Source organism: Oncorhynchus tshawytscha, linkage group LG02, assembly GCF_018296145.1.
Source record: "Oncorhynchus tshawytscha isolate Ot180627B linkage group LG02, Otsh_v2.0, whole genome shotgun sequence".
Classification (NCBI taxonomy): domain Eukaryota; kingdom Metazoa; phylum Chordata; class Actinopteri; order Salmoniformes; family Salmonidae; genus Oncorhynchus; species Oncorhynchus tshawytscha.
In genome coordinates, this window is record NC_056430.1 from 54,872,138 (window position 1) to 55,016,316 (window position 144,179).

Consider the following 144,179-nt stretch of genomic DNA (forward strand, 5'->3'; position numbering starts at 1 on the left):
ACACAACAGTGGTAGGCTTGATTACCAACAACGACGAGACGGCCTACAGGGAGGAGGTGAGGGCCCTCGGAGTGTGGTGTCAGGAAAATAACCTCACACTCAACGTCAACAAAACTAAGGAGATGATTGTGGACTTCAGGAAACAGCAGAGGGAACACCCCCATCCACATCGATGGAACAGTAGTGGAGAGGGTAGCAAGTTTTAAGTTCCTCGACATACACATCACAGACAAACTGAATTGGTCCACTCACACAGACAGCATCGTGAGGAAGGCGCAGCAGCGCCTCTTCAACCTCAGGAGGCTGAAGAAATTCGGCTTGTCACCAAAAGCACTCACAAACTTCTACAGATGCACAATCGAGAGCATCCTGGCGGGCTGTATCACCGCCTGGTATGGCAACTGCACCGCCCTCAACCGTAAGGCTCTCCAGAGGGTAGTGAGGTCTGCACAACGCATCACCGGGGGCAAACTACCTGCCCTCCAGGACACCTACACCACCCGATGCTACAGGAAGGCCATAAAGATCATCAAGGACATCAACCACCCGAGCCACTGCCTGTTCACCCCGCTGCCATCCAGAAGGCGAGGTCAGTACAGGTGCATCAAAGCTGGGACCGAGAGACTGAAAAACAGCTTCTATCTCAAGGCCATCAGACTGTTAAACAGCCACCACTAACATTGAGTGGCTACTGCCAACACACTGTCAATGACACTGACTCTACTCCAGCCACTTTAATCATGGGAATTGATGGGAAATGATGTAAATATATCACTAGCCACTTTAAACAATGCTACCTTATATAATGTTACTTACCCTACATTGTTCATCTCATATGCATACGTTGATACTGTACTCTATATCATCGACTGCATCCTTATGTAATACATGTATCACTAGCCACTTTAACTATGCCACTTGGTTTACATACTTATCTCATATGTATATACTGTACTCGATATCATCTACTGTATCTTGCCTATGCTGCTCTGTACCATCACTCATTCATATATCCTTATGTACATATTCTTTATCCCCTTACACTGTGTATGACAGTAGTTTTTTTTGGAATTGTTAGTTAGATTACTTGCTCGTTATTACTGCATTGTCGGAACTAGAAGCACAAGCATTTCGCTACACTCGCATTAACATCTGCTAACCATGTGTATGTGACAAATAAAAATTTGATTTGATTTGATTTTGATTTGATTTAGTCTGCCACACTGCGGAGTCTTGTCGAAGCTCGTGTAACTTCCGGGCAGCCTCTCTCCCAAACAATGGAGCATCGAAAACTTTCTTTACCTCTGCTATGAACTTCTCCCAACTGAAATATACCGTGACTGCTGTTCCCACACTGCCATAGCCCAGGTGAGAGCCCTCCCGGACATAAGCGTAATGAGGTACGCTATCTTAGAGCGGCTATCTTAGAGCGGCTATCTTAGAGCGGCTATCTTAGCGCAGTCTGAAGGGAAGGAGGAAGGCTGCAGATTGATGATGAAGGAACACTGAGCGAGAAACCCCCAACAGGTGCCCGACTCTCCATTGAAGCGTTCCGGGGGAGGTAAGTGGGTTTCCAGGGAAACCAGGGTGGCTGGGGAGGTGGCAATACTAACAGCCGGGTTACTGAGGGGCTGGGAGGTTACCGCTGTGGTAGGCTGCCTAACAGACAAACTGTGGAATTGCTCCAGCAATGTGTTCAATGCTCAGTCATGGCGTTTGGCGAAAGTCTGGAACTCTTCCATAAGACCATGAAGCAACTCCTTGTGCCTTCCGATGGTGGCTTCTTGGGAGGAGATGGTATCGCGGAGCTGGTCCGAGTCTGCTGGGTCAGTCATGGCCAGTTCGTACTATCACGTTTTAGGGAAGACCCAGATGCAGACAGTGTCAAAGCAACAAAAATGTATTACTAGAACAGGGGCAGTCAAAACGACAGGTCAAGGGTAGGCAGAGGTCAGTAATCCATATCAGAGTCAAAAGGTAAAGAACGGCAGGCAGTCTCAGGGTCAGGGCAGGCAGAGGTCAATAATCCTGGGTGGTGTGACAAGATACAGATCGGCAGGCAGGCTCAGGGTTAGGGCAGGCAGAAATGGTCAAAACCGGGAAAACTAGAAAATAGGAACTATAGAAAAGACAGGAGCAAGGGGGAAAACACTGGTAGGCTTGACGTACAAAACAAACTGGCAACAGACAAACAGAGAGCACAGGTATAAATACACTGGGGATAATGGGGAAGATGGGTGACACCTGGAGGGGGGTGGAGACAAGGACAAAGACAAGTGAAACAGATCAGGGTGTGACAGTATATACCAAATCTGGAGTCAATTTGACTTCTGGTTCATGAGAAGATGATTGCTGACAATTTTGAGCATTACATGGAACCCAAACCGTCCGCGCGCGTGCGCCATCGTGCATAGATGTATTTTGTCCCCCTACACCAAACGCAATCATGACACGCAGGTTAAAATATCAGAACAAACTCTGAACCAATGAAATTAATTTGGGGACAGGACGAAAAGCATTAAACATTTATGGTAATTTAGCTAGTTATCTTGCATTTGCTAGCTAAGTTGTCCTATTTAGCTAGCTTGTTGTTGCTAGCTAATTTGTCCTGGGATATAAACATTGGGTTGTTATTTTACCTGAAATGCACAAGGTCCTCTACTCCGACAATTAATCCACACATAAAAACCGTCAACCGAATTGTTTCTAGTCATCTCTCCTCCTTCCAGGCTTTTACATCGTTTAACTTATATGGTGATTGGCATCTAAACTTTCATAGTATTACCACGACAACCGGCAACAGTTCGTCTTTTAATCACCAACGTGGGTATAACCAATGAGAAGATGGCACGTGGGTATCTGCTTCTATAAACCAATGAGGAGATGGGAGGGGCAGGAATTGCTGTGCAATCTGCGTCAGAAATAGTAATGACTTCTATTTTAGCCCTTGGCAACGCAGACGCTCGTTGACGCGCGCGAGCAGTGTAGTAAGGGTATTAGCATTACATATGCAAAGATGTTTTCGCATTAGCATATGTGCTAATGTGCATTTATGGTTACAGTGCAACTATATATGAATATAGCAATAAATTATTCTCACAACCATTAAAGACTAGTCTAAATACAACATCTTGAGCAGTGGTGTAAAGTAAAAATACTTTAAAGTACTACTTAAATTTTTTTGGGGGGGGTATCTGTACTTTACTATTCATATTTTTGACAACTTTTACTTTTACTTCACTACATTCCAAAAGAAAGTAATGTACTTTTTACTCCATACATTTTCCCTGACACACAAAAGTACTTGTTACATTTTTATTGGCTAGCAGGACAGGGAAATGGTCCAATTCATGCACTTATCAAGAGAACATCCCTGGTCATCCCTTTTGCCTCTGATCTGGCAGACTCACTAAACACTGCTTCTTTTGTAAATTATGTCTGAGTGTTGGAGTGGGCCCCTCGTTATCCGTAAATAAAAAAACAAGAAAATGGATCCACCTAGGTTGTTTAATATAGGGAATTTGAAATTATTCATACTTTTACTTTCAATACAGTGAAGAGGCCACTCCGGGATGCTGGCCTTCTAGGCAGAGTTCCTTTGTCTGTGTTCTTTTGCCCATCTTATTGGCCAGTCTGAGATATGGCTTTTTCTTCGCAACTCTGCCTAGAAGGCCAGCCTCTTCACTGTTGACATTGAGACTGGTGTTTTGCGGATACTATTTAATGAAGGTGCCAGTTGAAGACTTGTGAGGCGTCTGTTTCTCAAACTAGACACTCTAATGTGCTTGTCCTCTTGCTCAGTTGTGCAGAGGGGCCTCCCACTCCTCTTTCTATTCTGGTTAGAGACAGTTTGCGATGTTCTGTGAATGGAGTAATAAACAGGGTTGTATGAGATCTTCAGTTTCTTGGCAATTTCTCACATGGAATAGCCTTCATTTATCAGAACAAGAATAGATTGACGAGTTTCAGAAGAAAGTCCTTTGTTTCTGGCCATTTTGAGCCTGTAATCGAACCCACAAATGCTGATGCTCCAGATACTCAACTAGTCTAAAGAAGGCCAGTTTTATTGCTTCTTTAATCAGGACAACAGTTTTCATCTGTGCTGACAAAATTGCAAAAGGGTTTTCTAATGATCAATTAGCCTTTTAAAATTAGAAACTTGGATTAGCTAACACAACGTGCCATTGGAACACAGGAGTGATGGTTGCTGATAATGGGCCTCTGTACGCCTATGTAGATATTCCATTAAAAACTCAGCCATTCCCAGCTACAGGTAGTCATTTACAACATTAACAAAGTCTACACTGTATTTCTGATCAATTTGATGTTATTTTAATGGACAAAAAATTTGCTTTTCTTTCAAACTTTTGAACGGTAGTGTACATACAAAGTTTCAAGTCTCTAGGTCAAACGGGGCGACGGATATGAGGGTTTAAGGGAGACTGCTTATAACAGCGGCCCCTATAGGCCAATCAGTGCCATTATTAAGTTACTCGTGGCCTCTAGTTTCTGTGTGTTAAGTAAGAAAAAAAGTTACCAATCTATGCTTGAGTTATTTGACCATGTCAAGGCTGTGAACCCTTAAAAAGGTGATTGCACAGGATCTCCTTTTCAAATCAAACACTCTTCATTCCTTGAACTGCTCTCCGTTTCTTCCCGGTCAACTTCTGTGACAGCACGTGATGAATATGTAAATCTCGGTGAGAACGTCATCTTCCCACTTAATTACCTCGCAAGCAACTCGCTAATTCGCCATAAGAGTCTCACCCTGAAACTATTATTGTTAGCCCCATCTTCGAAATCACTGTTGACTGATGACTAATGTCTAGTGGTGGAGGAAATGAGGCTACGAACCCTCTGATGGACGGGATTATCACACCCTGTCAATCATCACTGCATTTAGTTCAGATGAAGCATCAGAATGTGGAGAAGAGGCATGATCTCCCATGAGTTGCATGAGTCAGTCAATCATACGGGCAGAGGGCATAAGCCTGCTACTCATCGTAGGGCAAAGTCAGGCTTAACTTGATAGGTCACTGTCGAGTGCTGCTGAACGTAATAACCACGCAGTGTCCCAAAACTCTTCAACTGGCATCCTTTCCTCGTCTCCTTTTGAAAAAGATGTTAAATCAAGTCAATTTATTTCAGTATTTATTTAGGGCAGGTTATTACAAAAACCAACCCATAGAGTAGGGATGGGTAACTTCAGTCCTCGGGGACCTTATTACTGTCACACTTTTGCCCCAGCCCCAGCTAACACACCTGACTCCAATCAACTAATCATGATCTTAATTTTAGAATTCAATTAGATGAATCAGCTGTGTTTGCTGGAGTTGCCCATCCCTGCCCTATAGAGTCTACACTAGTGTTTCCCAAACTCCAGGAAACCCTGTGAAGAACTAGTTTTGGTTGCAGTTAAAAACCCTTTTGGGTTCAGGTAGAACCCTTTTCGGTTCCATGCGGAACCCTTTCCACAAAGGGTTGTACATGGAACTCAAAAGGGTTCTACCTGAAACCGAAAAGGGTTATACCTGGAACCAAATGTGGTTCTCAGATGGGGACAACTGAAGAACCCTTTTGGAATCCATTTTTCTAAGAGTGTAGACCAGGGGTACTCAAATCTTATCAAACGAGGTCTGGAGTATTACTGGTTCTCTGTTCTACCTGATAATTAATTGCACCCACCTGGTGTCCCAGCTCTAAGCTTGTCCCTGATTGGGGGGGAACAATGAAAAAAGCAGTGCAACTGGCTTCAAGGTCCAAATTATAATTTGATGGGTCTAGACCCTACTCCCCAGTCACTCTTAGATTTAAGAAATATGGTGATTGCTTTGCCTTGCCTTCTGATAGGCTAGGTGGAACTTATGCCATACTGATAATTGATGTCTACCCAATCTATTCAGGTCTACAAGAGGGTCTAGTGTCTAGGTCAATTTGAGTTTAGTCTCTAGAGAATTTTCCTTCATCCCATCAGTGTGGTGCAGTAGCAGGGTCATACTGTAATAGAAGTGTATAGGATCTATGAAACACATAGGATGCATCCCAGAGCCCTGGTCAAAAACAGTGCACTATATAGGAAATAGGGTGCCATTTGGGACACAACATAGTAGGAGGGTTTTGGTCTTATTCACAGTATAACAGAATGTTCATTTTATTCTGCTGAATGTGCTGTAAGTTCATTATGATTTACCAAGCAAATCTAAATTGCATTTGCCCAAATACACAGGGAAAGATATGTGCAAATATAAATAATTGTTTCATTTGCACCCCAGCATCAAGGTCCATTTTGCCAATTGAGGGACATATATGCTCCAGAAGCCCTGAAAACTAAGTGTTCCAAAATCCATAATTCCAATAGACTGTCTTAGAACCTCAGTTTGATTCAGACCACTTTATAATATACACCATTTAGAAGGGCTTATACAGGGGATAGTTCCTAAGTTCTGAGCTTTGAATAGGCTATGCATCAGCAGAAAAATAAAAGCACGTTAGAGGAGTGAGATATGGAATTATTGGAGACCTGAACAGAAGAAAGATGAATTGGAGGGAAGCGTTGGATACAAACCAAAAGTGTTAAGGAAGAAAGAAAGTGACAAGGACCCCAAATCTAATTTCCACGGCAATATTTTCACCTTTCAACATCCTTTTACTATGCACAGAAAATGTCAAATTTACTGACTTAAGCTGCTTTCTCTTATTATTTTAGTCAGTCTAAGAGGAACAGAAGCTTTGAACTTTGCTTAAGAGATAATTATTTATTCTTACTTAATGCAATGTTGGGTGAGTCATGTTCACCAAAGCCTCCATGACTGATTACAGTGTAGCACAGGGCCCTACTGATACTACTGTATTCCAATGCTGATACCTGTGGATCTCACTCCCTCTCTCTCTAACTTTTTCCTAACGCTCTCTCCTCTGTTTACACATTTTATTTTTCACTCATTCTCTGTCTCACTTGCCCTATTTCTTCTCTTTCTTTCTCCCTCTTTCTTTAATTATTTCAGTCTACCTCTGCCTGTGTTGCTTTCCCTCTATCTCCCTGCTCTCCCTCTCTGCTCCCCTCTCCCTTTTATTTAGCATAATCAGCTGTCTAGACAGTAACCTCTGCAGACAGATCAACAGGAATACCTGAGAGAGCCAGTTATATTGTGTTAACAGACAGATGAGGTCCAGAGACTGTGAATGCATTATTATGAACACTTCATTTTCACAAATGAATCTTCATTTATCCCGCTGACATCTTCATAAGACAATGCAAACTTTGTAATTCATTATTTCCCCTCGACGAAGTTAGATTTTTTTCTGTCAGTGTTTTTACATTGCACTTTGGAAAGTACAATGGGGCAAAAAAGTATTTAGTCAGCCACCAATTGTGCAAATTCTCCCACTTAAAAAGATGAGGGAGGCCTGTCATTTTCATCATAAATACACTTCAACTATGACAGACAAAATGAGAGAAAAAATCCAGAAAATCACATTTTTTATTAATTTATTGGCAAATTATGGTGGAAAATAAGTATTTGGTCAATAACAAAAGTTTATCTCAATACTTTGTTATATACCCTTTGTTGGCAATGACAGAGGCCAAACGTTTTCTGTAAGTCTTCACAAGGTTTTCACACACGGTTGCTGGTATTTTGGCCCATTCCTCCATGCAGATCTCCTCTAAAGCAGTGATGTTTTGGGGCTGTTGCTGGGCAACTCCCTCCAAAGATTTTCTATGGGGTTGAGATCTGGAGACTGGCTAGGCCACTCCAGGACCTTGAAATGCTTCTTACGAAGCCACTCCTTCATTGCCCGGGCGGTGTGTTTGAGATCATTGTCATGCTGAAAAACCCAGCCACGTTTCATCTTCAATGCCCTTACTGATGGAAGGAGGTTTTCACTCAAAATCTCACGATACATGGCCCCATTCATTATTTTCTTTACACGGATCAGTCGTCCTGGTCCCTTTGCTGAAAAACAGCCCCAAAGCATGATGTTTCCACCCCCATGCTTCACAGTAGGTATGGAGTTCTTTGGATGCAACTCAGCATTCTTTGTCCTCCAAACACGACGAGTTGAGTTTTTACCAAAAGTTATATTTTGGTTTCATCTGACCATATGACATTCTCCCAATCTTCTTCTGGATCATCCAAATGCTCTCTAGCAAACTTCAGACGGGCTTGGACATGTACTGGCTTAAGCAGGGGGACACGTCTGGCACTGCAGGATTTCAGTCCCTGGCGGCGTAGTGTGTTACTGATAGTAGGCTTTGTTACTTTGGTCCCAGCTCTCTGCAGGTCATTCACTAGGTCCCCTCGTGTGGTTCTGGGATTTTTGCTCACCGTTCTTGTGATCATTTTGACCCCACGGGGTTAGATCTTGCGTGGAGCCCCAGATCGAGGGAGATTATCAGTGGTCTTGTATGTCTTCCATTTCCTAATAATTGCTCCCACAGTTGATTTCTTCAAACCAAGCTGCTTACCTATTGCAGATTCAGTCTTCCCAGCCTGGTGCAGGTCTACAATTTTGTTTCTGGTGTCCTTTGACAGCTCTTTGGTCTTGGCCATAGTGGAGTTTGGAGTGTGACTGTTTGAGGTTGTGGACAGGTGTCTTTTATACTGATAACAAGTTCAAACAGGTGCCATTAATACAGGTTAATGGAGGACAGAGGAGCCTCTTAAAGAAGTTACAGGTCTGTGAGAGCCAGAAATCTTGCTTGTTTGTAGGTGACCAAATACTTATTTTCCACCATAATTTGCAAATAAATTCATTAGAAATCCTACAATGTGATTTTCTGGATTTTTTTCATCTCATTTTGTCTGTCATAGTTGAAGTGTACCTATGATGAAAATGACAGGCCTCTCTCATCTTTTTAAGTGGGAGAACTTGCACAATTGTTGGCTGACTAAATACTTTTTTGCCCCACTGTATGTCTGGACATGTTTGAGCTAAAACTGAAGAAAGTGTTAGAGATGGCATCTCTAACATAGAAGAGGCTCATACCATGTAACTTATATGCTGTCGTGGACATATGTAACACAGTTGTAACTTCTGTCCCAGGACTGTGAGATTTGATGAGTAACAAGGAACAATTGTTCCGGGGTGTGCTGGTTTTATGTCACTGTATAACGGTTTTCCTGCACTTCTGAAGAGGAGTAAGAAGGATCGGACCAATATGCAGCGTGGTAAGTGTTCGTCATTTTATTAAACTGAACTGAACACTACAATACAAAGTAAACAAAAAGAACAACCGAAACAGTTCCGTCTGGTAACTAAAACAAAGACAGAAAACAACTACCCACAACCCATAGTGGGAAAACAGGATGCCTAAGTATGGTTCTCAATCAGCGACAACGATAAACAGCTGCCTCTGATTGGAAACCATACCAGGCCAAACACAGAAATACATAGAACAACACATAGAATGCCCACGCCTACTCACGCCCTGACCAAACTAAAATAGAGAAATAAAAAAGGAACTAAGGTCAGGACGTGACACACTGGTTAATTTCGTGGGAGTGCGCCTACACCCGGCATCTTTGAATTTGGACCTGGTTCCCGCCACTCACACTTGTTTCATATCTCATACCTTTCCCCGAGAACCTAATCGAGTAAGTGTTTGTCAGTGTTTGTGAGATTTTGATTCCGCCAGTATTGCTTAGATGCTATAGTGATGCTGAGGATGTGTGATCCAAGGTGTGAAGTTTGCCATAGATGGTGTTGGAGCAAGTTTTATGGATGAAGACAAAACAGTAAAAAAGTGGATTGGTCCTTCGAGCCGAATGTACTAACTTTGTATTTCATATTTTAGCAGAGGAACAAAAGTAAAGATGTAGAAGCACTGACTTACAATAATCACTGTTCCAATTAATCTAAACTCTATTACATTCTGACACAACTTTTTGAGTGCACTTAAATAATGTAATGATTGTAGCAGTCTTTGAGTTGCTTGCTTACAGCTGAGGGCAATAAGATCTCATCAACTCACTGCATTATTAGACGTTTGTCCAACATGCCTATAACGTCAGATTTGGACTTTGACAGAGATATGGAATTATAACTTGAGTGATTTATCTTGTCAAAATCCTGACTTTAGCCGTCATATAACCAAACCAACCAAAAACAAAAATAGCCGCTTTTCACATGGGGCTTGAACTAGCGATGTTCAGGTTACACCACCTTCCAAAACAAATCTAGCCAAAAACAATGAATATAGGGACAAAATAACACCAAATTCCTGTACATGCAAATGTGTTTGGTAAATACAAAACAAAAAAAATCTATTACCAGCCCAGGCGTTTATTTGCTTAAATCACTGAACACAACAGGCGTAGAGACAGCCTTCCATTTGAGCCAGGTGTCTACTTCCTTAATGCACAAAGCTTTTTGGTCACGTATACTCCCTCTCCGGCCTCTAGGTCATCAGGCTGCTGATTATCCCGCACACCTGTCACCATCGTCAAGCGCACCAGCGCCTCATGACACTCACCTGGACTCCATCACCTCCTTGATTATCTTCCCTATATCTGTCACTCCCCTTGGTTCTTTCCTCAGGTGTAATTGCGTTGTTTGTGTTTCATGTTTATTGGTTTGTTTATTTATTAAAACACTCACTCCCTGTACTTGCTTCCTGACTCTCAGCGCACTCGTTACACAATTGTTAATTGTTTAATTCCAACATCCACTTCCAGCATTTTAGTCAATTTATTAATTTCCTGCACCATGTGTAATAATTTTCACACTGTCACTTTATAAAAACATTTAAAAACTTTTCCTTGACAGAATAATTATTATCCTCTTTTGACTGTGCCCTTTTAACCCGTTCTTACTATAGGACGATATTACAGTTTTTAGGGGTCGGTACTCCTGAACTTGTTGACTGTTTTTGTACTTGCCGGTTAGCTAGCAGTTGTTAGCTGCTAATGGCTAGCAGTTTCTTACTGGCGATACAAACGCATGATTGACATAATTTATTGAGTCATTACTGAATTATTTAATGTAACAAATCAAACATTAAACCTCAAACAATTCATGGTACCCTTGTAAACAATTCATTTAGACCAGGCGTTTATTTTTACCTGAAATGTGTGACATTGTCCGGCTATTAAAAGGGACAGGCGGCTATTTGAGACTACGCGTTTTTGAAGTTTTAAGGTAAAGCTGATTCTGAGATTACTAAACACTTGTGATGTTCTGTCTTATTAGTAATCACTTTTTGTCCCTTCTGAGGTGTTTGCTAGCGGCAGTACATCCAGGCCCCTCTCATCACAGATACTAGTCATGAAGGAGTCTGACTTAAAGATCCAACCCAGCTCCTATCACAGAGAAAGAGAGGGAGAGAGAGAGAAAGACTGTCACCATACAGTCTTGGAAGCCAACAGTAAATACACGGTTGAGATTATGATTCACAGCTATTTCACAATGGACCAGTGCCAGCATGGTACTGACTGGTTGACATTACTCACCCTGGTCCAGGAGTAGTCCATTGCGGCACCATGGATGGGGGGGGTGGGGCACCTCCTTACAACATACAAGACAAACACACACAGTACTGATTACATTATCAATGGTGGTTGTGTCCTCCATTACTCTGAAAAGAGACTTGTGTTTTGCCCCAGCCTCCTTCTTTGGTGATTTGTTGTCGTTTTTTTTACATAGAAAATACACAATAATGTTGTTGTTTGTTGGCATATTTTTGGGGGTCAGCTGAAGTCCTCAAATGCTAGCTACCCACTGGGCACAGACACCAACGTCTATTTCACGTTGGTTCAACATAATTTAAAGGACATGGAAACAACATTGATTCAACCAGTGTGCCCAGTGGGTAGCTAGTTTGCTTGATTATTTAGCAGGGATCTTACAGTTGCTAGCCTGTTCGAGTTGAAACATTACTGAAAGCAAGCTGGCGACATGCATCAAACATGTTGTCAGGTTTGCTTGATTATGAGCTATCTAGCTACCTCTAGTTGGCAGGGATCAAACCTGTCTTCAGGTACAATGTTAGCTATGCAAATCTTCCTCTCACATTACATGTTAGGTATAGGCTATGTATTTAGCTAGTTAGGTACATCACAGTATCATAGGCTATGCCGCTATGATACTAGGCTATCAAATAATGACATGTAGCTAGCTAACAAAACATAGCAACACACCAGTTTCAGGTTTGACAGTTGACAGTCCATGTAGAAGTTAGTCAGATGTAACGCTAATCCATATCCTGGCCATCTGCCCTAAATCGCCAGTAAACCGTGACGAACTCACGTACAAAACTCAGGTTTGGACCAGACTGACTTTATGACCAAAGTTATCCTATATACACTTTGTAGTCCATTTTGACACTACAATTAATGTTTCTGACTCATATCGATGTGACATAGGCTGTTTAAAACCACAGAAGTTGGTTCTAAGGAGCAGTTAACCTTAAATGTACAAATTTACAACCAATAGAGTCTGGCTCTTAACTTTGCCTAGTCATGTCCTGAACAAACCCACTGCACTGCAGTCTGTCTCCTTAACACCCAGATCCTGTGGTGACCTTCACAACACCCAGGGGTAATTGAGTTGGAGGGTGGGGGCTCTAAGTCTGTCTGTGTCCCAAATGGCACCCTATTCCCTACATAGTTCACTACATTTGACCAGGGCCCATAGGGCTCTGTAATGCACTATATAGGGAATAGGGTCCCATTTGGGACACCACTTCTTGAGTTTCCTCGTGACGAGCCAGGCCCAGGCAGCTGATGGGATTAATGTGATTTTGGTGTTTTTTACTCCCTGTGCAGACAGACAGACAGACCTGCCTCTGTTTGGTGGATGTTTTGGGTGAGCGTCGCTCCCTTGTTTGTCGCAGACAGAGACCCCAAGCAACCCTGTGTTTCAGAGTAGAGGGAGCCGCAGGACGCATGATGCATCGGTGGTGGACGGATAGAGAGAGATAGAGGGAGGGATGGAGAGAAAGGGAGGCAGAGGGAAATGAAGGGGGGAAGGGGAGGGGGTGGAAATAACAGTGGGAAAGCAGAAGGAGAGGGAGATAAATTGTGGTGTTGGTGTTGAGTAAAAACAGCATTTTCGTCTCTCCCCTTGAAGCCAAGGGATAAAGGGAGGGTATTATCAGGTGAAAGCTGAGACTGGAAAATTTAATTGGAGTGAACAGCTGATAGATACATAAAGTATGGAGGCTTTTTAAGGAGAAATAAAGACTCTCTGTTTGTCTTTCTTCATGTGGTCAGAATCAGTTGACCCACATGAGACTGTCGGTGGTCCGGAGCATCAGACAAGAGCGTGTGATGTGGCAGTGTGTGTGACTGAGTGAGCTAATGCATTTATGCAGACAGAGACATTGTCTAGACAGTAGGGCCCCCAAAAAAGGAAAGTACAAATTTAATGAATGTTTGTCAGATTGCCTGACTCTGCGTGGATTATAAAAGGTGCCTTGTGTCTCGGTGCGTGGGTAGATGCTTGAAAAGGTTTTCTGAAGACTTTTGTCTGTCTGCCGCTTTCAGGTGGTTAAATTAACTTTTATTTAACTAGGCAAGTCAGTTAAGAACAAATTCTTATTTATAATGATGGCCTACCAGGGAACAGTAGGTTAACTGCCTTGTTCAGGGACAGATTTTTACCTTGTCAGCTCGGGGATTCAATCTAGGAACCTTTCGGTTACTGGCCCAATGCTCTAACCACTAGACTACCTGCCACCCCAAACATTGTGCGCTGTCCGGGAATCAAACTCGGGTTGAAAGAATGGGAATCTTCCATGATACCATTACACCAGCGGCACAAATCAGGAGACTTTCAATGTCAAAGTAACTTTCTCTCCCTCAAACATTTGTTGAAGGTGAAGATAAGGAATGTGTCCCAGATGGCACCCTATTCCCTTTATAGTGCACTACTTTGACCAGGGCCCATAGGGTTCTGGTCAAAAGTAGTGCACAATGCAGGGGATAGGGTGTCATTTGGGATGGACATGGTGGTTTGCTGTTGCAGGGGGTATTTGTGTATCAGCAAAGTGAATGCTAGATATTGACAGACGGTATAGCCGAGGTTATTATAAACCCTTTGCAAACATGTTATTACAAAGCATTACCCTGAAATTACGCATAGTAGACTCAGTTCCAATATCCACATAAGTATACTACTTAGAATTAAGCAATGTGTGCAAGTGACAGTATGACCATTGGAACATAGCCTGTAGTCAGACGTTTTTTAAACATATATTTCTAGTAATTATCCACTTTCTGTGATGACATACCTGAGGTCACAGTGAACATGTACAATTATAGACAGAACATATATAAATTGGGATCATAATTCGAAGATGTCACAAAATGTTCAAATCAAAATACAATTAAACTATTCCTTTAGCTCCCCTAACAAACCTACTTTCACATGCACGCATGCACACCCACACACCACTCGCACGCACACACGCATGCATGCATGCACGCACGCACACGTACAGAAACACGAACACACTCCCACGTACCAATTAACAGGCAAAAGGCAGAGGGAAAGATTACTGCTTCACCATGGCGACACAATTCCACGTGTTTTGCCATTTGTGCTCTGTTGATTGGGGAGGTTTTTACAGTATCCCCTTCTGGCTGGCATTTGGATTAAGCTAAATTGAAAGGACATTTTGCAGCCTTTTATTACAGAAATTAGATATTTAAAAATTGAAAGAGGACTGGTCCACTGATCTAGGATCCAGATACTCCTAATTTGGTGATACAGTGCCATGCAAAAGTATTCATCCCCCTTGGCTTTTTTCCTATTTTGTTGCATTACAACCTGTAATTTAAATGGGTTTGTATTTTGATTTCATGTAATGGACATACACAAAATAGTCCAAATTGGTGAAGTGAAAAAATTAACTTGTTTCCAAAAATTAAAAAAATTAAATAAACTGAAAAGTTATGCGTGCATATGTATTTACCCCCTTTGCTATGAAGCCCCTAAATAAGATCTGGTGCAACCAATTACCTTCAGAAGTCACATTATTAGTTAAATAAAGTCCACCTGTGTGCAATATAAGTGTCACATGATCTGTCACATGATCTCAGTATGTCATCACAGAAAGTACACCTGTTCTGAAAGGTCCCAGAGTCTGCAACACCACTAAGCAAGGGGCAACCACCAAGCAAGACCAAGGAGCTCTCCAAATAGGCCAGGGACAAAGTTGTGGAGAAGTACAGATCAGGGTTGGGTTATAAACTTTGAACATCCCACGGAGCACCATTAAATCCATTATTAAAAAATGGAAAGAATATGGCACCACAACAAACATGCCAAGAGAAGGTCGCCCACCAAAACTCATGTACCAGGCAAGGACGGCATTAATCAGAGAGGCAACAAAGAGACCAAAGACCACCCTGAAGGAGCTGCAAAGCTCCACAGAGGAGAGTGGAGTATCTGTCCATAGGACCATTTTAAGCCATACACTCTACAGAGCTGGGCTTCACGGAAGAGTGGCCAGAAAAAGCCATTGCTTAAAGAAAAAAATAGCAAACACGTTTGGTGTTCGCCAAAAGGCATGTGAGAGACTCCCCAAACATATGAAAGATGATACTCTGGTCAGATGAGACTAAAATTGAGCTTTTTGGCCATCAAGGAAAATGCTATGTCTGGCACAAATCCAACACCTCATCACCCCAAGAACAACATCCCCACAGTGAAGCATGGTGGTGGCAGCATCATGCTGTGGGGATGTTTTTCATTGGCAGGGACTGGGAAACTGGTCAGAATTGAAGGATGGCGCTAAATACAGGGAAATTCTTGAGGGAAACCTGTTTGTCTTCCAGAGATTTAAGCTGGGACGGAGGTTCACCTTCCAGCAGGACAATGACCCTAAGTATACTGCTAAAGCAACACTCAATTGGTTTAAGGGGAAACATTTAAATGTCTTAGAATGGCCTAGTCAAAGCAGACCTCAATCCAATTGAGAATATGTGGTATGACTTAAAGATTGCTGTATACCAGCGGAACGCATCCAACTTGAAGGAGCTGGAGCAGTTTTACCTTGAAGAATGGGCAAAAATCCTAGTGGCTAGATGTGCCAAGCTTATAGAGACATACCCCAAGAGACTTGCAGCTGTAATTGCTGCATAAGGTGGCTCTACAAAGTATTGAATTTGGGGGCGTGAATAGTTGTCCACGCTCTATTTTTATTTTTTCTTGTTTGTTTCACAATAAATATTTTGCATTTTCAAAGTGGTAGGCATGTTGTGTAAATCAAATGATACATTTCCCCCCCCAAAAAATCTATTTTAATTCCAGGTTGTAAGGCAACAAAATAGGGAAAATGCCAAGGGGGTGAATACTTTCGCAAGCCACTGTAGATGTAATATGTTTAAATTATAGATAATCAGTGGGTTCACATTAGTGTAAATGGGGAATGACTTGACACTCTTGTCTTATTCCATATCCTTTTGACTTACGCATTTGCTGGTCTTTAAAGGCAAGGGACTCCATTTCATGTGGAATTGCAGTGGAACATAGAAGTTGTGCTGTGTTCGGGTACACTCAGGGCCACACAGCCAACAAGCAGCCAGGACTCTCAGTAAATGACATAGCAGTCACCCTCTGTGTCCCAAATGGGACCCTATTACCAAGTGCACTACTTTTAGCCAGGGACAAAAAGTATCTGGTAAAAAGTAGTGCACTATGTAGGGAGTAGGGTACCACATGGGACGCACCCACCCTGCTTCTCAAGTGCTGTCATTATGTCCCAGGGAGAGAGAGAAGCCAATCCAGTACTGACAGAAGCCATTAAAGAACTTGACCTCTATATATAGAGGCACATACACCTCGGTTCAGCAAAATCACATCTGACTGTTCACAACTCAGTCTGAATGTTGATGTGTATTTTTTTCTTTTTTTTTCCATTCCGCTATTGTCTGCTTATGCAAATCCTATGAGATTGTTGTTTTCTAAGAGCTAGAAACAGACAAGTTTCAAGACATTTGTCTGAAGGGGCATGGTGTATTATGTAATATCTAGAGTGGTGACTTTGATTATATGTGTCTAGGGGAAATGGGAGTTGTTAACCAAGCCGATACTTTACATCAATCTTACGTAACCAAAGACGACCACAGAATTTTAAAACACTTTACGAGTCTAGGAGAGTCGGAGACAATCAGTGCATTACTTTTTTTGCTTTTGATTTAATTTGGCCAAGACAGACGGCTTTTCCACAGATAGATATTCCGCTATCCCACACGTCTAGCCACAGTAAGTAGGATTTTACAATAATGAAGAACAGAAGGTGTCTGGCCACTTTCCGTCAGCAGTTACAGGAAATTGGCAGCATTGACTCAAGATAGGGTCGTTTCAGCTGTCATGTTAGCAGCCACACCTGGGAGGCTGTATTAAGCCTGTGTCCCAAATAGCACCCTATTCCCTATGTACATTCTCAAGGGTTCTACTTGCAACCAAAAAGGGTTCTTCTATTGGGACAGCCGTAGAACCCTTTAAGATTCTAGATAGCTCCTTTTTTTCTTAGAGGGTAAGCTCTAATTTCCAGTTTGGAGAATGGCATTGTCAAGGCTCTGTTCAATCTATACTGGTATCTGAAAGCCTCCGGTTGTCCCCTTGATGTGCTGCAATGTTGTACTTTTTTGTATTTAGCTAATGATTCAATAAAGCTATGTGTGTTGTTGGAATCAAAAAGAGACCGACGCGGTTATTACTGTAATTTTGTTTTACCGTTCCACAAGAGGAATGTTGTTTTCCCCAAAATGCTGATTTTTCTTTAGATGGAACGTCGAGCTAAACACATACACGTCAAATAATTTGTCATGCATTACCTTTAAGGGTAGATAAGGGTCCAATTTTTCTCAAAACACATGCATGGGTTATAATAATTTGATACACAATGTGTATCACATGTATTTTTTGGGTATGTTTCCCTGAAAAGCTATATGATTAAATGAATTTCCCTTTTTGTTTTAAAACAATGTCCACATTCATTATATTGTTGGTATTTGACAGTAAATTGCATTTCCTGAGGAAAAGATTGGCTGCTATGAGGAGATTAATCTTTTAATGAAAAATTCAATATCTCATATATTTATTGGTTATTTTGATATGTTTAGAAGAATCCCAGACAGAAAATGTATGGTGATTTGTCCATCTTTAGTCTTTTCGGATTCCCATGTTAATCAAATAAAGTGAGATAGTAAAACTTAATAAAATTTTCAGTAGGGGTCACATCTGAAACATATACCATAAGCTCAGTATTTAGCAAGCTTCACAATAATCACACAATTTCAACCACTCAGTGGCCAGTTAATTAGGTACACACATTTAGTACCTGGTCAGACCCCCCTTTGCCTCCAGAATAGCCTGAATTCTTCGGGGCGTGGCATTCACTCGTTGCTCAATTGGTATCAAGGGATCTAATGTGTGCCAGAAAAACATTCCCCACACCAGTACACCACCGCCACCAGCCTGTACCGTTGACACCACGCAGGATGGTTCCATGGACTCATGCTGCATATGCCAAATCCTGACTCTGCAATCAGCATGACTCTGTTTTTCCATTCCTCAATTGTCCAGTGTTGGTGATCGCTTGGCCACTGGAGCCACTTCTTTTTTGTTGTTGATAGGAGTGGAACCTGGTGTGGTCGTCTGCTGCAATAGCCCATCTGTGACAAGGAGTTGTGTATTCTGAGATGCCATTCTGCACACCACTTTTGTACTGCGCCATTATTTGTCTGTTTGTGGCCAGCCTGTTAGCTTGCACAATTCTTCTCCTTTGACCTCTCTCATCAATTAGCTGTTTTTGCCCACAAGACTGGCACTGACTGGATGTTTTTTGTTTGTTGCTCCATTCTCGGGTAAACCCTAGACACTGTCGTGTGTGAAAAGCCCAGGAGGCCGGCTGTTTCTGAGATACTGGATCCGGCGCACCTGGCACCGACGATCATACCACTCTTAAAGTCGCTTAGGTCACTCGTTTTGCCCATTCTAACGTTTAATCGAACAGTAACTGAAAGCCTTGATGCCTGTCTGCCTGCTTCATATAGCCACAGGCACGTGACTCACTGTTTGTAAAAGCGATCAATTTTCATGAAAGGGGTGGTTTACCTAATAAACTGGTGTCTAATTAGTAATTAACCATATGAAAAATACTATTAAACCATTAACAAACAATTTAATGAAGCATACCATAAAGTGCTATTTAAAATATCTATCTGCAACATTGTGAAAATTGCTGTCTACTGAATATAACAATATAATAATCGGCCTATGCCCAATGTCGACACAGTGGCCATTGCTCACTCCTGTGTATACTAGACTACTGAATCTCCAGCCTAATAATGATGCACAGTCCTGCTCAGAGATCAAGGCCCCAGACACTGGCTTATGATGAAATGGCAGATCTGCCTCGGTGGGTTGAAATATGAACGTAACCAGCTGTGCGTCTCATGCTCTCAGTCAGCATGACTCATCCTGCCTCTCCTCCCCTTTGATGAGGCTGCCATAACAGGCGTCACTGCTGAGTCCCAGGAAACGAGTTACCCTATGTCTGTGTTCCAAATGGCACCCTATTCCCTATATAGTGCAGTATTTTTGAGTGAACTATAGGGAATAGGGTGCCATTTGAGACATAGGCCGTTACTTTATCAGATTCAGCCTCATCAGTGTCATTGTTCTGACTCTGTTCAAATAGTACACCAAACATACAGGTACAGCACAATACACATAGTGTATAATATATGCCATTTAGCAGAAATTTTTATCCAAAGGGACTAACAGTACAGTGAGTGCATTCATGTTAGTATATGTGGCACCAGAAGGAATTGAACCCATGACTCTGGCATCGCTAGTTTCATACTCTTATCAACTCTTCCACACAGGATACTATGATCAACACTAAAGACCTTGGTTTATATACTTTTGCTTGAGCCTGCCAGGAGTGGCAGATGGGCGGTGTTTGCACTTTTGGTTCCATTACTAGGCAAGCTCCCGAGTGGAGCAGTGGTCTAAGGCACTGAATCTCAGTGCTAGAGGCGTCATTACAGACCCTGGTTCGATTCCAGGCTGTATCACAACCGGCCGTGATTGGGAGTCCCATAGGGTGGCGCACAATTGGCCCAGCATCGTCCGGGTTAGGGTTTGGCCGGGGTAGGCCGTCATTGTAAATAAGAATTTGTACTTAACTGACTTGCCTAGTTAAATAAAGATAAAAAATAAAAGCTAATTCTAGCACAGCTAAAGTATTTGATGGTACCAGAAAGGATACACTGTATTTGGCAGACCAAATAGGGTTGTCTGCTGGTACTGGGTGCTAACACCAGGTTTCAGCCAAACATTACTGAACCACCTCTGCTACATACTTTGATTTAACATGCAACTCCTCAGCATTAGTGCACTCTATTTTCAAATGACCAAACACAAGACATGAGGAAAAACTGGCTCAGTATAAAAGTGGACTCTAGTATCCTATGAGGGGTATCAAATCTACCTCCCTCTGTCTCGCTCTCTCTCCCCTCTTCATATGGGAGTCGGTGCAGCTGTACAAACTTGGCCCCCGCCCTCCTGTCTAGAACTCTTAGCAATGGGCGGCCAGCCAGGGACAGGAAACAGATGCAGACCTCCACAGGGTTTCAGCCAACCAGTGCTCTCAGTCGCTTCCGCCACGGCAGCCCACACTACCTTCCTGGTGCTACTGCCTCTCAGAAGTGTACTTTTTGAGCCACATGGCTGCTGTCATAGGTTCCACGGAGGGACTGGCTTCTCTGACTTTGTTGTCGAGGAGGATGAGAGGAGGGATGGATTGATAGAAACTGAGGATGAAAACACAATGGGCTGTTACGATCCATCTGGTTGCAATAGATAATCCCAATAGGCTACAGCTGAGGATAGAACTGTCAATGTGTAGTTCTGGTCGTATCCGCTCTCCAAGGTAATTTCCTGGTGCTGTGGATCTGGTTTTCCTCTGATTGCAACAGCATGAGGCAAAGTTCCTCAATCAATTCCTTTTTTGCTCAAATGTAGAGGTCATTCACAGGGACGTGACTACATATGAGGACACCGATGTCCGGACAACAACAAAAAACATTTGAATAAGAACAAATAATTGGGAACTCAGTATTGTTCTCAACTTACTGTTGAGAGTTAAAGCCAATTTATTCTTGATCCGACAATGAGGTCCGGAGGCTCCGTACAGAGGGTGTGACACAATTGCAAAGCCTCAGGAGGCTTGCGGAGGCCAAATCAAACTCCATACCACATTGCTGTGCGCCTCCCAAATTCTGTAAAGAAAATGGTGACATGATTGGTTGATGCTAGGAGGGGCAATACATTCCTTATAAACACAAACTCACTTCCTTGACAACAAACATAGAGAAATTTCACAAAAGGCAATCAGAACAGGTTCACAAATAAAAACATTTATGATAACTCGTGTAGGGAATTCAAAGACACTAAACATTTTTGAACTCCTGGAAAGAGATCGGGGAGGTAATGGGGTAGATGTGGTAAAGAGGTAAATGGAATGCAGAAAGTGTGGAACAGAAGAATGCTGGATTGGCACACATTCAACAAATCTGATCTAACAAGGTGGATATTTATCAAATCCATCATTCCTGATGTATTATAAAAGTCCTACAATGTGGTTACTAAAATCCGATTAGGATATTGTTGGCTGTTTTCACTGGAAAACATTTAGAAGTTTAGAAAAAGCGACTGCTAAATTCTAACTCCCATTTGTATAAACTGGTAGCATAGCTAGCACACATAATTCGGTGTTGGTAATCAAAGTACTTTTAAACTGCATTGCAGGTGATTGATGACGATGACATGAACATTTATTGGGGTTGACATCCATAAAAGCATTCTACTCTGATTTTTACCTCAACATAGTTGGAAATAAACATATAAACAATAGCCTAAATGTAGGCTAATTTTGCTCAGGGGACAATGAGGAGATTCGGGATGGAGATGCAAGTGGTAAAACGGTGCAGCCTTTTTACTTCATGCAATCTTGGCTGAGCTCTTATGCCAAGCACCGGGAATCAATCCCCAACATCTCAGAAGAGGTAAGGTCTTGTCTTTTAGTTTAGCCAGTTGCTTGTATTTAGCTGGATGGCTACAGAGATTAGCCGTGAATCACTACAAGTGGTGTGGTACAGACCAATTTATTGGCTGAGTATGACAGCTCCCCAAAACGCAAGAAGTATGAATAATCTGACTTCCCCGGAGGATGCATTGCTGTAAATGCTGTACGGCCACTGCAGATGGCGGATATACCATGCAGATCCTTTTAGAATTGTAGAATACTGGTGCAATATCGAAACTTGGTTGTGTATTGTGTGTTTCCTCTTGTTATATTCTAGTTTTTAATCCCGGTGCTGAGTTAATTTGAGTTAATGTAGTGACTAATTGTATAGCTAATAGGCTATGTGTTTGTAGATTGACAAAAAAAAGTGTTTTTCAATAGTATAGAAATGCAGTAAATTAACTTTAATTAAAACTCAGACCTCACTAAAACTCAGACCCTGGCTATGTTTTAAATGGCATCCTTTTTGCTAAATAGTGCACTACTTTTGACCAGGACCCATAGGGCCTCTGGAGGTAGTCTGGGAAACATTGATTTGAATCTAGATCCAACTCTTTACACTCCAAATGCATTTTTTCCTGGTAATAGTACGCGTCTTCAAAGTATTGTAGTGTAAAGAGGCCCTATGTAGGTATTAGGGTGCCATTTGTGTTCTCTCTGCTACCGCACGGCAAGCGGTACTGGAGCGCCAAGTCTAGGTCCAAGAGGCTTCTAAACAGCTTCTACGACTGAACATCTAATCAAATGGCTACCCAGACTACTTGCATTGCGCTCCCCAACCCTCTGTTGTTATCTATGCATAAGTCACTTTAATAACTCTACATACATGTATATATTACCTCAATTACCTCGACTAACTGGGGCCCCTGCACATTGACTCTGTACCGGTACCCCCTGTATATAGCCTCACTATTGTTATTTTACTGCTGCTCTTTAATGATTTGTTACTTTATTTCTTATTTTTGGGGGTATTTTTCTTAAAACTACATTGTTGGGTATGGGCTTGTAAGTAAGCCTTTCACTGTAAGGTCTACACCTGTTCTATTCGGCACATGTGACGAATACAATTTGATTTAGAACATACTCAAGTTGTACACTTGACTCTCTCTAACAGCACTCTCTTTCCAGATCGCTTTGAAAGTGTTTAGCATTTTTTCTGAAACATTTGAGTTTCACACTTTCTTCTATGGGAGCACTGTGGAAGTATTTTGCATATAATGCTAAACTTTATGCCGTTGCTCATCAAAAGCAGCTGTTCCACTTATTTCACTGTATGCACTCTCTGTGCAAGTCTCTCCGGGTAAGAGCATGTGTTAAATGCTGGATCTGTTAAAAACATAAGCCTTGAAAGCACTGAAGAGAGTTATCTGTCTGAAGTGAAACCCTGCGCCCCAAATGGCAAGCTATTACCTATATAGTGCACTACCTTTGACCACAGCCCATAGTAATCTGGTCAAAAGTAGTGAACTATGTAGCGAACAGCGACATAGTCAGGGACATTTGGGACATTGTCTATGACTGTGAAACTGCAGTGCATACTAGATTAGAGGAGATAAAAAGTGCTCTAGGGTTTTATAAGCGCAGCACGTCCTATCACCAGCCCCTCTTCAAACACACTACTGGATTGTTATTACTTTGTCCTATGACATTAAATGACCTGCGTGCCCTTTTCCCTCTCTTGTCCACTCTGCAAAGTCATGTGGCACACACACGTCATGACATTGATCCAGACCCACACACACACCGCAGACGTGGCGCACCCACTTCAGTGTAGTATGCCACCAGATTACAATACATTACATCCATTGCTGATGTCACCCGCATAATAGACATCTTATCAAATCAAATGTTATTAGACACATGCTCTGAATACAACAGGTGTACCTTACAGTGAAATGCTTACCTACAAGCCCCTAACCACCCCCGTGCTTCATGGTTGGGGATCATATTTAGGCAGCCTTTTCCCACCTGTTTGTTGTGGGATTTGTTGTGCCATGGGAGCAGATGAAGGCAGCGAGGGAGGAACAACGACGACACCGGGGTTCGCGACCACGCGACGGGTTGTGCCTGCTCAGCGCTCCTGGTCTCCGGTATGCCTCCAGGGTCCAGGATATCCTGCGCCGGCTCTACGCGCTGTATCTACGGTGCGTCTTCACAGTTTGTTGTGGGATCTTGTTTTTGTATAGTTGCCTTGAGCACTGCAATACTGCACGTTTGTTATATTCTTTGTTGTTTTTTTAGTTGTAGGTTTCACTATTAAATATAATGTGGAACTCTACGCATGCAGCGCCTTGGTCCACTCATTTCAACAAGCGTGACACTTAGGGGTAGAAGCAGTTTAGAAGCCTCTTGGACCTACACTTGGCACTCCGGTACCGCTTGCCGTGTGGTAGCAGAGAGAACAGTCCGGCACTTCTGGCACCGACAGAGATGGCCGCCTCGCTTCGCGTTCCTAGGAAACTATGCAGTATTTTGTTTTGTTATGTATTATTTCTTACATTGTTACCCAAGGAAATCTTAAGTTTTATTACATACAGTCAGGAGGAACTATTGGATATAAGAGCAATGTCAACTCACCAACATTACGACCAAGAATATGACTTGTTTGGTCCTCCTCAGTTTGGTCCACCACCCAGGACAATGGATCGGATACCAGCCGGCGACCCAAAATAAAGGCGCCGCAGAAGGGGCAGACGGAGCGGTCTTCTGGTCAGGCTCTGTAGATGGGCACATCACGCTCTGCTCCCGAGCATACTACTCACCAATGTCCAGTCTCTTGACAACAAGGTAGACAAAATCCGAGCAAGGGTTGCCTTCCAGAGAGACATCAGAGATTGTAACGTTCCTTGTTTCACGGAAACATGGCTCACTCAGGATACGTCATCAGAGTCGGTACAGCCACCTGGTTTCTTCACGCATCGCGCCGACAGAAACAAACATCTCTCTGGTAAGATGAAGGGCCTCATGATTAACGAGAAGTGGTGTGATCATAACAACATACAGGAAGTCCTTTTGTTCACCTGACCTAGAATCCAAATGCCGACCGCATTATCTACCAAGAGAATTCTCTTCGATCATAATCACAGTCGTGTATACCCCCCCCAATCAGACACGTCGAGGGCCCTGAAAGAACTTCATTTGAATCTATGTAAACTGGAAAGCACATATCCCGAGGCTGGGGATTTTAACAAGGCTAATCTGAAAACAAATTTGATCAGCATATCGAATGAGTGACCCGGGCTGGCAAGACCCTGGATCATTGTTATTCTAACTTTCGCGAAGCATACAAAGCCCTCCCTCGCCCTCCTTTTGAAAAATCTGACCACGACTCCGTTTTGTTGCTCCCAGCCTATAGACAGAAACTAAAACAGGAAGCACCCGTGCTCAGGTCTGTTCAACGCTGGTCCGAACAATCGGATTCAACGCTTCAAGATTGCTTCGATCACGTGGACTGGGATATGTTCCTCATAGCATTGGACAATAACATTGATGAATATGCTGATTCGGTGAGCAAGTTCATTAGCAAGTGCATCGGTGATGTTGTACCCACAGCGTCTATTAAAACCTTCCCTAACCAGAAACTGTGGATTAATGGCAGCATTCGTGCAAAACTGAAAGCACGAACCACTGCTTTTAATCAGGGCAAGGTGACCGGAAACATGACCGAATACAAACAGTGTAGCTATCCCTCCGCAAGGCAATCAAACAAGCTAAGCTTCAGTATAGAGACAAAGTAGAGTCGCAATTCAATGGCTCAGACACGAGAGGTATGTGGCAGGGTCTACAGTCAATCATGGACAACAAAAGGAAAACCAGCCCCGTCGCGGACCACAATGTCTTGCACCCAGACAAACTAAACAATTTTTTTGCTCGCTTTGAGGACAATACAGTGCCACTGCCCCTGCACGCTACCAAAACCTGCGGGCTCTCCTTCACTGCAGCTAACGGGAGTAAAACATTTACACGTGTTAACCGTCGCAAGGCTGCCGGCCCAGACAACATCCCTGGCCGCGTCCTCAGAGAATGCGCAGACCAGCTGGCTGGTGTGTTTACGGAGTTATTCAATTCAATCAAACCTTATCCCAGTCTGCTGTTCCCACATGCTTCAAGAGGGCCACCATTGTTCCTGTTCCCAAGAAAGCTAAGGTAACTGAGCTAAATGACTATCGCCCCGTAGCACTCACTTCTGTCATCATGAAGTGCTTTGAGAAACTAGTCAAGGACCATATATCACCTCCACCCTACCCGACACCCTAGACTCATTCCAATTTGCTTACCGCCCCAATAGGTCCACAGACGATGCAATCACAATCACACTGCCCTAACCCACCTGGGCAAGAGGAATACCTATATAAGAATGCTGTTCATTGACTACAGCTCAGCATTTAACACCATAGTACCCTCCAAACCCTGGGTCTCGACCCCACTCTGTACAACTGGGTCCTGGACATCCTGACGGTCTGCAAGTAAACGTGCAATCCTTGGAGAATAAAATCGATGACCTACGCGCAAGATTAAACTACCAACTATAATATCTTATGTTTCACAGAGTCGTGGCTGAACAACGACAATATCAACATACAGCTGGGTGGTTTTACGCTGTACCAGCAGGATAGAACAGCGGCCTCTTGTAAGACAAGGGGCGTCGGACTATGTATTTGTGTAAATAACAGCTGCACGCCCTTTGGCCCCCTTTTCTCCGCTTCCTCTTCACGCAAATTACGGGGTTCTAGGCCTGTTCCCGAGAAAGCAGTATATCGTTTGCGTCGGGCTCGTCCGACTCGTTAAAGGAAAAAAACTATTCTGCCAGTCCGTGGTGAGTAATCACAGTCCTGATGTCCAGAAGTTATTTTTTGTCATAAGAGACGGTAGCGGCAACATTATGTACAAAATAAGTAAAATAATAAGTTACAAAAAACGCAAATAAACGAGCAAAAAAAACAATCGGTTGGGGACATGTAAAACATCTGCCTTCTTCTCTGGCACCATTTTATGGGTGACACAATATCACCAGATTTATCATAACTTGAACGTTATTTATAATAAGGATTACATGGAGAAAATGGGACCTCTCTGAAATGAAAATGGATCGCCCTCCCTCAGCAAAATATATTTGACCTAAATCCTTCCTGAACGCTTGAAAAGAAAAACAAGTGACCTTGCCCTATACTCAATAATTATTAAAACATAAAAAGTCGATAGCAGAGAACATCCTTACCGGTTACCCTCACTTCTTGGACAGACCAGAGCCTTTGATATGCCATTGTAGGAACAGTTCTTCGTCCTGTAAGCATTACATGGTAACACAGGAATTTTGACAGTGTACAGGGCTGCAGGCCAGAAGGTTGTGGGTTCACAGTCCACCATGGACAAGAGTAAGGGTGGAAAGATCTTCATAGCAAAAGCAGAATCTTTTTTAATAGGCTAACACACAATTTACTGAAATTACAGACTAAGAATGGACAGAGAGATAGGCCTATGAGTTTATCTTATCATATTTCTCCAATGCCAAATCAGTGTGTCTTGTTTCGGTCGGTAAGAATCTGAGCATGGTACTTTCAAAAGTTTGGCCTGCCTTTCCACCCCAGACGGTAAGCCTACCGACACAGAAACATTTAAGCTTTAACTGCTGGCTACTCTTCTTCCATGGCTTAACCCAATGACAGAAGGTGTTTCCCTAAAAGCTGTTTGGGTTTAACCATTTTCTATAGTACAGAAAGTGAATAGCTTAATCAATTGATAGTGACAGAATAAGATTACTTCTCAAGCAAAGTACTTTTTTGTTTCCTTGGCTATAGAAGGTTGTAGTTCATCCTCTGAATGTCAAAGAAACTAAACAATGATATGCCCATACGCATCGGAGTCCTTCACTGACACAGAGGTCGGCTATTTAAAAAGCACATGGTGGGCGGAGGAATTGGCCAACAAATCTATGGATATATCAGCCTATAGCCTAATTTTGTCTGTCAAACAGGTAGGCATACCTCTTATTTCTTAAATAGGAAGAAATAGGCTCCAACACAAAGCTCTCGTGTTGTTAGTAAAGTCTAATTAAAATGAAAACAGTTTAAATGAATTATACCTAATCCAAAATTGCCTACTTTCAGCACCATAAGCTGTCCATTTCCGATTGATTGGGCTGCGACTGCTGCTTCAAGTTTCAGCACCACATTTCAGCACCACACAAAGTTACTTGAATCTGGCTTATTGTGAGGTCAATAATTCTGATAAATACACCAAGGGCAAGAAAAATATTGTTTTCATTAAAATCAATTATAGTAGTAGGTAGCTATCAAAGTTGACCTCCGGTCCGCCTTCTCATCTTCACGCTCTCCTTCTCAAACTGAACAGAATATAGGCTATAGGCTAGTCCACGCACAATATATAGATTTTTTGGGACTAGGCCTAATAAATAATACAATTCTGAATAATTATTTGACTCTCCTCCTGAACTGCCACTGCAGGCCTACACAGTACAGCATTGGTTAGGCAACACCAAAAAAGTTTTGGATCAGCAAGAGTAGAGCAGGTTGGGGCTCAGGGTTGGAATATCCATTTCACTGTATAATGCAGCCTAGTTTTATTCACACCATTGCAGCTATCTTAGAAATATAACTTTGCTCTGTGCTTCTCAGATCAGGCACGTCGTAGCCTATGGGCTATGGATCATTTGATTGAGCCCACACCAAATAGCCTATAGGCACACTTGATATTGCGTGCCCAGCAGAGAATAAGCAACTAATCCGGATGACTGTGTGATCACGCTCTCTGCAGCCAATGTGCGGAAGACTTTTAAACAGGTCAACATTCACAAGGCCAAAGGGCCAGACGGATTACCAGGACGTGTACTGCGAGCATGCGCTAACTGGCAAGTGTCTTCACTGACATTTTCAACCTCTCCCTGTCTGTAATACCAACATGTTTCAAGCAGACCACCATGGTCCCTGTGCCCAAGAACAGTAAGGTAACCTGCCTAAATGACTACCAACCCGTAGCACTCATGTCTGTAGCCATGAGGTGCTTTGAAAGGCTGGTCATGGCTCGCATCAACACCATTATCCCAGAAACACTAGAACCACTCCAATTTGCATACCGCCCCAACAGATCCACAGATGATGCAATCTCTATTGCACTCCACACTGCCCTTTCCCACCTGGACAAAAGGAACACCTATGTGAGAATGCTATTCATTGACTACAGCTCAGCGTTCAACACCATAGTGCCCTCAAAGCTCATCACTAAACTAAGGACCCTGGGACTAAACACCTCCCTCTGCAACTGGATCCTGGACTTCCTGACTGTCCACCCCCAGGTGTTAAGGGTAGGTAACAACACATCTGCCACGCTGATCCTCAACACGGAAGCTCCTCAGGTGTGCGTGCTCAGTCCTCTCCTGTACTCCCTGTTCACTCACGACTGCCCGGGAAAGGACGACTCCAACACCATCATTAAGTTTGCCGATGACACAACAGTAGTAGGCCTGATCACCGACATCGACGAGACAGCCTATAGGGAAGAGGTCAGAGACCTGACTGTGTGGTGCAAGGACAACAACCTCTCCCTCAACGTGATCAAGACAAAGGAGATGATTGTGGACTACAGGAAAAGGAGGACCGAGCACGCCCCCATTCTCATCGACGAGGCTGTAGTGGAGCAGGTTGAGAGATTCAAGTTCCTTGGCGTCCACATTACCAACAAACTAACATGGTCCAAGCACACCAAGACAATCGTGAAGAGGGCACGAAAAAACCTATTACCTCTCAGGAGACTGAAAAGATTTGGCATGGGTCCTCAGATCCTCAAAAGGTTCTACAGCTGCACCATCGAGAGAATCCTGACGGGTTGCATCACTGCTTGGTATGGCAACTGCTTGGACTCCGACCGCAAGGCACTACAGAGGGTAGGGCGTACGGCCCAGTACATCACTGGGGCCAAGCTTCCTGTCATCCAGGACCTCTATCCCAGGCGGTGTCAGAGGAAGGCCCTAAAAATGTTCAAAGACCCCAGCCAGCCTAGTCATAGACTGTTCTCTCTGCTACCGCACGGCAAGAGGTACCGGAGCACCAAGTCTAGGTCCAAGAGGCTTCTAAACAGCTTCTATCCCCAAGCCATAAGACTCCTGAACATCTAATCAAATGGCTACCCAGACTATTTGCATTGCCCCCCTCCCCCTCTTTTAAGCTGCTTCTGCTCTCTGTTATTATCTTTGCATAGTCACTTTAATAACTCTACCTACATGTACATATTACGTCAATTACCTCGACTAACCGGTGACTGTGCCGGTACTCCCTGTATATAGCCTCGCTATTGTTATTCTACTGCTGCTCTTTAATTATTTGTTATTCTTATTTTTGGGGGGTATTTTTCTTAAAACTGCATTGTTGGTTAAGGGCTTGTAAGTAAGTATTTCCCTGTAAGGTTGTATTCGGCGCATGTGACAAATAACATTTGATTTGATTTCATTCTAAAGCACTGAGAAATATAGAAATATCATAAATGACAAATTACATGACCCTCCCCTGGATTGCTTTAAAAAAAAATACTAAACCTTCCCCTTGAATGAAATTGAAAAACCATGAGCCTCCCTATTTTCCTCCAGGTACCCATTCTGCAAATTTTGATGAGGTTGGGTATTGATGCAGTTCAAAAGAAGGAAGGGAACATCCTCTACTGGCAGTCTGAAATACTGCATCTGCTAAGAGTAGTACTATTACATTGAGTCTGCTTGGACTACTGCTCTGTGATTACTGTAAGGTAAGAGACGTTATGGAGGTAGTTATCCAGCTTTGGGACCTCTGAGGTCGAACCTCTAGGTCAGAACAAATGCCTTTTTATTTAAATATTCAATAGGTATTGCTAAGAGTGCCAAATCACTATAATCGACAACATTTAACAGTGGCATTGACCTTTTTTGCTATAAAAACTGTCATTTTAAATGCATTGCAGGAAGACATGTATAAATTGATGTGAGCAATTGCTGCTCAAAAGGGGGTGCTGATTATTAACTTTAAAATGTCAGTTAAAAAGATGTACGTATGTAGTCCATTACAACACTCATTATTGTTTACTCAAATTGTTTCTAATTTCACACAATGTGTGACACTCAAATGATTTGGAATTGTTTCCAAGGATACACAAAAGGACCTCTGACTCCACTATGTTGCTATGGTGATGGTAAACATATCTGTTAGTATAACATTCAAGACTATATAAGACTGAAAGGTGAGAAGTCACACACTACAGAGAGACAGACACACTTGCCAGTATAGATGGCAGCCTGCAAACCACTTGGATCTGGTGAAGAATGCAGCTTTGTGGATAAAGATGAAATCTGGTAAACTCTTTAAAGTCTGAGTTTACAACAAAACAAATGCAATTAAATGTTATATTATGTATTCCTTGAATTTTGCTGACAAATTTGACTTTCTTTATTTAATATAGCACAAGGTTTGTCACTTTTGTTCAAGATGAGGATGTGTTATTGTTATTGTAGTAGTGGCAGTAGTGGTACTACAGTAATGGTGGATTGGTTAGCAGTAGTTAATGGTGGTGGTGGTGGTAGTAGTAGGCAGGTAGTAGTAGTAGTACTAGCATTAGTAGCAGTAGTAGTAGTAGTTTAGAATATATTGATTTTACTCAGGTTCAGTAGAGGGTTAGCCTACTCTCTCTAGATTATCGTTGAAACTATCTTTGTTTTTGAAATATTTGGTTCTCTGATCTGTGTTAATTCATTTAGGAGCCATGTTTTGCAAGTCCAATGTTTGTTCAAAAGCCTTATACATGTCTTTGATTCATTTTCAGGAAAGTTCATGTCAAAATAGAGCTTCAGTCAGCCAAAGCCTGGCCCAATAAATGGGGATTCTTGACCAAGTCCTACAAGGAGGTAAGCAAGTGAAACCTGATGCAGTATGAACACATAACAAGTTCTACTTCTTGAGAATACAACCATACAACCCTATAGCCTCTATTGATTAGCCAGGTAGGGACAGACTGAACTGGGCACCATTTAAATCAAAACAATGAAATCAAAGTTATTGGGTTGATCGATCACATATCTATGAGTTTCTTCAGATTTTCAGATATTTCATGCAATGTTTACAGATGCAGGAGGAGAGCAACAAGCTGAAGGACGTTGTCAAATTGGAGCTTCCTCAACATCTTAAAACACGACCCCCTACCCCACCTGAGAAATATATCCAAGTGAGTCCTTACAAACTCCTTTGGGTCAAGGTCAAGTAAGACCCTGGTCAAAGGGAGTGCACTATATAGTAGTGCACAACCAGGGATGGGTAGGTTACTTTATAAATGTAATCCGTTAGTTACTAGTTACCTGTCCAAAATTGTCATCAGTAACGTAACCTTTCGATTACCCAAAACTCAAATATTGTTACTTTTAGATTACTTTCCCCTTAAGAGGCATTAGAAGAAGACAAAAATGTATGTTACCAATTGAACACCATCTATTGCAGGATAAATCAATGTTAAAGTTTACATAGCTGGCCATATATATATGTAACATTTTACTTTATGCGTTGGGTTATGTAGGCTTCTTCTAACACATCGCATTCTACTTCATATAACAATACAATTAAAGTATATCTTTACAATAAAAACCAGTCTATCAGAATTCCAGTCATTCCAATAAATGTTATACCCCTTGATCTTCAAGAATAGGACTTGGAAATATGGAAGTATAGATTAGCTAAATTGTTTTACCTGAGTATGACCCCAGCCAGCCCTACTTTGTTGTTTATGATTTTGTTGTCATGGAGGACTGATTGGACTCATTGATTCGAATTGAAAAATAAATGCTGCGCTCATGGAATGGCATGCTCTGAGCACTACTGGAGAAAAAAAGCCCCACTTGTATTACATAGGCTTGGATCTGCACTGTGCAGCTGTTGCTCAAGCGCATTTTTTACTGGCTGTCCACTGGTTTCAAAAACAATGATTGATGGGCAGCTTAAACTTATTGAATTCAACCATTATTGGGTTCAAATACAATACGTAATTTGCCAATAGCTAAATGAGAGAGCAGCAGTGACTCACATCAATGCGCTATGTAGGTATCAATAATAAGTGATATATCCTTATTGTCGTAGACCAGGTATACCCCCAGGGCTACGTGCAGTCCCGTCAAGGGTTGGCAAATCACGCTGTTAAGACACTGATGCCCTTTGCAACCATGTACCTATGTGAGAGTGAATGGTCGACCCTCATTGGCATGAAAACAAAATACAGGCAGACTGAGACTCTCTCCAATACAACCCAACATTGCAGAGTTATGTGCATTCTTTCAAGCACACCCTTCTCATTAATCTGTGGTTAGTTTTATATGTAAGATGGTTAAATAAAGAGCAAAATTATTGATTATTATTATTTGTGCCCTGGTCCTATAAGAGCTCTTTGTCACTTCTCACGAGCCGGGTTGTGACAAAAACTCACACCCATTCTTGTTTAAAAAATGTATCTTATGTGTGTGGCAGGCTTACAATGATGGCAAAAAAACAACATTTAAGAGTGCGCTGACCCTGGTGCTAGAGGGGGTACGCAGCTGGAGATTGAATGTTTGAAGGAGTCCTGGACTACTGCCGAAGACTAAACCAGTGCTGTTATCCTTACCTCCAAGTGTTTATTCACGGTGGATAATCATTGGATGCCAACAGCAGTCACACCATTGGTAGACATAGCTTGGACTGCAGCCTACAAAAGCCTATTCCTGCTCTTTTCTCGCGATCCATCAAAAACATTTGGTGTGTCATCATAGTGGTCTCTGACTTGTGGTCAGACTCGCTCAGGTGGAACAAACTTAAACTTGTGCCTTTTTTCAATGATGATTTGAATGTCATTGAGAAAACGGAGAAGTGTCCGATTTTTATTCGCAAACATCCTTTCTGAATTTTAAAGTAATCCTCTAAGTAATCATCTAGTTTTTCAAAAGTATCTGTAATCTGTTTACAATATTTTTGCTGGCTTTTGTAATCCTTTACATGTAAAGGATTACATGTAATTCGTTACTCCCCAACCCTGTGCACCATTACATAACAAAAACTTATTTAGTGCACTACTTTTGACCATGACCGAGAGGGATCCAATTGTCTTACGTCAATTAGAGTGACGAGCGTCACGTAGCAGTGACCCCACCTGTTGGAAGACAATGATAGGGCTCTGGTCGAAAGTCGTGCATTATGTTGGGAATAGGGTGCCATTTGCAGACAGTAATGCTGGGCTATGTGTGACACTGAGGTCGGTTGCAGGTGGGACCCTCTCCCCCAGTTCCCCAGACCACCCAGGCTCAGATTGGCTGGCGCTCGGCAGTGCCCGAGTTGCAGTTGGAGCGCTACGGAAAGGTCCAGTGTGGGAAGAAGAGCTTCCTGAAGGAGCTGGGCTGGGCCTTCGATGCCTGCAGCTGAAAGAAAAAAAACTCTTCTGCCATGACACCTACCTCCTAGGCTTTGGCGATGCCGTGCAGACTCAATATTGATGACTACTCAATATATGACTTTCCCTTATCCCCTGCTCTTTGTCTTTGTCCTCCTCTCCTTTGTCCTCCTTCTGTCTCTCACATTTAATTTCAACACAAATCTTGCATACTATATCCAACAAAATTACCACAATGGGTGCTTGGTTATTTTGATCCAATGACAATCATTTGATTATTTATAGGATATTATGTTCTCTCCTTTCATTATCCTGTAGTCAATGGTGCTGTATTCCCACAAATGTAATGTAATTGTTAAGGTCCAACATTTTCATTTTGAGGAGGGAATTTTAAACAATGTTTATTCCCATTTGATATACTTGGTATGATTTTTTTCAATGGCTGTATGATTGACCATGTATCAATATCTTATCTTGCAATTTAGCCTATATTCTGTTCGGGTTCCTTAAGATTTTTACAACAAATTAAAGTAGACTTTAGGGGCTATCGAGTGGCCAGGAGACCCATGAGGCGGAGCACAATTGGCCCAGCATTGTCAGGGATAGGTGAAGGATCGGGATTTCCTTGTCCTGTCGCGCTCTAGCGACTCTGTGTTGCGGGCTGGGTGCCTGCAAGCTGACTTCGATTGCCAGCTGGACGGTGTTTCCTCCCAACACATTGGTGCGACTTTCTTCCAGGTTAAGAGAGCAGTGTGTCAAGAAGCAGTGTGGCTTGGCAGGGTCGTGTTTCGGAGGACACATGGCTCTTGTTCTGACAGATCTTCCCAAGTCTTTAGGGGAGTTATAGTGATGGGACAAGACTGCAACTACCAATTGGATGTATTCACAATCTATTTGTTTATATTAAAAAGTATTTAAATAGAAAAGCTGGGTAACACTATTTTACCGTATAGAAATGACCAAACATTTACTAAGATGTGGATTCATTATATCAAGCATCACTAGAAACCATTTACCAGCTATGTTGAATTATTAACCAAGTACCAGAAATTATTTCCTACTACACTGAACAAAAATATAAACGCAACATGTAAAATATTGGTCCCATGTTTCATGAGCTGAATTAAAAGTTCCCAGACATTTTTCAGGTGCACAATAAGCATATTTATCTCAAATGTTGTGCACAAATGTGTTTACATCCATGTTAGTGAGCATTTGTTCTTTGCTAAGATAATCCATCCACCTGTCAGGTGTGGTATATCAAGAAGCTGATTAAACAGCGTGATCATTACACAGGTGCTGGGGATAATAAAAGGCCACTCTAAAATGTGCAGTTTTGTCACACAACACAATGCCACAGATGTCTCAAGTTTTGAGTGAGCATGCAATTGGCAAGCTGTCTGCCGCAATGTCCACCATAGCTGTTGACAGAAAATTAAATGTTAATTTCTCTATCATAAGCCACCTCAAAAGTTGTTTTAGAGAATTTGGCAGTATGTCCAACTGGCCTCACAACCACAGACCACGTATTTGGCATCGTGTGGACGAGCGGTTTTCTGATGTCAATGTTGTGAACAGAGTGACCCATGATGGCGGTGGGGTTGGGATGCTCTGGATCAACATGCACGACAGTGTGTTCCAGTTCCCGCCAATATCCAGCAACTTCGCACAACTATTGCAGAGGAGTGGGACAACATTCCACAGGCCACAATCAACAGCCTGCTCAACTCTATGCGAAGGATACGTGTCGCATATTTGGGTCACAGATTTCCCAATAATGTGAAATCCATACTTGTTGAGCACATTCATTCTGGCACATGTCTTGCCCATCAGTGCAACACATATGGCACTGTCATACTGAGCGTAATGCAATGCTACAGCTGCACTGACAATTTTTGTTGTTGTTGCAATTTACTAATTCTACCTAAGGGCGCAACGCATTACACACATTCCAGATCAACTATTATGAAGCGGCCTAGAATACAAGCCAAACTGCTGTCTAACAGTAGAGGGGGATATGCTGATTTCATAATAATGAAAATGAAGTTGGATAAAAATGTTTTACACTTCTGAAATGCTACTAGGAAACTGTTACTATTCTGAGGATGTTCGATGAATTGAGGACAACTGAAAACACATTTGTGTTCTGGTTGTCATTTAACCATTGGGTACATTCCAATATCCATACTAGCAGAAAATACCCATACATGCCCAATACATTGCTTTATTCAAGGTGGTATGATAGAATGGATATTGGTACAGAGCCACATGCTATGATGGATTGGCAGTTTGGCCCACAGACAATGGCCTGCTCTTAGCCTTAGCCGGGTGACTCTTCCTCTCACACGTTCCCCACAGTCTGCTAGACTAAAGTGGCAGACAGACACACTAGTGGGCCTGTCCCTGCACTGACCTTTCTACACAGCCATACACCAGCTCTCCCGCGACCTCGACGTAAAAAGCCACAGACCTCAGTCACTCAACAACAAGGGGCAAAGCCACAGGACCATATGATTGTTTTCAAAGGCATATCTTACATTTTTAATTGAAAAAGGAATTGAATGTTTTACATTTTTCAAAAGGTTGTGTAATTCCAAGCAGATTATTTTGCCTATGTACAGTGCCTTGCGAATGTATTCGGCCCCCTTGAACTTTGCGACCTTTTGCCACATTTCAGGCTTCAAACATAAAGATATAAAACTGTATTTTTTTTGAAGAATCAACAAGTGGGACACAATCATGAAGTGGAACGACATTTATTGGATATTTCAAACTTTTTTAACAAATCAAAAACTGAAAAATTGGGTGTGCAAAATTATTCAGCCCCTTTACTTTCAGTGCAGCAAACTCTTTCCAGAAGTTCAGTGAGGATCTCTGAATGATCCAATGTTGACCTAAATGACTAATGATGATAAATACAATCCACCTGTGTGTAATCAAGTCTCCGTATAAATGCACCTGCACTGTGATAGTCTCAGAGGTCCGCTAAAAGCGCAGAGAGCTTCATGAAGAACAAGGAACACACCAGGCAGGTCCGAGATACTGTTGTGAAGACGTTTAAAGACGGATTTGGATACAAAAAGATTTCCCAAGCTTTAAACATCCCAAGGAGCACTGTGCAAGAGATAATATTGAAATGGAAGGAGTATCAGACCACTGCAAAGCTACCAAGACCTGGCTGTCCCTCTAAACTTTCAGCTCATACAAGGAGAAGACTGATCAGAGATGCAGCCAAGAGGCCCATGATCATTCCGGATGAACTGCAGAGATCTACAGCTGAGGTGGGAGACTCTGTCCATAGGGACAACAATCATTCGTATATTGCACAAATCTGGCCTTTATGGAAGAGTGGCAAGAAGAAAGCCATTTCTTAAAGATATCCATAAAAAGTGTTGTTTAAAGTTTGCCACAAGCCACCTGGGAGACACACCAAACATGTGGAAGAAGGTGCTCTGGTCAGATGAAACCAAAATTGAACTTTTTGGCAACAATGCAAAACGTTATGTTTGGCATAAAAGCAACACAGCTCATCATCCTGAACACACCATCCCCACTGTCAAACATGGTGGTGGCAGCATCATGGTTTGGGCCTGCTTTTCTTCAGCAGGGACAGGGAAGATGGTTAAAATTGATGGGAAGATGGATGGAGCCAAATACAGGACCATTCTGGAAGAAAACCTGATGGAGTCTGCAAAAGACCTGAGACTGGGACGGAGATTTGTCTTCCAACAAGACAATGATCCAAAACATAAAGCAAAATCTACAATGGAATGGTTCAAAAATAAACATATCCAGGTGTTAGAATGGCCAAGTCAAAGTCCAGACCTGAATCCAATCGAGAATCTGTGGAAAGAACTGAAAACTGCTGTTCACAAATGCTCTCCATCCAACCTCACTGAGCTTGAGCTGTTTTGCAAGGAGGAATGAGAAAAAATTTCAGTGTCTCGATGTGCAAAACTGATAGACATACCCCAAGCGACTTACAGCTGTAATCGCAGCAAAAGGTGGCGCTACAAAGTATTAACTGAAGGGGGCTGAATAATTTTGCACGCCCAATTTTTCAGTTTTTGATTTGTTAAAAAAGTTTGAAATATCCAATAAATGTCGTTCCACTTCATGATTGTGTCCCACTTGTTGTTGATTCTTCACAAAAAAATACAGTTTTGTCTTTATGTTTGAAGCCTGAAATGTGGCAAAAGGTCGCAAAGTTCAAGGGGGCCGAATACTTTCGCAAGGCACTGTACCTACACCTTCACATAAGTGTTTGTGTTGTTCCACAATATTAAATCCACCCTTCACACTGAAACACATGATAAAATATGATGCACAAAATCCTTCACTTTGTAGCATCAAAGAAATACATAAAAGATATGCTATGCCCTATGCCCTCTCATTGGTTAAATAGCAAATTAACGATGGTAACTTTACATAAAGTAAAATTGTGGGGCTTGCTTAATCTGTTCAAAAATGTTCACTTAAACAAAGCAACTAAAATAGAGTCAAAGTTAAATGTACTAAAACAATTGGTCTGATTAGTTTGATGTACCACTAGATCAACTTTATTACTTTGGATTGTATGTCAGTTAGATCACACATTTCATCAGAAATAAACACTCGGACTAGTACACTTTTATACACTCTCCTTCTAGAATACCACAGTATATGCAGTATATGTAATAATAGAGCACAGAAGACAATGAGGCATAGTTGAAGTGTTAAATGAATACCAAACTATTTTTTACAATGGATTTGGACAATGTGAAGGCCTCTGGGCTGGAGCTGGATCAGTGGGAAAAGAGACCATTGGGCGGAAAGGGGGAGCCCCAGCCCCCTGTTTGGTTCTAAGAATATGAAATATACTTATTCATGTCACTGAGGGAGAAAGGGTAATGTATAACATTTACATTATGTCAGGATATGTTATTGTTAGAGGGATCCTCTGGGAGAAGAGACACAGTCTGGTACCAGTCACCATGACAGCCGTGCGTTGGGGTGGAGTGAGCACTTTGGGGAACAGGTCAGGTCAGATGAAGTGAGGAAGACAGATATCACTAAGGTTGTGTCGGGTAACAGAGATGCATTGGCTGTTCAGTTGTGTAGGAGGAGACTCAGCATAGGAGAAAAGGTTAAATATCCGTGCTTGTGTGAATATGTCTGTCTGTTCAGCTGTTCGATCCTTTGGGATGAATAAACTTGGTTTAAGCTTTCATAGTGTCCGTTGAGTTCTTCCACTGATATTTATAACCTAACACCCCATCTCTGCCCCCAGGGAGGATACACAAGTTAGCTGAGCATAGCATACATAGGGTTCTAAAAAAAATCACGTTACATAATTTTGCCTGATTCCGTTTTGTATTTTCCCAAATTCTGTTTTCTCCGTTTCATTTTTCCAGGTAAACATTTCCCCAATTTTTCAGGTTTTCGATGAAAATCACCCTTTTTTAATAGAAAAAAAAGATGGAAGTCCACAAGAACGCTTAAAACACATCAGGAAAATGCCGCCGGAGGGGATGGCTGCCGTTTCACGGGCTCCTAACCAATTTCACATTGTTTGTAACTTATTTTTAACATAATGTTGATGCTACTGTCTCTTATGACAGAAAATAACTTCTGGATATCAGAACACTATCTCAATTGGGTTGAGGTCGGGTGATTGTGGAGGCCAGGTCATCTAATGCACCACTCCATCACTCTCCTTCATCAAATAACTCTTACACTGCCTGGAGGTGTGTTGGGACATTGTCCTGTTGATAAACAAATTATAGTCCCACTACACGCAAACCAAATGGGATGGCATATCACTAGAAATGCTGTGGTAGCCATGCTGGTTAAGTGTGCCTTGAAATAACTCACTAACAGTGTCACCAGAAAAGCATCCCCTCGCCATCACACCTCCTCCTCCATGCTTCACGGTGGGAACCACACATGCGGAGATCATCCGTTCACCTACTCGGCGTCTCTCAAATTTGGACTAATTTCCACCAGTCTAATGTCCATTGCTCGTGTTTCTTGGCCCAAGCAAGTCTTTTTTACTTATTGGTGTCCTTTAGAGGTGGCTTCTTTGCAGCATTTCGACCATGAAGGCCTGATTCACGCAGTCTCCTATGAAAAGTTGATATTGAGATGTGTCTGCATTAATTTGGGCTGCAATCTGAGGTGCAGTTAACGCTAATGAACTTATCCTCTGCAGCAGAGGTAACTCTGAGTCTTCCTTTCCTGTGGCAGTCCTCATGAGAGCCAGTTTCATCATAGCACTTTTTGCGACTGCACTTGAAGAAACTTTCAAAGTTCTTGAAATGTTCCGGATTGACTGACCTTCATGTCTTAAAGTAATGAACAGACTGTCATTTCTCTTTGCTCATTTTTCCCATCGACCAATCATCATCTACCACCACCTCCATCAACACCATACTGTGGGTCTTCAAATGTTGTTAGATATACACAGGGAAAGACGGCACCAAACATGGGAACAAGGCAGCTCTGAGCAGTGGCACCAGGAGAGAGAAGGGAGAATCACAGCATCACAGCATTTAGCGAAGTCACAAAAATACAAAAAGAGTGGCAGAGGCATTTGTGCAGTCCAAAACAAGTATCTTCCAAGCCGATAAGCTATGATGCTATCAATGTACCTCAAGAAATTCCCAGATAGGCACCTGCTCAGATGCAGTCTACTCTTGCGGCCCAGCCTACCTTTTCTAGGAGCTTCGCCTGATGCAGTTACCTGTGGCAATGTCATGAGTGGAGTGCTGGAGGTGAAGTGTCCCTTTAGTGCGAGGGACATGACCGTGGAGGATCATGTGTCCTCAATCAAGGACTTCCACGTGATCAAAGAGGGTGAGGGGATAAATATCTGGCTCGCCGTCAGTGTTCCAATTAATCCCAACGGTTTTCGAATGGGTTGAGGTCGGGGCTCTGTGCTGGCCAGTCAAGATCTTCTAAACCAATCTCGACAAACCATATCTGTAAGGACCTGGCTTTGTGGATGGGTGCATTGTCATGCTGAAACAGTGAAGGGCCTTACCCAAATTGTTGCCACAGAATTAGAACATAGAATCGTCTGGAATGTCTTTGAATGCGTTAGCGTTAAGATTTCCCTTCTCTGGAACTAAGGGGCCTAGCCTGAACCATAAAAAATAGCCCCAGACCATTTCCTCCTCCACCAAACTTTACAATTGGCACTATGCATTGAGGCAGGAAGCGTTTTCCTGGCATCTGCCAAACCCAGATTCGTCCGTCGGACAGCCAGGTGGTGAAGCATGATTCATCACTCCAGACAACGCGTTTCCACTGCTCCAGAGTCCAATAGTGGCGAGCTTAACACAACTTCATTGACGCTTGGCATTGCACATGGTGATTTTAGGCTTGTGTACGATGGAACAGTTCTTGTCCTGACATTGCTTCCAGAGGCAGTTTGGAACTCTGTAGTGTTGCAACCGAGGACAGAAGATTTTTTAAGCGCTATGTGCTTCAGCACTCATCGGCCCTGTTCTGTAATCTTGTGTGGCCTACCACTTCGCGGCTGCCTTGTTGCTCCTAGATGTTTCCACACAACAACAGCACTTACTGTATAGTTGACGGGGGCAGCTCTAGCAGGGCAGAAATGTTATGAACTGACATGTTGGAAAGGTGGCATTCTATGACGGTGCCACATTGAAAGTCACCAAGCTTTTCAGTAAGGCCAATCTAATGCCAATGTTTGTCTATGGAGATTGCATGGCTGTGTACTCGATTTTATACACTTGTCAGCAATGGTTGTATCTGAAATAGCCAAATCTACTAATTTGAAGGGGTGTCCACATATAGTGTATCCAGACTGTATCACATCCAGCCGTGATTGGGAGTCCCATAGGGTGGAGCACAATTGGCCCAGCGTCATCTGGGTTTGGCCGGGGTTGGCTGTCATCGTAAAAAATACATTTGTTCTTAATTAACTGACTTGCCTAGTTAAATAAAGGTTAAATAAAAAATGTAAATCTTGGGATGGATCGCACCGTTGCATATAAAAACAATACTCATGTTAAAATTGCAATTATTAAATATAAATTAATTGCTTACGTAAGCTTATGTACTGTTAGCATAATATGTTAAAACAGCGCTCTGACAAACAATATATGAAATTATCATAAACAAAATGTGGTCTGTCATTATTTACATCTTCACTTACGTTAGTCACAGTTACGCTAGGTTAAAATAGCTGGCTACCTTTTGTTTGGAGGGCATCTGAAGGATGTTGTTCCAGCCATGTGCTCCCCGCATCTACTGAGTTAGGACATATTTCGCTTGGCTTTCCATCAGTGAAGTGCTAAAAATAAAATGTTAGCTAGATTAGTTATTGCATACAGCATAAACGAGGAATAGACTCAATGAATAGCTAAGGCTCTGTTGTATGCTTAAACACAGAAAGGGTAATGAGTCATTGAGCTAGCTAGCAAGGTTAGCTATGATCACACCAAGCTAGCACTCGTCACTGAGCTAAGATAGCCGAACTAGTTAACTAGCTAAATACATGTATAATATAGCCCATTCATAGACGCTAACTACATTTAGTGCCTATTGGTGAGGGTATCTTATTCCCGGGGGACTTTTGTTAAGAGCCACGACGCTTGCACTAAATGTTAACACACATTGCTTATGATACGGTTTTGGAAACACAATAAATGTACACTGAGTGTACAAAACATTAGGAATACTGCTCTTTCCATGACATACCAGTAGCTCGCAGTCCACCTATGAGTAGCTCGCCAAACAATTCCAAAAATACATGCAATTTTTCACGTGTTCCATCGCACTGTCATAAACAAATCTCACAACTATTCGACACCGCAAGCTCCCAGCTACTATCTAATCAACGCAACATTGACATTTTTCAAACCTCTGGTTAGCCACTAACAAAATATCTACCAAATATTTTTCAGGATATTGCGCGTCTGTCTGTGTGGTGCGCAAGTTTGTCTATCACTCCGTGTGTAGCCAGTCGATGTGACAACAGTCTTGTGGGTTGACAGAATGTAAGGGGTGCATAACTCGTGGCAGGGAATCAGACGCTGGAGAGCAGAACTAGGTAATAGCCGGAGCAGTTTAATTACAAAACCAATGGCATCAAGAAAATAACAACTTGGGTACAAAACCCGATGCGCAAAACATAAAACAGAATTTGATGTACATTTAAGGAGCCTGTTACTCCTAAAGGTCCAAGGACCTTATATGTTATTTTCAGAGGTAGAATGTCTCTGGCAGCCAAAACAGCCAAATAATCCATCTAACCGTGAATGGTTCTAGAAACATAAAGCCCTTTACTTTCCTATCACATAAAAATAATTTCACAAATGCAAAATATACATTTGCAGCCCTCCCCCTTTTGCCCCCAGAACAGCCTCAATTCGTCAGGTCATAGACTCTACAAGGTGTCAAAAGCGTTCCACAGGGATGCTGAACCATGTTGACTCCAATACTTCCCACAGTTGTGTCAAGTGCGCTGGATGTCCTATGGGTGGTGGACCATTCTTGATACACACACCCAGCAGCGTTGCAGTTCTTGACACAAACCTGTGCGCAAAGCACCTACTACCATACACTGTTCAAAGACACGTAATCTTTTTACACAATCCATGTCTCAATTGTCTCAAGGCTTAAAAATCCTTCTTAAACCTGTCTACCCCTTTCATCTACATCATTGGTCACCAACTTTTTGAGTCAAGATCACTTTGGCAGTCAAAAAGCAAGCCAAGATCTACCACTAAGATTTTAAAAAATACTTAAAAAATGTAACATGAAACTAATAAAAACAGTTCTGTAGGAATGATACATTATAACAGCATATTGGTTAAATGACTGGCCTGACAATATTGTTCTTCTCAGAGCATACATTTCAAAACTCAATCATTGATAACAGATCAGTTGGTGTAGCACTTGCGAGTCACAGCAAAGGATAAATTGAAATCTTTTTTTTTTTTTCATTTTACTTGACTGGTGGTACCTGCATTATGATGGTCATGGTGCTGTCAAGACAACTGGGAACTCAGTGACGTTCAGGTCAGAAAGTCGGAGCTCTAGAAAGGTGCCAGTTTCCGAATTGGATGACCATTCAAAACGATTTTCCCACTCGGATCTTGTTTTTTTCAGTTCCCAGTTGTCTTGAATGCACTGAAGTCGGGAGTCCAAGATTTCTGTTCCGAGTTGTTTTTAACATGACATTAAAGTCTCAGTGGAGGGAGGGAGAGAGCAGCAGAGGGTCTGCCTCTTACGGTCCCTGCTCTTTCCTTCCTTTCTTTCTTCCGGTGAGACCAGAAAGAGGGGACACATTCTTCCACCTTCCATTCAGGCACAAATTTATGTTGTTCTGATAACCATAGAAAGTGAAATACTCCTCAATATTGAGCTGCTAATAATAATCACGCTGGTCTATTGATACACTTGGCTACTCATTCATTGCAGCTGCAGCGCGAGTGGAAGTAAAGAGAAGCACATTTTAAGTTTTGTAAAAGTGTTGAATAAAAAACAGTGTTGACGGTGTTAAATTAAACTTAGACATGAACTCACTCATAAAAACATCAGCTCTTTGCTGTATTCTTTGACATTCTCTCATGTTTTTAAAAGTTATGAAATCTCAAGAAGGCTAGTATCAAACTTTTCTGTGGCATGGGTCGTGGAAGCTGTAGGTAGGCACGGTTATATGAGCTATCTGATTGGCCAGCGCAGTAGGCACACTTCATTTAGCCACAGATCTCCCAGTCTACTGGGTAGGCAGAGTTTGTCTTTTCAGACAAATGAAATGGTTCAAACACTGACCCATAAACACGGGGCCTCACGTTGGTGTGTGCTTGGCTTGTGTATTCAAAATAACCATACGACCACCACACTCTAAGACAGGGGTTTTCAAACTGGGTTCCGAGGTACTGCAGGGTGTCCGCAAATGTATTATTATTATTATTATTCTCATCATTATTATTATTATGTTGTTTTATGAATATTGCTAACTGCAAAATAATGCCACCGTGGATACCATTGTTAAGTCTCTGCATCCAGTATGAAGGCAGTTAGATTTAGTTTCATGAGCCAATGCTAACTAGCATTAGCACAAGGATTGGAAGTCTACAGGAACAGTTAGAATGCTTGCTGTCCATGTTCATCTGTCTCTGCGGAAGTACATAAATGGCTTCAATGCCAAAATCTCAAACTATTCCTTTTAATATGGAGGAAATTACAGTCATTGGCGCAAATTACCGTTTTTTTTCTGTATATAAAATTGTTAGGTGGGCCATCTAAGTGGTAATTTTCAGTTCTGTATCTATGGACGCGACCCAGTCGTTCATTCTAAATGTTCCATTGCCATACTGGCTGGCAACATTCCTAACTCTTGCTATAAACGCGACCCAGTCGTTCAGTCTATTTGTTCTGTATCTATGGACACGACCAAGTGGTTCAGTCTTTTTGTTCTGCATCTATAGGCACGACCCAGTCGTTCGTTCTAAATGTTCCATTGCCGTACTGGCTGGCAATATTCTTATCTCTTGCTTGCTAGCTAGCCAGAATAACAGCAAAGTAGCGGCATTTGCATTTGTTTAAGTTGTTTTCTAGTGACATTTATTTTTAATACATCCATAACAATGAGCTAATGAGGCACGATTTCGCATGGCATAGAAAATGTGCTCACTCGTCAGGACACTGTTGTTCAGAGGAGCTAGCCAACAACACAGCTACAGTAACACAATCACCTCAAACTGAAGCTGGAAAGACTGCAAATTAGCTGCATTTTGTTTGACCTTTTTCAAAATAAAAAAATATATATATATCCATAGAAATGATGCCAGATTTGAATATTGAAACAGTGTTGCAAATGTCAGAGAGACAGACAGCAAGGTTTATACAAATCTCTGCTATTGAAAATTAAATGCTAGTCTAAAAGAAATGTGAGATAATGTGTAGGTGCTTTTTATAGTGGAGATCAAGTTTATAAATTGCCTGGCTGGGCTGATGAGACAGTGGATTGCGCAGTCAGATGGAACAGACTAAATAGATTTAGCCGGTGGCAATTTGTGGAATAGACGCCGGCTAGAACGCGGTTTTAACCAATCAGCATTCAGGATTAGACCCACCCCTTGTATACTTTTAAATAATACCATCTTTGACAACTAACAATCAGATATTGTTTGTCGTGATGTACAAAAAGTAGAAAAAAATGTATCCCACATGAGGCCTTTTGAGGCCTTTTGCTTCTTGCTAGGTTGTCTAAGAATTTGTTCTTAATTGATTTACCTGGTTAAGTAAAAGGTTATGTAAATAAAACTAGATAGTCAGGGAGTATCTAAAATTCCAAAAACCGGACATTCAACGCACATGCCCATTGATTTTGTTATGACGTTTGAGCAGAGGAAAATAGAATTAGACATGACAAAATGCATAGAATTGCAGAAAATTAGTATTAAAACTGCCACATTTTCTCTCAGCTCAATTAATATTTTTTTTTAGAATTGCTTAAAATGTGTCTTACAACAGCAACTTTTTTTCTACGCCGCCAAGATACCTTTGTAGCTAATAGACTGTTAGATTTTACACTACCAAATCTATTCATTTTAAAATGTTGATTACTTCTACTTGCCATTATTATTCACTTGATGATAAGACAATATGTGAAATTAATTATTTTGCTAACATATGGTGGTCCCTGGGCAAGAAAAGTTTGAAAACTCCTGCTCTATGAAACAAATGGTTCTCAGAATGTTATGTGCTAGTCCTGTCCTCCAAATGTATTTCCCTATTCTCGCTTCACTTGCTATATATTATGCACATTGATAGCTTACTAGCAAATCTCCTCGCCTATTAATGTATCATAGTAGCAGGTTAACAGGAGGCAGCAGTAATCTGAAAGATCAGACCGAAACGTGATGAAGTGATCGGGTGAAATAAGAAGCCAGTGAACGGAGACATGACAAAGCCTGAACATTTCAGCTATATTTCTCATTGATTTAGCCCACTATTTCCTACAGGTGTGATACAGATGAAGGCCTATATTTAATCTGGATTTGACAAATAATAGCCTGACTAGGAATCTTTGACTTCTCCATGTGCCATATGTGTTCCCAATTAGGGTAAATGTAGTCCTATTAATAATGTTTGAATGTTTTCCTAATTTGCATCGGCTAACCATTGTGATTAATGATATTGAATAGACAGGTATGGGTAACAAATAATAATTGGTTCCGGTGCTCCGCATGGGCCCTTTGATTTTTCATTAGTTTTCCATAAATGGCTACTGTAGTGGAAGAATGAGAGGAGGTGATATTCTAACGACTGGCTGGCATGCGAGGCCCAGCGTAATGACTCAATCACGATTTATGACATTGTTTGGATGGCAGACAATCTGGGAGCTATCACAAGGTTCAAACATACCTTATTTGTGGCAAGCTCTAAGAAGAGAATTCAATTGTCATGTTTGGATTGTTTCAAGAGTTCATAAAGATACTTTTTATATATTTTATTGTACTGTAAGTGCTATGGATTTATTGTCACAGGGAAACTGTTATTCTGTTCGTCGGACAGCAGATAGTTCAAAGATGGAGTGACTCAAGGGTGTGCTCCTAACATTTAAATTGAGTTGCTTAGGTTATAATCTGGATGTGTTTTCCTGTCTTTTGTTTTAACTAGCAATATGCAAATACATGTTCATTCATGTTGGGCGTGAGTTTCTGCTTGAATTTGGTTGAAAGGACAGTGAATTTGTTCATACTCTACTTTGAGAACTTGCTACCAAGCTCCTGCGTTCTGTGTGGTTCAGTTGGTAGAGCACAGCGCAAGTGTTGTGGGTTCAATTCCCATGGGTGACCAGTACGAAAATGTATGCACTCACTACTGAAAGTTGCACTGGATACTCGAGTCTGCTAAATTACTCAAATATATAAGACACACATAGTTGTTTCTCTTAGAGATTATTCTGAAGACACTTGTAACCACCTTAAATTTGAGCCTAATTGGTGATAGTAATTTACTCTGTATTATTCTGTTACGTATCATGTATTTCATGTAAACTGTAATTGTTTGTGTCAATTCTTTCATGACTAATAAATCCTATTAGTTGAATTGAGTTCCTGGTTTTACAGAGTAATTATTTGATTGATTATAGGCTACACAATTTAGTAGGTCTATTGGTAGTTGTTATTTACACTATATACATAGTATATGCTTGTGTAAAACTTTGACATCTCTGATCTGCTTGACTCGATAAATTAAATGCTAGAAAATTGGTCGCCAGGATTAGCTATTTATATATCTAATCTCTTAATAATTGCATAACGGAAGTTAGACATGTTCATTATTGTCATACTGAGTGGGTGATACAATGATTCGCTATCTTTTTAGATCCTCCAGAGACGCACAGTCAGTGCCTGTTGCATTTATTCACATAATAATGGAGTCAGATTAATAAATGTAATTTATAATTATATTCAACATAATTTCTATATAATGGTTGGAAAATTTCCATCAAACTACATAATGGTGACCCCTCATCCTCAGTCAATGGGGCTTTCCACCAATCTACAATACTGCGTTATAGGCCTACCTGACCACGTTTTTCAGGTTACGCCAAAAGATTATGCTGTGTGTATTGAGAACAAGAACAAAAAATGTCTAGACAAGGAGGGGGGTATGTAGGGTGTGTGGCAAAGATGCCCTAAAGGCCAACATAATCTCACACTCAATTTGTGCAAATATTTACAAAAGTATTTCAGCAGATTTTGTGTTTTTGTGTGGCTTAACTAGTGTGAAAATACAAAACATTTTGTGCAACTTAATCCATAGGAAAAGACACATTTTTGTGTGACTTCATTCATAGGAAAATACTTTTTTGGGGTGCAAACTTCGGAACAATATTTCGAAAGTTATTGGAACAATGCATTTTGGGCAATAATGTTCTACACTGCCTTTTTAGTGTCCCACATTTATTAATCAACCAAGTTGTCCCCGAAATACTTATAATATAATAGTAGCCTTGCGTTTTTTATTTTATTTTATTTTATCAATGTCAATTCTGTTTTCTATGCTTGTTTTCACTTAATACTTTGGGATACAAGTGCTATGTCGGATTTTATGAGGGTTGCCAGATTGGAGAAAAAAGCTGTTTTTGTTGCTATATTGTTGAAGGTATTTGGATGGGGAATGGGGATACATTTTCCTGATGGTAAATTAGTTCCTCCATAAATGTGGAGACACAGAAGACCTGCAAAAAATACATGTTTGTTATAAATTCCCCTGGTGCAGCTGCATGGTATTTGCAACTATAATGAGCCTGGGCTATGATCAATTAAGCCATATCAGTGAAATTAACAAGCTAATGTAAAATAATGAATTATGTTGGCTTACACTTATGGCACTTCAAGATGATTATTACGGTCGTGCCAATCATGTTATATACTTAGGCCATCCTTTTTTAATTAAGGATCGGACCCTTTTTTCCCCATTTTCGCCTAAAATGACATACCCAAATCTAACTGCCTGTAGCTCAGGACCTGAAGCAAGGATATGTATATTCTTGATACCATTTGAAAGGAACACTAAAGTTTGTGGAAATGTGAAATTAATGTAGGAGAATATAACACATTAGAGCTGGTAAAAGATAATACAAAGAAAAAAACATTATTTTTTTTGTGTATTTTTTTGTACCATCATCTTTGGAATGCAAGAGAAAGGCCATAATGTATTATTCCAGCCCAGGCACAATTTAGATTTTGGCCACTAGATGGTAGCAGTGTATGTGCAAAGTTTTCGACTGATCCAATGAACCATTGCATATCTGTTCAAAATGTTGTATCAAGACTGCCCAAATGTGCTTAATTGGTTTATTAATACATTTTTCAAGTTCGTAATTGTGCACTCTCCTCAAATAATAGCATGATATTATTTAACTGTAATAGCTACTGTAAATTGGACATTAGATTAACAAGAATTTAAGCTTTCTGCCCGTATCAGATGTCTATGTCCTGGGAAATGTTTTTGGTTACTTACAACCTCATACTAATCACATTAGCCTACGTTAGCTCAACCGTCCTGCAGGGGAGACACTGATCCCATAGAGGTTTTAATCATCCCCCACATTACTCCCACAGGTGTCACCCTTCCAATAGTGTCACAGAGCCGACGCAAACATTACCTCTTTGCATGACAGATAGTTCGCCTCATCAGATCCTGGGCCTGTTTATACTGAATCAGATGTTGGATGTTATGTTATGCATCCTTTTCAGTACTTTAAATGCCCTGTACTTTAAATGTCCATCCACCATGGGGCTGATTTCCTCCTCCTCATCCTCCTCCCTGAACTCTTAGGTATAGCCACGGTAGCTGCCCCCACTAAAGCTGTTCTCTCACAGTTATTCATACTATTCACATCCTCTCTCATTTCCACCTGAGCCATCGCCTGCTCACTCAACTCTTGAAATTGGTCCCACTTTGCCCTTCCAAACACCAACCTGCCTCTTCCCTCTGGCCTACTGTGCATACTATGGGGTAATGACGTTGACTCCTCCCATACCTCCCACTCACAGATTCCTGCCATCGCATTAGATATCAGAGTGAGGTCCAAGGCAGACTCTTTCCCTGTGGCTACATCAATCCTGGTCCTTCGGCCATCATTCAGGCACACCAGAACTTTCATTTCTATCAGATTTTCTATCCTTGCCCTCCACTCTCTCCAGCGCAACCAGGTCCAATGTCTGACAAGGATTATAGTAGTTCACTAGCACCCCTCCTCTCAACCACACCACCACCACCACATATTCCTGTTCAATACCTTTGCCTAGCATCTTGTAAGGAAGTCCTAGCTCTATGAAGGTGGCCCATCCCCCTCCCCCTCCATCTCTGTCACTACAAACCACTACCATCCCTGTGTGATAAACTCCAAAGTAGGTTTGAGCCATGTTTCCTGCATGCACATCACATCAGGCTTAGCTGGCATATCCACAATGAACTGCTTGAACTCATGCCCATTCGCCAACAGGCTTCGAGCATTCCATTGTAGTATTACCACCATAACTAAGATCCAGTAATACATGACTCCAGCCTCGGCTGATTGAGGTCATCTCGAACCTCTTCCCATGTCAACCCTCTCATACTCAGATGTCTCCCAGCCGCTTTCACTATTAGCTGAATCCTCTCTGTTTTAGACTCTACTTTAGCAGTGCTATTGACAGCTCCTGCTATGAATGTCAACAACTTTCTCTTATCTATGTATACCATATCGCCGCCCACCTGCCCCGTAATCTCAGATCTAGATGCTCCTACCCATCTCTCCCTTGAACCTGTATCTCCCTGTACCTGGACCATCCTCACTGCCTCAGCACATGACACCCTTCTCTCCACTCTCACTTATTGCACCTCCACTGCCTGTTTCCTTGCATCGCACACACCATATGCCACACCATGAGCCCCCCCATAAGCCCTCACATAATAACTCATATATTAATAATAACTTTATTTGGCAGTACACTGTCCTTGATGTGTAACAGAATAGCCTGGCAATCTACCCTAATCACATCCCTTGTTACTTGCAATCTTCGAAAATTAACTAGAACGCCTCCTCTTAAGTTGTTGCTTACCTCTTTAGTGCTAACACTCACAGGCACTCCTTTTAATCCACTACTTCCCTGCTTGATCAGTCCAGCTGCTCGACACCACCTTTCACTTCACTATTTGCTTCACTCAGAGATTTTCCCTCTGCACCATTTCCCTACAGAGCACTTACTAGCTCCCATCTCTTAACACTTTATCATTGACAACTTCCCCGATCAACTCTTTTATCACAGCTGTCAACCTTATCGGACTCATCGCCCCTTCTCCCCTTCCTCCCTAAACTTCAGAATCACTTTATGCTCCTCCTCACCTCCATGCTCCCCCTCACCTCCATGCTCCCCTCAAGACTTGTCTTGCCCTTCCTTGGCACTCTCTACCTCAGAACTGACGCTGGCATTGGAAACTATGCTGCTTTCCTCAAACTTCCTTTTCTTCATCACCGCCTCCATAAACCTCTCGCTCCCATTCAAACCCCTACTCCCTTTCTCTCCCACTTTCTTTTTCTCTTACCTACTCCCCCCTTGATTTGTATTGCTATGCCCTATACTTCACTTCCTTCTGCATCACTATCACCTAACATCTGTGACCCAACCACCACCACACCATGTAAAGTTTGATTGTTTGCTTATCAACGACTGATACCAGAGTGAAATGAATAGTTAGTCACAAACAATAACTTGTAGATAGCCTAACCAGCTCTGATAGGGTGAGTAAAATGGTCAGAGTGAGACGTTCTATCATTTGTCTGGAAATAGCTAGCTAGCAAGCTAGCCAACTTCAGCAGGCAAGCTGCAGAAGGACGAGCAGGCTACAATTCCTCATTATTTATCAGTGCAATTTTGACGGCCAACTAACTGAAAAAAGTTTAAGAGGGTTTATCTAATGTTCCTTCGTTAGATTTTAGCTCATCTTTCTCTGGCTAGCATTAGTTGTTGATCTTTTTGTTGTTGATGTGCATAACTGAGGGGGAGAGACTACCTTTTCATGGTTGTTTGATCAATAAGACTGTAAAGTTCCCAAATGTAAGAGGACTCTCAAGTGGTATTGACATATTTGCAGAAATCCATTCTGGTGTATTTTTTGGCTAATGTGTTCTAATGATCTAAAGTCGCTCTGTTGCAACTGCCTGTAAACACACAATCCAGTTCAAAGTGAATGATGGCAGGCCTGTGTGGAAAATAAAGTCCTACTGTAGCTCTGATTGGCTATGGCACACCTGTCTGCGTAGACTGGATGAGACAGATGTTTTTATTCAGTTTTATTTACTGCATTTAATTGTCAAAACGCATGTCCGCTTTCCCACTCTGAATTGCTATAGAACTTTCACAAACGCCTCAGTATAAGTAATTACCAAACGTTTTAAGAATTTGTGAAAATGACCATATCTAAGTGCTCATTCTTCCTGGGGGTGTATATGATCAGATCTGAATAAGATTGCATGTTGCTAAAATGCTGTCAGTTCTACTTTAAGTAATAATGTGCTCTGTTGAACTAATAGGAAGCTAAAAAAAAAAAAAATAGGACCCTAAAATAAGGCCTGTTTTTTTTTGTTGCAATTACTTCAAAAAGCAAGCAGTTGGGACATATGGAAGTATTATGAAACTGGGCTTCATGGCAGATGCAATGAATAATAATAATCAGAAAAGGCGTTGTTAAAATTGTCATGTGTCAAGCCTAGTTATGAGTCAACTCGCACATCACTAGTGCATAATGACAGAACAATGGCCTGTGTTTTCTATAAGGAATTCGAGCAGCGCATTAAGACCATTATACATTATTCTAATAAGAAATCTGTTAAAACAATAAATATGTGAGCGTCTTTTAAGGTCTTTGTAGAATCTGTCATTTGTTATACCCCCTAGCGTATGTTATCGTTGTCTGTTTGTATCCTTCTTATATGTATACTGATTTTTCTCCAATTAAAAAAAAGGAAAAAAAGACCGAACACTCACTGCCCTCCACTTCTCTATGTGGCGGTCTGTCTTTCTATTTTGTTCTGAGCCGGGCGTCAGTTAAACTGCAGTACCAAAGCAAAACTGTAGGAGCAGTCGAAACCGTGCTTCTGGATCGGAATTCTCTCTAACACAGTATCTCTGGCCTGGTCAGAAAGATCAAGAAGAAATATCAACATCAGTTCAGCTGTGCGAGTGAAAAGATACGAGACTAGTTTCTAACATTTCTTGAATTCTGTTAATTGCTACTGTATTGCACTTGTAGTATAAATCATTGTTGTTATTTAGCGCAAAGATGTCTTTGTTCGGGAAGTTATTTGGCACTGGAGGTAAAGGGGATAAAATGACTAGCCCTCAGGAGGCGATTCAGCGACTTCGAGACACAGAGGAAATGTTGACGAAGAAACAGGAATTTTTGGAGAAAAAGATTGACCAGGAACTCCTCACTGCGAAAAAGAATGGCACAAAAAACAAAAGGGGTGAGACTTATCAGAGATGCGCTCTTAGTGTATTAGCTGTCTGGCTCGCTTGTTAGCCAACAACTTGACAGGAAGAAGGAAGTTGCTAGTTAGCGAGTTAGTTTGAGCTAACGCTAGCTGCTAACTTAAAGCCTGTGTGTGAGCCTGTAGCTAGCTATCTAGCCGAGTATGGTATGTTGGCAATTATTGAGCAATATGCCAGGTGGTTAAATATCTTACTGATTTGATAACGTAAAAATATTGCTGTTTTATTTATAGGTTAGTAGCTAGCTAGCCTACGTTATATAGCTATGTAGCCTACTGTACTAGCTAGCTATACCCTTATCAGTGAAACTTGCAGGCTAACGTTACTTATCTAAATAGGCTGTACACAATGCCTTTTTCTGATTAAAACAAAACTACTTAATTGCACCCGCACTGCTTGCCGTAGTTTTGAAGTAATCACGAAAAAACAGCCCTAATTTTAGGGTATTTTTCACCATGCCAGCTCCTATTAGTTCTATTGAGTACAGTGGCACTAACTCGCCTTCCGTAGGTTCTATTCCCAGCCTATTGTGTCACGTCACACTGCTTGTTTTATTATTGTTGGCAATGAGACCTGCCCACGTTACTGGTCGTTCAAATGTAAACAACAACTAAAAATGACTCATGGAACCCTGAATTCGTCACATTGTTTCCTTTAGGGAAAATAGGTATGTCTCTCTATTTTGCCAAATATCTTTTAATGTGTATATTTAGATTATTTTTTTTCAAACTAAACACTATTTTAATCATGAGAATCTCATTTTTATAATTATGTAAGGCTGGGCAGCATATGTATCAAACGCTAGCCCCAAAATACGTTTTGCCATTGGAACGCTGAGCTCCCCCCATTGTTTTCCTATGGAGAGGCATGCTGGTATATTTTGCCAAATATCTCCCAATGTGTATATTTAGATTATTTTTCAAGTCGGACACCATTTTTATCCGGATAATCTCCTCTTCCTAATTACATAAGATTGGGCAGCGCACTCTCCTGTCATCGATCGCTAGACCAGAACTAGTCAAAATTTTCCATTTTCCCCCTACTTTCTCGTTATGCAGACATAAGCACACTTGGCACCATAGAGGTGCGGATGTTTACCTTCAACACAAATGCTTTTTTTTCCAGTTTTGTCCTAGGAACAGATTGTAGTGGTTAAATAAAAAGGCCTATAAAAAAAAAGTTGGTGCCATTTAGACAAAACAGGCTCTGCGAACATTAGATTCCATTCATTTGCTATGGGCTTGTGCCAGTGTTCCAGTTTAGCCAATGTTATTTTGCCATTTTTTTTATCCTTGGGTGAATTTTGACTCGTTCTATTGTCCAGCCTACTCTGAAGCCATTTCATGGCCCCTGATGTTGTACATCATGTCATGGACGACATGGTCCTAAGACTTTGTGCCTCTTCCTAAGTGACTTGTTACCTTAACTATTCTGAATATGTAACACACTGTTGTACAAACAAGCCTACAACCTGTCATGAGAGTGGCTGTTCCTGCAAGCCTTTCAGAGAGGAATGTTTGCTTTAGTTAAAACCTAAATGTATCATGTACTCTAACAACCCGATCAAAATTCAGAATAATTGACAACATAGTGTCGAGGTAGACACAAGGAATATTTGGTAATGGAAAGTATTCCCTGAACCAACTCTGAAGCACTTTTCAAACAGACAGTGGAACGCCGCTGAGTACCCCCACTTGTCTCTCGTCGTCTTTGTGGTTTATTGACAAGATGGCGCAGATAGAGATGGTCGCCTTGCTTCGAGTCCTTAGGAAACTATGCAGCATTTAGTTACAAGCATTTCCCTACACTCGCATTAACATCTGCTAACCTTGTGTATGTGCCCAATAAATTTGATTTGGCAGACTAAACTTACAAGGTGTGTTGTCGCCACCTACTGTTTAAATAATGCAAAAACACAGTGTTGGAGAAGAAAGTAAAAGTGCAATATGTGCCAAGTTTAAAAGCTAACGTTTTAAGTTCCTTGCTTAGAACATAAGAACCTATGAAAGCTGGTGGTTCCTTTTAACATGAGTCTTCAATATTCCCAGTTAAGAAGTTTTAGGTTGTTATTATAGGACTATTTCTCTCTATACCATTTGAATTTCATATACCTTTGACTATTGGACGTTCTTATAGGCGCTATAGTATTGCCAGCCTAATCGCAGGAGTTGATAGGCTTAAACAGCGCTGAAGTCATAAAAAGCGCTGTGCTTCAAGCATTGGAAAGTGTTGTTTGAATGAATGCTTACGAGCCTGCTGCTGCCTACCACCGCTCAGTCAGACTGCTATATCAAATCATAGACTTAATTATAATATAACAAACACAGAAATGCGAGCCTTAGGTCAGTTTCTGGATTTTACCATATTAATATCATTTAGAAAACAAAATGTTTGTTCTTTCAGTGAAATACGTATTTTATCGAACGGGTGGCATCCATAAGTCTAAATATTGCTGTTACTTTGCACAACCTTCAATGTTAGGTCATCATTATGTAAAATTCTGGCAAATTAATTATGGTCTTTGTTAGGAAGAAATGGTCTTCACACAGTTTGCAACGAGCCAGGCGGCCCAAACTGCTGCATATACCCTGACTCTACTTACACAGAATGCCAGAGAAGTGACACAATTTCCCTAGTTAATATTGCCTGCTAATATGAATTTCTTTTAACTAAATATGCAGGTTTAAAAAAAGATATACTTGTGTTTTGATTTTAAGAAAGGCATTGATGTTTATGGTTAGGTGCATTGGTGCAACGATGGTGCTTTTTTTTGCGAATGCGCTTGTTAAATCAACCTGTTTGGCGAAGTAGGCTGTGATTTGATGATAAATTAACAGGCACCGCATTGATTATTTGCAACGCAGGACAAGCTAGTTAAACTAGTAACTTCATCAACCATGTATAGTTAGCTAGTGATTATGTTAAGATAAGTTCAATGCTAGCTAGCAACTTACCTTGGCTCCTTGCTGCACAAAAAAAGTGTTAAACAAATCTTTGAGATTCTTCAAATAGCCACCCTTTGCCTTGATGATGGCTTTGCTCACTCTTGGCATTCTCTCAGCCAGCTTCACCTGGAATGCTTTTCTAACCGTCTTGAAGGAGTTCCCACATATGCTGAGCACTTGTTGGCTGCTTTTCCTTCTCTGTGGTTACTACATGATTTTATATGTTATTTCATTGTTTTGATGTCTTCACTATTATTCTACAATGTAGAAAATTGTAAAAAATAAAGAAAAACCCTTGAATGAGTAGATGTTCTAAAACTTTTGACCGGTAGTGTGTGTATATATAGTGTGGCAGACCAGGGGGTTTGGTCAAAACGTTTACACAGATCAGACATGGACAGAGTAGGATTAGCTCAGTTTCAAGAGTGTTTATTTGAATAATAAACCAAAAGAAAAGAATAGGTCTCCCCCATGAAACCCTCTCTGGGATACCGTCTTCTGGGCTCTGGGTCTTGCTGTATCCTGTGGGGAACACAAAACTGAACTCCCTCCTTTTACCTCTGGAACCGTCCCCAACTATACGGGAGTAACCTTTCTTCCCCCAGTCCCTTCTCCCGTGTGCTGCCCTTCTGGCAGCTTTATGGGACCCATCCAGCTGGTGAGCAATCAGCCCTTGATTACTCACAAACTACAATCAGCCCCAATTTGTCCCCGTCTAGACCTGGCACGTCCAGCAGAGGGAGCCATCGCCTCGTAATGTATACTCCGTCTGTAACCAGGCCTCAACGAGTCTCCCTCTGGTGGCTGACCTGCTGTATGTCACAATAGAGATTGTTTTTTAATATTCAACAAATACCCTACCAATTGAATATTGTATGTATATTACTGTAAATATTGATCATGTTCCTTGTTTATGATCATATGTTTTGATGCATTGAATGTTAATATTGTGAACCTCCTTTTTACCTCCTGGTTCAGGAAGTGATGTCACTGTGTACTGCCCCTACATTTAGGACCTTCCACCCCCACCTGGGATATGGATGCCTGAGGAAGACCTAAGGGTCATTAAGACATTTTTACAAATAAATATCACCTGGGGGCATGAGCAGCAGTGTGCAGTGTTTTCCACCCCTAAAATTAACACTTACCATTACTTTCCCCAATGCTACCTACACATTCCTTTGTCTCATGCCCTTCTGCACACTTCTTGACACCTGTAACAATGCAATATATTTGGAGCAAAAGCTCATACAGGATAACTTATAGAACATCAAAACTCAAAAGAACAGACAACGACTCTTCTGTTTCACCACTCATGCCACCCCGTCTGCATCGCACCAAACGACGAGCATCACAAACACCGGGAAACTTTCCCCTTCAGTTGGTCAACTTTCACATTTACCGCTACCTCCAGTAATCTATTTTCAATGGCGCCCTTTTCTTGAGAGCAAAACAATTCACATCTCTTATCCGCATTCGTTTAACGCGATGTGCCTGCTCCCTCTGACCAGCAGAAACACAAACAATTATCACCAGACCACTATTGGTTACCTTCACTGATTCCACAACAACAACTCTGTTTTGCCCACCCTGAAACCGCAATGGATCAGCCAAAAGGCAAGGGTACATGTAAAATAAATAAAAAATGTCACACTGACCGTCACAGGCTCGTCTTTATCCAGACCCTCGGTGCAAGACTCGTGTTTCGAGAACTTCACCCACCAAACCTTCTGCCCTCACTCACTTCCATTTCTCCTCCTGTCTTCGATCCGGCGTACAGCTCACTCTACTTACACTTTCTACTATTCTTCTTTTAACAAACAAAGATTTTAAAATCTCCCTTTTTTTCACCATTTTAACTGATTTGAAGTACAGCCTCTTCCTCCCTCTCTTCAACCTCCTCTGCCACTCTTTTCCCCCATCCACTCCTCCTCCATATTCCAAGAGTATGTTACAGCCTTATTCCAAAAGTGATTCAATACATTTTTTCCCCTAATCTACATGCAACACCCCATAATAACAAAGCAAGAACAGTTTATTTTAAATCTTTGCAAATGTATGAAATTTTAAAAAATGTTTTAAAAAATTTACATGTTTTCAGACCCTGCATCCTGTTTCCATTGATCATCCTTGAGGTGATTCTACAACTTGATTGGAGTCCACCTGTGGTAAATTCAATTGATTGGACATGATTTGGAAGGAAACATACCTGTCTTCATAAAGGTCCCACAGTGGACAGTGCATGTCAGAGCAAAAACCAAGCCATGAGGTTGAAGGAATTGTCCGTAGAGCTCCGAGAAGGGTCCAACAAAATGTCTGCAGCATTGATGGTCTCAAAGAACACAGTCGCCTCCATTTTTAAATGGAAAAAATTGGAACCACCAAGACTCTTCCTAGAGCCGGCCACCTGGACAACTGAGCAATCAAGGGAGAAGGGCCTTTGATCAGGGAGTTGACCAAGAACCTGACGGTCACTCTGACAGAGCTCCAGAGTTTCTCTGTGGAGATGAGAGAACCTTCCAGAAGGACAACCATCTCTGCAGCACTCCACCAGTCAGGCCTTTATGGTAGGGGGCCAGACGGAAGCCACTCCTTAGTAAAAGGCACATCACTTGGAGTTTGCTACAAAAGCACCTAAAGACTCTCAAACCATGGGAAACAAGATTCTCTGGTCTAATGAAACCGAGATTGAACTCTTTGGCCTGAATGCCAAGCGGCACGTCTGGAGGAAACCTGGTACCATCCCTACTTTGAAGCCTGGTGGTAGCACGATCATGCTGTGGGGATGTTTTTCAGTGGCAGGGACTGGTTGACTAGTCATGACCGAGGGAAAGATGAACGGCGAGAGATCAGAGAGATCCTTGATGAGAACTGGGGCAAAGGTTGTTTTTTTTTTCTTCCAACAGGACAACGACCCTAAGCACACAGCCAAAACAACACGAGTGGCTTGGAGACAAGTCTCTGAATGTCCTTGTGGCATTCAGATGTGCCAAGCTTGTAGAACCCAAGAACACTCTGTAATCACTGCCAATGGTGCTTCAACAAAGTACTGAGCAAAGGGTAAATGTGATATTTGTTTGCTTTGTCATTATGGGGTATTGTGTGTTGATTTAAAAAAATATATTTTTATTTCCATTTTAGAAAAAGTACTGCACTTCTCCTGACATCCTGTTCTTGACTTCTCAAGGGATGCCATTTTCCTTCCTCCACTTGCCCTACTCCCTTCACAGAACAGTGCAAACTGGCTCTAACCAGAATAGAAAGAGGAGTGGGAGGGCCCGGTGCACAACTGAGCAAGAGGACAAGGATATTAGCGTGTCTAGTTTGAGAAACATACGCCCCACAAGTCCTCAACTGGCAGCTTCATTAAACACCAGCCTCAACGTCAACAGTGAAGAGGCGACTCCGGGATGCTAGCCTTCTAGGCAGAGTTGCGGAGAAAAAGCCACATCTCAGACTGGCCAATAAAAAGAAAAGATTAAGATGGGCAAAAGAACACAGGCACTGGACAGAGGAACTCTGCTTAGAAGGCCAGCATCTCAGAGTCGCCTCTTCACTGTTGACATTGAGACTGGTCAACTAGTCTAAAGAAGGCCAGTTTGATTGCTTCTTTTATCAGAACAACAGTTTTCAGCAGTGCTAACATAATTGCAAAAGGGTTTTCTAATGATCATTTAGCCTTTTAAAATTATAAACTTGGATTAGCTAACACAACGTGCCTTTGGAACACAGGAGTGATGGTTGCTGATAATGGGCCTCTGTACGCCTATGTAGATAATCCATTAAAAAATCACCCATTTCCAGCTATTATAGTAATTTACAACATTAACAATGTCTACACTGTATTTCTGATAAATTTTATGTTATTTTAATGGACAAAAAATAGCTTTTCTTTCAAAAACAAGGACATTTCTAAGTGACCCCAAACTTTTGAAATGTAGTGTATATTACACTAGATGACAAACAAGAGGCACTGTTTTGAAGCCACAGTGCCTCCACCTTGACACTCCCCCACTGTCATGGAAGCTATAGAAATGCATTCATTAATGTCTACATTTGTTATTGCCACATTTATTCTATTACATACTATTTGTTATTGCCACATTTATTCTATTACATACATAATACATACTTTAAAATTATATTATGTGAGTTTAACATATAAAAATAAAACATTTTCCTTTAAATTATCATGTTTAGCAAGTACTAATGTTTACTGTCCCCACATATTTTTTTAAATATGTAATTTTGTCCTTAACATTTAATTATTCTAGAACTCTGATAGAGTACTGCTCTTTCCCAGGAGTGCCAATATTGATGACCGGTGGTTTCAAAGCCTATCATTGGCCATAAATAGCAATCGAAATCCAGGGTTTATATGTACATCATTGTTTAACGCACGAGCGACTACCACCAGTGACCACGACGACAAAATTAACATTATCGACATGCAAAAAGTGAATCGCTATAACACCATAAGCATGCATAAAAACCAATTTACATGCAAGATAAATTATGAATCTAAAATTAGATTTTTAAAATTTATTTTACCTTTTTATTTAACTAGGCAAGTCAGTTAAGAACAAATTGTTATTTTCAATGACTGCTTAGGAACAGTGGGTTAACTGCCTGTTCAGGGGCAGAACGACAGATTTGTACCTTGTCAGCTCGGGGTTTGAACTTGAAACCTTCCGGTTACTAGTCCAACGCTCATTACAAAACAATGATTTTTATTGTTAAACGTGACTCTGTAAACTGATAGTTACCCAGCTAGCTAGCGTGGGCAAGTTGGATGTACCTGCTGAGGTATCACCACACAGGCTACATTTTCTACTGTGATTTGGTCAAAGACGGCGCCGCTTCAATTATAGAGAATAAACCAGATAGGTGCTTACAGATGGGCCGCGGTAAACGGCGAAGGTCTCATAAACTTCAATGGGAGGAGGGCGGCTAAACGCAAGCAGTTTTGCAAGCGGAGCGGTTCGTGGTGCTATCTCCGGTAAACTGCGCCTCTGGCACAGGGCCTAAAGATTTAATTAGCAGAGTCTTAAGCGGCTACAGCGCATGGTTGACCAATGAGCGGAGTTCATCTTGACATCCAATCAAACAACGTTTTAATGACCAACATTCGAGCTGACAACAAACGGGATCGCTGGTCTCTACACAATGTAGGAGTATTTTGTCGGGCTCAAAACCCATACTATTTTCTCCGCCCTCAGCTGAGTGGCTTCCACAGACACGATTAATTGAAAATCAATGGGCCAACCCGCCCGCCGCTCTGCGTGCAACTTAAGGGGCACAATTGCAACTTTGGACCCTTTCCCCTCAGGCCAAACATTGTTGAGGTGTAATAGTAGAGCCGCTATGATTGGAGTGGTGATTAGACTTGACACAACACGATTAGGTTGTGTGCAGTAAAAGAGAGGCCTACGCTCTGTCAGATAGTAAAACAACATTAAAGCAATAGAAATAGACACACCTCAGTTTTGTTCTAGAAATGCGATTAAGCTGTAACCGATCTTGGACGGTCGATTTCCATGTTTCTGCTTCTCTCTCTCTAAGGGAACTTTTGATGGAGGTGTTATACAGTCTATCTCACGCAGTCCTTCAAACTATGTGACTGTTCAGATAATCAATAGAGTTGATTCTTTCAGTGCTTAATGATTGGTAGTCTCGCGTTACCATTCTCCTAAGTCTCGTCCGAATTAACATGCATGCAGGAAGCATGGAACTGAGGCTAAATGATAGGTAACCACATGCTCGAGTGGACTATATGGGGTGGTAGTGAAGCTGGTGGTAGTGCCTTCAGGTTGCCTTAGTTTTAGTAGCAGGGGAAATATTTGCACATCAGGTGATGTCCCTGACATGTCAATAGGTCAGTATGCTAGCTAGCCTATGTTTATGGAGTAGCTTAGCTCAACCCAAAAAACAGGAGCAAGCTGAAGCCACAGGACAGTAAGACATAATACACATTTTGTATAATTTCTGGTCACAAAGGTTGCAGGAAAATGGTGTCTTCAAAAAGTACTTTCAGCATTTAAAAAAAAGTAAATTGTCTGGAGTGACAGATGTGCTCAATCAAATAAGATGTGATGCAGAAATCTACAAGCTACAAAGTAACACCATCTTGTCACATCGAAGATACTTCAGCCTGTCTCACCTCAATTAAGTAAATATTGTAAACTTGTGTACGCCTTCTTATTGTAAGCTTATACATGGTCACCCAGTGAATACTGACTTAGCCAAAACAAACCAAAGAAACGAGTCCGTTGAACAACAATGTTAGATTTTCTATTTCCTCTTGCAATGCTTTAGGGCTTTTCTGCTCCATTAGTATTCCCATCCCACAACCTCTCACAGTCGCTTCTCCTTCCTCTCCTCTTGCATCCAGCTGCTCTGCAGGCCTTGAAACGGAAAAAGCGGTACGAGCAACAGTTGGGCCAGATCGACGGCACGCTGTCCACCATTGAATTCCAGAGGGAAGCGCTAGAGAACGCCAACACCAACACCGAAGTGCTGAAGAACATGGGCTTTGCTGCCAAGGCCATGAAGGCAGCCCATGAAAACATGTAAGGGCCACCGTCACTTTTATTATTATTATTATTATTATTATTATTATTATAATAAACTGAAAAAAAAATCGTAAACTGAAAGAAAATAATTTACAAACCCGTTTTGAAAAACTAAATCTATACTGAAACTTAACTTGACTCAAACTAAATTCAATTTAAACCATCATGGATTATGTTCAGCTGCAGATTTTTTTTCTGTAAACTTTTGGTAAAAATCAAATGTGGTTTTCAAGCTTTTTTTTCTAATAGGGTTTGCAAGCTTCTTAATCTGGCGGGTAAATGCTGCCAGGAGATCGGCTTAGCTTCTGCATCACTATCACCAGCTATCACTAGCTAACAGGGAAGAAATCTGCTAATTTCTTTCCCTAACTCTAAAACTAAAAACAAAATAGTACAAGAATACAATAGAAATGTAATAAAAACTCAAACTAAATACAAACTATTAAATCAGGCTTGAAAACTTACTGAAACTTAACAGAATTTTGAATAGAAATAAAAACTAATTTAAACATAACTATAATATCCTTGGCGCTCACACACACACCTCTGACGTGCCTCTGACCTAGGCCAACATTAATGTTCTACTTCACGTTTTCTAGGATTTTTTGTGTGTGTGACAAAACCTTGAATATGCAATGAAACCCATTTAACTTTAACCGTTAAAGTAATTTTTATGTGTGCTACGTCCTCATGCACAGCCTTTTATCTGCAACAAGTCAATTTGATGGAAACACATCACTATTGGGAAAATGTTCATATTTTAATTTTGCAGAAACCTAGCTAATGAGTGAGACAAGGAATCCAAAGAAGTGGTAAAAAGCCATCGACGGACCCCCCCCAAACCAATCCCACCCTAACAACGAGTATATAGTATCAGTTCTCTGTTTGACAAGTAGTATGGATCTGTGGCTTGGAGTATTTTCTTCACTCAAATTACAAAATTACATATGGACTTAATTACCCTGTGAGCAGTCTATGGACCAGGTATAAAAGTAACCAATGCTTTGGTTTTGTTTACCTGGCCATTGTTTCAAATGCAAACTTTTTATAATTTGTGTCACAATTCCAATGCAAGTCAATGGTACATATTGAGTGTACAAAACATTAGGGGCAACTGCTCTTTCCATGACATAGACTGACCAGGTGAATGCAATGATCCCTTATTGATGGCACCTGTTAAATCCACTTCAATCAGTGTAGATGAAGGGGAGGAGACAGGTTAAACCCCTAGAGTCGATTTCCGCCGCGGAAATCTAATTAGCATAATCAAAATCAAATAATTCTGTCAGTTTAAGCTAAAGATATTTGTTTTTTTGCATTGGCTGCGTCTCAATCCACCCCACATCCGCTGATGTCGCACTTCCGCATCTGTGGTGAAACGTGCCAGAGCTAGAGCGGTGTTTGTCAGACCATGAGACATCCCGAAAATTGGTCTTCTCACAAAATCATATGTGGTGTTCAAACGGTTTGAACTATAAACTATTATGAACCCTCAATGGAAATATGAGACTCTCACAAACACTATGGTGTTCCTTTTGCTCTACAACCCTCACAAGCATCTTGGGACTCTTCTGAAGTCGATACAGCTGATCTGCCAACTTCTGTCTGTAGCGTCCGAACAGTTTGGGCTACACACTAATATGAAAGGTGCGACTCTCACAAACATGCCGGTTGTTTTGCTGTAGGACGCCTCACAAGACTCGTCTGAAGTTCCCCCGGTACCAGTAAAAAAAAAAAAAAAGAATGGATTAATATGGAAACAGTTTAGTGCAAAGAATACATGTAAAAAATATATATGTTCCTCAGCTATAGGACAGACACTTGAGAACAAACTTCCTTGTTATTATTTTGGGGGACTGTTCTATGTAGTCAATCTGTTACTCATTGTGTTTGTAGGGGCTAATAGTAAGGCCTAATGTAATTGATCAAATAATTGTTTTATATATTTTTTAAATTCTAAATCAAATAGCTAAATGATCCTTGGTATGACCTTCTAAAACAATTCCATATCGCTTAGTAGAACCCCCCCCGCCCGCCCGGCATAGATGGGGCTTAGTCAGGAGAGACATAAAGAAGCATTTTTAAGCCTTGAGACATGGCTTAAATGTGTGCCATTCGGGGTGTGAATGAGCAAAACAAAGGATTTAAGTGCCTTTTGAGTGTGTCAAGAACCCTAACGTGGCTGGGTTTTTCCGCACTCAACAGTTTCCCGTGTGTATCAAGAATAGTCCACCACCGAATGGACTTCCAGCCAAGCATTGGAGTCAACATTGGCCAGCATCCCTGTGGAACTCTTTCGACACCTTGTAGAGTCCATGCCCCGAAAAATTGAGGCTGTTCTGAGGGCAAAAAGGAGTGCCACTCAATATTAGGAAGGTGTTCATAATGTTTTGTACACTCTGTTACGCATTTTCACACTTTATTATACATGCTTCATTATTCAGAATGCAAAGTAACTTTCATAAATATCTACAGTGAGGTTGATTTTCCATATCTCTATCCTACATCTTCTCAATGTAAATGTTTGGAAATTGCATAATTTCAGCTTTATGGTGTAGTAATATCATAAAATGGCTTCTGCCAGAAAAACTTCAAAATGTCACTATTATTCTTTCCTGAATTTGCTATGAATTATTAAATGGTCTTTTGTGTTTTTACCCATAGGGACATAGACAAAGTGGATGACTTAATGCAGGACATCACAGAGCAGCAGGAGCTGGCTCAAGAAATCTCTGATGCTATTTCTAAACCTGTAGGGTTCGGAGAGGAATTTGATGAGGTAAGCTGAGCTAGGATGTTTCCTTTACCGCAGTGCTTCCCAAACTTGTTCAACCTCCCCATTTGAGAAGGTCTGGTCACACCACACATTTCCTAGGTGGCAATGGTCTGGATGGATATTGTCATTTATTGACTTAGTCCCAAACCTCCACCTCGCGACCCATGCGACCTCAGCAACCTGTGTCACGTTTATTTCTATGGGTACAAGCCCTGTCCATGACAGAAGCTGCACACTGCTCTTGTTGCCAGAAAGAAAATGTTGCAGCTTTAAAGCTCCTGAAATTCTACACATTTTACCATGGCTTATGTGATACCCAAACATAATTGGTTAAAAACCTTAGCTGACATGGGCTAGTTGAACAACTGAACATTTCTGACACCCCAATTTTGGGAACCACTGCCATACCGAATCAGACTAAAGGTGTTTGTCGTTGTTGGTTTGAAATGTATCCTTATCGTATTTGGACATTATAGACCTGTCTAACCCTTAATTATTTTTCTTTCTTTGTGTAGGATGATCTCTTAGCAGAATTGGAAGAACTGGAACAAGAGGAACTAGACAAAAACCTCCTGGAAATCACTGGCACAGATAATGTACCGCTGCCAAATGTGCCCTCCACATCCTTACCTGTAAGACCAGCAGGTAATGGATATATTGGCTTAGCCACTAAAGCTTAGCCAGCTTTAATGCTAGCGCATGTCTCTGAAGTACACTGACGGGAATTGATTTGAAATGATAAAATACTGTCTACACACACACACACATTTTTTATTCTGAAAACATCTACCTGTAAACGGTAGTCTTCCCAGTAGTAGAAGGTTTTTACCGTTTCCAACCAGTATTTCACCAGTCAGTGTAACGCTACCTGACTTCTATTCAAACCTGAACATTTTTTTGGCGATCTTTATAGGCCGATTTTTAATAAATCGTACTAATTTTATCAAATGAATGTGGTTCATTCTTACAGCAAAGGAGGAAGATGATGACGACATGAAGGATCTGGAGGCATGGGCTGCCAACTAGTCACTGCTTTTACTCCATACCTTCTATAGGTGGAAAAGAAGAACTCTATGGTATGTGTTTCAGGAAGGAATAGGAAAAGTCTGAATTAACGGAGACTTAAAAAAACTTGACAACCTTTCGCTTACTGTCAAGCTCAGCCTCCTAAAGAGGGACAATGGCATGTTGTACCTTCGACCACTGAAAACTCCAAATCTCTGGAGCGACCAAACAGTGTTTTTCTTTAAGTCCCTCAACTCGTTCTCTACTGTAAAGCATTGCTTCACTCCTTCCACCCCCCTTCTCTTAGTGCACAGAATATATTTTGAAAAGAAAGTGTAAAAATGACTCCTCAACACTGACAATAAGCTTCAATGTAGAATTTATAATACCTCATACCCGTTTTATGTGTAGTGCGACAATACGTTGGAAGATATTACAATACCCTGTATACATTTTTGTTGTTGATGCACAATATCCCCTTGGCGTCATGTGTTCACATGGCAATCCGCTGTTATTTAATCCATTTATCAAAATATGCACTTAAAATATACCTATTGTACATGATATTTATTAATAGCTATGTCCAGCGGGGAGAATTTGATTCCAATCTTTAGGGCTATTGGTGTTGGTCTTTTATTTGGGCAGGAGTTATTGAACTATATCATGAATATTCTTCCAGATACTCTGGCTTTCAAACGTGCACATATCTATGAGGGCAACTCCACAAGGTATCCTTGAAATGCTTCTCTGGGGGGTGGTTCACACGGTTATCTTTCTTTGATGTGACAACCTAACCAACTAGTTACATTTTGAAAACACAATGACATTTCTCGTCATATGTCTATACTGTATCTGTTCAAACTGAAGTGACTTGAGTGAGATTATGTCTGCCTCTGTGAGTGTTTGTTCATTTTCATCTTTAAGAAACATTAACACTATAGGAGGTAAAAATATATATATTAGGGTGTTTGGGCTTCTCAGAGTAATGGAATTTGATGTGTGTGTGAAGCGAGAATAAATGGATTGTATTCAGACTCCAAATTACAGGCAGTGAGGTTTATTTAATTTATGGCTTTCCTGAGTTTGTCAACTTACCCCACTATTTTGTAATTTGACATGCTGCTTCAGATTTCATATTTTCTATGTTTTAAATGTCAATTTTGTCTAAATTCCACCTTCAGAAGGGGAACTTAACTCATGTATGACAGCATTATGTTATGTTTGACATGCTCTGATATACCATAGGTTGTGTGTGTTTGTACACAGGGCTGTCCCTTGCGATCTGGTTCCTGTTTTTCTTTGGTCCGTCTTCCTACCCTGCCTATCACAACTTTCCCTTGTTTTAATGGAACATCTAAATTAAACATTTTGCCAAGTTGTGCACTGTTTGTTTCCTTTTTTAAGCTAAGAAAATCTGTGAATTCCTTTATCAAGAACTGTTGGTCAGAGTTATGGCAAGCACTTGTGATGAGATCAATGCTATTAAGAGGGCCAAGGTTCGTGTAATAGTAAGTGTTGGGTCAAGGATTATGGTTGGGCAAGGGCTATTCTTAAGCCACAGTCATCTGCTGAAAAAGTCTGATCATGTACCATGTTTTAACCGAAATACTGAAAGTATTATTGTTTGGAATGGAAGGGAACTACAGTGGTACTGTTTTTATTACCTTATTTTTGTCAAATATTAATAATTCTGTTGACAAGGTCCAAGTTAAAAAGTTCTCATTTGAATAAATGATATTATTGTATGCTGATCAAAAATGCAACATGCACCAATTTCAATGATTTTACTGAGTTACAGTACAGGAAATCAGTCAATTGACATGACTTAATTAGGCCCTAATCTATGGATTTCACATCACTGGGCAGGGGCGCAGCCATGGGTGGGCCTGGGAGGACATAAAACCCACCCACTAAGGAGCCAATAACACTTTAGTTTTTCGCCCACAAAAGGGCTTTATTACAGACAAAAACACTCAGTTTCATCAGCTGTCCAGGTGGCTGGTCTCAGATGATCCCACAGGTGAAGAAACTGGATGTGGAGGTCCCGGGCTGGCGTGGTTACACGTGGTCTGTGGTTGTGAGGCTGGTTGGAAATACTGCCATATTCTCTAAAATGACTTTGGAGGAGGCTTATGGTAGAGAATGTAATGTTCATTTACAGTTGAAGTAATTAAAACTCGTTTTTCAACCACTCCACAAATTTCTTGATAAACTATTGTTAAGTCGGTTAGGGCATCTACTTTGTGCATAACACGGGTCATTTTTCCAACAATTGTTTACAGACAGATTATTTCACTTATTCACTGTATCACAATTCCAGTGGGTCAGAAGTTTACATAAACTAAGTTGACTGTGCCTTTAAACAGCTTGGACAATTCCAGAAAATGATGTGCTCTTTAGAAACCTCTGATAGGCTAATTGACATAACTTGAGTCAATTGGAGGTGCACCTGTGGATGTATTTCAAGGCCTACCTTTAAACTCAGTGCCTATTTGCTTGACATCATGGGAAAATCAAAAGAAATCAGCCCAGACCTCAGAATTTTTTTTTAGACCTCCACAAGTCTGGTTCATCCTTGGGAGCAATTTCCAAACACCTGAAGGTACCACGTTCATCTGTACAAACAATAGTACACATGTATAAACACCATCGGACCACGCAGTCATCATACCACTCAGGAAGGAGACGCGGTCTGTCTCCCAGAGATGAACGTACTTTGGTGCGAAAAGTGCAAATCAATCCCAGAACAACAGCAAAGGACCTTGTGAAGATGCAGGAGGAAACATGTACAAAACCATCTATATCCACAGTAAAATGAGTCCTATATCAACATCACCTGAAAGGCGGCTCAGCAAGGAAGAAGCCACTGCTCAAAAACCGCCACAAAAAAAGCCAGACTACGGTTTGCAACTGCACCAGGGGACAAAGATCGTACTTTTTGGAGAAATGTCCTCTGGTCTGATGAAACAACAATATAACTGTTTGGCCATAATGACCATCGTTATATTTGGAGGGAAAAGGGGGGTACTGGTGTACTGGTACTGGTGCACTTCACAAAATCGATGACATCATGAGGGAGGAGAAGTATGTGGATATATTTGAAGCAACATCTCAAGAAATCAGTCCGGAAGTTAAAGCTTGGTCGCAAATGGTTCTTCCAAATGGACAATGACCCCAAGTATACTTCCAAAGTTGTGGCAAAATGGCTTAAGGACAACAAAGTCAAGGTATTGGAGTGGCCATCACAAAGCCCTGTCCTCAATCCCATAGAAAATTTGTGGTCAGAACTGAAAAAGTGTGTGTGAGCAAGGAGGCCTACAAACTTGACGGGCCAAAATTCACCCAACTTATTGTGGGAAGCTTGTGGAAGGCTACCTGAAACATCTGACCCAAGTTAAACAATTTAAAGGCAATGCTACCAAATACTAATTGAGTGTATCTATTTTGCTAAGGTGTATGTAAACTTCCGACTTCAACTGTATCTGGCAACAGCTCTGATGGACGTTCCTGCAGTCAGCATGACAATTGCACACTCCCTGAAAACTTGAGACATCTGTGGCATTGTGTTGTGTGACAAAACTCCACATTTTAGAGCGGCCTTTTATTGTCCCCAGCACAAGGTGCACCTGTGTAATGAATATGCTGTTTAATCAGCTTCTTTACATGTCACACCTGTCAGGTGTTTGGAATATCTTGGCATTGGCTAAATGCTCACTAACACGGATATAAGCACATTTCTGCTCAACTTTTGAGAGAAATAAGCTTTTTGAGTATATGGATAATTTCTGGTATCTTTTATTTCACCTCATGAAACATGGGACCAACACTTTACATATTGCGTTTTATATTTTTGTTAATTGTAATTTGATCCTTTTGAATTGTGTAGAAAACAGAGAGGCTACAGAGCCAGATTATAGGGAAGGGCTAGAGATGGGACACAAGTTTTAGGTCAGTCTTCCAATGCCCTGTCAATGCATTTGTTTGTTTGCATAAAACCTTAATGCTTATATAAAAAGCTGTGTATTTAGGTTGCGTCAGCTCTTACAATCTCCATTTAAATCTAATATACTCCAAGGTATCATTTTGGGTAACACTTCCTTTGAAGGTTGCATAACAAAGCATAACACAACAACTCACTCATGTGTTACCTCATTTGAATCATTCATCGTATGGACAGAACTTTTGTAACTTGGTTGAAAATATGCAGTGGTTATGCAACAGGCTTATTCAAAATCATGTCCATACTTGATTGAAGGAGTTTGGTTGACTCTTCCACCTGTAATATGCTGCTGCATCTGAGATTAATCATGCAATGTGCAGTTGAGAAGTAATTGGGGGGGTCCCATTATAGCTAGGTCAGCATTGCTGTTCAACCTCCACACTGCAAACAGTGTTTTACTTTTTCATCCATCGTCTTTGCCAAACTTCTTTCTTGATGTAAAATGCCTTAAGTGCATATAAAACATGTCTGTACATAAATATGTACACATCCACATAGAGGCAATGTTGATTTTTAATCCCTCCCCGTAGGTTGTTTTTAAAGGGAATTTCATGACTGGAATGGAAATCTATGGTCAATCAAACAATGTTACATCATGACACACAGCCAGTTTGAGGTTATATCATGAATGGGGTGTTGCAGTTCAAATGTGTCATGTGATTTCCTCATGAATTATAAACCCATTTATCAAACACAGAATACCTAAAAGGGGATATAATTAAATAGAACACTTATCATAGACCTACTACATTAAATTATGTATAAGGGGATTGTGGAACTGAAGGTAGGCATGTTGTGATTTGTTTTTGGTTATTACTATGTAATAGTAGTGCTATAAAACACATGTTTATTGTCACATACACCAGATAGGTGTAGTGAAATGTGTTGTTTTACTGGGTCAGCCGTACTAGTTAAGGCACCTCTGGAACGAATTAGGGTTATGTGCCATGCTCAAGGGCACAGACAGATTTTTCACCTTGTCAGCTTAGGTATTCGAACCAGCAACCTTTCAGTTACTGGCACAACACTCTTGCAACTAGGCTAACTGCCACCCAATTATTAACTATTCAATAAAAGAGGTTGTGGTATGAAACTGTTTTTGGCTGCCACTCTCTGTGGCTAAGAGCCAGTTCGTTTTGCATGGCCCTTTACCCCGGGTCGAGATTTTACTTAACGACCAATGAGAATTGTCTTTATTTGCAAACTATCTTCCGTGGCACCGGTCCATGCAAAACGAACTCGCTTTCTTTCGTACGGGGCAGGAACATTCTCAGAAAATTGGAAGCGTAATGTTGAAGTTGGCACGGAGACCTCATGAATATTACAAGCAAGCAAATTGACTGATACTTAAATTCAAGTTCACAAATATTATACCCTCTCTGTCCAAAGCCAGGTAGTAACAACCACACATATCAAGACGGTGACATCAAAAAGAAACCATAATGTCTGAGAAACTTCACTTCAAAGTCGGTCAGTATGAATGTACATTATTTATATTCTTTATCATACAGGCGAGCTTCAAGCCCTTCATTGATTGTGGATTAACGGGTGGCTAACCAGCTAGGCTAATGTCGAGTAACAGATTTTAGACTGCACATTTGGCTAGCTTGGCGCTATTTTAGCTGATTTATATCAAGTGATGGCTAGCTAATTAGTTATCATTGGACAGTAGGCTAACCAGACATCTGCAAATGTGCACTGGCATTTATAAACTTGTATAATCCAGTCCGGACGGAACACGGTCCATTTACCTGTAGGTTTTTGTTATTTTTACAAAGCCTTACCCATGCATAACCAGTGACAGCAGTTTTGGCATGCAATTCACATATATGTGGTAGAAGGTAAAGAGTTTTGTTACATCACAGAATAAATCGAGTCGACATGCACACAACACTTGTCCTCAGTCAATCATGGTTTATTTCAGAAGATTGAACTATGTTCTCGGTGGTTGTAATCCATTTAGTCGAGCATGATGCTTTCGTTTGTTTTCTGAGCTCTGTACTAAGTTACCTACGTTGTTTTATTTTTCATTTCACCTTATTTAACCAGGTAGGCCATTTGAGAATAAGTTCTCATTTACAACTGCGACCTGGCCAAGATAAAGCGATGCAGTGGGACAAAAACAACAGTCACACATGGGATAAACAAACGTACAGTCAATAGCACAATAGAAACATCTATTTACAGTGTGTGCAAATGTAGTAGATTAGGGAGGTAAGGCAATAAATAGGCCATAGTTGCGAAATATTTACAATTTAGCATTAACACTGGAGTGATAGATGTGCAGATGATGATGTGCAAGTCTTTGCAGTGTGTGACGCCGCCAGTTTTCCTTGATTGACAGGCAGTATGTCACCCTGGAGTCTGGCACAGGCAAGGAAGGGAAATATTAGTGTTATCTTCCAAAGACAGTACAGTATGAAGCTGCTTCTCCACTGGATAACGCTTGTAGGCGACGTAGGCTAGCTAAACTCATGCGCATAAACACGTCAGCGAGTATAACGCTCGTCTAGCGCCGAACTGCGCATGTGCAGGCTGTCAAATCTAAGGTAGGCTGGGCACACCGAGGTAAAGACAGTTTCAAGTTGGATTTTCAACGGATATTCACGCTTTCAAACCTCAATAGCTTTCAAGCCACAGTCTCCAAATAAGTGTCATTATGTTGGAAAAATTTCGCACAACATTGCACAGTTCTTATTTTCACGATTTGGACATTAATTCGCTTTCCAAAGCTAATAAACATGTGGAAATGTGAGCAGCATTTTGTATTCCTAGTTGAATTAGTTAGGGAGCATAAACAAAGTACAAACTTTTTTTACATTCGAATTTCAATAGCTCATTGGTCATGTGACCTAATGACTCAAACAAGGTCCAGAATGTCCACTGACTACCCTTCGATGTTGCACACCTTTTAGTTTGTCCATTTTCCTCTCACAAGATTTTACATGAATTTTTCAAAATGTAAAATTTCAATAGCTCCTTGGTCATGTGACTTTCTGACTTCAAACAAGGTTCAGAATGTCCACTCCGTGGGCCTACACATTGCACACCTTTTAGTTTGTCCACTTTCATCTCCTTGGTCATGTGACCTTCTGACTTCAAACATGGTGCAGAATGTACCCTTCTATATTGCACTCTTGTTTGTGTCACACCCTGACCTTAGTTATCTTTGTTTTCTTTATTATTTTGGTTAGGTCAGGGTGTAACGAGGGTGATATATGTGTTTTTATCCAGTCTAGAGTTTTTGTATGTTTATGGGTTTTTTCCAGTCTAGGTGTTTTTATGTCTATGGTTGCCTAGCTTGGTTCTCAATCAGAGGCAGCTGTTTATCGTTGTCTCTGATTTGGGACCAAGTTTAGGTAGCCATATGCCTTGGATTGTTTGTGAGTTATTGTCTATGTGTAGTTGCCTGTGTCTGCACTCGTTGGTCATAGTGTCACATTCATTTTGTTGTTTTGGTCAGTTTGTTTGAGTGTTCCTTCATTAAAAAATAATGTATTCTAATCACGCTGCGCTTTGGTCTCCTCTTTACGACAAACGTCACAGAATAACCCATCAAACCAGGACCAAGCTGCGTGAAAAGGAGGAACAGCGATTAATGGGGAAATGGACCTGGGAGGAGGTATTAGATGGAGCAGGACCCTGGACACAGCTGGGAGAGTATTGCAGTCCTAAGGAGGAGTTAGAGGCAGCGAAAGCGGTAAGGCGATACTACGAGGAGAAATAGAGGAACAGTGACGATATGAAGGTACACGGCTTGCACGGAAGCACGAGAGGCAGCCCCAAGATTGTTGAGGGGGGGATAGGAGACCTGAGCCAACTCCTCGTGCTTACCGTGGGGAGCGTGTAACTGGTCAGACACTGTGTTTTGCAGAGATGCGCATGGTGTCTCTAGTGCGCTATTCTTGCCCGGTGCGCTCTATTCCAGCTCCTCGCATTTGCCGGGCTAGAATGGCCATCCAGCCAGGACGTATTGAGCCAGCTCTATGTTCTGGATCTCCAATGCGTCTCCACGGTCCAGTGTATCCTGTTCCTCCTCCCCGCACTCGCCCAGAGATGCGTGTCACCAGCCCGGTACCACCAGTTCCGGCACCATGCACCAGGTCTATAGTGCGCCTCTGCAGTCCAGTACGCCCTGTTCCTGCTCTTCCCACTCGCCCTGAGATGTGTGTCCCCGTGCCGGCACCAGGCCTACAGTGCGCCTCGGCAGTCCAGAGCGTCCGGTGACAGTACCCAGTCCAGAGCGTCCGGCGACAGTACCCAGACTGGAACCTCCAACGACGGGCCACAGTCCGGAACCTCCAACGACGGGCCACAGTCCAGAACCTCCAACGCTCCCCAGCCCGGGGTCTCCAGCGACGGTCCGGGGTCTCCAGCAACGGTCCCCAGTCCAGAACATCCGGCGATGATCCACGCAGCGAGGGTCCCCAGCCCGGGGCCTATGGCGAGGATCTGCTGTCCAGAGCCTCCGATGATCCACGGGTTGGTGCTACAAGAGCGGACTCAGAGTCCACCCAGACCCTCACATTTAGGTTTGCGGCCGGGAGTCCGCACCTTTGGGGGTTTTTGTCTAGGGTTTTTGTATGTTTGTGTTTTTAGGTGTTTTTATGTCTATGGTTGCCTAGATTGGTTCTCAATCAGAGGCAGGTGTTTATCGTTGTCTCTGATTGGGGACCATATTTCGGTAGCCATATGCCTTGGATAGTTTGTGGGTTATTGTCTATGTGTAGTTGCCTGTGTCTGCGCTCGTTGTTCATAGCTTCACGTTAGTTTAAGTGTTCTTCCTTCATGAAAAGAAGAATGTATTCTAATCATGCTGCGCTTTGGTCTCCTCTTTACGACAAACGTGACAGTTTGTGTACTGTAAAATCACGCGGTGTAACGTACATTTTTCATAGTTTTAAATTTCAATAGCTCCTTGGTCATGTCAATTACACACCTAAGAAGCGTGCAGTGGATATACACCCATATTGCATAACCTCTAGTTATGTCTCTTCTATATTGTTGTACATTAATATTAGTTTGACAATTAGGGGGTCCAGTGTTGTGTTTACCCTTTTCTTTAATATTTAGCTATAATAATTGGTAGTTCTAAGTACTTATTTTCCCTGTTTTTTTATTTTTCCACAGTATTTAATAGCGGTACACAATAGGAGAGAGACATATCTCCTTTCGTCGTTAATATCAACCATAAAGGAAAAGGGCAAAGTACGAGAGTCGTGCTATTAATTGTCCAAAGCAGGGATGGAGAGTGAACTAGTGAGGTAGGCTGCAGTGGGTTTGCTGGTCAATACATCTACTGTATTGACCATGTTTATATACATATACTGTATTGACCATTATACATGTAACTACAGTAATGGTGGCCAGTAAATCAATTAATAAAAATGTAATATTGACAAATTAAACAGAAATTGTAGACCTTTAATCTTTTCCAACATGTCAACAGACACTTAACTTCAAATAAGTATGAAACATTTCAGTGTTAACTTTGTCTTTATCCCTGGTTGATGTACATTTCAGAGCCTCTTCAGTGTGGATGGGGTATAGCATACATTTTCAACAAAGACTGCACTTCCAGTTTGTTCTTTACTCTGTTGAACTATTTTGTCTTCATTCCTAGTTACAGCACATGGAACCACCGTTGGCAAACAAAACAAAGCGTAACACGTTATAAATAATATCAATGATGAATTAGCCATCCATTGTGTTATATCATAAATTGTCTGACATGCCGTCACTGTTGTCAGAAGATTATAAACATGTTAAATTAAGTTACTAACCCAGCCCTCCGATTTGACACATTGAACTCTATCTGAGAAATAGTTGGTGAACCAGGTGAGGCAGTCATTTGAGAAACCAAGGCTATTGAGTCTGCCGATAAGTTCCTAACTTCCCTGAAAAGTTGCATATCGCGGGGGCTATTAGATGCTAATGGTTCTGCATTTTTTGAATGGGGAATGCCTATTTAAGATGGTTAGGAATGCACTTTCAAAGAATAACCAGGCATCCTCTACTGACAGAATCAGGTCAATATCTTTACAGGATACCCGGGTCAGGTTGATTAGAAAGGCCTACTTGCTCAAGTGTTTTAGGGAGCGTTTGACTGTGATGAGGGGTAGTCGTTTGCCCGGTGACCCATTACGGACGCAGGCAATGAGGCAGTGATCGCTGTGATCCTGGTTGAAGACAATAGAGGTGTATTTAGAGGACGGGTTAGTCAGGATGATATCTAAACTCTGAACTACTTATGAACTACTTATGGCTTAGATCCCGCTACCGGGATCGATATGACAACAGCCAGTGAAAGTGCAGGGCGCCAAATTTAAACAACAGAAATCTCATAATTAAAATTCCTCAAACATTTTACAACTTTTTAAATATAAACGTGTTGTTAATCCCACCACAGTGTCCGATTTCAAAAAGGCTTTATGACGAAAGCACACCAAACGATTATGTTAGGTCAGTACCTAGTCACAGACAAACACAGCCATTTTTCCAGCCAAAGAGAGGAGTCACATAAAGCAGAATTAGAGATGAAAAAAGCTTTACCAAAAAAGCACACCATGCAATAATCACAATGTTACCCCTGCTGTAGTGTTTCAATCAGTGAAATACTAGAGGATATTTGCTGAGTAACTATTTGGCCCTGAACTTGCCAAACTTGACATGTGGTGACCTGGGGGAGAAGTTACAAAGCCACAGGAGTAGCAGCGTCTTCATCACAGTGGGGTGCTTATTTGGTTTGGTTTATAGCAGAGTTTCAGCCACTCGCTGTTCTACGGCTTGAATGTCATATGTTGATTTGATTCCTGAGTAGCACTGCTCCAGTTTTCATCTGCACAGTGTAACTGCTAAGAAATTGCCTGAAACGTGGCCATTATGTGTGAAACAAGTGTTGGAAAGCTCTTCACACTTCAGTTGTCAACGACAATAGTTCGATTTTCAAGGAATTTGATCATAGGTCAAGAATGTATAACTTGCTTCACTAAAGTTAACTTTACCTTGTTTCAACTCAAGACATGACTATCCGTCTATCCATTTAAGCTAAGGTAACTGAGCTATAGGTGATATCTCTGCGCTTATCCCTCGTCAGTATTATGGAATAATTATAATATTAAGGTACAATTTTAATGGAGAAGGCTGATCCGAGAGCAGCGCTGCCTTTCATTTGATCCTATTAGTTTTGACACATGCCTCGACGACGCACTTAGTGAACATTTCTCTGAGTGGTGTTTTGGGAAACACATGTTACATCTTCGGAAGGATGCATCCTTTACACTCGCAAGCCTAAGTTCCATCGCTATCGGAAACCAGGCCCTGGTGTGCACTCAAACGTCTGTATTATTGTCCTATTGCCTGGGTTGCATTCATTTGGTACAATTGGTATAGTATTTTAAAAATGGAATATGAAAATGAACTTTCCCAATTGGTAGTGCCTGCTTTGTTAAAACATTTTTTTTATCCTGCTTCATCCTCACTGAATGCATCCATTGGGTCTGATGCCATTGCAAAGCACTCATCAACCCTGATTCTCACGCTCCTCTCTCATTGCAGTCTATGCCTGGAAGGGGATGACCGACGAGGAGTATGTGTGGTGCATTGAGCAGACTATCTACTGGAAGGACGGCCAGCCCCTCAACATGATCCTGGATGACAGCGGCAACCTCACCACAAGAAGTACCCCATACTGCTGTCAGGTATGGGACCTAGCTATCTCTGACTTACAACTCTCAGGGCCTCAGGCCTCTCATACTGCTGCTTAATTAAAGAAGCAGGGCACCATATTGCTGCAAACATTGAAGGGCTAAGGAGGACAGCACATGTCCCAATTCACTCCCTCCCCCTTGGCCCTAACTGGATCCGAAGGGTACTGAAGTGAAATACCGTGTAGTAGTGGAGCTCCCATTTTGCTTTCGCCTTACAAAAATGTAAACATGAGGTTTGATATTTAGCCAATGCCCCTGCATTTGACTTGTCACAGTTATTTGTCATAATCATTTACCTTATCCGGTCAAGCATTTGTTGGTTTGCCTTTTTGTTCAGCTGTGTGGCAAGTTAAGTTTGATTTTAGGGTGTGTTGCATCCTGTAAGAGCTTTTAAAGGAATGACTGTTCCATCCAGAGCAAAGCATTAAAGGGGAAGTTCAGTATTTAGCTTGATGTTTTGTATTAGCTGGGAGACTAATCCATGGTTTCTATTTTCTTTAAACAGCAAAGACACACTTTAGCCAGCAATCTAAATAAATGAGTGATGGGGTAACCGTGCAATGTAAAAGTGGTTTACTTTATGCCCCAATGCGAAACACTAGAGGTATTTTAATAGGCACAGCCTTTCCACACTAGTCCTGTACACTAGTATTCTCAGATCTAATTTAGTGTGGTTCAGCTATGGAAATATGCCTCCCCCAAATTGCAAGGGTGATACTGCTATGATTGTCAGCAGGGCTGTATTTCTCAGTCTTGTACACTAGGTGGCGGCATTACTCCAGAGTCGATACTGAGAACTGCGGATGAACTTAAGGTGCTTGGTAAGCAACATGCAGCAGGAACTCTTAACTTTAAACACAGTCCCTTGGGAATGATGTTCCTAAGGAGGGAAGTCTTAACTCCTGTTTGAAATGTTAACCTGACATTCATATTAGCCTGATCTCTTCTCAGAGAACTAAGGCCCTGATAATTTTGTGACCTTTATGATGGCGCCACCTACCACATGTGGATGCCATTTAAAAAAAGTGCTAATTAAAGATTGTCAAATTGTCTCCTTTGGGAATCAAGGTGTCTGAGGGGACCACCACAGTGGTGCACAACCTGTACAAGATGATGAAGAACGGCGAGCTCAAGGTCCCAGGTCAATGACTCAGTCACCAAGGTAGACCCCATCATCCTCCCTTAGTAGGGCCATGCTTGACTCATCAGTTCTTAAAGTGCCATAAAATAATGAGTAAGCAGCGGTATTGACTCCCTCTCTATAGATCATTTCTCTCTCTCTCCCTCCAGAGCAAGTTCGACAAACTGTATGGCTGCAGAGAGTCTCTGATTGACGGGATCAAGCGGGCCACCGACGTGATGATTGATGGAAAGGTGGCGGTTGTTGCCGGCTACGGTGACGTTGTCAAGGGCTGCATCCAGGCCCTCCGTGGGTTCGGTGCCCGCGTCATCGTCACAGAGGTGGACCCCATCAATGCCCTGCAGGCTGCCGTGGAGGGTCTGGATCCTTTTTAGTTTGATTATGTTATTGTTCAGATTTAATTTACATTCTCAAAATATTATTGGAGATTTGTTATAGGTGTGCGTTCAGTTATCTTGGGTGCCTAGCAAATATGATCTGAAGAATTTGTTTTAAGTTGAAGGCCATTTATAATTGCTGTACATAATATGCAAACATTTTCTGTTTGACCCCATGTCATTTGTTCACTGCAGCAGAGGTAGTATCAAGCTCAAGTGTAAAAGCAATGTTGTACATTGGTTTTGTGTAGTATTTAATTGGCTTTTGTGATTGTTGTAGGATATGAAGTCACCACCATGGAGGAGGCTTGCAAGGAGGGGAACATCTTTGTGACCACCACTGGCTGTGAGGACATCCTTTTGGGCAAGTAGGTATCATTTTGGAGTCCAGTAGAACACCATGCAACCCATGTTAAACACTGTCTGATCAGAAGTACACGCAGTCAAGTTGGGCTAACCCCATTTAATCGCTTGTTTGGGCAATAGGCTGTTGGACGAGCAGTCGCAAATAGATTGTTTTTGTTCATGGCACACAAGACACCTGTCTGATTTGCTCCTGTCTCTTTGGACTAAGCCATTGTGGAGGCCACGGGGATGACACGGTCCAATAAGAAGAGTGTGGCTAAGTTGCACAAGTTATGTCTCTCTCAGAATTTGTTCTCCCGCCATTTTGTCCACATTCATTGTTTCATAACTTAATTGTGTGAATTGTTTGCCCTTTTATTGTTAGTCTATCAATTCCCCATTACATAGATCACCAGTAGTACATTGTTTCATTCCATTTATGAGTTCTCAATTTATTAATGATATTTACTTTTGGAGCGCTCCTGTCAGTGTTGAGTAAGGACACGGACCTGATTACGCATATAGAAGTAGGTCTATGCCACCTGGCCTGCACGCAAGTGTAGACCTATATGTTTGCACATTTGGGACATCTGTCTTAACTCAAGACCACTAATGACCAGTGGCGCTTCTTAAAGTAATTTTTTCTTCACTTCAAACCACAAGTAAACCAAGTCTGTTTATAGAATCCATTGAGAATGACAGTAGTTCAATGTACTTGAGCAATATTTCCATCTCTCTCCCTTTCGATAACCACTGCATGAAAGGGGAAAAATGTCATGCTCTGATCCAGGTGAAACGCCATAAAATACCTGATTTACTTCTTATCCCTTGCACAAATAGCCTACAGCTGTGTCTGCCCTGAGCTCACTGGATACGAGGGCCTAGAATATTTTATACAATGCTGCACGTTTCCTAGCGAAAGGTTCGGGCCGGACCAAGTCAATACGTTTTTTTGCAGACAGGCCATGTGTTGCAAATATGTTTTTTTAAATTTTTTATATAGGATTTATTTTTATTTTTTATAGGCTTTTTTTATTAGGCTGTTTTATATCTGCAGGCTGCAATGTTTTTATTTGTTTACTTTATGTAGGCTATTTCTACATGGATGGCAATAGAAGTAACTTTTAGATTTGTCACTATCATTTAGATATACTTTTTTTATTAACCGCATGACAATGACACTTAGAAATGTCCTTGTTTTTCCATGAAAACATGCATGAAATGAATAGGAAATGTAGTCAAGACGTTGACAAGGTTATAAATAATTATTTTTTTATTGAAATAATAATTGTGTCCTTCAAACTTTGCTTTCGTCAAAGAATCTTCCATTTGCAACAATTACAGCCTTGCACACCTTTGGCATTCAAAGTGTCAATTTGTTGTGGTAATCTGAAGAGATTTCACCCCATGCTTCCTGACGCACCTCCCACAAGTTGGATTGGCTTGATGGGCACTTCTTACGTACCATACGGTCAAGCTGCTCCCACAACAGCTCAATAGGGTTGGGATCTGGTGACTGTGCTGGCCACTCCATTATAGACATTATAACAGCTGACTGCTTCTTCCCTAAATAGTTCTTACATAGTTTAGAGCTGTGCTTTGGGTCATTGTCCTGTTGTAGGAGGAAATTGGCTTCAATTAAGCGCCGTCCACAGGGTATGGCATGGCGTTGCAAAATGGAGTGATAGCTTTCCTTCTTCAAGATCCCTTTTACGCTGTACAAATCTCCCACTTTACCACCACCAAAAGCACACCATCACAATGCCTCCACCATGCTTGACACTCCAGCATCTTCTTTTTTTCTGCGTCTCACGAATGTTTGTCTTTGTGATCCAAACACCTCAAACTTAGATTCGTCTGTCCATAATACTTTTTTCTGCTCAGGTTATGGATGTGTCACTGCAACCTTAAAAGGTCCTCAATGATGTCACCATTGCCCTTAATTCTAAGCAAATTGTGCTGTTATTTTTTTGACTTGGCCAAAGCTTTTGATAAGGTAGTCCATTCCATTCTTGTGGACCGGCTAAGAAGTATTGGTGTCTGAGGGGTCTTTGGGCTGGTTAGCTAACTACCTCGCTCAAAGAGTGCAGTGTATAAAGTCAGAATCTGCTGTCAGCCACTGGCTGCCTCCAAGGGAGTACCCTAAGGCTCGATCCTAGGCCCCACGCTTTTCTCAATTTACATCAACAACATAGCTCAGGCAGTAGGAAGCTCTCTCATCCATTTATTTGCTGATGATAGTCTTTTACTCAGCTGTCCCCTCCCCGGATATTGCGTTAATTGCCCTACAACAAAGCTTTCTTGGTGTCCAACAAGCTTTCTCTACCCTTAACCTTGTTCTGAACACCTCCAAAACAAAGGTCATGTGGTTTGATAAGACGAATACCCCTCCTCCCACAGATGTTATTACTACCTCTGAAGGTTTAAAGCGTGAGGTAGTCACCTCATACAAGTACTTGGGAGTATGGCTAGATGGTACACTGTCCTTCTCTCAGCACATATCAAAGCTGCAGGCCAAAGTTAAATCTAGACTTGGTTTTCTCTATTGTAATCGCTCCTCTTTCACCCTGCTGCCAAACTGTAAACTGGTCATCTCTGTATACTTGCCCCAAGACTCACTGGTTGATGCTTATTTATAAAACCCTCTTAGGCCTCACTCCCCCCTGTCTGAGACATCTACTGCAGCCCTCATCCTTCACATACAACACCCGTTCTGCCAGTCACATTCTGTTAAAGGTCCCCAAAGCACACAAGAGGTCGCTCCTCTTTTCAGTTCGCTGCAGCTAGCGACTGGAACAAGCTGCAACAAACACTCAAACTGGACAGTTTTATCTCAATCTCTTCATTCAAAGACTCAATAATGGACACTCTTACTGATAGTTGTGGCTGCTTTGTGTGATGTATTGTTGTCTCTGCCTTGCTCTTTGTGCTGTTCTCTGTGCCCAATAATGTGTGTACCATGTTGTGTTGCTACCATGCTGTCTTGTCATGTGTTGCTGCCTTGCTATGTTGTCTTAGGTCTCCATTTATGTAGTGTTGTGTTCTCTCTTGTTGTGATGTGTGTTTTTGTCCTATATTTATATTGTATTTATTTTTTATCCCAGGCCCCCTTCCCCGCAGGAGGCCTTTTTGCCTTTTGGTAGGCTGTCATTGTAAATAAGAATTTGTTCTTAACTGACTTGCCTAGTTAAATTTAAGGTAAAAAAAAGATGTATATATATTTAATGAAGCTGCCAGTTGAGGACTTGTGAGGTGTCTTTCTTAAACTAGACACTCTATTGTACTTGTCCTCTTTCGCAGTTGAATTAATGAATGCACTGGTGTTCTCCCCAGACACTTTGAGCAAATGAAAGACGACTCCATCGTTTGCAACATCGGCCACTTCGACTGTGAGATTGACCTGAACTGGCTCAACTCCAACTCCGCCGAGAAGATCAACATCAAGCTGCAGGTTGGACTAACACCCCCCCCCACACTTCCTGCCCAAAAAGGTGAGCCATTTATAAGAGAAGCGACGTAAATGCATTTGTCTTTTCATCATTAGATTGACACACCTGTATTCTGTAGCTATTTAGTTGTGAGTATCCTATATATGCTTTTTTCACAACCTGTAAAGAGTTCTAGGTTTTCTTTGCCTGCAACTCTGTACAGTTTAATTGGAAAAAAATGTAGTGTCACTGTATTCTGAAATAGACCCCACTAACTCCTGGTTGAAATACAGTGGGGCAAAAAAGTATTTAGTCAGCCCCCAATTGTGCAAGTTCTCCCACTTAAAAAGATGAGGCCTGTAGTTTTCATCATAGGTACACTTCGACTATGACAGACAAAATGAGAAAAAAAATCCAGAAAATCACATTGTAGGATTTTTAATGAATTTATTTGCAAATTATGGTGGAAAATAAGTATTTGGTCAATAACAAAAGTTTATCTCAATACTTTGTTATATACCCTTTGTTGGCAATGACAGAGGTCAAACGTTTTCTGTAAGTCTTCACAAGGCTTTCACACACTGTTGCTGGTATTTTGGCCCATTCCTCCATGCAGATCTCCTCTAGAGCAGTGATGTTTTGGGGCTGTTGCTGGGCAACACGGACTTTCAACTCCCTCCAAAGATTTTCTATGGGGTTGAGATCTGGAGACTGGCTAGGCCACTCCAGGACCTTGAAATGCTTCTTACGAAGCCACTCCTTCGTTGCCCGGGCAGTGTATTTGGGATCATTGTCATGCTGAAAGATCCAGCCACGTTTCATCTTCAATGCCCTTGCTGATGGAAGGAGGTTTTCACTCAAAATCTCACGATACATGGCCCCATTCATTCTTTCCTTTACACGGATCAGTCGTCCTGGTCCCTTTGCAGAAAAACAGCCCCAAAGCATGATGTTTCCACCCCCATGCTTCACAGTAGGTATGGTGTTCTTTGGATGCAACTCAGCATTCTTTGTCCTCCAGTTGAGTTTTTACCAAAAAGATTCTCCCAATCTTCTTCTGGATCATCCAAATGCTCTCTAGAAAACTTCAGACGGGCCTGGACATGTACTGGCTTAAGCAGGGGGACACGTCTGGCACTGCAGGATTTGAGTCCCTGGTGGCGTAGTGTGTTACTGATGGTAGGCTTTGTTACTTTGGTCCCAGCTCCCTGCAGGTCATTCACTAGGTCCCCCGTGTGGTTCTGGGATTTTTGCTCACCGTTTTTGTGATCATTTTGACCCCACGGGTTGAGATCTTGCGTGGAGCCCCAGATCGAGGGAGATTATCAGTGGTCTTGTATGTCTTCCATTTCTTAATAATTGCTCCCACAGTTGATTTCTTCAAACCAAGCTGCTTACCCATTGTAGATTCAGTCTTCCCAGCCTGGTGCAGGTCTACAATTTTGTTTCTGGTGTCCTTTGACAGCTCTTTGGTCTTGGCCATAGTGGAGTTTGGAGTGTGACTGTTTGAGGTTGTGGACAGGTGTCTTTTATACTGATAACAAGTTCAAACAGGTGCCATTAATACAGGTAACGAGTGGAGGACAGAGGAGCCTCTTAAAGAAGAAGTTACAGGTCTGTGAGAGCCAGAAATCTTGCTTGTTTGTAGGTGACCAAATACTTATTTTCCACCATAATTTGCAAATAAATTCATTAAAAATCCTACAATGTGATTTTCTGGATTTTTTCTTCTCATTTTGTCTGTCATAGTTGAAGTGTACCTATGATGAAAATTACAGGCCTCTCTCATCTTTTTAAGTGGGAGAACTTGCACAATTGGTGGCTGACTAAATACTTTTTTGCCCCACTGTATATTATATGATGTCTTGTGACTATTCAAAGAAATTGAAACTAGGCTGAATGGGAATAATGGCTTTGATTAACCCTGTAATAGGTAGCCGAAATGAGGCTCTTTGTACTTGAGGCTGAAATTGAGCACTGCGCAGTCATTTTAAATTGAGTGACACATGGGTTGTGGTGAACATCTTAAGGCCTTTAACTGAAGCCATACACTCAGAGCTGAGCGCAAGAGATATGCTTGTGGGATGTTGGGAACAAAGCCAGGGATGGTTCGAGGTCAGTCTATTGCCTTAAGAATGTAGTTTTATTTATTTATTTATTTTGTTTAAGAGTACATGGTCTGTCAAACATAAGAACCACCACTGATATCCCTCATTCTTTTCCTGCTCGACCTGTTCAGCCTTTTTTGACAGCTCCTTTTTGAATTATGTCTGTTCTTGAGACTGGCATTGAGACCAGTTTTGGCATTTTTCCTGCGATTTCGACCTAACTTCTTGGGCGCAACCAAGCATGTTTTTGTTTTCAGGGGAAAATGTGATTTCCGTGACGATTGAACCCATTACAATAAGTTTTCTCCCCGTGTAAGAAAACTTTATTCTGAATTTGACTTGTAATGTCCTTTTTCTCTTCTTTCTGCAGCTGAATGAGGAGGTGTACCGCCCATCTTGACAAGCTCGGCGTCAAGCTGACTAAGCTGTCAGATAAGCAGCCAAATGCCTGGACTTAACTGCGAAGGACCCTTCAAGCCCGACCACTACCGCTATTGAAAAGTTTGTCAGATAGGTGGCCAAGCAGCGGCCCAGAGTCATGGTGCAGTCTGGAGGTGGTGTGGTGGTGCATGGACATGTGGGTCTGGGTAGGGGAAGATTCCCAGGAGTCTTCTTGTGGCTAGGACATTTTTGCTAATGCCCTGCTTCAACTTGCATTCAAATTTTCTTGCCCACTGTATGCACTTGCCTTTAGATTCTAACCAGAGCTCCATTGCCTTTCAAGTAGCAAGTGCTAAATGGCTTCTAAAGGCCCCAATCTTGTTATAGATTGCATTCCCTCTTTAAAAGCCTGATTTATTTTTAGTTGAAAGCCCCAATCCCTGTACTATTCAGGTTTACATATACAATGTAGTGGCTAATATGACAATAAGTGCTGGTTTCATATTGTCTTAAGGAAAATCCACCAAAGTACCACCAAAGCAGTTCTTGCCTGGCTTCAAGTATACTTCCCTCAGTTCTAGAACATCTGTAGTGACTTCCCTATTCTGTTTTTATTTAGCTTTATCTTGCCAGTGTTGCAAGAGTTGAAATAATGCAATTGTGGCAGCAATGCAGAGGGCAACTCCACGCAACCTGCCGGACCCCTCAATTGAAAATGACAGATTCTGCCAGGACACTTCATTACTGCAATTTGTCTGCCTTTTGCTTAAGTCTATTCCAAACAGGTGAAAATTGCCATGTTTGAACCAAACTGGAATTATGCAAAGCTATTCGGTGGGGGATTGCGTGGATGAACGCTATTAATTCAAATTTACACTGCAATCTCCCATCAATTTAGAGATTTTGCTTTTGATTCAATGCTACTTGGCTCCAGAGGATCCATCAGCTAATTGAATAATGGCGTTTTTTTTCTCCGTTATTGGCACCAACTCAGTGGCCTGGTTAGTGTCCGCCCTGAGATTGGAAGGTTGTGAGTTTAATCCCTCGCCGAGTCATACCAAAGACTGTATAAATGGGACCGGATGCTTCTCTGCTTGGAACTCACCATTAAGAATATAGATTGGAAGGCCCTGCAATAGACTAACGTCCTGTCGAGGAGGTGTATTTCTGCATCAAGCTGCCTCGTGCTACAGAAATATGAACTGTTCCGGATCGCGCAGGGCTTGCTTACCTTTGTTATTCCTTGTACTTGTCTCTAAGCCAACTCAACATACTATGAAGAACTCTACAGTATGCGTTACAAGCATTTGGGTTTGAATGTTAGTCAAGAAAAGGTATGAAGAAATTATTTTAAGGCATGAATCGTAACCTACAGTCTGCTTAATGCTGGTTTATTAAATGTTTCATTACTTTGTCAATCAACTTGTTCGCAATATAAATTATCAATATGGACCTTTAAAAAAAAAAAAAAAAAATACTTTGAGGTCATTTTGACCCCAGCTAAAATAACTTATTTTTTGTGCATATAAAAATCAGCCCCTGGTATAAATACTGCAACTCAGAACTCTGATACTCAATCTACACCCACAGCTGTATTGGTGCGTATTCTCTAAAAGGTAGTCGTTCTTGTAAAAATCTAAACCCAGGTTTCTCTAGAGACATTAAGTTATCCATGCCACCAGAGGGTGAAGGGGGACCTTTATACAGTTCACCTGCAGATATGGCACATCGTATGTACACACCTATGGTAATAACTAGGTAAGATCGTGTACAAAATCAATATTACCTTACATACAGTGTACAAAACATTAAGAACACCAGCTCTTTCCACGAGACTGACCAGGTCAGCTACAGGTTAATATTGGTTCATTTATTTGGCAGGCACTGAACAGACAAATGTGACAACTAGCTAGATGGTTACAGTAGTTGCCTTAGTAACCAAACAAATAGACTTGCTAAGCAAACCATCATCCAACTTTACTATTATGAAAATCTAATTCAACAATGAAGTTAAGTTTTCCAATTTGACTTTTGCTTTCAAAAGAAGTTCAAATAGAACATGTAAGAATGAACTTAGCCATTAAATTACATCATGCAATAGGGAAATAATGCACACTCTAGAATGCCCTTCAAGACAGTCAGAAATTAGTATTCAACAATGCCATGGTATAATCAAAGATGATCTATCTGTGGTAAAATGGTTTTAAATATGCATTGATAAATGATTAAATACACATTTACCTCAACCTTTATAATGGGTACCTTCAATATAAAGTGTTACAGGTTGTTTATTTGACCATTTTAAACATCTATCAAAAGACCATGTACATACGAAAAAAGATTGCAGTCAGAGTGCAGTATAACTGCAGTATTCTGCAATTACTGCGTCCAAAATACTGCAGTCGACTGCAGTTACTGCACTTTCAAAACTGCAATCTTGGGAATGCAAGGGGTAACTTTAGGGATAACCAAAGTACCCTTTGGGCCATTAGACATACTGAAACGTTGAAATTGCTGCCAAAGTGTTTTCCTGGGGCACGAAACTGCTCAATCAACCTTTTTCTAAGATTCTTTTCTTTTGCCTGTGAATGGGAAACAGCTGCTGCCTGTGGTACCCAAAGTGTCACTCCCTCCCGTTGATGTGTTTTGGCTCCTCACTTTTATGACTTGTACTGGCTGGGCCTGGTCAATGTTTACAGCCCAGCTCATTACACTGCTCTGAGCAGCTCAGTCCTCTATCATGAGAGCCACTGGTCTGACTTTGATCTACGCAATGCTGTTTACCGCAAGGTTTTGTCATTGAAAGTGTCTGAGTCTGCACAGCAATGTTCTAGAATATTGGACAATTGGCTTTCATACTTTCTTAGTTCTCTGGGAGGCAAACTCAGCAAAAAAAGAAACGTCCTCTCACCGTCAACTGCGTTTATTTTCAGCAAACTTAACATGTGTAAATATTTGTATGAACATAAGATTCAACAACTGAGACATAAACTGAACAGGTTCCACAGACGTGACAAACAGAAATGGAATAATGTGTCCCTGAACAAAAGGGGGGGTTCAATATTAAAAGTAACAGTCAGTATCTGGTGTGGCCACCAGCTGCATTAAGTACTGCAGTGCATCTCCTCCTCATGGACTGCACCAAATTTGCCAGTTCTTGCTGTGAGACTCTTCCACCAAGGCACCTGCAAGTTCCCGGACATTTCTGGGGGGAATGGCCCTCACACTCCGATCCAACAGGTCCCAGACGTGCTCAATAGAATTGAGATCCAGGCTCATCGCTGGCCATGGCAGAACACTGACATTCCTGTCTTGCAGGAAATCACGCACAGAACGAGCAGTATGGCATTGTCATGCTGGAGGGTCATGTCAGGATGAGCCTGCAGTAAGGGTACCACATTAGGGAGGAGGATATCTTCCCTGATATACACAGCGTTGAGATTGCCTTCAATGACAACAAGCTTAGTCCGATGATGCTGTGACACATCGCCCCAGGCCATGACTCCACCTCCATATCGATCCCGCTCCAGAGTACAGGCCTCGGTGTAACGCTCATTCCTTCGACGATAAACGCGAATCCGACCATCACCTCTGGTGAGACAAAACCGCGACTCGTCAGTGAAGAGCACTTTTTGCCAGTCCTGTGTGGTCCAGCGACGGTGGGTTTGTGCCCATAGGCGACGTTGTTGCCGGTGATGTCTGGTGAGGACCTGCCTTACAACAGGCCTATAAGCCCTCAGTCCTGCCTCTCTCAGCCTATTGCGGACAGTCCGAGCACTGATGGAGGAATTGTGCAATCCTGGTGTAACTCAGGCAGTTGTTGTTGCCATCTTGTACCTGTCCCACAGGTGTGATGTTCAGATGTACCGATCCTGTGCAGGTGTTGTTACAGGTGGTCTGCCACTGCAAGGACGATCAGCTGTCTGTTCGGGCTCCCTGTAGCACTGTCTTAGGCGTCTCAAAGTACGGACATTGCAATTTATTGCCCTGGCCACATTTGCAGTCCTCATGCCTCCTTGCAACATGCCTAAGGCACGTTCACGAAGATGAGCAGGGATTTGGGGTGTCTTTCTTTTGGTGTTTTTCAGAGTCAGTGGAAAGGCCTCTTTAGTGTCCTAAGCTTTCATAACTGTGACCTTAATTGCCTACCGTCTGTAAGCTGTTAGTGTCTTAAAGACCGCTCCACAGCTGCATGTTCATTAATTGTTTATGGTTCATTGAACAAGCATGAGAAACAGTGTTTAAACCCTTTACAATGAAGATCTGTGAACTTATTTGGATTTTTACGAATTTTCTTTGAAAGACAAGGTCCTGAAAAAGGAACGTTTCGTTTTTGCTGAGGCTACCTATACACAAAAAGTGTATCATTGTCACCCCCTGATCTGTTTCACCTGTCTATATGCTCGTCTCCACCCCCCTCCAGGTGTCGCCTATCTTCCCCATTATTATTATTTTTACGAATTATCTTTGAAAGACAGGGTCCTGAAAAGGAACATCTTATTTTTTTGCTGAGTTTAGTTACAATATGTCATAATGGGCTGCTGGTCTATCACAGCTCTGCGGCTGTGGATTCTGAATTGTGCCTAAAGAGTTTTGATACCAGTAACTATTTCACTGGGAGGACAATGGCACCGGAGGGGATGGCTGCTGTTTTACGGGCTCCTAACCAACAGTGCTGTTTTGTGTGTTTTTGTACATAATGTTGCTGCTAACGTCTAACGACCAAAAAAGAGCTTCTGGATATCAGAACAGCGATTACTCACCTCGAACTGGATGAAGATTTTTTCCTTTAATGAGTCCGGAACGAATGATATACTGCTTCTCCGAGACCAGGCCCAAATCCCATTATTCGTGTGAAGAAAAGACGGGGGTGGAGATCGGGTGCCTTGTGAGAATTAGTCAGCAAGTGGGTTACACACCTCTACCATCTGTTCTATTGGCCAACGTGCAATCACTGGAGAATAAACTGGATGATCTCCATTCAAGATAATCCTACCAACGGGACATTAAAAACTAACATCGTTCAGCCATTCACCGAGTAATGGCTGAACGATGACACATATAAGCTACGTCTGGTAAGATGAGGGGTGGTGTTGGTGTGTCTATTTGTCAATAACAGCTGGTGAAGGATGTCTAATATTAAGGAAGTCTCAAGGTATTGCTTGTGATAAGCTGTAGACCACACTATCTACCAAGAGTGTTTTCATCTATATTTTTCTTAGCCGTCTATTTATTTAAGGCCATAAGCAAGCAAGAAAATGCTCATCCAGAAGTGGCCCTCCTAGTGGCCGGGGACTTTAATGCAGGCAAACTTAAATCAGTTTTTACCTAACTTCTACCAGCATGTCACATGTGCAAGCAAAGTTAAAAAAACTCTAGACCACCTTTACTCCACACACAGAGATGCGTACAAAGCTCTCCTGTCTCCATTTGACAAATCTGACCATAATTCTATCCTCCTGATTCCTGCTTATAAGCAAAAACTAAAGCAGGAAGTGCCAGTGACTCGCTCAATATGGAAGTCGTCAGATGACGTGGATGCTACGCTACAGGACTGTTTTGCTAGCACAGACTGTAATATGTTCCCGGGATTGATCCAATGGCATTGAGGACTATACCACCACAGTCACCAGCTTCATCAACATCTGCACTGAGCTAAAGGCTAGAGCTCAATGCCCTTTCCCATGTGGACAAAAGGAACACCTATGTGAGAATGCTATTCATTGACTTCAGCTCAGCGTTCAATACCATAGAGCCCTCAATGCTCAGTGGTGCGTGCTTAGTCCTCTCCTGTACTCCCTATTCACCCACGACTGCGTTGCCAAGCACGATTCCAACACCATCATTAACTTTGCTGACGACACAACAGTGGTAGGCCTGATCACCAACAAAAATGAGACAGCCTATAGGGAGGAGGTCAGAGACCTGGCAGTGTGGTGCTAGGACAATAACCTCTCAATATGACCAAGACAAAGGAGCTGATCGTGGACTACAGGAAAAGGAGGGCCGAACACGCCCCCATTCACATCTACGTGTCTGTAGTGGAGCGGGTCGAGAATTTCAAGTTCCTTGGTGTCCACCACGCCAACAAACTATCATGGTCCAAACACACCAAGACATTTATGAAGCGGGCACAACAATACCTTTTCCCCCTCAGGAGACTGAAAACATTTGGCATGACTCCCCAGATCCTCAAAAAGTTCTACAGCTGCTCCATCGAGAGAATTCTGACTGGTTGCATCACTGCCTGGTATGGCAACTGCTCGGCATCTGACCATAAGACGCTACAGAGGGTAATGTGTATGGCCCAGTACATCACTGGGATCAAGCTTCCTGAAAGGACCTATATACTAGGCATGTCAGAGGAAAGCCCCAAAAATGGTCAAAGCCTCCAGTCACCCAAGTCTCTTCTCACAATGCAACTGGTACAGATACCGGAGCGCCAAGTCTAGGTCCAACAGGCTCCTTAACAGCTTTTACCCCTAAGCCATAAGACTGCTGAACAATTAATCAATTGGCCACCCGGGCTATTTACTTTGCTTTGTTTTTACACTGCTGCTACTCGCAGTTTGTTATCTATGCATAGTCACTTTACCCTTACCTACATGTACAAATTACCTCAACTAACCTGTACCCCCGCACATTGACTCGGTACTGGTAGCCTCGTTATTGTTAATTTATTGTGACACTTTTTATTTTATTTTTTACTTTATTTATTTTTACTTTTTATTTAGTAAATATTTTCTAAGCATTTCAGAGTAAAATTTGATTTGATACCTCAAAGTTCAAGCAAACTAAAAGGTGACATATAATCAGCTGAATCCTCATACTATCCTCATACTGAATCCTCATACCGGGGTTCAAGCTTTAGCCCCATAGCACCACCATCAAGACAAATGGGTGTGGATGAGCTGCTTCTGTACTCCTTATCATGCTTGCCAAATATCTGACCTTAACATCGAACAGATCATGCAATTTGCTTTTGATGCATTTTGAACCATTTTCAGTGATGTTGACTACTTTAAATGTATTTTCTCCAGAACCGCGGGACCGTTGGCACCAAATGTTCTATATAGAATCTATGTACCCATGTCTTTTCCAGGACACTAGCTCAAACTATATGGCTGCTATGAGCTTGTGAACCTGCATTAATAGTTTTGCCTGTCTGACAGTGCCACCATGAAGCCGCACTGAAACTGACTTTACAGGTTAGCTAGACTCATATCCCTGAGTGTGTGTGCCAAATTCCATGTGGTCGATCTGAACGTGCTTGCAAATGTTGAGTCTTGACAATGTTTGGAACATGTGTACCAAGTTGTTACAATACTAATATCCTCATATACATTTATGTGCCAGGTCATGCCCACTTGAATGTTTATTGGTCAGTATTGTTGTTTGACATACTAGCCTAGAAAATGTTGTGTTAAGAGACTTTGGTTAATAGATGCTATATATCAAGTTTCATTCAGATTGGCCATTCTCTGCCAAAGGAGTAGCGTTTTAAGTGTTTTTCACAAAATTCTTAATACCGGAAAATTCTAAATGGCGGACCTTGTGGGTCCTTGAGGCAAATGTGTTTCTTGTGAGGAGAGGGAACTATGTACCAAATTTCCGGATTCTAGGTTTCATGGGGTGAGCGGCGGGGACTTTTCAGAGTTTGCATCTTCAATCACTTGTGGCCAATTTACATAGCATTGCTTGAGAGGGTGTGGCCCTTAGTCGTTAACCTTTTTTGCTCAACCTTGTAAGTCTTACCATCTCATGGGAATTTGCATTGTGAATTTCTTCTTACAGAAGAAGAATAAAAAAGAATGCCAAAAAATACAATAACGTTTAACCCAGCTTCGCTGCTTGAAACCCTAATAACCAATGCCAACAAATATAATAAGGTTTCTCGCAGCTTCGCTGCTTGAACCCCTAAGGATAAACTGATGAGATGGGTAATATTTTTGTAGCATGTGGGGCTTTTTTAAGTGTAGTCATAATATTCCAAAACGTGTATGCTTATGCACAGCAAATTCTCAGAGCAGCTCAAGCAATTTCTCCAACTGTCTACACATTCAAATGAAGAGGACACATACCGGAGCCGCGTTGGTTGCGTATTGTGGGGAGGTGTGCATTTGGCCTTTGCTCCTGTGGATGTTGGTCTCAGAGCTGGGTAGTTAAGTCGCAATGAGACGCAGGACTATCCCATTTCAGCGTCTGTGGACTATGATTTACGCTTTCGTGGGTGCAACACAAGTGCAATAGAAACCAGGCGTCCAGTACTGCGGCAGTATGATGATTCACAGCCATGATCTAAACAAGCGCAGCAGTTCAAATGCGTTTAAATGTGAAGATGACTTCAATGCACATAAATAAAGTTACCAAAAATGTAAATAGAAGTTTATTTCAAAATATGTGTTGATTAGATTTTTCGTTACATCAATAAAATAAGTGTTAATACAAGCCATATGCCATAGAAAAATTCAGTACTAATGGCCCTCAGTAAATGCCTCGTAGTAAATATTGTACAGTTAGTTATTGTTTTACTCAAGAACAGACATTTTGGCTCCTTGAGTGCTTTTGCCAGTTTGTCTTTCTGTAAATAACATGTCATATTAATATAGAACTATAAAACATTTGTATTTCTCCAGTGCTAGTTTAATTTCTGCTGTCGGTCAAGTGATCACATGCATGCAATACAACACTGCTGATCATTATGAGGTTATGAACACTAGCAGCATCAATCTTTGAAAACCAGGTAGGGGAACACAATTTGTGCTTCTTTTAAGGTGCTTGCCATGTTTTATCAAAGAGCCAGACAATTTGGCCCCTGGACTACTCAAGACAGTAAATCCTACACACTGTCTCTTTTACAGCACTGGCATGATGTGTAAGCTATTGTTTCATGTACATGTTTCACAACACAAAGTCTTTATTAATAGAATAGAATTGAAAAATATATATCCACTAATATAGGCTATGATTTAATAGGCCTTGGACTAGGACAACTTCTCCATTTATGGAAAGGTAGCCTACTTAAAGGACACCAAAATGTTTAATTGAACAGATTTGAATGAAAGGGTCAACTAGTCTCTAGTACACCATTATGGAACTTGTCTGGTGCCGCTTTTTAAAAAAATTTTTTACCTCATACGAGATAAATATTATTCCAATTATTTGTAATGTCTCAAATTTGGAATGATAGTTGAAGGATTTGTGTGGTTTTAGGCCTACACATGTAGGCTCTGTCCTCAATTAATCTTGGCCATTATCCTCAGAAGTGAGACATCAAACAAGATGGTATGATAAGCCTACTCATAGACATTTTCTCTCCTTGTGAATATGCCAATATTCTGTTATGTTTCTTTCATGTCTTCAACACCGCGGATTTCCCATTCGACAATAGCACACAGTCTTGAAAAGGCGGCAGTGGCAGAAAGCGCAGTACTCACAGCACACATTATTAGGGGTTTTGCAGCTTCCCCACAATGGCACACAGTTGGCGGGAGGAGGTGGACGTTTGTTTTTGACGCTGAATTTGTTCTGTGAAAGGAGGTTAATGATTTAGCCTTGCCTGCACTTACACTAAGGGTACATCAATGAACATGAATGAATGCCATTATTAATGATGAATAGCCTACAACAAAGTATTAATAGTGTTCCCTTTACAATCGGGCCCTCCTTAGTAAATTCAGAAAAGTTTATACTTTACGTAGGGCCCTGCAAAGTGACTAAACTAATATTTAGATAACATGAACTTAATTAGCATACAAGCTATTTGAAGCGATTTTCACTTCTTCGCTAATATGGTCATGAATGTCTTTAGCAATAGTCTAGTCAATTTGTAAATGTATTAATATATTATGTATTCATGTTAACTCCTGCATTTACTCATGTTTAATAATGTACCCTTATTGTAAAGTGTTACCACTTGACTCATACTTTTCGTCAAGTAGAAACACGCCTTCATACACACTGAAATGTTTTTACATTCAATGTCACAATAAGCTTATTTTTTTTCACTATTGGCTATGTGTATTTTAGACTTATTTCCACCAACTTATCAATATAACACAAACATTAATAATGTTGACTTATTTTCAGAACATAGTTACCTTTCTTGGTTTCTTGATTTTTTTCTTTGCCGTTTTGGGCAACTCTGAAAAATAAATGTATTTGACATATTTTCATATTTTCATTTCACAAGATTGGTGTTAGTCATTTTGACGGCTTTGCTTTTGAAGTCAATACTTAAAATACCCAAGCAAAATATATCTGCATTTTACAATAATATTTCCTGCATATAACAGCAGAATGGCACAAGATATCAGCACATATCAAAGAATGGAGTGATTTTTAGCAGCCCATTTATTTTTATTCCACACACTGATTATATGCCAGACCTAATGATTAACTGACCTACAATGACGATGGGTGGAGCATCTGACAGGCTCCCATTCTGTATACTCGAGAAAGAAGACTTATTGGTGGATAGCTTGTCCTCCAGTACCATGTGCGAGTATACCAAGAGAAACCAGGTGGAGCTTAGACAGCTCAGGAGAAACAGAGAATTCATCTCTGTGTTTTTCTGTCGGCAAGGTCGGCCTAAAGACTGTAGTGAGGACAGAGTGTTAGAAAGTAGGCCGATGGAAGACTATTAGAGCCCATTTTGATTGTATTGTGGTTGTAAACATATTCATATCAGATAAAGAATTTGAATGTCACAATTTATCCAGCAACTCAAGCTTGTTATTTTATGGAAAATCAACTATAATTGGCACAAAACTGATCACATGCACAGCAAAAAATATACAAACATCTAATAATCAGCACATATCAATTTCTTAACTAAAGCTTGACATAGATTTTTAAAGATAGATATCTAGATCAATTCTGTAATTGTATCCAACATGTAAGTGCTACAATGGGAACATTTTGAATACAATCTCAGGCCTTGGATTGTTTTGACTGTCCTCGGCATAACTTCTCTATATGGTTTCTTTCAGCTTGGATGAAGCTTTCTGTGGGAGCCTATAAGCTGAGCTGCTTCTTGCTTATAAAATTAGTTAAACTTTATGAAAAGGAAGTAGTCTCAATAATAGTCTTCAAATAGACATCTAGGGGCGGTTTCTAGGACACAAATTAATCCGAGTGCTGGACAAAAAAATCGAACTCAATGGAGAATACACGATGGCGCCGTACTGTATCGCTGCCGTCTTGCATCCTCCGACCCAACTTTGCAACTGCACTGTTGGGTAGGGCTTGCAAGTTAAGCACTTCACTGTACTTGTGCATGTGACAAATACAACTTGAATCTCCATGAAATAAATGCTTTTAAATCCTAGATAAGTCTTAATATGTGTCTGGGATACCGCCCCCTTAAGTGCCTTCAATACTTGTAAAGCTAGAATAAATGTCATGATTGATTAGCAATAGCATTTCCTCTAAATGTCCCTAGTTCCGTTAATTTTAAATTATATTTGATTTGAAATCATAATACCTAGTTGTTATGAAATTTACAAAAGACTGAGGTTAACAGTTGCAGGAAATTAACATAAAGACATTTCAATCTGGATGATCATGGTGGACATGTTCACTGAAAATTATACCCCACATAGGGTTATAATCATATACAAAGTGTTATCTGAAGTAAAATATTCACAAACAAATCAAATCAAAGCTGTCTAACATAAATCAATTGAATCGTGTGGTACTTATTAAATACCCTGTACAGTTTGAATTGTATTGCCATGAATTTATATGAAGAAAATATACCATTAAAAAATAAGATAATTTAATGTATGTCAAAGTTAAATTAATGAGCTCAATTTAAGATGTGAAATGTTCAATTAAATTAATTGGTTTAAATTATCTTTACTCTGCAGGTAATTTGCATTATTTGCCCCATATGCTGTTTGAGACCCCCAAAAAACATGGAATGCATGCAAAGCCTTTTGCTTTTTATATAATCTTAATTATCCAATGCGTAAATAGTGTCCACCATACAAAAAGCATTTTAAACCGTTCATAATATGTATGATGAAATAGCTTTTTGACCAGAGTTTAATAGTACATTTTTTTGTGACCAAAAATGTATTTATTTAGCCTTTTTTTCATTGGGGTGGTAGATAGAGGTACATAAACACAAAGTATTGATCATTATGATCATATTATGTCGTGAAATGTTGTATTAAAGGAAAAGAAAGAAACAGAAGTGAGCCTTCACCTTCAATCTCATTCCCCCAACCCCACCCATCCAACATGTCTTCCCCTCACCCCTTCCCCATGGTCCTGAAAGCAAAAAATGTGTATGTGTATATATATTTTGTTTGTATGTTGGGCTTTGTAGGTTGTTTATTTGTATGTGTTGGGCTTTAGCGGAGATTATTCATTACAGAGTCAAGTGTATTTGTCCAGGCCTCAATTGTTCCTTGACTAGCGCCATTCATTCTCCCTGTTGATATTTCTAATGTTATAACTTCTAATAGTAACTGTATCCACTGGCGAATTGGGAGAGAGTAAGTTAAATGCCCTCTAATAGCCAACATCTTTTTTTGCGGCAGTGCTGCCAGCCAGCAGTAATCGTCGCTGATTAATTTAGATACAAGGAGCTATCATCGTTAAGTAACATATTAGATGCAACGCACTGAATATTTACATTCATGCACTTCTAACTGCAGGGCACTCCCACATCATATGAAGGAATGTGCCTACCTGATTTAGGGGACACAGTGAACATTTGAGGCCAATTTCACCGTAAAACATTTCCTTGGTTTTAAATAAATTCTGTGAACAAACTTCAAATGTATAAATTGATGGTTCGGATTATTGGATGCCAAGGTCATATTTTTCCATATACTGTTCCAATTAAAGGGTTGTTCAGATTCACTTAGATCTGTGGACCATACTTTTTGTCCTCACAACAGACTCCAATGCTTCCCACATCCTTTGAGTGGTGGAGCATTTTTGATACATACGGGAAACTGAGTGTGAAAAACCCAGTAGAGTTGTAGTTCTTTACACAAACCGGTGCACCTGGCACCTACTACCATACCCCGTTCAAAGGAACTTCAATATTTTGTCTTACCCATTCACCCTCTAAATGGCACACATACACAATGCATGTCTCAAGGCTTAAAAATCCTTCTTTAACCCGTCTCCCATTCATCTACTCTGATTTAACAAGTGACATTAATAAGGGATCATAACTTTCACCTGGATTTACCTGATCAGTCCGTCATGGAAAGAACAGGTGTCCTTAATGTTTCTACCCTCAATGTATATTATAGAGATTAGTATTTTCATGAGCCCAAATATAAATATAGAAAAAATGAGTTGTCTGGTAATGTGTATGTGCCTTTCAAATCATGGAATGTTTTTAAACCATTACTATCCATGATATCAGCAAGGGTACGGATGCCATATTTGGACCATTGGTGGATGCAAAAGGCTGCCCTACAGATCGCAATATTGGAGTATGGGCATGCCATTTCGATGGCATTTTCAATTCTGCGCCAAATAGAGATTGTGTGAGCAATAATCAGATCAAAGCTAGTTTACATTGTTTAAGGGATGAAGACTTCAAGAGATTTAGAGAGATGTATTAACATTATTTAAGGAGTAGTATTTATTTGACAAAAGTGCTGCGTTGATGTTGTGTCACATGTCAATGCTAAATTTGCTATTTTAAAATTTTACTGTCAGTATTAATGGTTTTACTTTTGTACGTCCACATAAATATTTTAATTGGAAATTTGTTTAATTGGAAATGTCAATGATCAGTTAATCTTACTTCTCTCATCATTGATTTTATTGACATATTTCAGCTATTTTAATGTTACTCCTTAATCACTATTGATAAATAAAATTGTTTTTCTTGAGTGTACTTTCAAAGAGCTGAGATTGACTTTGAAGTGCAAAGTGTAGCAAAACAGGTGAAATCAGTCATTGACACCGACATGGTGGCGTAGCAAGAAGATAGGATTGCCGTGAATCAAAAGGTTGTAAATTCAAATCTCAGGTGAGAACACGTTGAATATGAATTACTGTATAAATGAACATGCTCAATGTAATCATGTATGTCAACATGTGTCAAATATGTAAGTTGAAAACATTGTATGTGTGTTGCGAATTCCACCGCCTTTTCTTTGTTGATAAGATGCCCCAGTAACAATTTCTAATTGAGACAATTTGAAAAACGCATTTTAAGTTGACTGAATTTTTGCCAACGTTTTCTCAAATTGTCACTAACAAAAAAAAATCCTGTGGAACCAGTTACTTAATAATAATTAGTTGAAACAACTCAATCTTTTTTACAGTGTTAAAGTAAATGCTCTTCTTGAGTGATATAAAAAAAAGCTGAGCAAATGTGCAGTTTCATGACTAATGCTTTTGTTGGTTGATTTGTCTTCCATATCCTTCAAAGACAGAAAAGCCATTCAAGCTTCCAGAGTTACTTACCTCTGTAGTTTTTGATTGACAGGATCAACGTTTATCTTCCACTTTTTCCTGCAGGCTAAAAAGCTGCTCCTCACTCGTTGTCTGCTAATCGACAGAGAAATACCAGCCAGATCATGTGGTCGGGCAATGTTTAAGATATGGAATCAGGCAGGGGCGGATCCACATCTTTAGAAAAAAGTCTAAAAGAAGTCTACCAAGCAGGCCAGCCTTTTTGGGAAGATGCATGGCTACGCGCTGAGAACCAGTTAAAATTCATTGTCCTCTTTCGAAGGAGCCTTTGGGATTACTGGGCCAGGGCATGCATCTCCACGACAGGGTTTTACATATGCGTCAGAGGAGTTGCAGGATCTAATGTTTACAACTGTAGGTTATGACCTTTTGGGGACGCCTGGGCTTCATTATGTAAAACATTGTGAGTAGTGACATAATGAACGTAATGAGTCTTCACAGAAAGCTAATGCTATATTTTTAAGTGAACAGGTGCCCAATAATTTTACTGATATGACTAAACTGCATTTCCCGGGATACAAATGGTAAAGTTGCTGATGATCGGCCTCAAAATCACACTTTATAAGAAACACTTTTACCGTAGGCCAGGCCCTGTTGTTACGTCATATCCCAGCAATAATGTCTTGCATTACACCTGGGAAGAAAACACTTAATTTGCTCAACTTGCCATTGACTCAAATTACCCCCTGGCCATTGCTCAACTTAGCCCCAAGACAAACAGTTGGACTACATTAGCCCACACAGCTACAAGGATGTACTTTCATGCTAGGGTTATGACCTCATATTGAAGCTTATAGAGACCCCAACTGATGTATAGAACTATCTACTTTGGTTTATTTTCTTTATTTTTTCAGATTTATTTAATAGGCAAGTCAGTTAAGAAACAAATTCTTATTTGCAATAACTGCCTTGTTCAGGGACAGATTTTTACCTTGTCAGCTTGGGGATTTGATCTTGCAAACCTTTCAGTTACTTGTCCAACACTCTAACCACTAGGCTACATGCCGCCATATAGATACAAGCATCATGAAACCTAACACAATAAATTAATTTGAGTTGGTGAAAATACATTTTTTTGACCTAACTTGCCTACCACTTTTTCCAGTCTCGTGAAATGATGACCTCTTCCTAAATATTTGGTCAGATTATTAATTATAGTGTGGCTCAACTTAGCTCACTCTCCCCTACAGCCAAATCAATGGAGATAAGTGGACCCCCTGCTTATCATCCACACTCCATGGATAATTGTTATGACAGAAAAAGGGGGGTTTCATGCTCAAACAACTGGAGTAGAGGTGCCATGTTAGAAAACCAAAAGATTCATTAGAAGTTGAGGTGCGACACACTCTCCATTTGAATGAAACAAAAACTAAATTAAAACATTTGAAATTATTAATGATAATGTATTTAACTTTTTCCGAGAGACGATTGTAAGTAGAAATGCGAAACTCTGTAAATGTGCTCACTGAGGTGTAAACAATTGGGTATCGCTTTGAAGTTGGATGTCACACACTCCAAGGGCAGAGAGCCATGATAAATTGTTTCATGCTGTTATAAAGCCATGAGGGAAAACGCCAATGAGGCATTGATTATAATAAACTCTGGATTTCCTGTCTCCTATTTTGTACTGGTTTATCCTCCTTGTCCAGGGTGTGTGTATGTGTCTGTGTGGAGGGGGGGTCACCACGACACCTCTTCTTTAACAACATTTAAATGTCAAAACCCATTCTATTTATGTTCCCTTCACTGGGCTTGGCTAGTATATGGTCTTGAATAACAAATTTCTTATACACAATTAACTTAAAAGGAGTCAAGGCAATCTGAAATCCAAGTCCAGAAATCTCTTACTTGACTACACAATTTAAAGGGATACTTCAGTATTTTGGCAATAAGGCGCTTTATCCACTTCCCCAGAGTCAGATAAACTTGTGGATACCATTTTTATTTCTCTGTGCTTTGAAGGAAGTTGCTTACTAGCGCAATTGCTAACTAGCGTTAGTGCAATGACGGGAAGTCTATAGGTATCTGCTAGCATGAAGACGATACCCATAGAAGTCCAGTCATTCTGCTAACACTAGTTTGCATTGGCTTGCAAAACTACATCAAACTTCCTTCATACTGAGACACAGAGACATAAAAATGATATCCACAACTTCATCTGACTCTGTGGAAGTAGATAACGAAAGTGGTGTAAAAAGTTACCAATGGTCATACTTGAGTAAAAGTAAAGATACCTTAATATAAAATGACTCAAGTAAAAGTGGAAGTGATAAAAGTGATACCCTGAAAAAGTAGTACTTGGATCAAGCAATAGTCTTCAAAATAAACCAATCAGTGTGGCATCAGGCTCAAGCATGAGACTTTAAAAAATACAACAACTCATTGTCATTCACCATAAAGTAAAAAACATGAACATTCAAAAACCTAGTGCAACCTTATTCAAAGGTGGGCATATAGTGGTACAGAGAAAGGTCAGATCTACAGTCTCAATTCACTTAAACGCACCAAATACCTGCTTACGGCTGTCACTGCCAGGAATAACATTTGGGCATATTGTTTTCTTATCTATGGTATCCAGCTTCTCCTACGATGTGACAGATGTCAATCTGCTTTGTGCCATTATTGAGCGCAGCCACATATTTAACCTCCTTGATAACCAAATTAAATCAGAATGCAGGCAACAACATTTGTTATAGCACTTGGGCTACAGTCAGCAAAGATGAGGATTTGAACCGATAGTTCCAATCTGTGTGCAATGTAAATTGCTGTGCAATATGCTTTACCAGACTGCTTTAACTCAAATTCCAAACTGTCACCTGATGACCTGTTCATCCTCTCTCTCTGCCTCAACATGGGCAGTGTTCTCTCTCTCTCTCTCTCTCTCTCTCTCTCTCTCATCTTTGAGCTCTGCAATAATCATGACCAAATACAGTTATCATATGACAAAAATGGCTGGCCTTAACAATGATGGGGTTAGCTTATTAACATGAATCAGATTTAGCTTTTTTTTATTAGCAAAATTATTTATTTACTAGCTAGCTGACTACATAATGCCAGTCTATTATGAATTGTACAGTGTGGTTAGCTAGCTAGCTAGCTAGCTACATAGCAGATCCTCTCAAGCTCTGTCAGGTTGGATGTGTTGCTTCGCTGCACAGCTATTTTCAGGTCTCTCCAGAGATGTTAGATCAGGTTCAAGTCCAGGCTCTGGCTGGGCCACTCAAGGAAATTCAGAGATTTGTCCAGAAGCCACTCTGTGTTGACTTGAAAAGGGGGTTGTTGTCCTGCTGGAAGGTGTACCTTTGCCCCCAGTCTGAGGTCCTGAGCACTCTGGAGCAGGTTTTCATCAAGGATCTCTCTGTACTTTGCTTTGTTGATCTTTCCCGTGCTCCTGATTAGTCTCCCAGTCCCTGCCGCTGAAAAATATCCCCACAGCATGATGCTGCCAGCGCCATGCTTCACCGTAGGGATGGGGCCAGGTTTCCTCCAGACGTGACATTTGGGTTTCAGGCCAAAGATAATATTTTTTCTCATAGTCTGAGAGTCCTTTAGGTGCCTTTTGGCAAACCCCAAGCAAGCTGTCATGTGCCTTTTATTGAGGAGTCTGGCAACTCTACCATAAAGTATGTTAGTCAAGTCAAGTAGTGTGTTTTTCACGTACTCCTTTTGCTTTTCTCTTTTTGATAGTCTTCCGTGTTTTGACACCTGCCTGACTCTGGACTACTTTCCCGCATGCCTGATCATTCTGTCTGCCCTGACCTTGATTCTGCCTGCCCTTCGGTACCTTTTGGACTCTGAACTGGTTTTGACCCTTTTGCCTGTCCTTGACCATTCTCTTGCCTTACCCTATTGGATTAATAAAAATGGTAAGACTCCAACCATCTGCCTCCTATGTCTGCATCTGGGTCTTGCCTTGTGTCATGATAAACTGACTGTTAGAACTGTTAAGGCTCCATGAATCAGGAATTGAAAAACTATGGTTGAAAGAGATGGGGCAAAAGGAGTGGCTAATATGTCTGGCTACACATTTGACTGGGTGACATGCTGCAAATTGAGAAATTATGTGACTAAACTAAACAAAAAGAAAACTGTATTATGAAGCCAAGGTCAATGATATGAGCAGTTATGAGCATAAAAATAAATTCAACTATGTCTTTAATCGAAAACCATTTGATTTTGCCAAATACTTTTATAATTTATTTCATTGGCAAAGTGGGCAAACTTTGTCAGGAAATGCCAACAACGAACAGCGAGCCAGCATACTTATGCATAGGTGGGAAAATGATTGTTATTGATCAATAATGACAAACCTGGCATTGACAACTTGGAAAGCAATGGAAAGCTTCTGAGGATGGTACCTGTCTCTATAGCCACTCATATTTGTCATTTAATGTGAACCTAGAGGAATGGCTTTGTCCTCCCTGGAGGGAAGCCAAAGACAGTATGCTAAGATATCAAAATAATGCCAAATTAAAAACAGATCTTCAACATGTTTATAGAGAAGGGCACCCAACACCCACTGACACAAATGACTGATGATTGGTTGAAAGAAATTGATAAGAACAGCTGCACTGTTATATTTCAGTGCAGCCTTTGATATTATTGACCATAACCTGTTTAGAAAACATGCACAACCATTCAAAAGTTTGGGGTCACTTAGAAATGTCCATATTTTTGAAAGAAAAGCAAATATTTTGTCCTTTAAAATAAAATAAAATAGATCAGAATAACAGTGTTGTCACGATCGTCATCGTGGAAATAACCGGACCAAGGTGCAGCGTTGTGAGCGTACATTTTTCTTTATTATTGATGTCGCCAACAAAACAAGAAACAACAAAAACGAATGTGAAGCTTACCAGGGCTATACAGGCCACTAACAAAGACAACTACCCACAAAATACAAAAGGAAAAAAGGCTGCCTAAGTATGATTCCCAATCAGATACAACGATAGACAGCTGTCCCTGATTGAGAACCATACCCGGCCAAAACAGAAACACAGAGCATAGAGTTTCCCACCCGAGTCACAGCCTGACCAACCAAACAAAGAGAATAAAAAGATCTCTACGGTCAGGGCGTGACAAGTGTAGACATTCTTAATGTTGTAAATGGCTACTGTAGATGGAAACAGGTGATTTTTTATGGAATATCTACAGTACATAGGCGTACAGAGGCCCATTATCAGCAATCATCACTCCTGTGGTCCAATGGAACATTGTGTTAGCTAATCCAAATTTATCATTTTAAAAGGATAATTGATCAATCGAAAACCCTTTTGCAATTATGTTAGCACAGCTGAAAACTGTTGCTCTGATTAAAGAACCAATAAAACTGTATTCTTTAGACTAGCTGAGTATCTGGAGCGTCAGCATTTGTGGGTTCGATTACAGGCTCAAAATGGCCAGAAACAAATAACTTTCTTCTGAAACTCATCAGTCTATTCTTGTTCTGAGAAATGAAGGCTATTCCATGCGAGGAATTGCCAAGAAACTGAAGATATCGTACAACGCTGTGTACTACTCCCTTCACAGAACATCGCAAACTGTCTCTAACCAGAATAGAAAGATGAGTGGGAGGCCCCGGTGCACAACTGAGCAAGAGGACAAGTACTTTAGAGTGTCTAGTTTGAGAAACAGGCGCCTCACAAGTCCTCAACTGGCAGCTTCATTAAATACTACCCGAAAAACACCAGTCTCAACATCAACAGACAACTACAAATACCTAGGTGTCTGGTTAGACTGTAAACTCTCCTTCCAGACTCACATCAAACATCTCCAATCCAAAGTTAAATCTAGAATTGGCTTCCTATTTTGCAACAAAGCATCCTTCACTCATGCTGCCAAACATACCCTCATAAAACTGACCATCCTAACGATCCTCGACTTCGGCGATGTAATCTACTATCACAGTGCCATCCGTTTTGTCACCAAAGCCCCATATACTACCCACCACTGCGACCTCTACACTCTTGTTGGCTGGCCCTCGCTTCATACTCGTCGCCAAACCCACTGGCTCCAGGTCATCTACAAGACCCTGCTAGGTAAAGTCCCCCCTTATCTCACCTCGCTGGTCACCATAGCAGCACCCACCTGTAGCACGCGCTCCAGCAGGTGTATCTCTCTGGTCACTCCCAAAACCAATTCCTCCTTTGGCCGCCTCTCCTTCCAGTTCTCTGCTGCCAATGACTGGAACGAAATACAAAAATCTCTGAAACTGGAAACACTTATCTCCCTCACTAGCTTTAAGCACCAGCTGTCAGAGCAGCTCACAGATTACTGCACCTGTACATAGCTCATCTATAATTTAGCCCAAACAACTACCTCTTCCCCTACTGTATTTATTTATTTATTTTGCTCCTTTGCACCCCATTATTTCTATTTCTACTTTGCACATTCCAGTGTTTTACTTTCTATATTGTATTTACTTCGCCACCATGGCCTTTTTTGCCTTTACCTCCCTTATCTCACCTCATTTTCTCACATTGTATATAGACTTATTTTTCTATTGTATTATTGACTGTATGTTTGTTTTACTCCATGTGTAACTCTGTGTTGTTGTGTCGAACTGCTTTGCTTTATCTTGGCCAGGTCGCAATTGTAAATGAGAACTTGTTCTCAACTTGCCTAACTGGTTAAATAAAGGTGAAATATATATATATATTTTTATATATTTATATATATATATATTATATATAAATAATAAATATTATCTTATATTTATTTTATATATATATATATATTTTTTTTTTTTTAAACAGTGAAGAGGCGACTCCAGGATGCTGGCCTAGGAGTTCCTCTGTTCAGAGTCTGTGTTCTTTTGCCCATAATCTTTTATTTTTATTTGCCATTCTGAGATATGGCTTTTTCTTTGCAACTCTGCCTAGAAGGCCAGCATCCTGAAGTCGCCTCTTCACTGTTGACACTGAGATTGGTGTTTTGCGGAGGAAGTGAAGGCCTACTTGCCAGAGGAATTTAAAAGCTACCCAGACACGCAGGTTATTGTTGACGGCACCAGGCTTAGGTGTCAGACACGGTCTGCTCTTCCGCTGCAGAGTTGAGATGGGAATAGCTCCTTATCGACCGATCACCTTTGTGTTCTCACTTTATGCAGTGTCCATCAGCGACAGATACAGTCAGACATCCAACACCTTCTCTCCGATGTTAGCAGTTGATGTTATTCTTCAATAACACAGATCCTAAAGCAAATCAGGGGGAGAAAATATATTTATTCAAAGAGAACAAATCATAGTTGTTATGTTGGAAAGTAGGTGGTCATTCTCCCCTGTCCTCAGTGTTTTCTCCACTGAACAAAGAGGCAGGGTGTAGTTTATAACCCAACCCTAGCCTGTGGTTGACCAATTATAATTCCTTGCAGTAAAATTGGGCCAATTGTCAAATAACAAGTATCCCGTTTCAGGCTCAATGTATAGACACCAACATTCCCCTAGCTATTGCAGGCAGCATCAACCAGCTCTTCACTGTGGCATGCCTGCTCTCCAACTATCAGTGTAGAACTCTTGTCAAGAAATGGGTCAAGGAGGTGTGAGATGCAGACTCATGCGGTTGGTGTGATGACACCAGTGTGCAATTAGTTGTTTGCTTCAGCATGGAGGGAAAAGGAGCAAAATCCAACTACGCATCATTTATAATGATGCTGATGAATGTATATGTGATATTGATATTGACATGCAATTGTGATACTTTATTTGTGATACCATCATTGACATGCTGTTTTAAACCTTGATTATCAGTTGATTACAAAGCACCAGTTGTGAATAAATATGCTGGCTTTTCTACTTTAAAAGTTTCCTTCCAATTTAATCCTCCTAGAGCAAACCTATCTTGATTAAGAGTATCCTAGCCCAGTTGCACATATACACTGAACAAACATATAAACACAACATGCAACAATTTCAAAGATTTTACTGAGTTACAGTTCATATCAAGTAATCAGTCAATTTAAATAAATTCATTAGGCCCTAATCTGAATATGCAACTGGTGGTAAAAGATACCTTTAAAAAAGGTATGGAAATGGATCAGAAAACCAGTCAGTATCTGGTGTGACTATTTCCCTCATGCAGCGCGACACATCTCCTTCGCATAGAGTTGATCAGGCTGTTGATTGTGGCATTTGGAATGGCCTCTTCTACTCCTATTCAATGGCTGTGTGAAGTTGCTGGATATGGGCGGGAATTGGAACACGCTGTCGTTCACATCAATCCAGAGCAACCCAAAAATGCTCAATTGGTGACATGTGTAGTGATTATGCACTACTACTGGGACATTTTCAGCTTCCAATAATTGTGTACAGATCCTTGTCACACGGGGCTGTGCATTATCATGCTGAAACATGAGGTGATGGCGGCTGAAGAATGGCACGACAATGGGCCTTTATTTATATTGAATCACGCTTCACCATCTGGCAGTCCGACAGACAAATCTGGGTTTTGAGAAAGCTACCCGCCCAATGCATAGTGCCAACTTTAAAGATGGTTGGTCTGGGGCTGTTTTCATGTGAAGGGAAAATCTTAACGCTACAGCATACAATGACTTTCTAGACTATTCTGTGCTTCAAACTTTGTGGCAACAGTTTGGGGAAGGCCCTTTCCTGTTTCATCAAGACAATGCCCCAGTGCACAAAGCAAAGTCCATACAGAAATGGTTTGTCGAGATCGGTGTGGAAGAACTTGACTAGCCAGCACAGAGCCCTGACCTCAACCCCATCGAACACATTTGGGATGAATTGGAAGGCCGACTGCGAGCCAGGCCTTATCGCCCAACCTCTTGTGGCTGAATGGAAGAAATTCCCCACAGCAATGTTCCAACATCTAGTGGAAAACCTTCCCAGAAGCAGAAATATGGGGGACCAACTCCATATTAATGCCCATGATTTTGGAATGAGAGGTTCGACGAGAATCTGTCGACATACTTTTGGTCATTTAGTGTAGTTAATTTCGTGATTTCTTGCAGGCAACGATTGTAAAAAAAACAGCCATCCTTCCTTGAAAGCCGTTGGCTAATGTTCGCTAGCTAGCTAGCAGTATATACAGCCACTTGAATTCTAAAATGCTAAATTTGAAGAAACTAACTAACAAACTAGAAACACACAATAGTTATACTATACTGCTTATACTACTATTATATACAAAAAACACTTCAATATATACAGTGCCTTAGAACGTATTCATACCCCTTGACTCTCCATATTTTGTTGTGTTACATCCTACATTTAAAATGGATTTAATTGACATTTTTTTGTGAAAGAGGCTGTATCTATGTATCTATGTTGGTTCGTGTTACGGATTCATACACGTCTTTTCTCCACAGAACAAAGAAACAGGATGCCACTTACAACTCCCCACAGCCTGGGGTTGACCAATCAGAAGTCCTTGCCGTATAACTGGGCCAATGTCCCCCCCCAAAAAATATTTTTTTTATCTTACCTTTATTTAGCTAGGCAAGTCAGTTAAGAACAAATTCTTATTTTCTATAACAGCCTAGGAACTGCCTGTTCAGGGGCAGAACGACAGATTTGAACCTTGTCAACTCAGGGATTTGAACTTGCAACCTGCCGGTTACTAGTCCAACGCTCTAACCACTAGGCTACCCTGCCGCCCCAATAACAAGTATCCTGCTCCAGACTCAATGTACAGACCAATGAAAACATGGCACACGTAGCTCTTAGTTCAGGACTGACATTCCACAGATTCTAAACATATCTTGAACTGAAAACCAACTATTTCCATTGACAATTCCCTATTGATCGTTAATCCTAGTCCTCTCATCCTCTGCATTGTGTATTTATCTTCAAAATATTCTTATATCAGCTAACCAGGTAGTTGTTTTGTCTTGTTTCTACCGATATAATTCATATGGAAATGGCCCAAGCTGCTTGTTATAGGTAGCTAGCTAACTGGTTAGTCTGTCAGGCAAGGAAAGTTGTGTGTAGGGGTAAATTAGGGCTGCGCTCACAAACCATCAAACCACTAGCTAGCCATACAGACAACCAGTTTACTAGCCACCAAAATGCTAGTCATTTGTTTTTAGCTGTTGGGCGTAGGTAATGGTTTGTCATGTTTGCTAGGTGCAGATATTCATAGGCTATACATTGCCTCGTTTTCCTATTATTTGACAGAGATGAGTTGGATATTTGTTTACTTAGCCAGCTAGCAAGTTGCTTGCTTTGTCCTGTTTGTGCCGATTTAATTCATTTGGAAACTGTCCCAGCTTCCTAACTAATCAGCTAACAACGAGAGAGAGAGAGAGATTATGTTCTTGACCACAATTCTATCATATTTGTTGCTCCTGTCCTTTCCCTCTGTTACACAGTTTTTTTTAGGTCAGTGAAAGTGAGGGAAGGGATGTGGACAGTCAGGGCTCAGCAACAGAAGGCAGGAAGGAAGAGGAGTTAGAGATGATTGGAGGGATAGAGATGTGGGGGAAAAAGGGAGGAGTGGAGCGAGAGGAGAGTGGAGGGAGAGAGTCATGGCGCTTGGCATTCAGGCCAAAGAGTTCAGTCTTGGTTTCATCAGACCAGAGAATCTTGTTTCTCATGGTCTGAGAGTCCTTCAGGTGCCTTTTAGCAAACTCAGAGTGGGCTGTCATGTGCCTTTTACTGAGGAGTGTCTTCCGTCTGGCCACTTTATTTGAAAGGCCTGATTGGTGGTGTGCTGCAGAGATGGTTGTCCTTCTGGAAGGTTCTCCCATCTCCACAGAAGACTATTAACAAGAAAGTGTCTATTCCACGTTGGTTCAACATCATTTCATTGAAATTATGTGGGAACAATGTTGATTCAACCATCTGCCCAGTGGGTGGTATGTCCAAGAAACTTCTACCTCAAATATTATTTTCAGACTAAGCAAAATCCTAAAATTGTTACTTTGTTCTCAGGTCTCCACATGCTGCCGAAACGGGAGCACTCCCTGACCAAGTCCATGCTGCCGAAACGCGACGAGTTTTAAAATCTTTGTTCCATTGAACATGCCGTAACAATAAAGGCATTCTAATTATAGGAAAAGTGGTCCACTTTTTTTTGGTGTGTCTGTAATAGGAAAGGCAAGCTTTTGACTTGCGTGCATTGATTGTGTAATAGATAAAAGGAAAACAATTTGGACATGAAAGACCTAACTAATAGGTTTACTTCAGGGGCATATTTACTTAGCGCTCAAATGTCAACCTGCATTGCTTTTTTAAAATTAAGGATGGCTTATCAAGTATTTTAGCTCAAAGACATGGCTCTATTCTTCAAATCAAATTGTATTGGTCACATACACATGGTTAGCAGATGTTAATGCAGTGTAGCAAAATGCTTGTGCTTCTAGTTCCGACAATGCAGTAATATCTAAAGGGGATAATGAGAATATGTACATATAAGTATATGGATGAGCGATGTCCGAGCGGTATAGGCAAGGTGCAATAGATGGTATAAAATACATATAATAATACATATATACATGTGATATGAGTAATGAAGACATGTAAACATTATTAAAGTGCCATTATTTAAAGTGGTGTTGTTTAAAGTGACTAGTGATCAATTTATTAAAGTGGCCAGTGATTGGGTCTCACTAACTCTCTGAGTTAGTGATTGCTGTTTAGCAGGCCTTAAGATTGATAAACAGTTTCTGTCTCTTGGTCCCAGCTTTGATGCACCTGTACTGACCTCGCCTTCTGAATGGTAGCAGTGTGAACAGGCAGTGGCTCGGGTAGTTGTTGTCCTTGATGATGTTTTTAGCCTTCCTGTGACATCGGGTGCTGTAGGTGTCATGGAGGGCAGGTAGTTGACCCACGGTGATGCGTTGTACAGACCACACCGCCCTCTGGAGAGCCTTGCGGTTGAGGGCGGTGCAGTTGCCATACCAGGCGGTGAAACCAGGCGGTGCATCTGTAAAAGTTTGTCAGGGTTTTGGTTGACAAGCCAAATTTCTTCAGCCTCCTGAGGTTGAAGAGGCACTGTTGCGCCTTCTTCAACACACTGTCTGTGTAGGTGGACCATTTCAGTCTGTGATGTGTACACCGAGGAACTTAAAATGTTCCAGCTTCTCCACTGCTGTCCCTTCGATGTGGATAGGGGGGTGCCCTCACCTCCTCCCTGTAGGCTGTCTCGTCATTGTTGGTAATCAAGCCCACTATTGTTGTGTCATCTGCAAACTTAATGATTGAATTGGAGGTGTGCATGGCCACGCAGTCGTGGGTGAACAGGGAGTACAGGAGGGGGCTGAGCACGTACCCTTGTGTGGCACCAGTGTTGAGTGTCAGCAAAGTGGAGATGTTTCCTACCTTCACCACCTGTGGGCGGCCCATCAGGAAGTCCAGGACCGGGCAGGGTTGAGACCCAGGGCCTCCAGCTTGATAATGAGCTATAGTGTTGAATGCTGAGCTGTAGTCAATGAACAGTATTCTTACATAGGTATTCCTTTTTTTCCAGATGGGATAGGGCAGTGTGCAGTGTGATGGTGATTGCGTTGTCTGTGGACCTGTTGGGGCGGTATGCAAACTGAAGTGGGTCTAGGGTGGCCGGTAAGGTATGGCGATATGAGTAGTCTCTCAAAGAACTTCATGATGACAGAATTGAGTGCTACGGGGCGGTAGTCATTTAGTTCAGTTATCTCTGCCTTCTTGGTTACAGGAACAATGGTAGCCATCTTGAAGCATGTGGGGACAACAGACTGGGATAGGGAGTAATTGAATATGTCCGTAAACACACCAGCCAGCTGGTCTGCGCATGCTCTAAGGACGTGGCTAGGGATGCAGTCTGGGCCAGCAGCCTTGCGAAGGTTAAATGTTTTACTCTCGTCGGACAAGGAGAAGGAGAGGAGAAGCAGTCCTTCTTAGCGGGCTGCGATGGTGGCACTGTATTATCCTAAAAGCGGGCAAAGGTGGTGTTTAGTTTGTCTGGAAGTGTGACGTCGGTGTCTGTGACGTGGCTGGTTTTCTTTTTGTAGTCCGTGATTGCCTATAGACCCTGCCACATACGTCTTGTGTCTGAGCCGTTGAATTGGGACTCCACCCTCTCCCTGTACCGGCATTTCGCTTGTTTGATTGAGGGAATAGATACACTGTTTATATTCAGCCATATTCCCAGTCCTCTTTCCATGGTTAAATGCGGTGGTTCACGCTTTCAATTTTTGAGCGAATTCTGCCATCCATCCACGGTTTCTGGTTAGGGTAGGTTTTAATAGTCACAGTGGTACAACATTTCTAATGTGCTTCTTTATAAACTCACTCACCCGAGTCAGTGTATACATTGATGTTGTTCTCTGAGACTGACCGGAACATATTCCAGTCCGCATGATCAAAACAATTTTGAAGCGTGGCTTCCGATTGGTCAGACCAGCGTTGAATGGTTCACATCACTGGTACATCTTGTTTGAGTTTCTGCATATAAGACGGTAGGAGCAAGATGGCGTCGTGGTCGGATTTGCCTAAGGGAGGGCGGGGGAGGGCTTTGTACGCGTCGCGGAAGTTAGAGTAGCAGTGATTGACCCCTGCGCATAGTGCAATCAATATGCTGATAGAATTTAGGTAGCCTTGTTTAGGTAGCTACTGCAAGGCCTTGTCCTCGTCCGCCCCATGCAGCCCTGAATCTGAACAGTTCCTCTCTCTTCTTGCTGACCTGAACCGGTGGACTGGTGATGACATCCCTGACAAAGTAAGAACAGTCAGGTGCAACAAGATTGTTACTCTGCCAGCTGGCAGTGAGTTTTTAGGTTAGGGTACACTTCCAAAGAATGATGAAGTCTCTCCAGGCAGCACGGTTATTACTGAGCCTACTTGTTCTCGCTCAGGTCAGAGTAGTGACACCATTGTGGGGGGATAGATGGGTTCCTCTAAAATTGCTAAATACAGTGCCTTGCGAAAGTATTCGGCCCCCTTGAACTTTGCGACCTTTTGCCACATTTCAGGCTTCAAACATAAAGATATAAAACTGTATTTTTTTGTGAAGAGTCAACAACAAGTGGGACACAATCATGAAGTGGAACAACATTTATTGGATATTTCAAACTTTTTTAACAAATCAAAAACTGAAAAATTGGGCGTGCAAAATTATTCAGCCCCCTTAAGTTAATACTTTGTAGCGCCACCTTTTGCTGCGATTACAGCTGTAAGTCGCTTGGGGTATGTCTCTATCAGTTTTGCACATCGAGAGACTGAATTTTTTTCCCATTTCTCCTTGCAAAACAGCTTGAGCTCAGTGAGGTTGGATGGAGAGCATTTGTGAACAGCAGTTTTCAGTTCTTTCCACAGATTCTCGATTGGATTCAGGTCTGGACTTTGACTTGGCCATTCTAACACCTGGATATGTTTATTTTTGAACTATTCCATTGTAGATTTTGCTTCATGTTTTGGATCATTGTCTTGTTGGAAGACAAATCTCGTCCCAGTCTCAGGTCTTTTGCAGACTCCATCAGGTTTTCTTCCAGAATGGTCCTGTATTTGGCTCCATCCATCTTCCCATCAATTTTAACCATCTTCCCTGTCCCTGCTGAAGAAAAGCAGGCCCAAACCATGATGCTGCCACCACCATGTTTGACAGTGGGGATGGTGTGTTCAGGGTGATGGGCTGTGTTGCTTTTACGCCAAACATAACGTTTTGCATTGTTGCCAAAAAGTTCAATTTTGGTTTCATCTGACCAGAGCACCTTCTTCCACATGTTTGGTGTGTCTCCCAGGTGGCTTGTGGCAAACTTTAAATGACACTTTTTATGGATATCTTTAAGAAATGGCTTTCTTCTTGCCACTCTTCCATAAAGGCCAGATTTGTGCAATATACGACTGATTGTTGTCCTATGGACAGAGTCTCCCACCTCAGCTGTAGATCTCTGCAGTTCATCCAGAGTGATCATGGGCCTCTTGGCTGCATCTCTGATCAGTCTTCTCCTTGTATGAGCTGAAGGTTTAGAGGGACGGCCAGGTCTTGGTAGATTTGCAGTGGTCTGATACTCCTTCCATTTCAATATTATCGCTTGCACAGTGCTCCTTGGGATGTTTAAAGCTTGGGAAATCTTTTTGTATCCAAATCTGGCTTTAAACTTCTTCACAACAGTATCTCAGACCTGCCTGGTGTGTTCCTTGTTCTTCATGATGCTCTCTGCGCTTTTAACGGACCTCTGAGACTATCACAGTGCAGGTGCATTTATACGGAGACTTGATTACACACAGGTGGATTGTATTTATCATCATTAGTCATTTAGGTCAACATTGGATCCTCACTGAACTTCTGGAGAGAGTTTGCTGCACTGAAAGTAAAGGGGCTGAATAATTTTGCACGCCCAATTTTTCAGTTTTTGATTTGTTAAAAAAGTTTGAAATATCCAATAAATGTTGTTCCACTTCATGATTGTGTCCCACTTGTTGTTGATTCTTCACAAAAAAATACAGTTTTATATCTTTATGTTTGAAGCCTGAAATGTGGCAAAAGGTCGCAAAGTTCAAGGGGGCCGAATACTTTCGCAAGGCACTGTATCTCTGATAGTCCTGTTACCCTGCGGAAGAATGCCAAGCTTGCTGATGACTACACCTGTTTAGCTCAGGAAGAAATGAAGAACTCAAAGTCACATCAACGTGAGGTTCAGCTCACCAGCTGTCACTAACAACCATGTGGGGATATCGACTGGGACTAGATATGTCCGTGATGTGCAGGAGAGACTGAAGAGTGTTGGCTCTCTGTGATCTTCGGGTCATGTAATGTCTCAGTAGATTGGCAGAACAAGCTGGCTGACCTGGTGGTACAGCCATCACCTTGACTGTGGCAAAGCTAAGGAGTTTGTACACAGGGTCCATCTCACAGATGAGAAACATTTCCGTCTTCCCTATCGTCGTGTGCCACCTGCAGAGTATCAAAAGCTGTGTCAAGTCCTCAATGAGATGGGAAAAAACAATCAGAAAGTCCTCCAGTGAGTATGCTTCCCCTCTGGTCCTTGTATGGAAGAACAATGGTGACCTGCAAGTATGCACTGATTTCAGCTGGCTGAATAAACGGACACTGAAGGATGCTCATCCTTTGCCACACCAAGCCACTCTAGGCGGAAATGCCTTTTTCAGTACAATGGATCTGATTTCTGGCTTTTATAATATGCCGCTTCATGAGGATTATCGGAAGTACTCAGCCTTCAAGACACCAATGGGTTTATACGAGTACAATCATCTTCCACAGGGCCTGTGCAACAGCCCTGGCATCTTCATGAGAGTGATGACCAGCATATTTGGTGACCAGAACTTTCTCAGTCTATTGTGCTACCTCGATGACCTCTTAGTCTTCGCCCCTACAGAGACTTCGCCCCTACAAAGCCTACGCCTGCACAACCTGAAGTTAGCCCCAAAGAAGTTTTGGTTGCTCAAGAGGTCAGTGAAGTTTTTAGGTCATGTTATAAATGAATCACGGGTGACTACAGATCCGAGCAAAGTTGATGCTATCAGTCAGATGAACACTGAAGATTTACTGTAGCTGGATGGCATCACTGGATGCAGTCACAAATCAGATCCTTTCTAGGGATGGTGAACCACTATCAGCACTTTGTTCCCAACTATTCCGCTAAAGCAAAGCCACTATTTGAGCTTCGGGCTAGTCAAAAGCAAAAGCGCAAAGGAAAACCACGCTTGAAATGTACTTCACAGCACCGAAAGTTAGCTCCTGCTGATTGGATGATAATTAGCAGTCTTTTGAGACGTTGAAGATGTCACTGGTGAACTGTGTAGTGTTGGCTCATCCAGACTTCACACGTCTCTTTGTCCAGTCCACAGACGCCTCCTTGAATGGCTTAGGTGCTGTCCTTTCACAAGTTCAGGAGGGTGATTGCATAGCTTGAGTCTGGCCACATATTGACAGAGATGTCAAGGACTACGTGGGTCAGTGTCCCCGATGTGTCATCAGTAAAACAGCTGATCCTGAAGGAAGAACCCCACTACGCCTTTAGAGATAATGTGCATTGACTTCTGGTCTGCAGAAGATTCTAACAAGTCAGCTGATGTACTAGTTGTCATAGATCATTTTGCCAGGTTAGCTCAATTATTTCCTTGCCATGATCAGTCTGCAAAACAAGTAGCGAAGCATCTTTGGGACAAGTACTTCTGCATTTATGGGTTCCAAGAGAGGGTTTATTCTGACTAATGTGCTTCCTTTGAGGTTTAGTTGTTAAGTGAGCTCTTAAAGGTGGCTGGTGTCACCCACTTCCCTTGAAAAATAGTTTGCCCTACAGCCAATTCTGTCGAATCAAAAGAATTAGCAAAAAACTATCCGATTTCGACAGAAATATGGCTGAGACGCAAAGAAAGTTCAAGGAGAGGGGCTACAAGAATGATCAGATTAATATTGCCATTGAGAAAATTCAAAACAAAACGAGACATGACCTTTTTCAAGGTCAGTCTCGCAAAAAGACGCATTCTTGCGTTCTAACTACCCGCTATTCAAAGTGCTCTGAACAAATTAAGGGAATTTTTCACAAACATTGGCACATCCTAAAAATCCGATGATAGTCTTGGTAATGTGTTTTCGGACCTTCCCTTGGTCATATTCTCGGGGGGCAGAAATCTCAGAGACCAATTGGTAAACTCTGATTTACTACCCCAAGATATTCCTGAACAACGTCTATTTGCGCCCCTACTGGATGGAAATTACAAATGTAATGGCTGCACTCAATGCAATGGCACTTATAAATGTAGATCCTTCAAATACCCACAAACAGGGAAATCGATCCCAATAAAAGGTGTTATTACGTGCTCCACTAAGGCAGTTATTTATCTTATAACTTGTCCTTGTGGTAAAAATTATGTAGGTAAAACAAAGCACGAATTAAAAGTACGTATCTCAGAGCATCGTAGCACTATTAGGTGTAAAAACTTTACTTATCCAGTTGCGGCCCACTTCTTGGAGGCAGGCCACTCGATTTCGTCTCTGCGTTATATTGGCATCGAACATGTCACCCTCCATAGGAGAGGGGGTGACCTTGATAATTTATTGTTAAAACGAGAGGCTGCCTGGATCTTTAATTTAAAGACCCTTGCGCCCTTCGGTCTCAACGTAGACTTTGATCTGAAGCCATTCTTGTGATTATTGTGACTTTGCCATTGTAATTGTCTGTAAACTTGTGTAGTCAAATTAATCTATGATCATATGCTATCCATTTGTTGTTTGTATGCTGTTCTTTGTATGACATTTTAATATTTGATTATTAACCAATGATATTAGGCCACTCTTGGCCATGATTACAGACACCTGTGTCTTTTGACACTATATAAACGAGTCATCCCGCAGTATTTGTGATTATACCCTGATGAAGACAGCTTGGCTGTCAAAACGTTGGTAATTACATTTTTGCATCTGAGCTCCTAGGGTGTGCGGCTCTCTGTTATTTGTATGGTGTCAAGAAGTCCCACACAACTCCTTACCACCCCATGGGTAACAGCAGCATCAAGCGTTTTAACAGAACGCTGTGAAACATGATCAGTGCTCACTTGTCTAATCTGGTGTTCTCTTGTCTGATGCAAAGCACAACTGGCCGCAACACCTTCAGAACTTGACGTTCATGTATAACTGTACAGTACACAAGACCACTGGTTATTCCACATTATTTTATTTATGGTAGTGTCCCATGTCTCCCTGTTGACATATTGTTCAAGAACATCCTGAATAACCCAGAGATTAGTACTTGTGATAACTACATAGTTTCTCTAACCAAAGTCCTTCAGGAGGCCATGGTTGTTACTCAGGACCACATCAACAAAGAGCAGAGTCATCAAGCAAATGTATATAACCGCAGAGTCAAAGGGAAGACCATCACCGTGGGTGACCAAGTCTTGGTCTCTAACAAAAGAGAGAGGAAAATGTAAGATAGCAGACAGATGGAAGTCCACAGTGTACACAGTGATGAATGACTCTACTCACACAAATCATAAACCCTCTATCTGGACAGGAGAGAGTTGTACACCGGAATCTGCTGATGCTCATTAACTTCTTACCATTGGATGTGGATAGTACGTCAAACCAGACCTTTGTGTCCTTTCAAGCAGATGAGGATGGACTTCTTTCCAAAGTGGAGCAGGATGATGTTGGAAACAGAACCCAGGAAAGGATCAGTAGTCTGACTCATGAAGAGGATAGTGTGAGATGCAGCACTGGAGGTGGTTTACTGGATGAAGACCAATGTATGGACAGTTACTCTGAACATACAGGCAGTTCACAAGCTCAAGCTCAGACAGGGAACACTGTGCAAAGCTGCATATGTCCCCCTTCAGAGGTGGAGTCTCAGTGTGCACACATCCTCTATACTTTCTGATCACTATGGCACCATAAACCAAGTCAGAACACGTGTTGGTCATGTAGTCAAACAAGTCAATCGCTTGCTATACACTATGTCCAAGCAAGATGTTATTCGTGATGCCAATCAGTTTATTGACAAGGTCCCTGAGTCAATGCTTCAAGTAATTCCAGTGAGTTGTTTATTGTGGAATATTTTTTTTATTGTTCCCATATTGGAATGCTTTGCTTTTATATGTCATATGTCACCATATTCAAGTCTGAGAATAGGTACAGTGCCTTGCGAAAGTATTCGGCCCCCTTGAACTTTGCGACCTTTTGCCACATTTCAGGCTTCAAACATAAAGATATAAAACTGTATTTTTTTGTGAAGAGTCAACAACAAGTGGGACACAATCATGAAGTGGAACGACATTTATTGGATATTTCAAACTTTTTTAACAAATCAAAAACTGAAAAATTGGGCGTGCAAAATTATTCAGCCCCCTTAAGTTAATACTTTGTAGCGCCACCTTTTGCTGCGATTACAGCTGTAAGTCGCTTGGGGTATGTCTCTATCAGTTTTGCACATCGAGAGACTGAAATTTTTTCCCATTTCTCCTTGCAAAACAGCTCGAGCTCAGTGAGGTTGGATGGAGAGCATTTGTGAACAGCAGTTTTCAGTTCTTTCCACAGATTCTCGATTGGATTCAGGTCTGGACTTTGACTTGGCCATTCTAACACCTGGATATGTTTATTTTTGAACTATTCCATTGTAGATTTTGCTTCATGTTTTGGATCATTGTCTTGTTGGAAGACAAATCTCCGTCCCAGTCTCAGGTCTTTTGCAGACTCCATCAGGTTTTCTTCCAGAATGGTCCTGTATTTGGCTCCATCCATCTTCCCATAAATTTTAACCATCTTCCCTGTCCCTGCTGAAGAAAAGCAGGCCCAAACCATGATGCTGCCACCACCATGTTTGACAGTGGGGATGGTGTGTTCAGGGTGATGGGCTGTGTTGCTTTTACGCCAAACATAACGTTTTGCATTGTTGCCAAAAAGTTCAATTTTGGTTTCATCTGACCAGAGCACCTTCTTCCACATGTTTGGTGTGTCTCCCAGGTGGCTTGTGGCAAACTTTAAACAACACTTTTTATGGATATCTTTAAGAAATGGCTTTCTTCTTGCCACTCTTCCATAAAGGCCAGATTTGTGCAATATACGACTGATTGTTGTCCTATGGACAGAGTCTCCCACCTCAGCTGTAGATCTCTGCAGTTCATCCAGAGTGATCATGGGCCTCTTGGCTGCATCTCTGATCAGTCTTCTCCTTGTATGAGCTGAATGTTTAGAGGGACGGCCAGGTCTTGGTAGATTTGCAGTGGTCTGATACTCCTTCCATTTCAATATTATCGCTTGCACAGTGCTCCTTGGGATGTTTAAAGCTTGGGAAATCGGACCTGCCTGGTGTGTTCCTTGTTCTTCATGATGCTCTCTGCGCTTTTAACGGACCTCTGAGACTATCACAGTGCAGGTGCATTTATACGGAGACTTGATTACACACAGGTGGATTGTATTTATCATCATTAGTCATTTAGGTCAACATTGGATCCTCACTGAACTTCTGGAGAGAGTTTGCTGCACTGAAAGTAAAGGGGCTGAATAATTTTGCACGCCCAATTTTTCAGTTTTTGATTTGTTAAAAAAGTTTGAAATATCCAATAAATGTCGTTCCACTTCATGATTGTGTCCCACTTGTTGTTGATTCTTCACAAAAAAAATACAGTTTTATATCTTTATGTTTGAAGCCTGAAATGTGGCAAAAGGTCGCAAAGTTCAAGGGGGCCGAATACTTTCGCAAGGCACTGTATATGTTTCTGGACTACATGCGGCGTCCAGAAGCTGGTGGAGAATTTAGCATCACTGGGGATTATTTTTAGGTTGATCTGTTTAAATGCCAGTATCCATGCCATTATTCTACATTTTATTTTATGGTACCTTGGTTATTGCATTGCTCTGATGTATCTTAATATTTGACGAAATTCAGTTGGGGAGGATGTAACAGAGTTAAAAATGTAGTCTTGGTCATATGTGAGTTTCACCTAAATGTAGTAAGTCTACCTGTCACGCCCTGACCGTAGAGATCCTTTTATTCTCTATGTTTGTTTGGTCAGGGTGTGACTCGGGTGGGAAAGTCTATGCTTTCTGGTTCTTTGTTTTTGGCCGGGTATGATTCTCAATCAGGGACAGCTGTCTATCGTTGTCTCTGATTGGGAATCATACTTAGGCAGCCTTTTTTCCTTTTCTCATTTGTGGGTTGTTGTCTTTGTTAGGGGCATGTATAGCCTTACAGAGCGCTAAGTTCGTTTTGTTGGCGACATTTAAAATAAAAGAATGTACGCTTACCATGCTGCTTGGTCCGGTCATTTCCTTGACGACGATCATGACACTACCAGTGGAGGTACTGTATGTATCCTGAAACATGCTGTCTGCAATATTTCATACGTTTTACAAAAATGGATGTGTTCTAAGTTGAAAACGCTAATGCATTATAATTATTATCCATGTTTGCATGTGATGTTGATGTACAGTTTAGCTTGCTAACAATAATGGACTTTTTGCTCTGCGCCACGTTGTTGTAAGCTAGCTAACTAGCGAGTGTTTGACCTCATCACATTTCTGATGCTAGCTGCACATGTACGACGATAGTGTATTAAGTGATTTATGAAAAGTAAATGTTTGCAATAACCCTTGTGCATGTGTGAAGACATTCATACATGCTTGTTGGTTCTCCTGCAGAGCCCACGATGTAAGGCAATGTGATTGTTCTGATTTGGAAATCTGGTTGAATGTAATTTAATTTGTTTATAATGAGAAAGTAGAAAATGCTTTGGACTTTAATTTAATTGGATTTTTATTGTACTAAAACTATACAATCACTTGTTTAAAATTGGATTGTGGATTATATATTGATGATAATAAGTAAGGAGAATTGTATTATGAGAATTTTGCTTATAATTGTATATTGAAAAGAAAGCGGGAAGCAGACAAAGTTATTCCCATGCTGGAGAGCCTGTCATGTTTGCGATGACCCTTGTGTGAAGACATTCATAAATTGTCTGTCTTCCAGGAATAAATAAGACCCAAAACCAAGTCCTTTGTCGGTCATCCATCTTACCAGCCAAACAGCGTTAGACCTGTTGAGGACTAATTATATTGCTTTTAGTATTCTAGTAACAGACCAATCTGCTATGGCACATAGTAAGAATACATCTTATTTCAGATGAACTATGTGTAATAGTTTGCTGCTCTCATGTATGCGGCAAGCTTCTAATCCTGTGTTTTATGAACAGTTTTTAGCATAACATTGTATATAATTTGAATTAGATCACATCATAACTATTTACATATCCATTTTAGATGTTTGAAGATGAAATATTGATCATAACATCTTCAGACATCAGCGATTTGGACATACCACAATTGGGCACATACAGTGGGGCAAAAAAGTATTTAGTCAGCCACCAATTGTGCAAGTTCTCCCACTTAAAAAGATAAGGCCTGTAATTTTCATCATAGGTGCACTTCAACGATGACAGACAAAATGAGAGAAAAAAAATCCAGAGAATCACATTGTAGGATTTTTAATGAATTTATTTGCAAATTATGGTGTTACCAAATAACAAAAGTTTATCTCAATACTTTGTTATATACCCTTTGTTGGCAATGACAGAGGTCAAATGTTTTCTGTAAGTCTTCACAAGGTTTTCACACACTGTTGCTGGTATTTTGGCCCATTCCTCCATGCAGATCTCCTCTAGAGCAGTGATGTTTTGGGGCTGTTGCTGGGCAACACAGACTTTCAACTCCCTGTTATTTGTAACGCTTTGCTTTATCTTGGCCAGGTTGCAGTTGTAAATGAGAACTAGTTCTCAACTGGCCTACCTGGTGAAATAAAATAAAATAAAAATCTGTATAGAAAGGTTGTAATTGAAAATAGGAAAATATATATATATATATACTGTATACATAAGCTTTCAAAATACAGCACATCCATATAATCTACAAAAAAGGTCTGAATGAGAAATCACAAGTCTGACCTCAAGGATGCATGGTATTTAATCTAACAATCCAAAACAACTCTTGTGATTTTAGGGAGGTTACCACCTTTAATAGATGTGATCTGTTCCAGGCTAACAATGTGCAAAGAGAACAGTGTGCCATGTTTGGTTTTAAGTAGTGTTTTGCCATAGCATATTCAATATTGCCAGTGCGGATCATTGTTTTATGTTCAGAGAATCTTATTTTTAAACATATTTTTGTTTGGCCCACAAGGGCACGTAAGTATATAGGCCTACACATGTTGGAAGAGTTACAATTTATGAACTTTCTCTGAGAACTTTCGGCCAGTAAGAGAGTTTGTAAAGTATTTACAGTTTACTGTGTTGTTACATTGAGCACATCTTCCACACTTATAGTTAGTTCCCTTGTATAGTTACTTTCCTTGTTTGGAGGGATGGAGTCACATGTCACACATTCTGTGGCATGTCACAGATCAGGCCCCATTACTTGTATGTCTTATCTCAACATTCTATATAGAACTGTAGTTTACTGATTTCTTAACAGTTTGAATAGTGAGGCTTTTGGAAAGAATGGATCAGTGTGTCCCTGATAGTGTGCTTCCATCTGTAGGGGGTTTCCACCAGAGGCTGGACCATCGGTTCTGTTTGTAGAATAGGCCAGTCTTTTAGGATTGCAGTTTTGATTTTATTTGAGCAATGATTTAAATCATGCTGTTCTTTTTGGGCTTCTGAGCTAGAAGTGACGGTCTGGGCATGTCCCGAGCCCAGAGGTGAGTGTGCTGGACAATTGGACATGTCCTTTGTCTGAGCATCAATCTCTGAGTGTAGAGCAGTTGTGTAGAAACTTTTCAGTCGCGAAACTGTTTTTGAGATGTCGTGGATGATTACTGTTGAAGTGGAGCACAGTATTCCTCTCTGTTGGTTTCTGATAGAGGTAGTTTGGATTTTGTTTGCATCATCCTTGAATATTTTGAGATCTAGGAAGTTGATACTGTTGGTCACTTTCAACAGTGAATTGAAGGAACGTCGTTTTGTTGTTCAGATAATGGACAAAGTCATCAAGAATGTCTTTAGATGAACCACAAAAATAAAATTATCAATTTAGCGCTTCCAAAACTTAATGTGAGGAAGAAATGGGTTATTGTCTTTATTTTGAACATGAACTGCCTCCCAATCTCCAACGACAAGGTTGGCGTAAATCGGAGCTACTGCTGTGCCCATTGCTCTGCCTTTGGTTTGTAAGTAGAATTTGTCATCATACCTGAAATAGTTATTTCTAAATACCAAGTTCAAGAGCTCCAAAAGAAAGTATTAGGGAGATTCATTGAGTCGTCACATGACCTTAGGAATTTGGCAATTGAATGTAGGCCTTTAGCATGGGGAATGCAGATGCACAAACTGGCCATATCTAGCACAACGAGTAGTACATCTGAATCAAGTTGACAGTGGTTTAGGCAGTTGAGTAGATCTTTTGTTCCTTTAAAAAAAATAGTATATGAGATTCATCCGAATATCACACATGAACGTTTCCTGAGATGACGATTTTGTTCAAGAGTTTGCTCGTTTGTTGGCATAGTTGACAAATACTGATTGTATAAATAGCATATCTGTGTTTTCTCAGCACATTCAAGATTGGAAGCTCTTGGCTGAGGCCCATATCTGGATCTTGACATGCTTTTTGATATGCTGATGCATTTCTGAGTTTTCAGCATATGCTCAATAATTTGCAAATAAGAAATCCAGATTTTTCTTTCATGCACATATAATTTTTGGATTCCCTCTGGATAAAGGCATGACAAACCACAAGCTAAAAGCACTGTAACTGGTAGCCTAGCAACAAGAATCTGCTGTGGAGCTTCAACCGTCATTTTTTAAATTTGGACGCCAGAAATGAGTGTGACCTGACAATTGGAGAAACAAAGAAGTGAGAAGCTGTTCAGAAAATACCTATACGAAGTTAAAACCTCTTACGTATTGTGGTTCCCGTACAGTAACCAAAATCAGCGGAAATTTCAGAGCTCCACCTGTAGTACTCGATAAAATTCAAACTTTCATTAAAACACACATGCAAGGTACTCAATTAAAGCTACACTCGTTGTGAATCTAGCCAAAATGTCAGATTTGTAAAATGCTTTTTGGTGAAAGCATGAGAAGCTATTATCTGATAGCATGCACCCCCCGAAATACCTGAACGAGACCTAAACAAAAGATTTAGTGGTAGCCGGCGCTACACAAAACGCAGAAATAAAATATAAAACATTCATTACCTTTGACGAGCTTCTTTGTTGGCACTCCTATATGTCCCATAAACATCACAATTGGGTCTTTTTCCCGATTAAATCCGTCATTGTATACCTAAAATGTCAATTTATGAAGGCCGGTCTGATCCAGGAAAATTCACCTTTACAAGACGCAGCGTCACTTTTTAAAATTAAAAAAGTTGCCTATAAACTTTTACAAATCACTTCAAACTACTTTTGTAAACCAACTTTAGGTATTAATAAACGTTAATAATCGATCAAATTGGTCACGGGGCAATCTGTATTCGATAAGCAGCAAGTCTTGAAATCATCGTCCATTTTTTCACTTCCATAACTTCCTCCGGTGCACCCCAAGTCAGGAAGTGCCTATACGTCATCTAACCAAGGATAAACTAGCAATGAAATGCCAGTACTGGCGACATCGTGTGGAAGCTGTAGGCATTGTAAACGGAACCTCATGTATTGTCTAAGGCGATAGAAAATAGATTGACTGGCGAATGAATATTTTTTTTGTGTTTTTGGTGAACAGTTTTCCCAGGGATTTTTACTCCTGAACACGTTCTGTTATAGCCACAGACATGATTTAACCAGTTTTTAGAGACTTCAGAGTGTTGTCTATACACACATACTTATCATATGCATATACTATATTCCTGGCATGAGTAGCAGGACGTTGAAAAGTTGCGCGATTTTTTTTTTACAAAAAGCTGCGAAAATTTGCATCATCCTTAACAGGTTTTAAAGCTAAAGTGGGTAGATATTTTGAGATATATTTGATTTATTTTAGTAAACAAGAATGATGAACGTTAGCTAATTTGGCCAGTAGCCACTAGGGCTAGCTAGCTAATGTTAGGCTTGATAGCGGGGTAAAAGCTAACTGGTACACTGCAAATAATGGAAAGACATTACAGCAGAGTTACTATTATTTTACATGAAAACAGCAGCTTTAACTATTTTTGGAATTAAGTGACTGATTGTGACCACTGGAGTTGGATGTAAAACACAGAGCTAATTCGAATAGTGTTTTTAGTTATTGCTAAAGTCAATGTGATCCGCCCACAAATTAGCAGTTCAATTTAGATTTTTGCCACCCTTTATATTTTCTTCCTAGCATTCACCTCAGGGCAGAAGTAGTCTTTGCAATCAGGTAAGTAATATGGTTTTGAATTTCATATTTGGCCAAAGTCAATCATTTACACTGGCATGTCTTTATCATTTATCATTAGCTAGTTCCAAGCCAAATATTCATTATTACCTAGCAGTTGATCGATAAATCCTGTTTTCTTTTTTTACCAAACCAGTCTTGGCTCCATTATCAAAGCGTAGCTACCGTTAGTTAGCTAATAATTTTAGCTCAGTTTGACAGAGTGGTTATACCAAGGTAGGTACTTGAAGCTGCAATTTATTTTTATTTGTATTAACCACAGTTGAATAAACAAATTAACGTATGACAATTGGACATTAACTGTTTTGTAACGTTACCGTAACAAATAGCTAACATTAGCTAACCGTTTTCTTCCAGGGTAATGTTACCTAGATAGCTAATAGCTAGCGTTAACTAGCTTGGCCATTTTAGCTACAGTAGCTAATGTTTGCAAACTAGATAGAACAATGAAGGTAAGTTATACAAAATATTTGCTAGAGCCCCCCGAGTGGCGCAGTGTTCTAAGGCACTGTGCCACTAGAGATTCTGGGTTCGAGTCCAGGCTCTCACAGCCGGCCGTGACCGGGAGACCCATAGGGTAGCGCGCAATTGGCACAGCGTCGTCCGGGTAGACATGTTCTGAAAGTTTTCTAATGTCAGAATTCTAACTTGTGTTTCTAGACTGGGACAGTGACATGTCGTCCATTCTTCTCCTTGTCTTCTCCTTTTCTATCTTTTGCCTCCCTCCGCTTAATGCCGCAACAAGCCGGGAAAGATGTCAGCAAGACAGGCAGCTGAACATCTTGTGAAGTTCATTAAGGTCAAGCTACAATTCAACACAAATTTGTTAAAGACAAATTGTGTCGCTGTATCAAATTGTGTTGCTGTACCAGCATCCTGCAGCATCTTGATGGCATCATCGGGAGTCAACAGCCCTATCTGTTTGCCATGGGGACACAGAGAATGAGCATTCACGCCTACTTCATTGTGATTGACAAACATGCGGTACCTTGTAAGGTATCTGGTTCACAGAGCTGTTTTGTTGAGCTTTTCAAAGCTCACTTTGTCTTTTGTACCTCATACAGTCAAGGTCTGGCTTGTACACTTCTCTACAAATGACAATCTATGACATTGACGTTGATACAACTAAGGCAAATCCCAGTGTAGCAGAGCCGAGTGCCAGAATGTTGCATTAAACAGATCTGTTTGAGACACAAATGTTCTGTTTTGTTTGCAAATGCGGACAGCCACAAGCAAATAGCCTTGTAAAACAGCTGAAGTTAATCCATGGTCTTTGTCCATGGAAATCTCTGCGTTTTGAAATGTGGCCAGGCTGGTTGTTCACATGTACTTTTTCTGGATTTAGAAATCTTAACAAGGCACATGAAGAGCATACCGAAGCAGCCCCCTCTACCGCTGCTAACAGTTTTGCAGCAAACAATTTTGGTGATGTGCCAGCACCAAGCTCACATTGTGATTCAGCTCTGTATAATAAGAATATTGTGGATAATTGTGCCGCAAAAACAGCTAAACTTAAAGCAGCAGGAGTTGGTGACATAACAGTGAACACTAGTCAGTTCCATGGAAGAGAGAGTTGATCATATGAACAGTCAAGCTAAAGAGTCAGTAAAGAAGAGTGCCTTTACAGGAAACTGGCAACAATGATATTGGGTGTAATAATTATTTTGGGCAAATTTAAAATCCTTTCAATATACTGTATTAAATTCTGAAACCAAAAGGTTGAAATATTTCTCATAGAAGTGGGGAGCTGTAGATTCAGTTGAATATGTTCTTGGCACAAGATTTGACACGCAATGCAATAGAACATATGACCAGGTTATTGTTTCAGATTTATTTATTGATTGATTTATTTTATTTTACCTTTTATTTAACCAGGTAGGCAAGTTGAGAACAAGTTCTCATTTACAATTGCGACCTGGCCAAGATAAAGCAAAGCAATTCGACAGATACAACGACACAGAGTTACACATGGAGTAAAACAAACATACAGTCAATAATACAGTATAAACAAGTCTATATACAATGTGAGCAAATGAGGTGAGAAGGGAGGTAAAGGCAAAAAAGGCCATATTGGCAAAGTAAATACAATATAGCAAGTAAAATACTGGAATGGTAGTTTTGCAATGGAAGAATGTGCAAAGTAGAAATAAAAATAATGGGGTGCAAAGGAGCTAAATAAATAAATAAAAATTAAATACAGTTGGGAAAGAGGTAGTTGTTTGGGCTAAATTAGAGGTGGGCTATGTACATAAATTTATGTACATATCCATTTTGCATACTTTAGTCTATTTACAAAAATACACACAAACTAAATGTTGCAGCCTGGTCCCAAAGAAAGTCTACTTTAAGACTTGTGTGACGGATCATTCTTTAAGAATCATGCTCTATTCTCAAAAGAAAAGCATGCGATACAAATTCAACTCTTATATTTTTTATTTATTTCACCTTTATTTAACCAGGAAGGCCAGTTGAGAACAAGTTCTCATTTGCAACTGCGACCTGGCCAAGATAAAGCAAAGCAGTTAGACACATACAACAACACAGAGTTACACATGGAATAAACAATCATACAATCAATACAGTAGAAAAAGTCTATATACAGCATGTGCAATTGAGGTAGGAGAAGGGAGGTAAGGCAATAAATAGGCCATGCTGGCAAAGTAATTACAATATAGCAATTAAACACTGGAATGGTGGAATGTGCAGAAGATGAATGTGCAAGTAGAGATACTGGGGTGCAAAGGAGCAAGATAAATAAATACAGTATGGGGATGAGGTAGTTGGATGGGCTATTTACAGATGGGCTGTGTACAGGTGCAGTGATCTGTGAGCTGCTCTGACAGCTGGCGCTTAAAGCTAGTGAGGGCGATATGAGTCTTTTTTGCAGTTCATTCCAGTCATTGGCAGCAGAGAACTGGAAGGAGAGTCCAGCCAATGCGAGAATTGTCTTTGGGGGCGACCAGTGAGAAATACCTGCGGGAGCGCGTTCTACGGGTGGGTGCTGCTATGGTGACCAATGAGCTGAGATAAGGCAGGGCTTTTACCTAGCAGAGACTTGTAGATGACCTGGAGCCAGTGGGTTTGGCGACGAGTATGAAGCGAGGGCAGGCCAACGAGAGCGTACAGGTCACAATGGTGGGTAGTATATGGGGCTTTGGTGACAAAACAGATGGAACTGTGATAGACTACATCCAATTAGTTGAGTAGCGTGTTGGAGGCTATTTGTAAATTACATCGCCAAAGTCAAGGATCGGTGGGATGGTCAGTTTTACAAGGGCATGTTTGGCAGCATGAGGGAAGGATGCTTTGTTGTGAAATAGAAAGCCGATTTCTAGATTTTCATTTTGGGTTGGAGATGTTTAATGTGAGTCTGGAAGGAGAGTTTACAGTCTAACCAGACACCTAGGTATTTGTAGTTGTACACATTTTCTAAGTCCAGAGTAGTGATGCTGGTCGGGCGGGCAGGTGAGGGCAGCGATTGGTTGAAGAGCATGCATTTAGTTTTACTTGCATTTAAGAGCAGTTGGAGGCCACGGAAGGAGAGTTGTATGGCATTGAAGCTTGTCTGGAGGTTAGTTAACACAGTGTCCAAAAAAGGGCCAGAGGTATACAGAATGGTGTCGTCTGCGTAGAGGTGGATCAAATAATCATCAGCAGCCAGAGCAATATCATTGATGTATACAGAGAAGAAAGTAGGCCCGAGAATTGAACCCTGTGGCACCCCCATAGACTGCCAGAGGTCTGGACAACAGGCCCTCCGATTTGACGCACTAAACTCAGAGAAGTAGTTGGTGAACCAGGCGAGGCAATCATTTGAGAAACTGAAGCTGTTGAGTCTGCCAATGAGAATTTTGTGATTGACAGAGTCAAAAGCCTTAGCCAGGTTGATGAATACGGCTGTACAGTAATGTCTCTTATCGATGGCGGTTATGATTTCATTTAGGACCTTGAGCGTGGCTGAGGTGCACCCATGACTAGCTGTGAAACCAGATTGCATATATGGTGGGATTCGAAATGGTCGGTAATCTGTTTGTTAACCTTCGAAGACCTTAGAAAGGCAGGGTAGGATAGATATAGGTCTGTAGCAGTTTGGGTCTAAAGTGTCTCCTCCTTTGAAGAGGGGGATGACCGCGGCAGCTTTCCAATCTATGGGAATCTCAGACGATACGAAAGAGGTTGAACAGGCTAGTAATAGGGGTTGCAACAATTTCAGCAGATCCTTTTAGAAAGTGAGGGTCTTAGAACATCAGCTATTTGGGTGAAGGATAAATGGGGAGGCTTGGGCGAGTTGCTAGGGGAGGTGGAGGGCTGTTGATCGGGGTAGGGGTAGCCAGGTGGAAAGCATGGCCAGACGTAGAAAAATGCTTATTGAAATTCTCAATTATAGTGGATTTATCGGTGGTGACAGTGTTTCCTAGCCTCAGTACAGTGGGCAGCTGGGAGGAGGTGCTCTTATTCTCCATGGACTTTACAGTGTCCCAGAACTTTTTTGAGTTTGTGCTACAGGATGCAAATTTCTGCTTGAAAAAGCAAGCCTTAGCTTTCCTAACTGCCTATGTATATTTGTTCCTAACTTCCCTGAAAAGTTGCATGTCACAAGGGCTATTCGATGCTAATGCAGAACGCCACAGGATGTTTTTGTGCTGGTCAAGGACAGTCAGGTCTGGAGAGAACCAAGGGCTATATCTGTTCCTGGTTCTACATTTTTTGAACGGGGCATGGTAATTTAATTGAGATGGTGAGGAAGGCACTTTTAAAGAATAACCAGGCATCATCTACTGATGGGATGAGGTTAATATCCTTCCAGGATACCTGGGCCAGGTCAATTAGAAAGGCCTGCTCGCTGAAGTGTTTTAGGGAGCATTTGACAGTGATGAGGGGTGGTCATTTGACTGCAGACCCATTACGGAAGCAAACAATGAAGCAGTGATCACTGAGATCTTGGTCGAAAAGAGCAGAGGTGTATTTGGAGGGCAAGTTGGTTAGGATGATATCTATGAGGGTGACTGTTTTTACGGATTTGGGGTTGATCAATGAACCCACCAGGTACATTTGTGTGAGATTGAGGGCATCAAACTTAGCTTGTAGAATGTCCGGGGTGTTAATAAGCATGTCACAGTTTAGGTCACCTAGCAGCACAAGCTCTGAAGATAGATGGGGAGCAATCAATTCACATATGGTGTCCAGGGCACAGCTGGGGGAAGAGGGTGGTCTATAGCAAGCGGCAACGGTGAGAGACTTGTTTCTGGAAAGGTGGATTTTTAAAAGTAGAAGCTCAAATTGTTTGGGTACAGACCTGGATAGGAAGAGAACTCTGCAGGCTATCTCTGCAGTAGATTGCAACACCGCCCCCTTTGGCAGTTCTATTTTGTCAGAAAATGTTATAGTTAGGGATGGAAATTTCAGGGTTTTTGGTGGTCTTCCTAAGCCAGGATTTAGACATGGCTAGGACATTCGGGTTGGCAGAGTGTGCTAAAGCATTAAAAAAAACCTAGGGAGGAAGCTTCTAATGTTAACATGCATGAAACCAAGGCTTTTACAGTTGCAGAAGTCAACAAATGAGTAGGAGATGGAGCTAGGCGCTTCAGGACCTGGATTAACCTCTACATCACTAGAGGAACAGAGGAGGATACGGCTAAAGGCTGGTCGTCTAGTGCTTTCGGAGCAGAGAGTAAAAGGAGCAGGTTTCTGGAAGCGAGATAATGGATTCAAGGCATAATGTACAGACAGAGGTATGGTAGGATGTGAGTACATTGGAGGTAAACCTAGGCATTGAGTAATGATGAGAAAGTTATTGTCTCTAGAAACATTTAAACCAGGTGATGTAACCGCATATGTGGGAGGTAGAACTAAATGGTAGGTTAAAGCATATTGAGCAGGGCTAGAGGCTCTAAAGTGAAATAAGACCATCACTAACCAGGACCGTAATGGACAAGGTATATTGATATTAGGGAGAGGCATGCGTAGCCGGGTGATCAATAGGGGTCCAGTGAGTGGTTGGGCTGGCTGGAGTCACGGCAATTCAGACAGCTAGCAGGCCGGGACTAGCAAGCTAGCAGAAGGGCCTTCGAGGGACGTCTCAATGGAGGAAAGTCTGTTTTAGCCTCCGGGTGTGGTGACGTCGCTAGACCAGTCGTGATGCATTAGTAGTGTTCCGAGTAGCAGAGGGGTCGTCGCGATATAGAGGGCAGTTGAGTACCCCCTCGAGCAGATTGCGTCGTAGGCCAGTCGTGAACCATTGACGGGGTTCCGTGCCCCGTACCGGCAGTAGAAGGGGTCCGGGTATTGTAGCCCAGGAGTGGCTGATGGGCCTCTTTAGCTAGCCGGGAGAAAGGGCCTAACATGGGCTAGCTCCAGGCTAATTGGTGCTTGCTTCGGGACCGACGTTAGCCAGGAGTAGTGACTCGGATAGCAGCTAGCTAGCTGCGATGATCCAGGTGAAAAGGTTGAGAGCTTGCGGTAGGAATCTGGGGGTATGGTGAGAAAATAGGTCCGGTATGCTCTGGTTTGACTCACGTTGTACAAACTGGCGAGAGCTTTCCGAGCTAAGATGACCGCTAGCAGTGGTTAGCTGACTACTAGCTAGTGAGCTGACTAGCTTCTGTTGGTGATTCCGGATTCGAGGTAAATAATAATACTTTAGAAAAAACAGATCCACACCACATTGGGTGAGGCGTGTTGCAGGAGAATATTTTGAAGTTGAAGTTTAGAAAAAAATATATAAAAAAGAAATGCGAAGAAAAAGATGACTTTGAAACAACTAATCCTCTTGGATCGAAATGTGGCTTACATAAATTGGGTGCCATTTATTTTACTTTAAGAAATGTCTCACCGAAGTGCAATTCCTCTCTGCTCAATATTCACTTGGATTCTCTATTTCATGCTCAATATATAAAAACATATGTGCTTTACTCATTATTTGACACAATTGTATGAGATGTAAACATTTTGGAAAGTGATGGAATTAAGGTTCCCTTGTACGATCACCAAATTCATGGGACTATTGTCCAAGTAACAGGTGACAACCTTGGTATTCATGGTTTATTTGGTTTTGTGGAATCTTTTAGTGCAAGATATTGCTGCCGTTTCTGCCTTGCTGAGAAAGATGACTTTCAAACCGAGTTTAGTGAAGACAGTTCCACGATAGTATTGCGAACTAAACAGATGCACATGGAACACTGCCAAACATTGGAGAGAAATCCCATTCTGCCCTGTGTGATGGTGTTAAAATATCTTACCTGTTAAATTCTATACAATATTTTCATACAAGTGAGATGTTTTCAGTTGATATCATGCATAACATCTTGGAGGGTGTTGGGCAATATGAGGTGAAATTGCTACTACAGCAGTTCCAAAATGAGCATTTAACCTCAAAAGAAATTGACATGAGAATTCAGAGAATAAACAACAGACCCCCTGCAGTGAAGTTACTTGAGGGGTCTAATACGCAATCTACTACTTATCTTTGGTGACTTGGTGTGTCCAAATGATCAACACCGGCATTTGCTGCTTTTGTTGCTTAAAATAGTCAACATTGTATTTTCTCCAGTGTTATCAGATGGTATTACAGTCTATTTGAAGCACTTGATTGCAGAACACCCCAGATTGTTTAAGCATTAATTTCCTGGAAATAAGATGTTACCCAAGCATTATTTTATGGTGCATTATCCCCAATGTATTCAGATAATTGGGCCAATTCTCCATAGCTGGTTTATGCTCTACCAAGGAAAACACTTTTTTTTTAAGTGAAAAGCTTTATAAACAACTTTAACATTAGCCAAGAAATACCAAAGTGACATGGCATAAAACTGGCAAACATTTGACCTACTGTACATATAGATAGAATGGACAATGCTGTCCTTGAATGTAATAAAAGGAGCTCATGAGAACACTCGCCTAAACGGACTCTCTGTGCCTTTTTTTACTAAGGATTTCAGTGTAAAATGGGCCAAACATCAAGAGAATGTATAACATTCAGATTTGGTTGTTTGTGTTAAAGTTCATTGTGAGTCGCCAATATTTTACAAAATCTTTCTTGTAAAAGTTAACAATGTACTGCTGGTTACCTTTTGCCTTAGACACACTGTGTAGACTGCATTCATAAATGGCGCTCTGGGTTGTTCTTAAATTCAGTGTTGTCAGATTGTCCATTCGTAAATTCAAACCAGTTCACTCTTGGAGTGTTCAGAGTGCACACTGGACTCTCCGGACAAGAGGTTGGGTTTATCCGAGCGTCCAAGCTAACTGGCTAAAGTTGGCTAGCTTGCTAGTTACTTCCTGACAGAAATGAGAGAACACCTCACTCTGACCATTTAACTCACCATAGCAAAGCTGGTTAGGCTGTTTTCATGTTATCTAGAGCGTTAGTTGTCAGCGCTCAATTGTTGTCAGCAGCAAAGTTACAATTACTTTTTTTGCCAACGTTTACCGATGCTGGTCATTTTCAGCAGATGTTGCTTGTTCGTAAATTTACCATTCATCATTCATTATTCTGTGCTCTGAAATCGGAGCAGATAGCCAGAGTGAATTTACAAATGCACTCTTTTATTAAAAAAATTCATGAATTTAAAGTTGTACGGACAAGAAAGGGACCCCATGTTGTTGTTAAAGATATTTTGTTTCACAAAGCATTCGACATACAAATGTCATATGGTGGTGATGATTCAAGTTTGATTGTGATCCTGTACTGCTTCATGTGATTTCATTTTCACTCTGGTACACAGTACCAGAACAATTGTACATTTTTGCACACATATACAGATGTCATGTAGAAAGAGTACAAAATCAGAAGGCCATGCACCTGTGGGGAGAAATGACCCCAAATAGGCACAGGGGTGTGCCTTTCAATTCATACTGTCCTTATTGCTTTATTTTATTTCAAAGATTATGTTTCTTTCAAAGGGCTGTTGTTGCCATCTTGTGTAATAAACAAATCATGTTATGCAATATTTTGTGTTGACTTATTTATGGTAGTAATATAACTTTTCTGTGTTTAGCCTGATCAGATTCTATTTATTTAGTATTATGAGTCAGAGTACTTTGAAATGTGTCATGGAAATTCTAATCAATAATGAGGAGAGACAAGGTCAATCACCAATCAGGATATTACTTTATTCAAAACTTATCAATAAGACAAGCATAGAGTAATAACGATGGCTGGTCGACACAACATTAACTGTTGGGTTGAGAACCCAGAGACAAAGAATACAAACACCTTTTATAGCAAAGATACACCCCCTTAGTCTACATGACAAACAACAGATGTGTGGAATGGGTTGTAAGGTTAGGATTTGTATGAAATAAATGTATAATTCACAGCAGACATTATCTGCTGTAAAGACCGTTCTCATTGTGTGGAAACCAGGATCTGGCCCCCAAAACAAGGTTCCTCTAATAATTATCCATACCCGAGCTATCTCCACCCTGGTACCTCCCGGCACACAAACTCTAACTCATTATATGGAATGCGGGCTCCAAGAGAGGACCATACCATCATAAATCAGTTGCTAGAGTTAAATCTCAGAAGCTCCTCTCAGTTCACACAGACACAATACTGCCCTCCCAAGCAAAAAGGCAGTAACTGCTCATTTGGTCAAAAATTAGTCAGTAATTTTTGCTACAGTAAATACATCCTTAATCATATGGACAAGTATCCTGCCTCTATTGTGTTTTGGAGAAAATGGGTGTCATAATAGCAGTAACTGCAAAAAGTTACTGTGAAACCAAGGTAAATGGCAGTAACTGAACTTACTGCCTTTTAGCTTGGTTTCAACCTGCCCTTGTCTGCAGTTAGTTTGACCTTGGTATCATATCAATTTTATTCTGATTGTAACGGGTTTCTTCTTCCTCGGAGGAGGAGTAGTAGGAAGGATCAGAGGACCAAAAGGCAGCGTGGTATGTATCCATAATGTGATTTAAAGGAAAAATGAATACAAAATACAAAAGAACAAGAGAATCAAAATGAAAACCGAAACAGTCCCGAATGGTGCAAACACTGAAACGGAAAATATAATCACCCACAAATCAAAGGTGAAACCAGGCTACCTAAGTATGATTCTCAATCAGGGACAACGATTGACAGCTGCCCCTGATTGAGAACCATACCAGAAAAAAGAACAGACTGCCCAACCCAACTCACACCCCCTGACCATACAAAAGCAAAGACAAAACAAAGGAACTAAGGTCAGAACGTGAAAGTGACAGTACCCCCCCCCCCTCCCCCAGAGGTGCGGACTCCGGCCGCAAAATCTGAACCTATAGGGGAGGGTCTGGGTGGGCGTCTGTCCGTGGTGGCGGCTCTGGCGCGGGACGTGGACCTCACTCCACCATAGTCCTTGTCCGCCTCGTAACCCGCCTCCGTGGCCTCTTTAGAGCAGCGACCCTAGCCGCCGACCTCGGACTGGAGACCCTAGTCACGGGTCCCCGAATGGACGGGAGATTCCGGCAGCACCGGACAGGCTGGAGTCTCCGGCAGCTCCGGAGTGAAGGGCGATTCCGGAGTGACGGGCGATTCCGGCAGGACAGGTGGGCGACTCAAGCAGCGCTGGACAGGCGGGAGCACCTATAGGGAGGAGACGGAGAGACAGCCTGGTGCGGGGGGCGGCCACCGGAGGTCTGGTGTGTGAAGGAGGCACCGGATAGAGCACTGGAGGTCTTGAGCACCGAGCCTGCCCAACCCTACCTGGCTGGATGCTCCCCGTAGCCAGGCCAGTGCGGCGAGGTGGAATCGACAGCACTGGGCTGTACTGGCGAACCGGGGACACCATGCGCAGGGCTGGTGCCATGTACCCTGACCCGAGGAGACACTGGAGACCAGATGCGCTGAGCCGGCTTCATGGCACCTGGCTCGATGCCCACTCTAGACCGGCCGATACGAGGCGCTGCTATGTAACACACCGGGCCATGCCTGCGCTCCAGGGACACCGTGCACCTCACGGCATAACACGGTGCATGCCCGGTCCACCTCTCTCTGTGGTAAGCAGAGAGAGCCGCGCTGCTGTGCTGCCTCCTCATACCGCCACTTATCTGCTTTCGCTGCCTCCAGCTCTGCCTTGGGGCGGTGATATTCCCCAGCCTGTGCCCAGGGTCCTTTGCCATCCAAAATCTCCTCCCATGTCCAGGAGTCTGGAGATCGCTGCTGCTGCCCGTTACCACGCTGCTTGGTCCTTGGTTGGTGGGTGATTCTGTAACTGGTTTCTTCTTCCTCCTCTGAGGAGGAGTAGTAGGAAGGATCAGAGGACCAAAATGCAGCGTGGTATGTATCCATAATGTGATTTTAATGGAAAAATGAATACAAAATACAAAACAAGAAAATCAAAATGAAAACCGACTGGTGCAAACACTGAAACAGAAAATATAATCACCCACAAATCAAAGGTGAAACCAGGCTACCTAAGTATGGTTCTCAATCAGGGACAACGATAGACAGCTGCCTCTGATTGATAACCATACCAGGCCAAACACAGAAATCCCAAATCATAGAAAAAAGAACATAGACTGCCCACCCCAACTCATGTCCTGACCATACTAAAACAACAACAAAACAAAGGAACTAAGGTCAGAACGTGACACTGATAGTGATGCAATCAAACCTGTATGACACTGACTGACAGCTGCACACACACACACATAGCTAATCTAGAGATACAACACCATGGCACAGTATTCCTGGGGGGGAAATTATGGTTGAAATTGCTCTGAAACGCCAACATCCAGACATTGATGAGAACAAGCTAAGTAGATCTGAGATCAAAATTAATTAGCTAGAAAGCCTAGCAAGCTAAGTAAACTCGGCAAAAAAATAAATGTCCTCTCACTGTCAACTGCGTTTATTTTCAGCAAACTTAACATGTGTAAATATTTGTATTTACATAACAAGATTCAACAACTGAGACATAAACTGAACAAGTTCCACAGACATGTGACAAACAGAAATTGAATAATGTGTCCCTGAAGAAAGGTGGGATTTCAAAATCAAAAGTAACAGTCAGTATCTGGTGTGGCCACCAGCTGCATTAAGTACTGCAGTGCATCTCCTCCTCGTGGACTGCACCAGATTTGACAGTTCTTGCTTCGAGATGTTACCCCACTCTTCCACCAAGGCACCTGCAAGTTGCTGGACATTTCTGGGGGGGAATGGCCCTAGCCCTCACATCCAACAGGTCCCAGATGTGCTCAAAGGGATTGAGATCCGGGCTCTTCACTGGCCATGGCAGAACACTGACATTCCTGTCTTGCAGGAAATCACACACAGAATGAGCAGTATGGCTGGTGGCATTGTCATGCTGGAGGGTTATGTCAGGATGAGCCTGCAGGAAGGGTACCACATGAGGCAGGAGGATGTCTTCCCTGTAACGCACAGCATTGAGATTGCCTACAATGACAACAAGCTCAGTCCGATGATTCTGTGACACACCGCCCCAGACCATGATGGACCCTCCACCTCAATCCCGCTCCAGAGTACAAGCCTCGGTGTAACGTTCATTCCTTCAATGCTAAACGCGAATCTGACCATCACCCTTGGTGAGACGAAACCGCGATTCATCAGTGAAGAGCACTTTTTTGCTAAACACATACAAACCCACAACAACACAGAAACTGGGGAACGTAACAGTGAGGCTTGGAGAGGAGGAGTGCGAGCTGTTTGGTGCAGGGTCGTCATCTGAAGATGGAGCACAGGGAGAATGAGGCCATGGAAACCCAAGCCTGCCAAGACAACAGCCATGCAGCACCTGAATTCACCATCATCAACCCAGACTGCATGCAATGTAGGAAATATGAGGAACATAAGAAGTCTTCAGGGCAGGGCAGAGCACTTTGGGGACTTCATCCATGTGGTCGCCACTTCCAATGCAGGCAAGGTGGAGGTGGTCGAAAGGAAAACATCCTGGTATGGAAAGCTGGCCATTCCATCGTCAAGCTGAAGGCAGCAGCAGCACCACCAAAGCTGGCAGAGATGGCTGAGATCCAGTTGAGGCGTGGATCCAGGAGCCTCTTCTACAAAGTCTCCCATGAAGAAAAGGACTTCAGAGCTTGACTTCATCATGAAGAAAGTCCCTCCAGAGACACCCTCTACACTACGTACACAGGATAGAGGGATAGAAGAGTCCAAAAAGATGGACATATTAACCAAGCTGTGTCCTCTGATGCCTGCAAATCGAAGGCAGTTCTGGAATGCCTTGGCTGTGAACAGCATTGCTGAGGATGAGGAGTGATATGGAAGAGCACTTTTTACTTAAAAATGAAATGTTACTTAAAAATGAAATTCAGCATTTTATCAATTGTAGCTAAAAGTAATTTGTGTCCTCTTAAGAATATGAACATGTAAATATGTTTAAAATGTATTCTTAAAGCTGTTATTTATTTATTCATTCAAAAGTGTCATAAAAAAATGCAAATGTTTTTATTAGCAATCTCATGGTCATTTTTTATAAATAGTATTACCCTACGTCATACTTCTATCATGTTCCATCATTATATATTACAATACAGGTAATCGTTTCATGTAATTCAAACAATTGCAGTGCTACATTTCACATTTATTCTCATAACAAGACATGGGCTACTTGTCAAACACAGTATGTAATGTGACTGACGCAGAACCTACATCTCTATGTAGATGCAACTGGTATCTTAGTGGAAGACACACAAAGGATGCAGTTTCAACTCTGTTACACTGTCACAGTAATTACACTGCTCTTGTCTATATATAGCATAAATTAGAAGTATAGTAAACTAACAAATGAAAATGGCAGATACTGCTCTTTTCTTTGGTATGACCCTGCAATTTATAACATATCATGCCAATGAAGAAGGCAGTAACTGCCGTTTAAGGGTCAACATTAATAAAAAATGTACTCATAGTAAGGCAACCGATCACTACATCTCCAATGATCTCCCTATAATTAATTTGGCTGGACAATTAAACAACTTTGAAGCCATTTTTCTCAGTTCCACGTTATGAGCAATTACTGCCTTTTTGCTTGGGAGGGCAGAATAGAGTTCTAAGAACCCTATTCTGTTGCATAAAACAACCATTCGATGCAATAACAGTATTATAACAATCTTGCAATTTCCCTCTCACAAATGACACTGGTAGGAGTAAATATTACTCTCAACAATTAACTCTAGAATACTGAACAACATTGCAGAGATTTAAAAAAAAGTGAGTTATTTTAAATTAATACTGTACAGAGTGAAACACAAGTTAAATATCAACACTAAATTGAGCAAATACAACTCTGAAAAAAATGACTTTGTTGCCAGAGTTTTACTGTTGTTGGACTGGGACCAAACTCTTTTCTTTGTCAGAATAACATTTTCTTCAAATAGAGTTAAATTGAATGTAATTTTTACTGTGTAGCTAGCAAGAGTAGATAATAACGAAATTGCTTTCCCTTTATGGAAAAACATTTTTACCCCCTAGCAATCCTCAAGGTGACAGCTAACGTTGTAAAATGTTTAGGCATATTTTGTATTACTGATTAGTTAGCTAACTAACTAGCAACTTGGCCAGCTTGCTTGCTCCAGTTAGTTTTCTCGTAATGAATGAAGAAGGAAGAGTAGCTACCTTGTGGTATGGTTATGTGAAATTACAATATTTTCTTGCAGTATCGACACAATTCTGATTCATGATTTATGCATTGACAGTTTGGAGTGGATCACAGACCAACACTCTACCACCAAGTTGGGACTGGACTGCGAGGGACCACCGCTGATGACCCAATCTGCACGCATCGCATCGTCCATAATAACAAACAGGGCAGGCAGGGATATTAAAAGTGTACTTTTTTCTTCTTCTGTTAAACACAAAATAAATTATTTGCAAAAATTGGCCTACATTTGCATCTTTGCAGAAAACGTGTTGAGATTTGAGCTCTGGATTTGCTATGCTGCATTTTTTAAACAGAAATAGCAGAGATGTGCTTTGGAAATTGTCACACATTGATCTGTTTCAACTGTCTTTGTGCTTGTCTCCACCCACCTCCAGGTGTCGCCCATTTTCCCCATTACCCCCAGTGTATTTATACCTGTGTTCTCTGTTTATCTGTTGCCAGTTAGTTTTGTTCATCAAGCCTACCAGCGGTTTTCCCTTTGCTCCGGTCTGTTTCTAGTTCCTGTTTTCCTGTTGACCATTTCTACCTGCCGTTCCGTAAATTGTCACACCACACTGGATTATTGACCTCTGCCTGCCCTGACCTGACCCTGAGACTGCCTGCCGTTCTGTACCTTTTGGACTCTGATCTGGTTACTGACTTCTGCCTACCCTTCAAATCAAATCAAATCAAATCAAATCAAAATTTTATTTGTCACATACACATGGTTAGCAGATGTTAATGCGAGTGTAGCGAAATGCTTGTGCTTCTAGTTCCGACAATGCAGTAATAACGAACAAGTAATCTAACTAACAATTCCAAAAAAACTACTGTCTTATAACACAGTGTAAGGGGATAAAGAATATGTACATAAGGATATATGAATGAGTGATGGTACAGAGCAGCATAGGCAAGATACAGTAGATGATATCGAGTACAGTATATACATATGAGATAAGTATGTAAACCAAGTGGCATAGTTAAAGTGGCTAGTGATACATGTATTACATAAGGATGCAGTCGATGATATAGAGTACAGTATCAACGTATGCATATGAGATGAATAATGTAGGGTAAGTAACATTATATAAGGTAGCATTGTTTAAAGTGGCTAGTGATATATTTACATCATTTCCCATCAATTCCCATGATTAAAGTGGCTGGA

The 144,179-nt window shown here is 41.4% G+C and overlaps 1 protein-coding gene, 1 long non-coding RNA gene and 1 pseudogene across 4 annotated transcripts; 2 read left to right on the plus strand and 1 right to left on the minus strand.

Annotated features, from left to right (window-relative positions):
- Nucleotides 1-10,519: 10,519 nt before the first annotated feature.
- Nucleotides 10,520-43,444, minus strand: LOC112266957. 2 transcript variants are annotated; one of them, XR_002956025.2, is made up of 5 exons: nucleotides 43,133-43,442; nucleotides 42,626-42,725; nucleotides 12,779-12,851; nucleotides 11,451-11,505; nucleotides 10,520-11,300 (listed from the first exon to the last, which is right to left on the minus strand). It is a non-coding gene; the product is annotated as an uncharacterized LOC112266957 (long non-coding RNA). The 2 variants fall into 2 exon arrangements; XR_006079286.1 differs by having other exon boundaries at nucleotides 11,451-12,851; nucleotides 43,133-43,444.
- A 10,586-nt stretch (nucleotides 43,445-54,030) lies between these two features.
- LOC112266949 (charged multivesicular body protein 4b) lies at nucleotides 54,031-69,114 on the plus strand. 2 transcript variants are annotated; one of them, XR_002956024.2, is made up of 6 exons: nucleotides 54,031-54,413; nucleotides 63,775-63,952; nucleotides 66,620-66,734; nucleotides 67,247-67,376; nucleotides 67,702-67,807; nucleotides 69,003-69,114. XR_002956024.2 is itself a non-coding variant. In XM_024444918.2 (5 exons), exons 1-5 carry the CDS (start codon nucleotides 54,230-54,232, stop codon nucleotides 67,755-67,757), a joined length of 663 nt encoding a protein of 220 aa, XP_024300686.1. In that variant the 5' UTR covers nucleotides 54,031-54,229; the 3' UTR covers nucleotides 67,758-69,114. The 2 variants fall into 2 exon arrangements, 1 of the variants encoding a protein (XP_024300686.1); XM_024444918.2 differs by having other exon boundaries at nucleotides 67,702-69,114.
- A 7,063-nt stretch (nucleotides 69,115-76,177) lies between these two features.
- Nucleotides 76,178-87,222, plus strand: LOC112222605 (annotated as a pseudogene).
- The last annotated feature ends 56,957 nt before the right edge of the window (nucleotides 87,223-144,179 follow it).

What these genes read in the sequence shown, in the direction of transcription:
- LOC112266949 (XM_024444918.2), top strand. Translation starts at nt 54,230, where the DNA reads ATGTCTTTGTTCGGGAAGTTATTTGGCACTGGAGGTAAAGGGGATAAA. An exon ending in TGGCACAAAAAACAAAAGGG is followed by an intron (nt 54,414 to 63,774) that starts GTGAGACTTATC and finishes TCTTGCATCCAG; the next exon opens with CTGCTCTGCAGGCCTTGAAA. An exon ending in TCGGAGAGGAATTTGATGAG is followed by an intron (nt 66,735 to 67,246) that starts GTAAGCTGAGCT and finishes TTCTTTGTGTAG; the next exon opens with GATGATCTCTTAGCAGAATT.